The sequence below is a fragment of the Lynx canadensis genome, chromosome D3 (genome assembly GCF_007474595.2).
Source record: "Lynx canadensis isolate LIC74 chromosome D3, mLynCan4.pri.v2, whole genome shotgun sequence".
In the NCBI taxonomy this organism is placed as follows: domain Eukaryota; kingdom Metazoa; phylum Chordata; class Mammalia; order Carnivora; family Felidae; genus Lynx; species Lynx canadensis.
Window position 1 is genome coordinate 92,876,350 of NC_044314.2, and position 138,725 is coordinate 93,015,074.

General features: G+C 63.8%; 1 protein-coding gene across 1 annotated transcript; it reads left to right on the plus strand.

Annotated features, from left to right (window-relative positions):
- The first annotated feature begins 32,155 nt into the window (after positions 1–32,155).
- Positions 32,156–110,925, plus strand: FBRSL1 (fibrosin like 1). The gene is given in 21 exon segments (XM_030335851.1): positions 32,156–32,513; positions 48,859–49,059; positions 62,903–63,007; positions 64,947–64,982; positions 79,584–79,613; positions 97,322–97,367; positions 99,886–100,207; positions 100,303–100,523; positions 101,197–101,265; positions 101,436–101,650; positions 102,418–102,468; positions 102,660–102,755; positions 103,289–103,357; positions 103,526–103,555; positions 103,760–103,831; positions 104,761–104,890; positions 106,898–106,975; positions 107,179–107,262; positions 107,519–107,723; positions 108,600–109,281; positions 109,283–110,925. Coding segments are annotated over 21 exon segments (3,330 nt in total). The 5' UTR covers positions 32,156–32,234; the 3' UTR covers positions 109,592–110,925.
- The last annotated feature ends 27,800 nt before the right edge of the window (positions 110,926–138,725 follow it).

The window sequence follows — 138,725 nt, forward strand, 5'->3', positions numbered from 1 at the left end:
CCCCCTCCTTCCTTCCGGTTCCTCCCCGGGACGTCATGGGAACAGAAACACGCAGGGTAGGCCTGTGGATTAAGTTTCCTCCAATATGCTCAGAATTTCGAACCCCCGTCTGCATCCCGTAGGACACGGAGACTGAACCCAATAAATACGTGTGCGGGCGCCTTGGGTGGCTCAGTTGGTTGAGCGTCCTACTCTTGATTTAGGCCCAGGTCGTGTCTCAGGGTCGTGGGTTCGAGCCCTGCGTCAGGCTCTGTACTGACAGCAGAGATTTTCTCTTTCTCTCTCTCTCCTTCTCCCACTCTCTCTTTCTTTCTCTCAAGATAAAAAGTAAATGCATGTGGAACACCTGATGTCAGCCGAGCCCCAGAAGTTGGTTTCTGCTGGGCTGACTGGATTCAGCCTCTGTCTCCCTGTTCATTCAACAGACATTTACTGAGCGTCTGCTGACCCTGGTCGGGTGCAGCCGCGGGGGGACTGGGCACGCACGGAGAACCGCCTGCCATCCCGACACAGGGCAGGGAGGCAGAAGGCAGCGCGGGTGCCGACGAATGCCATGGGGACCGATACGCAGGGGAAGGAAGGCGGTGATGGCCCGGAGGGGGAGAGGGAGCCAGCTACTCGCACATCTCGGGGAAAAGCATCCCAGGCAGAGGGAACAGCCAGCGCCAAGGCCCTGAGACAGAAGCACTTGGAAGGTCGAAAAAGCAGAAGGCATGGCGTGGCTGGAGGAGAAGGGGCACCGGGGGGCAAGCAAGCCAGAGGCGGCGGCAGGAAGGACTTTGCTGGGGTGTGAACGGGCACTGGGCTGTGTGAGAAGTGAGTAGTTGTGTCTGGAAGCTGTCCATTGCTGTGTAGCAAGTGACCTCAGACCAGCAGCTCCCGTGCCTGTATCTGCTGGGACTACCGGCTCCTCTGGCTCAGGGTCCCTCACGGGCCGCAGCTGGCGTCGGCGGGGCCGAGGCCCGTCCGAAGACTCCACCGGGGGGGACCCCCATGCGAGCTTACGCACAGGCCTCGAAGCAGGATTCAGCCGGACACCATCCTCGGTCCCCTGTCTGAGGGCCTCTCCCGGGGGCCTCTGTCAAGGCGGCGGCTGCCGGCTCCATCAGACGGAGGAAGCAGAGCGGGAGGGACAGACAGACAGAAGCCAGAGTCTTCATACCCTAACGTGACTCCCATCGCGTTTGCCTTCTGGTCATCGGGGGCGAGTCCCAGCCCCACTCGGGGACCAGCACCAGCCAGGCCCAGGCAGCAGGAGCACGGGGGCCGGTGGGTGTCCTGGGAAGAGGCTGGATTTGCACACTTTTTTTTTTTTTAATATTTATTCATTTTTAGAGGGAGAGAGAGAGACAGAGTGTGAGCGGGGGAGCAGCAGAGAGAGGGAGACACAGAATCCGAGGCGGGCTCCAGGCTCTGAGCTGTCGGCACAGAGCCAAACGCGGGGCTGGGACTCACGGACTGTGAGATCACGACCTGCGCTGAAGTCAGACGCTCAACCGACTAAGCCACGCAGGCGCCCCTGCCCCCCTTTTTTCTTTTTAATGTTTGTTTATTTTTGACAGAGACGGAGAGAGAATCCCAAGCAGACTGTGCCGACAGTGCAGGGCCTGGTGCGGGGCTCAAACCCACGCACGAACTGAGAGATCACGACCTGAGCCCAAACCAAGAGTGTGGATGCTTAACCGACTGAACCACCCAGGCGCCCCTGGATTTGCACCCTTTTTGAAAATGCTGGAAAAAACAGGATCTTTGGGCCAAGGGACCAAGAGAGACGCCTTGGTTTTCGGCCTAGTGATGGGGCCGTGCCGACCTCAGATGGGGCTGACCAGCCCCACCCACATGGGGCCCCTCAGCAGAAGAGGGAGGTGAGGAGGGAGGGGGTAAAAACCCAAGACCCAGAGCCCCCAGCGCAGACACCCCAGGGCAGACGCCCACCCGACGCCTGTTAACTGCAAGCCGTCCCTGACCTGTCCCTGACCTCCAGGCCACAGTCCCTGCAACTAAACTAGCCAATCGCTGCATGATTGCAGCCGCTTTGCCTCGGAGGCGCCCGGGTCCCTGAACCCGCCAACCCTCCCATTTAATCCTCTTTAAGACTGGAGGCAGTGGCAGGGCCAGTAATCAGGTTAGGGACAATATCCCACTGCTCAGGGCAATGGTGGGGGTGGGGTGCCAGAGACTAGGTCCCTGCCCTCTGTTCACCCGGGCACGGCGGCTATCCTGCTCTGCCCGTGACCGTGACCGTGACCGAGAGGGGATCTGGGGCCGACAACTGGCTTCCTTCCGTACCTTCCTTGCAAAATAGTCCCGGACTGAGCGCCGAGTAGAGACACAAACACCTGACTCCGAAGACGAGATTGCAGGGAAACTGAGGCACCACAGCACCCTCTCTGTTCTCCGGAGGCCCGGAAAAGCAGAAGCAGCCCTCGGCCAGAGCAGCAGTCCCTGAGGGCCGTCACCCAGGAGGAAAGCCTTTTGTCCTTGGCGCCTGTGTGCCCGCCGGCCCCTCCCCACCTCCCTGTTCTGCAGGCCTGCTCTCCCTCACTGGTCACCTCCTTCCTGGACCGCCCGCCCAAAGCCTCCCGGTCACGTCTCAGGGCACTTGCCCCCCAGACTGACTTGTAATGAGCCTCCCCCCCCCCCCGAGTGAAAGTCCCGGGGGGAGACTGGCCTGTGTGCCAGTCACGTCCCGAGTCCCAGGATGGGAGTGAATGGGGGCGTGGGGGGCATGTGGGGTCATGACGGGAGGAGGTCGAGGAGGTCGAGCATGGCAGGAAACTCCCGCTGGGCAAGGTTGGAAACGCATCCTGAAGCCATCAGCACCTGTTCGTGGACGCATGCCCAGCCGCCCACCCTGCCCCGCCCGGCCTGGCCCCTGGTCTGTCCTGTTGGCAAGCGGCTGCTGACCTCTGCACCCTGCGTGAAGAGTCGGCCCATCCACCGCCCGTCAGGAAGGGAAAGGCGGCCTGGAGAGGCGGGGGGGCCCCCGAGCTGTGGCAGCAGGGACGTCAGCCCTTCCTCTGTGGGGCTTCTTCCCTGTTTGGGGGTCTGGGTGCCTACAGAGGCTCCCGAATTCTTCCCTACAGCTCCTGGGTGACAGTGCCCAGCGCAGGAGGAAACGGAAAGTGAAGGAGCCTGGGGGGTCCTGAGACCCCCAGAGCAGGGCTTGTCCAGTCCACACCCTGGGCCTGGAGAAGCCACAGGCGTGCTCTGGACCGGGGACCCGGAATCCCCCTGTGCTGGGGCGGCGACCACCAGGTGGCAGTGTGGGACCGTCCCGCCCACCCCCGCCTCTGGGCCCTGGCTCTGGGCTGGATGCCAAGGATTTGGAGGGTCCTCTGCGCTCCGTGTGGGCGCTTGGTTAGAGACCTCCCACACCAGACTTCGGGCAGCAGGGGCCTGAGGCAAGACAGGCTGACGTCCACGTATTCCTGGGCCTGGCACCCAGCACACCTGCTCACACCTGGGCGCACCTGGAACAACGGCCAGTCTCCACCTGCTTTTCTCTCTGTGCCACGGACGCTTGTGCCGGGAACCGCCTCTCCACGGGGAGAGGCCAGCGTCCTGCTGAGGCCGCTCTGACAGCCAGCTGCCCCCGAGAGAGGAGCTTGACCCCAGCACGCAGCAGCTCCCCGCCCCCCGCCGGCCCGGCCCAAGTTCATGATACAAGTCAGCGCGCTCGTGGTTCTGCGCCACCAGCCCGGTGGTTTGTGGTGCAGCCGGGGGTAACGGGAGAGTGTCTGCCCCCGAGGGGCCTTGGGCAAGTCGCTGCCCCTCTGCGCGCGTCTTCCACGTCTGCGCCCGTCCCACGGAGCGCCGCGCGGGTAAGTATGGATGTGTGTCCTGAGTCGGGTCGGGTGGTGTCTCCCCAACATGCGTGTCCCCTGGGGTCCCAGACCGTGACATTATCTGGGAGATTTTGCAGATGCGACTGGTTAAGATGAGGTCATCTGGATGAGGGTGGGCCCTGAATGGGACGAGCGAGCGAGCGAGCGAGCGGCGTCTTACCGGAGGAGGAAACAGAAGCACAGAGGAGCCACCGCACGAAGCCAGAGGCAGAGGTGGAGGGAGGCGTCTACACGCGGGGGACAGCAAGGCCACCGTAGCACCGGGAGCCGGGAGGGACGGGAGCAACTGTCCCGGAGCCTCCAGAGAGAGCGAGCCCTTGATTTGGGGCTCTGGCTCCAGAGCGGCGGCCGGGATGCGCACACCGGTAAGAGGGGCCTCGTGAGCCTGCTCTGCCACTCGTCCCGTGCCCACGAGGACCCTGCCACTCGACTCCGGCAAGACGAAAGTGTGGACTTTGAAGCAGCAACGACAGACAGTCCCACCTGCTGCTGTGAAAGCACCTTCGTCCTCGGGTGGGGTGGGGGTGGGGGGTAGATGGAGCTGTTCTCATGCCGGTGGGCACAGCGCCTGGGTCCCGCCACCAGTGGGGGAGCCACGCCCCGGACCAGCGCACGGGGCGCAGGCTGCCCGGTTTCCCCGATGCCCTACACGGAGCCCGTGTCCCAGCGGGGAGGCTCGGCCCCTCGGGCAGGCGGCCCCCGGGGCCTCCGCTTCCCGGGCGCACGGAGGGCCCTCGGCCGCCACCTGCGTTTCCAGAGCCAGCAGCTCAGAGGCCGCCCCCCACCCGCCGGGAGACGTTGCCAAGTGGGGCCCAGGGGGCTGGGCTGCAGCTGTTTGGGGGCTTTTCTTCCAGAGCAAGGCCTCAGAGCCTCAGAGGCTCACTTCCTCCCTGCTGTTGGGCGCCTCGCCAAAGGCCTTTAAGAGGAGGCCCCGCCTCGCGACCTGCCCCCACCTCCACTGAACAGAGTACGGTTGTTCAGTCTGGGCCCAGACAGAGCCCCGCGGCAGCCGGGGGCCGGGCCCCGCGTGTGTGCAGCCGTGCGCTCGGGCACATTACCCACACATGGGCACGCTCGTGTGCACAAGAGGAAGGCCTGCCTGGGGCGGGTCTTCCGAGGTCCAGGGTCGGGGCAGGTCCCGTCCTGCGGGCTCCTGGAGTCCGGGGCGGAGGCTTCTCCCGGGGTGGGGGAGGGGTGGCCGATCTGTGCTGCCCCCAGGGCCTGCCAGAACCCACAAGTCCCCCTGCACAGGTCCCCCCCCCCCCCGCCCCGGCTTTCCTGGCCTCCCCGCCTCCAGAGGCATCTGCCTCTACGGGGAAGCTCTGGCTGGAGGAGAGAAGGAGAGGAAATAGAGAACCCTCCAGAGAACCTTCCGGAGCACGTGCGGGTTACAGCATCTTCCAGAGGGCTCCCTTGTCCTGTCCGCAGCGTCCTGCCCCAGCCCCCGGATGGCGGTGACAGCAGCCCTGTTCACCAGCAAACACCCCCCACTATGTGCTGCCCTTCGGAGTAACTTGATAACCTGCGCTGTCACTGCAGGGATGGGTCTACCATCGTGAACAATAGTGATTTGCCACATTTTCCGTGTTACACTGCTGAGCTGTGGTCGTGCCTTGAGGAGGAGCTGGCAGAGCCGGGGGAACCCTGAGGGCTGAGTCATTAACGGAGTGATTAACAGTCCTCAGCCTGGTGGCACGACACGGTGGGGGGGGGGGGCAGGTGGCTTCCTGAGGTCTCAGGGTGGGGGCCCAGCTCCAAGCTGGCAAGGCGTCGGGCGGGGGACTCCCGGAAGCTGAGCTGAGGTCGTGGGGCACCTCTGTCTGCCCTCCTCCCAAGCGGTGACCCCAACTCCCCCAAAGGCAGATAGGATCTAGTGCTGTGGTTGGGGTATTCGGAGAGCACTTTCTGAGGGTGTCTTCCCCAGACGTATTCCAGGTTTTGCCCCCAAAGCTGCAGGCTGTGCAGAGATGCTGGGATGGGTCCTTCCTGGATGGGCTGGCGTGTGGCTGGTCAACATGGGACCCACCCTACTGCCCAAGCCCTTCTCCACCTTAGGCCACCTTGCTGTTCGGGAAACGCTTTACGGCCGCATCTCCCGGCCCCCCTGCCCACCGGCTCCTGTGCTGACCGCCCAGTCTTGGTGGGCGTCCCCTCCCGGGTCCCCAGCCCACAGGGGGCTGGAGGAAGGAGTGCTCCCTGCCTGTCGCTTCAGGAGAGGTGAGGCTCCCGGCTCTTGCCTGTCTCTGGGGGTCCCTCAGCCTTGCCCGCACGGCTGCAAATTTTCGTGTATGAGATTCCTTTATGTGAAGCCTGTTTCCTGCCGGTAGCCTGGGAGATACAGCGGCAGGAAGCGAGAGGGACCTCGCCACGGCCCCTGAAGACAGCCGTGAGCCCAGACGCACACGGGCCAGAGGCGAGAGGTCCTCCCGAGTCCTTTCCCTGAAAACCCCTCAGACGCCGGCTCTGCTCAGCACCGCCCACGCCGTGCCATTGGCAACAGCACCCAGTGCCCACACGGAAGCCGCACCATCACCACGGCAACGCCCACCGGGCACCGAACGCGGTGCCGTGGACTGGCCGTGTAATCTGTGGGGCCCGGTGCAAAACTCGAAACGTGGAAACGGTGCCGTTACAGGCACCAAATGAGAGGGTTTTTTTTCTCCCACAGCCTTCCTCCCTCCGTCCCTTTCTGCTCACAGAGGGTTTTCCACTCGGTATCTGATGCCGTTCTAACTAAATAAAATCGAAATTATAAGCACGAACTGTGCTGTTCCGTTACACCCCGTGACGCCAGTTTCAAATGCACGCGGCAGAGCCTCTGATTCACAGCCAGCGTCACCGAAACCGCGTGCTTCGCGTCGTGCGGCCGGTCCCCGAGGGTGCCTCGACCTGCCACAGGGAAAGCACACACCCGTCCAGGGAAAGTCACAGGAGGAACGGGTCCCCCAAAGCTTGGAGCCTATTGTCAAGCTGCTCTCCGGGGGCTGTTGCCAAACAGCGAGATTTGATAGGAAATGTGAGGTTGGGCCAGGCCGGCAGGTCAGGGCCCGGCTGCCTCTGAGGAGAGGGTGTTCCTCGGGGGCCCAGAGGTGGGGCAGCCAGGCCACGGGGGGCATTCGGGGCCAGGAGGCCAGGAGGCCAGGGTGGAGGAGGCTGGGCCGGAGGCTGTCCCGGGCCGGGTGGTTTGCACGCCACGGGAGCCCCTCAGGCAGGCTGTCTGCTGCCCCTGGGAATCGGCTAGTCCGGGAGGACGGTCCCTCCACCCTCAGGACAGTGAGGCCCCCGGTGCCCAGCTGACGAGAGGGAGAATCCCAGGCCTGGGGGTTTCTGTGGGACCCGCGTGGCCCCTCCCGGGCGCCCAGAGCCCAGCCCTTTCAACGTGGGCCAGCCCTGGGACCGGACAATCGCCAGGTGCCCCGAGAGTCTGATGGCTGGGGCAGGAATAGGGGGAGTCGGATTAGGCATCTCCCCCACAGACCCACACCACCACCCAGAACGGGTGGGTGACCCTTAAGGAATGAAATCTCCGCACCGGGACACGTGTGGTTCCCGAATCCGGCACCAAGTCACAACCTCCTGCTGACACCCTGCCCTGCAGGGGGAGCCCCCAGTCCTGACCCTGACCCTTGCCCTGACCCCTCTGCCCTCGCCCAGGCCCCCGTTGGGGCGGCCAGCCAGGGTCTGGCAGGGGAGATGGTGGTGGAGAGCCTGTGCCGGGGAGGCTGGGCACACGCTCCTCTGTCCCATCGACCTCGTCACAAAACAAACCCCAGGAGAAAATCGGTGCGGTTGTCACGACTTCGGCCAGGGAGCATTCAAGTACGGCGAGCTCCCCTTCGGGACAGGCTGGTGCCGGTGCAGGGCTCTCGGGCCGTGGCTTCGGAGAGAGGGTTTGGATGAAGGATGGAGCCAAGGAACGGCAGTGCAAAGACCCTGTGGTCGCAGGGGAGTGAGCGAGGGGAGGCTGTGCCCTGAGAGGCCGCGGCAGGAGACCACAGGTGCACCTCGACCTGGAAATGCGCGGCAGCTGGAGGGGGTGTGTGGGGGCCAGGGCCTCCCGGAGCTGCTGCCAGCCCATCCCCCCAAGGGGCCGGGGTTCACGGGCACAGGTCACAAGGCCGTTGGCTGCAGGGCTGGGAAAGCCCTCTTTCAGCAGCTTCTTCTCTTGTGAAACAGGAAGCGAGGTCTCAAGTCGGGGGGGCGCGGGGAGGGGGGCGTTCAGGCGAGAGGAGAGCCGGCCTCCAACACAGCCCGCAGCCCAGAGAGCTGCCTGGAGCTCTGTGGCCGTGAGCCTAAAGCGAGCCCAGTTGGCACATCGCTCCTGTTTCCCTGCAGTGACTCAGCCGAAAGAGGCCAAGAACAGAAAGAGACCTGGATTTAACCAGAGTCGCCGATTTTCAGCAAAGCAGACGCAGGGTGTCAGGACACAGGAGCGGCAGCAAGCCAGAGTAGGAGCCCCGAGGCCAGGCCGATGGGGTGCAGCCTGGGGACAGGAGGCGAGGGTCGTTCGTGGTAGCGGGACCCGTGATCCAGGCGGGTGCTTGAAACAGGCGTCGAGGGACCCAGAGGATGCCGGAGGGTCACCACCGTCGACCCTGAAATAGGGCCAATGGGGGCTGCCCCTGCACACGGGGGAGTGGGGACCTGGGAGCTGTGCCCCGTGGGACGTGCCCAGGCGAGCGCGAGCCCAGCTCGGGGAGGCTGCTCCAGGCTCCGTCTGGCCACGCTTCATGACACTAATCATTGTTGGGGACACAGGGGCTGCCCTGCTCCTGCCCATTCTACCAGGAAGGTCCCATCTCCTGGCCCGTAAGGGTCTGTGGGAGAGGCTGCTGCTGCCCGCGCTGACGGTGGAGAAACGGTGGGGGTAGGGCGTCCCCAGAGCCCAGACACTCCCCAGGCCCTCCTGGGGTCAGAACAGGGCAAGCGCAGACCCCATACCCGCGACCTCGGTGCCCCCACTGACCTGATCCTGGTGCGCACGTGGAGGAGACAGCATAATTCCTTCCCTGTGACCTGCAAAGTTGGGGGGGTCACCAGGACCACTCCATTTCTGACCCGTGTGAAATATGCATTCACTTCGCTGTCTGTCTCGGGTGCGAAATCGGCTGCCTCCGTGGGTGGGGATCCCCCAGGCTCTGTGCTGCTGTCCTGTCTGCAGAGGGCCATTTGTGGGCTTTGTGGGGGGCATGTGAGGAGCTGGAGAGGTGGAGGGCTCAGCAGGTGACGAGCCCGCACCCCATCACCGGGGGTCTGCAGAAGTCCTGGCTGGCATCCCGGCTCAGTCTTGTCGTCCGGGCACCCCTTGGCCACCGACCCATACCGGGCCGGGCACTGACGGGTGAGCCACGCACGGGACTTCAGGCTGTCCCAGGGGCTGGCCTGTGTCCGGTGGGTCAGGATCTGAGGCCGTAGACAGCTGCTCCTAGGGAGGGAGGCGGGTCGGGAGAAGACAGCAAGATATGGCCCCCCAGCCCATGAGGGCCCCGGTCAAACCTGCTGTGCTGTTGTCCCCAGCGGACCCTGGAGCCTGCTGGGTGGCTGTCAGGATGGCCCTGCACACTGGGAGGCACAGCAGGGGGTGGTGAGTCCTGTCAGCGAACCGTGCCCCCTGAATGCCCACCAACACCCTCAATGCCCCCCCCGTCCCCTGCCAGTCCCCCCCTGCATGCCCACCAACATGCTCAGTGCCCCCCCCCATCCCCTGCCCATCCCCAGACAGGGTGCCCTCTGCCTGTGGTACCAGGTCTCTCTGAACCCCAGAGGCTCCAGACTGACGTGGGATCCCAGCGGTGGCTCCCATACAGGGTCCTCCAGCGCTCACCGAGTCCCCAGCCATCACACTCCTGTCTCACAGCCACAGTGCACAGAAGGGCACAGACTGGGTCTCCCTGCAGGTGCCCATGCAGCCGGCCCACCCACCACCCAGAGCCACAGGCCCTAGAAACAGCCAATAAACGCTCCTCTTGTCCTAAACCCCCCAGGACAAGTACGGTCCGCCAGAGCCCCAGAGGGACTGATCTCCTCCTGGAGACGCCTGAACCCGCTGGCCCAGCTGCTCAGCCCCGCTGGACGTGGGGTGCCCCATCTGCCCTGGCGACGTTCCGGCACCCTGGCATCCACCACACGCTGCTGGCCCCAGAGGGCAGGGGTGGCCAGGAAGGCAGACCGGCCTGCGTGGGAGCAGCGGAGCCTGGCGTCAGAGGCCACGAGGCTCCCTCACGGCGTCCGCTGCTGAGCACGCATCGATCAAACACCGGGCAAGACGCCCAAAGTACACACGACCTGCGTCTACCCAGCTTGGAGCAGCACCAGTACCCCCCAGGAGGGACAACTAGCCACCAGGAAGGCTGGATTTTCAAAGCAGGCCACCCGAATGGGCTGATGTAAGAGGTTCTGAGCCCCCACCCCACTGCCTGGACACCTCCTGGCAGGGAGGGTACCGAAGGCCTGCAGTGCGGGGGTAATCAGACCACCCCGGGGGGGAGGCCCCCAGGAGCTGGGCCAGGCCTCATTGCCCCTGGGAGCCCAGCCCCCAAGGCCTGTGCCCCCCCCCCCCCCCCACCCAAGAGGCCAGTGGGGAGGAGAGTGAGACTGGGAGGGGCGGGGGGGGGCATCCTGACCTCGCCCTGGGGCCAGAGGGGAGGAGGGTGAACCTGGGGGGTGGGCAGCGGGGGCAGGGAGGCATCCTGACCTCGCCCTGGGGCCAGCCTGCAGGGCCATGGCCGCCCCTCCCCGGGAGGCTCCGGGGCCTGCCCCTGCCCCTCCTGGCCCCAGGACCACATCCGCTCCCTGGTCTCCAAGTGTCTGAATAGAGAGCATTTCCCAGTGTGTGGTCTCTGGGGGTTTCTACAGGATTTCATTGATTTTCTACGGCACGCAGCCTGAACATACTCTTAAATGGGAGGGACTGAGAAAGCCACGGGCCAGGGTAGTGGGAGGGGAATGAACGTGGCAGGGGGAGCCTAGAGGCCGCTGCACACCCGCCCCCCCCCTCCCCCACCGGGTGACCCTGTGACATCAGTGAAGGCAGGGAGCAGGGTGGGATCATCCACGGGGCGCTGGGCCACTGAGCACGCTGGCCCCCAGGGACAGGCGGAGGCCAGGCAGGGCCACCTGGGCAGCCCAAGGCACACGGAGGACAGATGGACGGCTTTGGAGGTCAGGCCCGGGGGTCCCCAGACAAGATGTCCACGGCCGCTGGTCCCTCCAGCCCCTCCCCGAGACCCTCGGGTCCCCGGAAAAGGTTTCCAGGGCTGCAGCCCCCCAGCTACTGAGGCCCTCGGGGAGCAGGTACGGAGCATGGAGGGAGGGACCGAGGCCCGGGCTCGGGGTCCCCAGCGCCGCCTCTGAGGGGTCACCCCCAGCCACTCCCTCCACGAGAGCTACACGGCACACTCTTGCACGGGACGGACACCTGCTTGTTGTCTCCATGGAAGGCGCCCTGACTCACTTAGGTTTTCACCTGTGGGCTCGGTAACCGTCTGGGGACTCCGGAGGGCCCTCTTCTCGCAGCCTCGTTGCGTCCCTCCTCCCCTTACAAAGACCCCGGTGCCTGGATTCAGGGCCCACCCTGATCCCATACGACCTCATGTTAACTGGCATCTGCGAAGACCCACTTCCGGCCCCTGGCCTCAGGCCGCTCCTCAGCCCCCAGTCCTAACACGGCCCCTCCCCCAGGAATCCTTCCCGGGTCACCTCCCCTGCTCACCCCTGAAGCCTCGCAGGCCCCTAACGAGGCACCAGCCACCACACGACACACGGCTTGGCTCCCCCGGGCCACGAGGCCCCGTCTTGCTGACGGTGGCCTCCGCCTGGGTCATAACCCCTGAGGGACGGCCTCATCTCTTGCGTGGGCCCAGATCCTGGCACGGCGGGGCCAACCGTGTGCCCCACCGACATCTCGGGGTCCTGTGTGGAGGGCTGGGGGCTCCAGGGAGGGCTGGCCCCAGCAGCCAGGTTCCCGACCGACCGGCCTCTCACCAGCCAGCAGCAAGAGGACGGGCACTGAACTGAGTCCCCGAATCCCCGCGGTGACTCAGGAAGTGCGTTCATCTGCAATGAGTGCGGCTGAGCTGAGCAGGCCCTGTTACTCCCCCAAAGGGGGGTTTGGTGAAGCCAGGGAGACCCGGGGCCGGTTCGCCACGGGCCCTGGACGGCCAGGCGTGGGGGCGCCCCACCCGGCCTGGCCCTGCCCCCAGCCTGCAGGCAGCGGCCCCGGGTGAGGGCGAGCGGGCGCCCAGCCCCGGTGGTCAGGGGCCCCCATCCTTGGCCTGCGTGGGAAGCGTTAAGGAGACATCCGGCCCACAGCGTGGGGGCCCGGGGCCCGGGGGCGGGCCTCCAGAGACGTTCCTGAGGACTGCGGCTTTTCTTCTGGGAGACGGTGTGCGGTGTGGAGGGGTCCCCAGATCTGCACGGGACCCACGACCCACGTCCGATCTCGGCTTCCTTCCCACTGCCGGGGAGGCCCCTCCTCACCCCTGCCTGCCCCTGAAGGCACTTACCCTTCTCTGAGGGACAGGGGTGAGAAGCCTGAGGTGGGAGCGGGTCTGGAAAGCCCAGCTTCACAGGGACGGTGGGAGAGGGCTGAGGCCACCCAGGGCTCCTCCCCGCAGATACAGGTGTCTGCAGGGCCAGGAGAGCGCTAGATGCAGATGGGTGGCCAGTGTCCCGGGAGGGTCCCTGGGGAAGCCGGAGACCCTGGCCCCTTCGTGACAGCGGAGGCCGGTGGTGGGAGACAAGGGTCTGGGCAGCGCTGCCTCGGGGAGCAGGTGGGGCAGGGGTCTCCAGGGGCCTGGGGCTGCTCAGACAGGAGAGCTGCTGACTGGTGTAGGGCCCTGCCTTCTCTCTGCTCCAAGGCCACAGGGAAGAGGCCAGGGATGCCCAGGGGCCCCCTGCAGAGACCAGGGGTGCCTAGGGGCCCCCAGCAGAGACCCAGGATGCCCAGTGCCCCCCGGCGGAGACGAGGGGTGTCCAGGGGCTCCCAGCAGAGACCCGGGATGCCCAGGGGCCCCCGGCGGAGACCAGGGGTGTCCAGGGGGCCCCGGCGGAGACCAGGGATGCCCAGGGTCCCCCGGCAGAGACCAGGGGTATCCAGGGCCCCCTGGCAGAGACCCGGGATGCCCAGGGGCCCCCGGTGGAGACGAGGGGTGTCCAGGGGCCCCCTGAGAAGAACAGGGATGCCCAGGGGCCCCATGCAGAGACCAGGGATCTCCAGGGGCCAGGCATGAAGGGGGCACCAGGAGGGTTGCTGAAGACTTGCTGCCCTGAGCATTACACCAGCACGCAGGCAGATGGCCTGGGCAGGAGAGCCCTGTATTTGGAATAAACATGGGTGTTTGAAGTCTTAGGGTTACAGCTTTATAAGGAAAGTCCTGGGTCTGTGTGTGAGTGCGTGAGCACGCGTGTGCAGGCGCACCCCCAGCAGACTGGGGTGGGCTATGAGGTCAGCCAGGAGCAGAGCTTCCTAAAGTTCAGAACAAGGGCCCACACGCAGGCCCTGCTGGGTGCGGGGCGAGGCGAGACCCGCCAGGCCCCGCTGTCCCCTGGGCTCAGGCCCCTCCCAGTGCAACTTTGCCGTCTCCCCGTCAGCTGGGGTCCACGTGCCCCAGCCCAGATCAGGGCCCGCCTTGTGTCCAGCCTTGACCATTAGGACGTGGGGAGGGATGCCACACGAGCTCCTGGCCCAGATCTCAGGGGCCTCAACAACCCTCCTGTCCTTGGGGAGCCCAGAGGCGGCTGCCGCAGAAGCCATCGGGTTAGCGGGCTGGAGAGCAAGAGACGGCGGGGGCGGGAGGGGCCCCTCGACGGCTGTGAGCTGGCAGCCGGGTCAGGCTTACAGCCGTCATGCTGGGAGGCTTCCTTCCAGGTCCGTGCAGAGACACCAGAGACAGGTGAGGTGGCTCTCGGAGGGTGAGGAGGCTGGCCCCAGGCCCATGCGCGTGCCCCGCCGGGCCACCCAGCGCACACTGAGCTCACGGCGTGTCACACGCTCACCTAAGCTCTCATCGGGGGGCAGACGGCCCCCAAAACAATGTGCCCAAGCCCTCACCCCCAGCACCTGAATGCAACCTTATTTGGAAGAAGTCTCTGCTGATGTGATCAAGTTAAGCCGAGGCCTGGCTGCCGCACTGATCCCAGAATTTATGAATATATTAGGTTACACGGCAGGGGGATTAAGGCTGCAGATGGAATTAAAGCCGATAATCAGCTGACCTTAAAATAGGATTATCCCGGATGAGCGGGTGGGACCACTGTCTTTGCAAGAGGCCTCTCGGGGAGGCAGAGGAGCCCAGAGGGGGAGAAAGACGCCTGATGTGAAAACCAAAGTGTCCCTGGCGGCACGGTCACCCCCGGAGAGACCCCTGCACCGATCTGACGTGCTGGCAGGTGTCCACGCCGTCCACAGGCCCAGGGCCGTGCGGGGCTCTGCTGCAGAGGCGGGGGCCACAGGAAGCCCTTCTCCCCTCCATCCGAGGGCCCTGGGGGGCGGGGGGCCCGGGAGAGTAGACCGTCGCAGAAGGGAGACACGGCGCCCCAAGGAAGTCGGACACGAGGCGCCCGGAAGACAACGTCCCTCGAACCCCCCGGTTCCGCGTGTCGGAGGCGCCTCTGCACGCCTTCGCCCGGTCCAGGACCCCCAGGACGCTGGCGGCAGGCGGCGCTTGCTCCCGCCTCCAGGAAGCGTCGTGTGGTGTCACGGGACCCCTGGGACGGTAGTGACCCCGGGCCTCCCGACCAGAGCGGCCAACGTTTGCGAGCACTGACCTCGTGCTCACACCGTGCTCGGTGCTCCGTGGTGCGTCGCTTTTCTGCCGCCGCTAGACCAGCCACCCCGAAACCCGGCGGCTCAGTCCGCCACACTCATTTCTTTCGCTCGTGAACCCGCACGTCTCTGCCCGGGACTCGGTCACCAGAGGAGCTTGGCCAGGCTGAGGGTGCACGTCCGCGGTGAGTGGCTGGGGGCCGAGGGCTTGGTTCCTCCCCCACCCCCGTGGCCTCTCCCCACGTGGGCTGCTGGGGCTTCCTCTCAGCAGGGTGGCTGGCCCTGAGCGTGGATGTCCTAGGAGAGGAGGCGTCGAGGGGCTGCTCCGGCCAGGGCACGAGCCCGCCAGGTTCCACTGCACGCGGACGGGAGGAGAGCACACGGGTGGGGGGGCTCTGTCGACGTGCCAGTGTCACCCTGCCTCAGCCCTCGCTCCCCTTCCGAGGCAGACTGTTCCTGGTGAGGAATCGGGGACACAGGGCGGTCACTAACTCATCCGAGGCCACGCGCAGCACGGCGCCACCTGTCCTCAAGGTGGGAAACGACGTTGTTGGCACGGCCCTTGGGTCTCTCTCTGGGGGACCCACCCCCCCACCGCCTTCATGACTGGCACAGGGCGGGGCCGCGCCTCCCTCCCGCCGGCCTCAGCGGCTGCAGCTCACCCCAGAACACGTCGAAAGTCTGCCAAACATACTGCTAAAATGCACGTGGTTTTTTCTTTTTTAAAAAAATGTTTTTCTTTATTTTTGGGACAGAGAGAGACAGAGCATGAGCAGGGGAGGGGCAGAGAGAGAGGGAGACACAGAATCCGAAGCAGGCTCCAGGCTCCGAGCCGTCAGCACAGAGCCCGACGCGGGGCTCGAACTCGCAAACCACGAGATCACGGCCTGAGCCGAAGTTGGAGGCTCAACCGACCGCGCCACCCAGGCGCCCCTAAAATGCACGTGTTTCAATGTCCAGTGAGGCTCTGTGTCACTCAGGTGTGGTGGGCAGAAGAGTCCCAGGGACACCAGGTCCTGCTCTGTGTGCTTATAACGTGAATACGTCAGATTGTCAGGCGAAGGGCCTTAGAGGAGATTGTTAAACTAAGGTTCCTCAGTGGGAGACTGTCCTGCATGACCGGGGGAAGGGCCCAGTCGCCCAGAGGGCCCTTACCGTCGGAGGTGGGAGGGTGAGGCCCGGAAGGGGTCGAGGCCGCAGCAGAGGCTGGGGTGATGCAGAGCCGAGGATGAGGGCAGCACCCAGAAAGCACAGGGGGCGCGGGGTGCGCTCCCCCCAGAGCCTCCGGAGGGACCAGCCCGGCCCACGCGTGGGCCTCGGACGGCTGACCCCAGACGCGCCGCTCCGAGCCACAAGTCCGTGCTGATTAGGTAGGCAGCAGGGACGGTGACTGCTCCCTCTCTCCGTGCCCCGGAGCATCGTTTCGGGTGAGAACGTCGCCTGAGGCCCGTCCGTGGGCTCCATGCCCTGTGCCCTCGTGGACACGGGAACCTCCCTCGGTTTTCTCTGCGTCCCCAGCCTTGTCTCCCCAGCCAAGAGCCCTGCTGGCACTGCTGGGGTGGGGGTGGGGGGGGGCACGTGGACAGCCCGGGGACATGCAGGGCCGTGTCTGTTCAGAGAGCTGGGGAGCCGCCTGGCACCCCCTGGCCAGAGGTAGCGGCCGGGACGAGAAGGAATCAGGGAGGCAAAGGCAGAGCCAACCCTCAATCCCGGCCCTTCTGGGGCCCAGCGCCCCACACAGCAAACCCGGGGAGCCCCGCCACAGAGAACCGCCGCCTCAGCGCCTCCTGCACCTGCCCCCAGCCGCCCCCCAGGACTGACTTTCGGGGGACACCGGGCCTCTCTTGTCTGTAGGTCAGGCTTTAAATTAAATTTTCATCTTCGTTTAATTACCTTCATCGTCCGCGTATGTGTGTGCTCGGAAATGAGCGGTGCCGAGGAGCAAGGCGAGCACGGGTCGCCCCGACATCCGCTGCCCTCAGCCTACCCCCCGCACGTCCTAAGGCCCACGTCTTGATTTGCAGCGGTGACCAGTGTGCGCCTAAAGCCCGGCATGCACCAGCACCTCCCGGCAGGCTCGGTGTTTAGTGAGTCGTTACTCGTGGGCTAAGGGCCCCGCCTCCCCCGGGCCCAGCCCTTGCTGACCGTTTGGTGGCCCCAAAAGAGGTGTCCATGGGGCGCATGGACTTCATCTGGAAAAAGGGTCTTTGTGATGCGATTATGTTATGAGCCCAGATTAGGGTGGGCCCCAAATCCAGGGACACAGAGGCGGAGGGCACCTGACGTCGAGGCAGAGGTGGGCCGCGGCCACGGGACAAGGACGCCAGCGGCCGGGGGGGGGGGGGGAGGGGGGGCAGCGGCCTGTGACACCAGGATCTCAGCTTCCGGCCCCGGAACAAGGAGGGGAAGGAAACTCCTGGGCTCTTCGCCCCCGGGGCTGTGGACACTTGTCTGGGCCGCCTGTCCCGGCTGCCCGGAGGGAGGGGGCGTGGGTGGCGGGCACGCCGATCTGCCCCGGACGTTCCTTCGGCTTCTGTGTTTGAAAGCTTTCATGACGAAGTGTTGGGAAAAAATAAAACTCTCCCGCCCCCCGCCGATCAGTGGAACCTGAACGGATGTTGAGAGTCTGCAGCGTGAGGGCAGCTAAGTTCTTGCCCGGCCGGCCGGGGCCCCACCAGCGGGTGGAATCCAGGCCACCAGACTGTCCCCTGCAGCCTGTGCTCCCCAGCCCCTCCCCTGTCTGCCCTCAGCCTCGCCCTCCTCTCTCGCTCCCAGCCCCCGGGTGCCCAGGTGAAGGAGCTCCTGCGGGCCTGCTCCCCAGCCCCGCCTGGCCCCATCGCATCTCCCACAGAGGCTGCAGTGTCCCTGGCCTTGCGAAGCCTCAGCAGGGGGCCCTGTGTCTCCCTCTGATGCGTCCGGCTGGACATTCTTGGAGACAGTCGCCCCACGCCGGGCAGGGCCCCTCACGTCTTGGCCTCTGCTGGTTACCAGCGCCCAGAACGGGGCCTGACCCACAGCACACGCACCGTCACCCTCGCTCACGAGCGGATGCGGGGATGAGCAGGTGACCTGGCCTCAGGCGGCTGTGGTGCCCAGGCCTCCCCGTGGCCGTGCAGACAAGCCCCGTCGCGGGCAGAGGAAGTGCCGCTGCCCTCTCCTCACGCCACAGCTGGTGTGGCTGGGAGCCACAGTCGACGCGACCCAGGGCGGCTGGCCTCCTGCCCCCGCCCTCCGAGCCCGCGGCCTCTGCCAAGTGCCTCTTTGGCTGCTGCCCCGTCTTCGTGCAGAATGGCCTGGAAGGGGGAGCACGGGCCGCTGAACCTCAGCAGCATGACTTGCAGCTGAGTGATCCGGGCTCCGACCGTCCGCTTTCACGGGAAGCCGGGCACGGTGACGCCTCCTCGGTGGTCTCGCGCCCCAGGGAGGTAACTGGATAAGGCGCCCACAGTGCGCGAGCCGCAGAGGCTGTCATTGTTACTCCAGTGACCACGTGGTGTTAGACATTTCCTCCTGAACAAAGTCCATGTGGGGGCGGAGGTGGCCTTAACCCTCCTATTCAAACCCGGGGACGCCCACACCGCAGACACACTCCAGAGCCTGTGATCCCTCGGGAGGGGGGGTGGGGGGGCCACAGGGCTGCACGGAAGGGGAAGCTGAGCTGGGCGCAGGTCAGAGACCCGGGGGATACGACAGAAGTTGGACGGGGCAAGAAGGACCCTCCCCGGGGCTCTCCGGAGGGAGCCCGGCCCCGAGGACACATTGATCTCGGATGTCTGGCCTCCAGAACTGAGACACCACATGTCTCTTGTTTGAAGCCACGCGGCTGGTGGCGCTTTGTTACTGTGGCCCCAGGACACAAACGTAGCGCCCCAAACCCGCCTCTCCCCCGGCGCCCCCGGCTTGAGAGCTGGCCAGTCCTTCCGGGTAGCTTAGGCCAATAGGAAACCCTTAAGGCCTTCCTGCGCGTCTGTCCTCTGGTCCACAGCCAGCTCGGCGGCAAAGGCCAGCGCCTCGCCTGGAGGGGGGTGCCGATGTGCACGGCAGGTCAAGGACGGGTCTCCGACCACGCCTCCCCTCTGGGCGGGCACCGGCTTCCCACCGGGCCTCTTGCCTTTGCTTGTTTATAGGACTTGGTTCCCTCCACGCCGGAGACTCGGCAGCCCCCGGCCGGCCGGCCGTCTGCGCATGGGAGGCCTGGGCAAGTCTGTGCCGCGATGCAGGCCGAGTTCTAGGACGGCCGGGGTAACCGCGGTCCCGGCGCAGAGCAGCAGACACGAGGCGCCCCAGCTCACGGCCTCACCTGCTCCAGGCGAGGTGCCTCCCAGCGGGCCCTTCCCTGCACGCTCGCCCCCTACCCCTCCCGCCTTATTTCTCTCCGTGGCACCTGACGTGACACCCAGCAGGCCGGCTGGTGCAGCTGCGTCCCGGGCCCAGAACGCGGGCCTTCGGCAGGGGCTCCAGCCATGTCCGGGCAACCAGGGAGCGTGCAGCACAGCCCTGGGGCATCAGGAGGCCCCACACCGTGTGCTCGCCGTATGAGTCCCCGGTCCCCACCCTGGCCCGGAGCACGGACCGATCAGTGAGTGGCCTGGTTGGATGTGAGGGTAGGAGAGAAAAGGGGGGGGGGGGCTTCCAGATTCTAGGAAAGCTGTCAGGTCTCGACAACAGAGAGCAAGGCTGGAGCTGGGCTGAACCCGCTCTGCCCGTGCCCAACCCCCCCCCCCCCCCAGAAAAGCTTTGGTCACGGGTGTGAGCCAGATGTCACATTTCGTCAGGTCTGTGCAGACATCGGGTCCCCCCCAGGCCGCAGGGACACCCCGCTTCTGCTTCGTCCGGATCCCGAGCACGTGGCGGGGGGCCTCCGAGGCGCTGAGGGCCCCGTCACACGTGGGTCTGACCTTGACTCAGATCACACGGGGCGCTGGACTGTCCACCCATACCTTCCACGTCTGCCACACCCTCCCCACATACTAGCCACTCACGCTCTCTACACGCCTCACCTCACACAGTCCGTTCCCTCGGGTCCCAACACCGTGCCCTGCACTTCAGAGCTCTGCCCCCTACGGTCCAGCCTGATCCCACCATGCGCCCATCCCCCAGCGGCCACCCTGCGTGGAGCCGCACAGCACTTGCCCTCCAAGCCCCTCCGCGAGCCGACCGATGTCCCTCTCTGGCCACCGCGCCCCCCCCCCCCCCAGGGCGCCTGGAAGGACACAGCCTGTGGAGCCCTTAAGCAGCCCAGGCCACCCACGTAAACTGTGAGGGTACACAACCCCCCGGGGCCCCCAGGGCCTGCTCCCTGGATTCACCCTCTGACAGCCTCCGAGGGGCACCTGGGACCGGGAATCGGCGCAGGCCCTTGGGCCCGACTGCCGTAGCCACTGGTGCCAGGAGTCGCCCCAGCACCGCCCACAGCCCCCGGGGGGGCCCGGGGCAGCGGGCCTGCCGTCTGTCGGCCCAAGGCCGTCGTGGATGGAGAGCGATTGGAGTTTTCAGGTGAGTAACATCGGTTCGTAAATTTTATCAAATTTTCGGGGCTGGCTGTTTGCACACCGCCGTTCCCAGGGCGGGGTCGGGGTGGGGGGGGGACGGGACAGAGCACACCATCGTTCCCCCCGGGGGTAGGGGTGGGAGACAGAGCTCAACGCTGCTGGGGGGAGGGGGGGGGCAGACAATCTGTCCAAGGCGGTTACAAGGGCGGTAACTGGACACCCCAGGGGCTAGACCCAGACCCACAGAGAACAGCCTCCAAGGACAGGTCCAGCCTCCCCGAGGGCTCAGGACAGGCGCAGGCCACTCGCCTGTACTTGTCCTGGAACTTCTGTCTGGACGTCCCAGCCTCCAGCCTCACCGTCCTGCTCGGCCCCAGAGCTGACGAGCTGAGTCGGGGGCCCCTGCCCTGGTGGCAGTGCAGGCAGGACAGAGACAGAAGGTGTTTGTTCCCTGGACCGGCTGCAGCCCCGTCCCCCCGTCCTTCCCTCCCTGCTCCCGTGTCTCTGCTCCAGCGTCCACGGCCCTGTCCCTCGTGTGCCGGCCCCCCCCAGGGTGGTGCCACCCTGGGGCCCCCGGCACCCCAAACACACCTGTGTCCCTTTCAAGCGTATCGACAACATCTCTTGGAAAAAATTTTTGGTGGTCAGCCTAGAGTTTGCCACGTGCCTTTACAGCGAATCCGGGCCCACTGCCGGTAACCTGTAGGGGTCCCACCGGCAGCGCCACACCTTCGACAACCGTCAGGAGTCCCTCCCTGCCCCCGGCCCGTTGCACTCACCCGGGGCGGTGCTCCCGGCTCCGTCCCGAGGAGACCGAGATCTGCTGGATCAATTAGGAAGAAGGGAGGACTCGGTTTGCTTTGCTTCTCCCCAACACGCCTCCTCTCTTAGACCCGAGTCCCTGCCTTCAGTCGTCTCCGGGCGCCCGCATCTTCCTGCCTGTCCTCAAGGCGCCCAGTGGAGGAGCCCGACGACGCCTCCATCGCCACACCTGGCCGTGTCCCTCACCCTAGGGCGTGGGCGTGATTCTTCGTGTTCTACAGATGGGGAGCCCAACACCCAGACCGCTAGTGCTTGAGGTCATCCACCCGCAAAACGTCAGGCCTGACCTCAGCCGTGCTCGGCCGCCCGGGAGAACCTAGGTGTCCGCGAGGAACGAGCTTCAGCCTGTCCCAGCCCTGCCCGGCCCTCCGTGGAGTCACCGTGGACGCGCCCCCGGCCTGGCGCCCGCTGTCCTCTCCGGGACGTGGGGTGTGGCCTCCTCCGAGAGGCTCACAAAGTGACTGCCGAACCGAGTGGTCGGCTGGTGCAGCCGTTGCCGTGGAAAAGCTCGGGGCGCGGGGGCTGTCTGGCAGCCTGACCCCCCCCTGCGGCCAGGCCGGGCTGCTGGCTCAGCCCCCAGGGCGTGCGTGCGGCAGGGAACCCGCTCCGGCCAGGAGCCTCCCCTGGGAGGGGCAGACGGGGCTCCGTCCCCGCGTTTGTTGGGGGCACGGTAGCCTCTTTGTGGGGGACAGGGGCTCTTTCTGCCTGCTGCCTCCCTCCCGCATTGGCTAAAGGCCCCTCAGCCCGCTTTGAGGAGCACCCCCACCCCCCCCGTAAGTACAGTCTCAGGGGCCCTACCCTCACCACGGCCAAAGCCAGGTCTGGTAAGTCAGTGGGGGCCTGTGTCTCCCCCATTCGTGACCTGGATGGCCCAGGTACGGGCAGGTAACCTCAGTCAAGCCAGCAATGCCCCCGGGTCAGTGCAAACAGTCAGGAAGGAACAGCTGAGCACAGAGCCAGGGAGATCCGGACATGTCGGCCCAGGCCGCCCTGGGAGACTCTGAATAAGTGCCCCCCTGGGGGCCTTGGTCTCCTTTGCCATGGGGACTGATGCCGCATCGCCCCTACTCTGAGAGTTCTCCACTTCCGGGCTGTCAGGACCTCGAAAGCCCTTCCTTGTGACGCCAGCCTCTCTCCACCTTAGGAAAGTGTCAGGACGCACAGATGACCAAGGAGGGCTGAACACCTACCTGTTTAGCAGAAGTCTGAGCCTCCGGCCCCGCCGGGGCGAGAACGGCGCCGTCTCCGTACGTAACCCGCCGGGAAGTTCTTCGTGGTGACCACCCTCACGCTCCGTCTTGGCCCCGCTGTCTGCCCCGGAATTCACTCCTCGCCTCGTCCTGACCCTGCCGTGGAGTTTCCCGGGCTGGCTTCTGCCTGGGCCCAGCCTGTGGGAGTCTCATGTGGGAGACGGTCTGGGAGCCTGGCTAGGGGCTCTCCCACACCTCAGCACTTCCTCCTCTGGTGCGGGCGGCCGGAGGGGGGGCTCAAGGGACGGGGAAGGGGCCGCTCCATATCCAGTTTGCCCTGTTGGAGGACAATTCTACCACCGCCCCCAACTGCCTTATGTGAGCCAAGTCCTCCGGTCTCCACATCACGTGACATCAAGAGAAGTGATACTCTAGAGTAGGTGAGCCTGAAGCCAACATACGGATCCCCCAGCAAGGGCTCGTCCTAGCTCTCATGTTTCCAACGTGCTCCTCTGACTCTCCCCGGGCGGTACAGCACGGTTACTTGACATCAGGGCTGGAGGCCCGTGTGGAGGAGGAATCAAGTTATTCGAACTCATTTGCTCCAGTTTCTTCATGTAGAAAACGAGGATTAAAAAAATTGATGTAATTGGGCTGTGGTGACAAACGTCTGGATGGAAACATGGTACCTTTGCACTTGATAAACACTAAAAACTGCTAACTCTTACTGTTATCATCATCATCTCCCTGTCAGTGTTTGATCCAGGATGGGCACGAAGCCCAAGTCAGTCCAATCAGAGGGAACCCTGGGATTTTAGTAGGACTGTCTTGCTGGAGTCACTGCCCTGAGAGAGCGTGATCCTGGAGCTTCGGGTGAGGGCCGCGTTGCCACCCCAGGTGTGAGCCTGGCTAAGAACAGGGCCGACACAGAGGACAGTAGGACGGATGGAGGCGGGCGGGGTCCTGCTGGCACCATTTGAACCCCTGGGTCAGGCTGGGTTTACGCTCTACGGCCACATGAATCAAGTCTCTCCCTGTTACCTAAGCTGGTTGAGTTGGGTTTATGTCCTTCCCAACAGGAAGGGCCCTATGCAATTGCCACGAGCCTCTACAGAGGGCAGGTAAGACTGGGAAAGCTGAGCCAGGCAAGGCCTGAAGAGTGAGGTAAAAGGCGGGGGGGGGGGGGGGGGGGCTGGCACCGGGTGGTCACGCGGTGGCCAGGCTCCTGAGCGGGGCCGGCATCGCGCCCACGCTGGTGGTGCTCTGCACAGCTCCGGGCATGCCGAGCACTTAGGCTCCAGCCTGTATCCCGAGTGACGATCCTCAGCCTGAATCTCTGAAGGTCATCTCGGAGCAGGCTAAGTCATGGTTTGGGGAACTCTCTGGAAATACCTGAAACGAGGCCTGGAGAGTAACTGAACAGGCAGGTAAGGGATCCAGCACCACAGACGCCTGTGCAGACGCACGGGAGACAGGCAGGCCGGGCACACGGGGGGGGGGGGGGGGGGAGGGAAGAGGGAGGGGTGGGGACTGCGGCAGAGGAAGGTCCCATCTGCCCGCGGGCGTTCAAGCACCGTGGCGAGCGACCCCCTCCTACCAAACAGGCGAGCCTGCGGCGGAAATCAGATCAGGTTCGGAAGCTTTGAAACAGAGACTCCGTGTCCCAGGCGGGGACGGTGTCTGGTGTCTCCCACAGAGGGCCCAGCGCGGAGGGGGTGCTCAGGGGGAACGCTGACCTGAACCACCCTGAAGCTCAGGCCTGAGGGCCCAGAAAACAGAGCCTCCGAGTGTGAGCTGGCGACTTACAAAGACGGGAGAAGCAGGTGGGGTGCGTCGGGGCGTCCACCCACCAGCACCGTTACCCGCTGCTGCAGAGGTAGCCGCCGGCCCCCCGGTTCCCGGCTTCCTCTTGTATCCGGGGGGCTCCTGTGGCTGCTCTGTCACGTGTCACCTCGGGGACCAGGCGTCGCACGCCGGGGGGCTCCCTCTGGCCTCCCTTTCACGGCTGGGGCGGTGGCAGACGCCCCATGTGCCCGGACCCCTGAATCACCGCGTGGTAGCGGAGCCCCGTCGCCTCCCCACCCCCCGCCCCCGCCAGGCGAGGGGTACGCTGTCACCCGGGCCACCGGAGCAGGTGGCCACGGCGAAGCCCGGCCCCTCGCAGCTGCATTAGGTGAGCCGTGAAGCAGGAAACAGCTAGCAAGGAGCCCTGACGCCGGCAGCCCGAGGTGCCCTCACACCCACGTCCCTGACCCACGCCGAGGCTGGGCGTCTGGGAAAAAAAGGGCTGGCAAATACAAATGCTGTCCTGCCGGACCTCAGAAGCCCCACCGAGCTCAGGAAGCATTTGCCGGATAAACGAAGAAACAAAAGCCAGCCTGGTGCCTGACAGCTGCAGGTGCCCGCTCCCCGGGGGGCCAGAGCAGCGGCCCTGCCTGAGGGCAGTCAGGGGCCTGGGGAGGAGCATCACGCCTCGAGGCACAGGAAGTAGAAAACCCGGGCCCCACCCCCCCAGCCCCCACCCGGGCCCTGTGGCTTGCAGGGCCGTCTGACGGGCGACAGGGCCGTCTCAGACAGCACCGTGCCGTGCTCGTGGTGGAAAACTGACATAAACCGGCCTGAACGAAAAGGGAAATGTATCGAGTCGTGTGTCTGTAAAGTCCACGGGACGTTCTGGCCTCAGGCACAGCGGGATCCAGAAGTTAAGAGCGCCTTCAGGACGTGGTTCCCTCCGTCTCCCTGCTCAGCTGTGCTCCGTGCGGGATCCCTTCCGGAGTAGGCACTCCTCCCCTCGTGGTGGCAACGTGGCAGCCAGAAGCCCCAGCTGACGCCCACCTGCCTCCGAACCCTGACGCAAAGAGCGATCGTCCCTTCCGAGGATGGCCGCCCACGCCTGGACCCATCGCTGGGGACAAGGAAATGGGATTTTTCCACCGGCAAAACTGAGTGATGAGCTTACACCTGGAGCCAGGGATGGAATTAACACCCCCCTAATTTCACCAAATGGGTATAGGAGAGAGTGACGCCAGAGGCAAATGAGGGCGCTGTTACCAAATCAGCATGATGGGGCAGTGCGCCCTGTCCCCAAACGGCCATACACACCCTGCCCCCCTGCTCCCCTAGCCCCATGTGTTCCCTCAGAGGCAGAAACCCCTTGACCACAGGAAAGATGGCCGTCTTCCTTTGGCCTTATGACGAATCACACTTGGTTTAAGGCAGACATAGTAGAGTCCTCCCCCACCCCGCCCCTTGCCAGATTTTCATTTTCCCAGCCCCCTTTACAACAATTAATGTCCACGAGACTACGTTCTGATCCATGAGAACTCCTGGGACTGGCACCCAGTTTGCTTTCCTCTCTGCGTAGGCCTTTGGAGTGCGGACATGATGACTGGTGCTGCAGCAGCCATGTTGTATCCGTAAAGCAGCAAGTAAGAAAAGCAAAGCCAGTGCCGGGAGCAATGTTCTGTTTCTTGCTTGTTGCATGGGTAACATGCAACGCTTTTCTGGTAGGAGACTATGAAGAATTGCTTATTAAGAATCGGTTAACACCACGACCTACCAACTAAAAGTCTCGTAAAGGTTAAACGAGTTAACATAAGGAAGTGTTTGGAATCACATCTGGTAATAATAAGTTCCCAGCAACTGAGAGCCGTCAGTATCATCAGCGTCATTATTGTCACACGGTCCCACGGCCCCACAGTCCCGCCCAGCTACCGTCCACGTCATGTTCTCCCTCACGGTCGCACTCCCTGGAAGACGGGTTTGTGCTTCCTCGCTCACTTCCACAAAGTCAAAGGTGGCTTTGTCACCTCTGCCCTGCGGAAGCTGAAAGATGAAAGGAATCGGTAACTTGGAGTGCAATGATCTGCTAAGTACTTGCCTCGGCAAAGCCAATCGCAGGGCCTGGGGGGCCAGGTCCGCCTCTCTTGAGATCGCCACTCCCTCCGTGGCACAACATAGATGTTCTGAAAGTCACCCATGGCTGGCTTGTCCCCATAGCCTAGGCTGGCAGAGCAGAAACGTTTCGGTCCCCGAGAGGTGGGCTCAGCACAGTCTATGCCCAAAGGCACCCGGCCACCTTGGAGGAGCTACGCAAGGTCTTTCCCCACATGGCCGCCCGGCCCCTCCATGCCTCACCCCCACCTGCACCTGTCGGCAAGCCCACAAAAGTGCTGAGTAACAAGCACCCCAGGATCCTGGCAGCTTTGGACAACCCATGTCTATGGTTCATATTTCTGAAGGTGGGCTGCGCCCATTCATGTCAACTGGACTCACTCCAGGGTGAGGCCTGGGCACCGTGACCACAGCATTAGTCCCTGGTGTCTGGGACCAGCGGGCCAGCCTGGTCACACCCTCCTCAAGGCTGTGGCAGAGGCACAGGACAACAGGCAGGAACACAAGGTCTCTCAAGTCTGGGCTCAGAGTGGGCACACAGCTGCTTCTATCCCTGCCACGGACCAAGGCAAGGCGTGGCCAGGCCCAGGTGGGGGCGCCAGGCAGGTACAGGCCTGCGGTCATCTCCCGTGGCCACAGACTGGGTGGCTTAGAACGAGAGACACCTGCTCTGTCACGGTTCTGGAGATGGAGGTCCTAGATCAAGGTGTCAGCCAGGCCGGGCTCCCTCTGAAGGGTCTGAAAAAACTGTGACCATTGACCTTGAACCTGGCAGGCCGACGCCACGGCAGCCCTCACCTCCCCGGCAAAGCCAGTCTCTTGAGCCGGTCCTACTTATGGCCCAGGTGTACTCTGAAGCACCACTGTGGACTCAGCCAGTTCGGGTTTGGGTTTTCTGTCGACTTCCACGGTCAGAGCCCGGTGAGTCCAGGGCGTCTGTCCCTCTCCTGCCTCTCACAGGCCCAGCCTGCTGTCAGCACCACTCAGACCACGCAGGCGGGGACCTCCCTGCCCTGCAAACACCCCCTGCAGACACTGCTTCCTCCCAGGAACCTCTCTCTCCTGGCCCAGGGCAAGGCCGGCTGGAAAGCACCGTCCAAGGACGGCCAGAGAGCCGCGATGACCGCTCAAAGCACACTTTGCTTACGGCCCCCGCTGTGCGCTGGCACCGGGTCGGGCCCAAGGCTGCTCTTCTGGAGCAGACGCGCTCACAGAGGAGAGCAGGAGAGGGCACTCGTGCTGGAGAGGCCTCGGGGGTACCGTCTGTGGGACTGGGTTCCTGGCCTGCTATGACAGAGGGACCAGGCGGTGGGGACAGGAGGCTGGGCGTGGGCCTGTCTCCAGGGTGGCCGGCAGCCGCTGTGAAAATACTCCAGACAAACCCAAGCCGCCTCCACCCACATGACAACTACCCCGCAGAGCCCTCACCTCATGGGGACCGAGAGGCGGCAGGAGGTGGACGGGAGCCCTCTGGCTGCAGGCCTGGAGCTGCCCTGGCCAGCTTGGGGGCAGGGCACCGTGGATCCCAGCTCCGTGTGCGACTGGGGCAAACCTGGGTGCCTTGCGGGCCCTCTGGGGTGAGTCGGCCCTGCTTTCGCTTCTGCCTGCCAGGACGTGCCGGTGGTGTCTCACGCGGGGCTCCCTGCTCAGCGGGAAGCCGGCCACCGGCCACTGGCCTCCGGGAGGGAATGCGGTGTCAGGACCGGTGACGGAGGGTGTGGATGGGGGGGGGGGAGGGGCAGGATATGGGGAGCCCCCAGGGCAGGAGCAGCCTCAGAAACCGACCACAGAGCAGATCCTGAGGAGCAGGAATTAGGGGAAGGGGAGCATTTGGGACGGGTGCACCCCAAAGTTCAGTCTCTTGAATACAGGGCTCAAGACAGATTGGGATTCCAGGAACAGGCTGTGACAAATGGGAAAATAGTCCCCAGATGTTTACTTCCTCTGTCACAGAGCCACACCCATTCCCTGCCACGTGACTCTGCATTACCAGCCCCCCCCCCCCACCCCGGCCCCCCCTCAGCGGCAGGCACGGGCTTCCGACCGACCGCGTGGGACGGTCTCGGCCACCTGACTTGCTTGGCGTCGTATATGAACAGACAAGACGCCAGGCTTAGAGAAGAGGCTTTCAGGGTATCTGTGTGGTTTGCTTGGCCCTGCGGGTTTGGCAAAGAGAATGACCCACGTAGCTCATCTCTTGCCACCTGGGTCCCAGAGAGAGAGAGACAGGGAGAGAGAGGAGAGAGACCCTTGGGGGTCTGAACCCGACCCACGGCCTGGAGCAGAGCCCCTCAGGTCAACCTACAGCCCCGGGAGTAAGAAAAACATGTTGATGTTTTCAAGTCCTAGGGCTTTCTGAGCAGTGTGTGTTCTGCAGTTTTCTCAGAGGAGCTGTCGTATCTGCCCACCCTTGGCTAGGGGACGGCTAGGAGACAGAGGGGAATGGCTAGGGGACGAGGGGCATCTCAATGAGCTAACCCCCCCCCCCCCAACCGAGACTGCAGCCACAGAAAGGGTCTCAAATACACTGCCGTGCCATGACCTGAAGGAGGTGGGACGCATACCGGGAAGGCTCTGCAGGGTGGACCAAACCTCTGGTTCACAGATGCGGCACCAGGGGCCAGCCTGTTAGCCAGAACACGTTTTCCAGCTGTCACCCTGCAAGCAAAAAGCATGTCTGAACCCCAAAGGAGCAGCTGGCTCTGGTGATTTATAGGGCCTGAATCGGATCTGTGAGAGCAAATTGAATTTTGAATACAATTTCATGTCAATTAACTTTGCTCCCAGCCTTACAGAGGAGCAGTGACTCTGAAGCAAAACCCAACCGCGAAGATTGATGGGGCTGACGCGGCCGGGCCGTCCTGGAAGGAGCTACTTGTCGGCAATGCCTCCCGGAGCTCTGCTGGGGAGGGCGCAGTGCCACGTGCAGTGACCAGGTGAGGGCTGGGCTTCGGGGCCGCAGTGCCGGGCCAGCGCTCCTAGGGCAGAGGGGGGGAGGGGTGGAGGGGTGGTGGCGGTGGAGACAGCGTTCCTGCCTGCGGGGAGGGGAGGGGAGGACCCCTCTGCCCTTATTGCACTGGGAAGGACGGTCCTCAGGGAAGCGACGAAGGGACAGCAGGGACCTGGGCTGGCAGTAGGGCAGAAGCCAAGCCCCAGGGGCCTGGGAGGGAGCCAGCGAGATGCCCAGAACTAGGGCAGAAAGAAGATGCAGGCTATCACGGTCATCAAGAGCCCGGCCCTGGTGCGGATGGCCTGGGGGAGGTGGGGGCAGGGGGTGAGTTCCAGGATCCCGTCCTCAGGGACGCTGGTGGCTTCACATGAACGAGGGGCGGCACTCATGTGCAAGCCCTACTATGTGCCAGGTGCTCCGGTGGTGCCGAAACCTGTGTTTCCCCAAGTGTGCTCCCCAGACCTGCCCACTGCAGATTCTCAAGCCCCACGTGGGACCGGATGACCCTGGAACTCCGGGGCCCGGAGTCTCCCAGGCCCACGTGGTTGACAGCTTCAGAGCTGGGGAGCTCTCTGAACCCGCAGACAACCCGCTGCAGGGAGCAGGGTCATCACCGCCCGCCCTGTTCAGAGCAGGGACCCCGGGCCAGAGGAGTGAGATTGTTCACCCAGTCTGCTTCTAGGCCTGCCCTGCCCAGCGCAGCCTCATTCTAGGAGGGTGGGGAAGGGGAGACGGGAGAGGTCCCATAGAAAGCGCCAGGCTGGGTGTAGGTGGGTCTCTGTACCCTCCAGAGCAGGTATGGAGCCCTTGGAACAGGCCATGGACCCAAAGGCCTGTATCCAAATGAAATCCTAAAGCGCTATCCTGGGACACCCTCCCACACCCACATTTTCTGGTCTTCTGTCTTCGGGGGGGGGGGGGGGACTAAGGAAGAAGAAACAGACATTCGGGTTCCATTTCTGTCTTCCTGATGAGGTTCTTACAAATCACTAGGGATGATGCTGATGGAATTCAGAGTTTTCATAACAAAACCCGGAATGCGAAGAAGGGAAGGGGAGCCCTGCCCCCACCCTAGGAAGGTTAGGAGGGGGGAGGGGAGGGGCCGGGGTGGATTGGAGGCTGCCAGTTCAGGGGCCTGAGAGTCCTGACCCTGCACCCAGAGTGTGTGCAGCTGCCTTCCCAACTGCCCCCAGGGACAGCCCGGCCAACAGGGCCCCCAGACCACACACCTCCCTGCCCCTCCCCCCCATGTCGGGATCAAACGGACTGAAAGCCCAAGCTCCTGTAGGGGAGGACAGTAGAACATCCCTCCAGCCTTGCCCAGGGCAGCGCTTCCTCATCAAGCAAAGGGGCGCCTTCCAGAGCTCATCCATTGTGTTTCCTTCACTCTCCACGCACACCAGCAAATGCTTCCCCGCCTCAGTGCCTTTGCAGAGGCTGTGCTCTCTGCAGGGAAACATGGTTCCCCAGTTCTGTGCACGGCCAGTCAGCTCCTTCCCATCTTGCAGGTCTCAGCTCAGATCCTCACTCGGAGGCATTCTGGGACCACCCAATACTCGCTTCCTATGACAGCTCCCTATTCAGTTTTCTTCATGTTATCATCAGATATTATCTTATTTGGCTCGGTGCTCATGTTCCCTCCCACTTCTGAAAGGGCCATCTGTCGCCTCCGTCACAGCATCACAGACGGTGCTGGTGCCTGGACTGGACGTAGTGCATTTGGTAAATATGTGCTGAATGAATTAATGAGCTTACGCTTGAAGAAAACGGACGGCCTCTCCCCACCTGCGTGTCCCTCCTTACCCCAGGCGGTCTCTTGTTGGGGAAAGAGGAAGCTCACCGTTCTATGTAGCTTTCAACTCTTCAGCCGTCCCTTCCCCTCAGTTCCTGCTCCGCCGTAGCACCCAACCCCTGCGGCCCAAACTGCTATCTCTATGCAAACCAGGCAGCCCTGTGGCATCAGTGAGGCAGTCTCTACGGGTACATTCTGGGTTCCTCTGGCCTTGGGAGAGCCGCCTTACTGTAAAGTCTGAGCAGCCTGACCTAGAACCGCAACAGGAAGTCAGGGCTCCACCTGGGCGGGGAGCACTGGAGGCTACCTGGAGCTGAGAGCCTGCAGGAGACCCCCAGGGAGAGGGGCAGGGGGCACACGGAGAGGCGGCTTAGACTGGGGGACGGAGTAGTGGAAGGCTGGGAAACGTGCACTGGGCCTTCACACACTCGCTCTCTGGGCCGCGGCGGTCCGTTCCCCTTCCACGCACATCCCTACACACGTGGGCAGGACTTCTAGGGTCTGCGAGAACTCCTCCAGTAATACCCCACCCCCGCCCCCACATCAGCGGTGGCATTGATGATGCCCTCCCCATCGGGAGCGGGGACTAAGAAGCCCCATGCTTCGCACCCCACCACAGCCCTCAGCCCGGGTGTGACGGTGAGCTTGCCCCATCGGCCCACGTGTCTGGTTTGGCTGGAGAGGCCCCACTTTTCCGGCACGAGACCCAGCCTGGAGAGGCGCGGAGACCCCCTGGACCCGGCACCTCCCACGTGAAGACGCGCCAGTCCAGGTGCAGGCGTAGGGGCGGGAAGAGGCGGGGCCTCCCAGCTCCCTCCCCGAGAGGCGGAGCCTGAAAGGGCGGGGCGGGGCATGGGGGGGCGGGGCCTCGGGCGAAGGGGGCGGGGCGGGGCGGCCGGGGCGGGGCGGCCGGCGCCTGGGGCGGAGCCTTGGCGCGGTAGGGCCCGCGGCGCGCCGAGGGGGGGCGGGACCGGGGCGCGGTCGGGGCGGGGCCTGGGCGGGGCCGGCTCTGGGCTCCGCCGGAGCGCCCACTTCCTCTGGCGCTGGCTGCCGGGCGGAAGTACGTCAGTTGTTATCTGCTCCAGGCTCCGCCGCCGCTGCCGCTGCCGCCGCCGCCGCCGCCGCCGCCTCAGCCTCACGAGCCACGGCGCCTCAGCTCGGGACCCGCCCCGCCCGCGCTCCGCCCGCCGCCGTCGCCGCCCGCCGCGCATGAGGCGCGCCCCCGGGGCCGCGGCCGAGGGCCGCTGAGCGCCGGCCGCCCGCGCCGATGCGCGCGGCCGCCCGCGCCGGGGCTCCCAGGCCGCGCCGGGCCCGGGGCTGAGGAACCCCGCGCGGCATGCCCGGCCCGGCCCGCCGCCCGCCGCCGCCCAGGGCCCGAGCCCGCGCGGCCCGCACCGAGCCCGGCGGCGCCGCGTAGCGCAGCGGCAGCGGCAGCGGGAGCGCGGGAGCCCGACGGCGCGGCCGCAAGGTCACCGCGCACCATGGAGGCCAAGGTCCGCCAGAGCCGGCGCTCGCGCGCGCAGCGGGACCGCGGCCGGCGCCGGGAGGCGGCCCGCGACGCCCGTGACCAGAGCGCGTCGTCGGGCGACGAGACCGAGCCCGGGCCTGGCAAGGAGAACGCGGGCCTGCCACGCGCGCCCCCGCCCCGCGCCGCCGCCGTGCGCCCCCCGCGCCGCCGCCGCCGCGAGTCCAGCTCGCAGGAGGAGGAGGTCATCGACGGCTTCGCCATCGCCAGCTTCAGCACGCTGGAGGCCTTGGAGGTAGGTGGGGCGGCGGGCGGGGCGCGCCTGGGGCGGCGGCACACCCACCCCGCGGGGCCGCCCGGGGCCCGCGCGCCTCGCAGGTGGCTCCGGGAGGGCCCGGCCGCCTGCGGTGGGTGCAGCGGGTGTTCGTGTCTGGAGCTGCGAGCGAGAAGAGTGTCTAAATTACACTGTCCAAACCGAAGGCCGTCTGGTTGCACACTCGCCTGTTTTCAGCTGTTTCTTTTTCCAAAATCTCACTTCATCCGGCTCAGGACGTGCCGGGGAGGGGAGCGCTGCTGGCGGTGGTGAAGGCAGTCGTGGAATGGATACTTTGAGGTTCTTCCTGTTCCTTTCGTCCTCCTGGAGGTTTTTGTTTAGACGGAGGGGGAGGGGTAATATCTAAGACCTCCCTCCCGGTTGTGTCTTCACCGGCTGGTAAATAGGGTGGCAAAAAATATTGCTTGTATGGCCGAGTTATCCTCCGAGTTATTTGTTCGGCAAATACTGCCCTTCTTGCATGGACCCAGGTGAGTGGAGAAGGACATGAATGCTGACTGTCAGAGATCTGGCGAGGGGGGCGAGTGGGGAGCCCCTGTCTCCTAGAGCGATGTAGGCGTGCTGGCCAGCCCCACACCCTGCAGGGGCCCCATGCAGCTCTTATTTGGGAAGGCCGGCATCTGCTGCGTTTGGGGTCCCAGAGATGGCTCAGTTCACAGCCCCCTTCCTTTTCCTGGGCCTTGGGGCCAGTGGCCTGGGATCCCCAGTCAGAGGCTGAGCTTTGGGAGAGGGGACGGGCCTACCTTGCAGGCCCCTGCAGCGCACCCTGTCCCTAAGGTCCTCCAGGTCTGTGGACAGTCTGAGTGTCAGGGGCTGGCCGCCAAGGAGAGGTGGCCCAGGGACAGGTTTGCTGCTTTCTGTCTGGGCAGGTGGATGCACAAAGGCGGGGCATTTACACCCACCACGCACCCCCCCCCCCCCCCCGCATCCCTAGGGGGCCTGACATCATTCCCGGATCAAGGGGTCCCCAGCTAAGACGCTTTTTGGGGGGGTGGCACATGCCACAGCTCCGAACTGAGAAGGGGTGGCCAAGTTGTGTCGTGTGGTTTCTGAGAGTGCTCACGCCAGCCACCTTCTGCACGTGTACCTGCCCCGCCAGGTGGGGAACAAGCAAAACCCTAACTGGTCCCCGAGGCTCCGCAACCATCCAGTTGGCCTCTCCCACCCCACGTCCTCTCGAACCAGCTTGTTAGCCCCTGTGAGGTTCTGCTGCCTCGGGGCCCCCGTTCCTTCTGTCCCCTCTGCCGAGGTCTTCAGGAGCCTTCATGTCTCAGCGTAGATGTCACCTGGAGAGACCCCCTCCTCCCCACCGACCTTCTGAAGGGGCATCCCTCCTCCCCCACCTCTGCCCTGTCGACCTCCCACTTTCCTTCCTTCAGTGGCCACTCTCTGTCTGAAGCCATCCGGTGATTTACTCGCTCTCCGTGTTGGCTCTCTCCCCACCAGAACTTGTAGGCTGGAAGAGAGCAGGCAGCACGTGTGTCTTGTGTGTCGCTCGTGAGTTCCCCTGCCCCGTGCATGTCGCGGAGTGACGGAGCGAGAGCAGGAAGGCTGCGCCAGAGGCCCCCCTGCACCCCGCTGACATAAGCCCGCCAGTTGCACGCGCTGCCCGCGGCGGCTTTGGCTGTTCCTACCCCTCTGGCATCAGGAACACTGGACGTGTGGCCGTGGGTTTGGGGGCTCAGACCCGTCCCGGTCAGGTCACAGAGGGCCTGAGCCTGCTTTCGGCTTGGCGTTCCTACAGCCACGTCAGCAGGCCCCTTTTTCTGCCCTGCTGAGCCAGGGAGGGATCCGCCTGCCTTGGAAAGTACGGGGCTTCTGCACAAGTCACAGCTTCTAGATGGGTTCTGTTGTTCGGGCTCTTTTCTTGCTAAAGCGTAGTGGTTTTCCCCAGAGTTCAGATAACTCATAAGCACATTGAGTGACTAGCACACGGCGAACACGTATCCGAGCGGACACCGTTCTGAGTCTGTCCCCGAACTCCGTGGTACAGTTGGGGACACTGAGGCCCAGTGCCGTGAACGTCAAGCTGCCAACCCCCGGGGCACGAACGACCAAATGTCGGGTAGACCTGCCCAGGACGTTTGGAGAGTGCCGATGTCCAGGAGTCCTCCTTTCTTTTGTCCTGAGGGTGTGGCCTGCCCTGCCCCCGCAAGCCCCAGCCAAGCCCCTGGCCCCACCCTTCCAGCACCCCCCCCCCCATACACACCTGTGTTTGCCCCTGAGGGAGGACGAGTCCTTGCCCCGTGTGGCTGAGGATCGTAAGCCACTTCTGTGAGATGCCGTGGCCACACGCGTGGGGCAGTAGTGTTGTTGGCTGAGGAGAGGGCTCCCGGGTCCCGTCTGGCTCACGGTGTTGTCCCCACAGGAGTCCGGGGCTGGATGGCCGGAGCTCGGTGTCCGAGTCCAGGGTGTGCACTCCTGAGCCCTCGTCCTTCGTCAACTTTCTGATTCTCTGCTTAACAGGGTGGGAGCAGGAAGCAGGTGGGGGTGGAACAGGGGTCTTGTGGTTTGGTAGCGGGACAGAAGCTGTCTTTGCTCTCACCAGCCAGGAACATTGGGGACAGATAGATGTTTCCTGCCATCCTGGTTCCTGTGACATCTCTGTCTCCAGAGGTGATGGGAAGGCCCTTGGAGGACAGACAGGCCAGGGCAGAATTGAAACGCTCTGCCTGGTCTTCCTCCCTAATGCAAAAGGTAACCCTTAGGCCACAGGTCACGTGGTACCAGCCCCTAGGTCCCCTGGGAGATTCACTTTGCAGACCTGCCGTGCGCCTGCCAGCACCTTCCTCGGGGTGCCTGTGCGCCGGCCCTTCCCTCCACACCCTGTCGGTGCCCAGCTCTCGAGAAAGCCGTGTACCGCTGGCACCCGGCGGAAACCACCCTTCTGGTTTGGCACCTGTGTGATTCTTTGTTAATGTGATTTCAGACAGCAAGACACTTGCCCCTGGTTCAAAGGTCGGTATCAGTGAAAGGGGTTGTCCTGAGAAAATTCTCAGCCCCGGCCTAGACGTCCGCAGTAACTATTCTCACCAGCTCCTGGCCTTTCCAGAGCATGTTGTGTAGATGTACTCACACAGATGTGTACTCTTACATCCCTCCCTTTTTGCTAGACAGAAAGGGTTATTCACCACTCCTGCGTGTGTGTCTAAGAGGTACGTACCCGAGAGTAAAGACGAAAAGGAAAACACCCAAAGTTCTAGCTGTGGTTAACAGGTGACTTCCTTTCTCTAATTCTGTTTCCCCCACCGATCACTACGCCTTGTCTAGGTAACCCGACCAGCCGTACACAGAGCTGTGCTGAGAAACCCTGCCCCGGCCTCCCTGTGGCCAGATCAGCAGGTGAATGGCTGTGCGGGCAGGTGGTCCTGGCCTGGTTGCCCGGCTCCCAGTGCTGTCCAGGGGTGTGCTGTGCATTTCTGCCAGAAATAACCAAGTTCTTCCAGCCTTAGGATGCTGGGGCCACTGGCTTCGAGGCGGGCAGGGGAGGCTGCCTCAGTCCTGATGGGCGGTGGCCCCGTGGGAGGGGTGTGCGGTGTGCCAAAACTCCCCTAGGCCACGTGCAGGGGGCTACGTGGTAGTGATCTCTCTGCAAGCTGGGTTCAGTGTCCCCCGGGGCGAGGGGCACACAGTCATGCTAGGTCTGGTTGCTAAGGGCCAGGAGTGCGGGGGGTCAGGATGTGGCCCCGCTGTCCGTGTGCAAAAGCCCACGCTGTTGGTCCCGCAGGTGGGGGCCTTGATCTAGGGGGCCATGTGCCGCGCCCGGCCCGTCCCTCCAATAAGGGGGACAAAGGAGAGTTGGTGCTGAGAGGAGTGTCCATGCCCACCAGCCAGAGCACCTCCTCCAGGCTGCCTCCTACTCTCCAGATGGGGAAACCGAGGCCCAGAGAGGGGGAGCATTTTGCCTGCAGTCACGGGACACAGGCACAGCCCCAAGCCTGGGACCTGCTTGGGCCAGCATTGGGTTGCTCCCCCGTCCTCCTGAGGGCCACTGCTGTGGGGGAGGGGCTGCTCCCGCCAAGGTGGGACACCCCCCCCCCCCCCCGGCTGGGTGCAAGTGGAGCCGTGGCGTGGCCTGCTCTGCCCGCGTGGACACCCGCTGCCTTGCCTGGACAGCAGCAGTGTGCTGGGCGTGGGGTGGGAGCGTGGACTGGGCTCTCCTGTCCTGTGGGTCAGCGCCCTGTTGTGGGAAGGTGTGTCACGGGAGCGGCGGTGACGCGGACGGCCGAGGGCGCTGTCCTCACACAGCCCTCCGTAGATGCGGAGACTGAAGCCCAGGGTGGCCGAGCTCTCATCTGGGATCTGCCCAGCATAGCACCAGACCACAGACACCTCCTGAGTCTCGACCGAAACTTGTGTTGCGTCTTCTAGACGTTCTTTGGGATGAATCTGAGCTCGAGCAGAGAGGGCAGTGACTTCTAAAGGGATGGCCTTTCCGGGCTGCAGGAGTGGCAGTAGGTGCCCACGCCGCCCTGGGTCCGCTGCCTGACCTCTGGGGAAGGGCCGCCCCGTCTGAGCTCCGTGGGCATCGACGGGCTGCAGAGCCTTTGACTACGCACGGGCTGGGAGGGGTCCACTCCTCGCCGCACTCCTGTCGTGGGCGGTGAGGCCATAGGGTGAACGCTCACGCACGGTGGCACAGCGCGGCGGAGGTGGCCGTGGTCCTCCTGACACGTGGTGGCCCTGTGTAGCTCGCTGTCCCTGCCACCCCTGGGCACAGGTGAGGGTCTTGGGCCTCAGTTTCCCTGTCCTGCCCATACTGTGGCCCCGCACGGGACCGATGGCGGCAGAGGCGGCTGACCTCGAGTGCCCGGAAGAAGCCGCGCTACACCGGGAGGTGGAGCCTCCCCTTCCAGCCAGTGGGCTTGGCCGGGAGGGGCAGCACGGGCCGTGGGGGCACCCCTGCGGCAGGCCACAGCCCACTTTCCCTCTGCCCTCGCTCTGAGCTTCTAGACAGAGTTTCAGGTCCACGGCACGTGCGTGTGTGTGGTGTGTCCACATCCGAGGTATATTCGTGTGTGTGCACGCGCACATGTGGATACACACGTCTGGGGTGTGTCCTTGCCTGGGCACGTGTGTAAATCCCTGTGCACGTCTGTGTGCTCCAGACCCCGTCTGGGGCAGCAGCTCTGTGGCGTGGACAGAGCAGAGGACAGGCCTACACGTAGGGAAACCCCGTCCTGGAGCTCCAGGACAGGGCCTCACCCCCTCCATCCATTGTCCTGGGCCTGCTGCAAGATGGTCACCCCCACCCCCGCCCCAGCGGGCAGCAGATGCTCATGAGCTCACAGAGCTGGCCCCTGTCCCCACCGCCCCCCTGGCCTCTTGGGCCCATCAGCTTCTCTGCTCTAAACCTCTAATTCAGTAACCTTGCCCCTACTGGGGCCCCTCCACACCCCACCCCAGCCAGCCCCTCACTCCTGACCCCCCTTCCCCCCACCCCCCGAGAATCCTCAGACACACACATTGGCACACTTCTGGCCTTTGTTGTCTGCTCTGTCCCCTGCCCAGAAGATTCTTTCCCCAGTTGTCAGGGGTGACTCACTGTCCAAACACATACCCCCTTCCCTGGCAGGGAGTCTTCAACTCCTGCGTCCAGGCTGCCCCAGCCCCTCCCGGCTTACCGTCTGTTCCCCCCCCCCCACCCCGCCCTGCAGACTCAGGTGTCCCCCACCCAGAACCTCCTGTGTGCTTGTTTCCTGAGAGACGCTCCTAGACCTGGGGCGGGGGGGGGGGGCTGTGGCGGTGCTCTGTTCATTTTGATACGTGGGAGGCCGTTGTCCTTGACCGTGGTACGGGCCTCTTCCTGCGGAGGGTCTGTGCATTTGCTGACTTGTCCTGCCTCGGGCCTGGGTGGTTCTGCTTTCTGATTGGCTGCTTCAGTGTTTGTACCTGGGCACTTTGTAGAATTTCCTTCTCGGTTCTGACAGTTTCCCGGCAGAGCGTCTAGGTTTCCCGTTGGCCACTGAGGCAGCCATCCCTGCTATCTCCCTTCCTGCCCTGTGGCGTCTGTCAGCACCTCCACGGCACTGCGTGGGAGCCCCGTCCTTTCCGGCTGGGCTCCTGCTTCCCCTGGACTCCGCGTGGCTGCTGTGTCCCGCCTGGGAGGGGTCTGCGCTCACACCAGAAGTGATCCGTGTGCTGTACTCACCCTTCTGTGTGATGATTGTCTTCCTTCTCTGGCCCCGTGACAGCAGGCTGTCCCTGAGTGCCTTGCCATGTGGTCTCGTGCCCGCTGCATCTTGCCTTGTGCTCCGGAACAGAGTGGCATGAGAATCATCAACTCCTCCCACACCTGGAAAGAACACTTGGGGTCCCAGCTTTCCAGCCTCGTTTGCTGGTGGCTGGGTCGAGACCCGTGTCAGCTCCCTTTGGGATGGGGAAGCAGGTGATGATGGGTAAGGGCTCTGTGGGACCAGCTTGCCGGAAACAGGGTCAGCAGGGCACTCCACCCCCAACCCCCGGAGCAGGCTGGCATGGGACAGGAGCTCCTGAGAAGGGCTGCCTGTGAGCTGGCAGGTGTGAGACCTCAGGCCCTGTCCCCCTGCATTCTGTTCGGGAGGGCAGTGGCTGCTTTCTGGAGGAAGGACACCAGAGTCCGGAAACTGCTCCCACCGTGGGCTTGGGCATTGGCATGTTCTTGGGGCAGCCCGAGAGGCAGCAGCTGCACAGTGACTGGGCAGGGCGTACACGGGAGCCACCATCATCCCGGCCTTGACCGCTGTGGTTCGCATGCCCTTCACGGAGCTCCCAGAGGCGGGGGCCGTGGTCGGCCCTTTAGGGAAACTGAGGGGGAAACTGAGGCACCAGGCTTGTGTTTATGGCCCCTGGTGGAAGAGTAGCTGCGTCGGGCACAGGCCTGACCAGGGTGCCCTGACGTAGTCACAACCAGATTGGGATGCCTAGAGAAGGTTGACGGGGCGGCCGGGCTGGGGTCCCAAGGACACCCGAGGCACTTTCTCCCTTGGGATCCGGAATCTGAAACCCACATGGAATTGAGTGCTCCGGGGACTCTGGGCAGGTGTGGCATCTGGTTCCACGTGGAGCCTGTTCTGGTGCCCTGGTTCACCCGAGCAGCTAAAGAAAGGAAACCGACCAGCGAGTTACCGGCCTTGTTCAGCCCCCCAGGACTGTGTACCAGGACCCTGCTCTGCTGCCCAGCCCAGCACGTGAGTGGTGTGTGCGCGGGGAGAAGGATCCCCCTGCAGAAAGGCCAGGGGGGCACATCCACGTCCCTCCCCACACCCTCCCGGCAGCCCAGCGTAGACTCCAGCCGAGTGAGGCGCTGCGGGGGCCCCGGCTCTGCTGTTTTCTCGGAGCAGCTGTTCGGGGCGGGCCGCTCCCTGGACTCCACGCGGCTGGCCGGAGCCGCAGACGCTCTGACCGAGCCGCAGGTGCCCGTGGGCCCTGGACGAAGGCGGGCGCTCTGGTGAGAGCGGGGTGTCAGCAGGTGGTCGGAGAGGCAGGGCAGCCATCGTGTGGGCACGTGGGTGGCCCTGCCGGAAGGCTGCCGCCTGTACCCCGTTGCCAGGGAGGAGCAGGAGGCCAGAGCCCCGCCTGAGGTGCAGCCATGCTGAAAGTCACGAGGGTCAGGAGGACGGTGACCAGGGCCGAGGTCAGGGCAGAGTGCCGTGTCTCCTCTGCACCAGATGAGGCGTTCGCTCATTTCACCTCCCTGCAGCTCCTCCAGCAGGAGCCGTGCTGTCGCCGCTGTATAGACAAGGACGCTGAGGCAAGGGGAGTCAGTCTGCAGCCGGCATGGGATCGCAACCAGGCATGGGGCACGGGTGTGTGCACCTCAGGGGGGCTGGGGTTGGAGGCCACGGGTGCCGTGCTGCCTTGGGTGGCCAGCACCTGCCCCCCCCCCCCCCCCCGCAAACACTCCCCAGCCTTGGGGAAGGCTGTTCATGTGGCCCTAGGGCTCCCACCCCTCAGACCTAGAGCCCCCACGGGGACCCTCGGGATCTGCCATGACCCATCAGCTCTCTGACCTTACCCATTGCAGCTGTCCCCTCTGACCCCTTGCCCCAAAGCCACGTACTGGTTGTCAGACCCTGACAGGCCTCTGGCTAGCCCTCAGCCAGTGCTGTTCCACACGCTGCATGCCTCCCCCTCAGCACCTGGTTCGGTCTGTAGCCCCAGTGGGGATTTGTCAGGAATTCATGTAGATCGTCTCCTGGATAAAGCCAGGGGCCCCTTGCTCCTGAGGTCATCTCTCTGCCTGTCCCAGATCCTCTAAGGGCAGGCCCCTGTCTGTCATCCATGGAATGAACCCACATTCTCCGTGAGGCTCGGCCCTGCCCACCCCCTCACCTGGGGCCCCACACACTTCTGCCTCAGGGCCTTTGCACATGCTATGCTCGGGCCCATCTCCCAGGAGCAAGTTCAGGGTGCTTCCTCTGACTCCTCCCCTGTCCCCCACCCACTGAGTGAGCCCAGTCCAGATGCCCGGTTTAAATTCAGTTCTCTTTCTCACCATGTGGCCCCTAGGTAGCCCCCTGCCTGCTCTGGGCCTTGTTTTCCTCATCTGGAAACTGGGGGTGATGAGCTAAAAGTTTTTCCCATATGGTCCTGAGCCCCTCCCTGTCCCCTCTCCAGAGCCCTTCTCTGAGCTGCCCCTGAGGTCTGTTCTCTTTGTCCCCCACCACAGGACAAAACAGAGGCAGGAGACACTTCAGCAACAGTGGCCCTGGCTTTGGCCTCCCTGGGCAGCCCCCACCATGTGTGACAGCTGAGCAGGTCCCAGAGACTGAGGGGGGCTCGCAGGGCAGAGAGCCTGGGGCCGGCTCCGGCAGTCGTGGGCTGGTGCACGGCGTGCTGTCTGTGTGTGGAGGGCTGGGGGGGAACTTGGCCAGAGACTGACCTCCGAACCCGGTTGCCGGGACAGCGGTTGTGAACGCAAAACTCAGTCGAATGTGGGTTAGATGGCGGCCTGGGGGGTCGGCACAGGGTCGCAGTGTGGGGTTGCAGCAGGGTGTGCGTGCGGGGCCGTGGGAGGGTGCGTCTGTGGTGTTCAGGTGCAGACCTGGGCGGGTGGCCCGGAGCGCGGTCTGCCTGTCCGTTATCCGGGTCCCTCTTTGCTTCGGGCTCTGTGCCCGCCACCCTCCTCCACCTCCATGCCTCGGTCAGAGTGCCCGTCGCCGTCAGCATCTGATCCACTTGTCCCTGGCCACGGGGTGGGTCTCCTCTGCCCCAACAGCCACGCAGCGTGTGATGGCTGATGGGCGCTGGACAGACACGGGAAGGATTGAGTGTTTTCACAGAGCCTGAGGTGGGGGGTCCCCACTAGAGTGCAGGGCAGGCTGCAGTGGTTCTGCGGGCAGCTGTCCTGCCCCTGCTGGCCCGACTCCCAGCTCCCGGCTCTCTGCCTCGCCGGGTGTCCCAGCGTGTAGGACACCCTGTGAGCGGCGCCTGGAAGCAGGGTGCCGAGGAGGAGTGCTGTGAGCCAGCAGGAGACTGACCCAGAGGGACCAAGGCTCACGAGGCAGGCTCTGGAAGGTTCTGGAGCAGCCGAGGTGTCTGTGAGGCCTGCAGGGGACGGTCCTCGAGGGCAGGGTTACACTCGAGTAGCCACGGCACCGGTGGGTTGAGGGGCCTCTCAGGCAGGGAGCGCTGTCCATCTGGTGTGGGTGTGCACCGAGGAGGGGACGGGTCAGGGAGGAGTGCCGTCCCAGCATCAGAGCCCGAGGTCCCCATGCCAGGGCGGAGGCCGCTGCCCGCAGGGACTTCCAGGCCATCTCCGTCGGCCTTTGAGTCTGGACGGTGGTCAGCAGCGGGTGTCAGCGGTGCCCCAGGCCTTGCTGCACCTGGACGCGGGGGGCCTGGGGCGGGACGGTGGGCCCGGCAGAGGGACCCTGTCACCCCCTCCTGTCTTCCAGTTCTTTGTGACTCTGCTGAAGGTGGTCTGTAATAGGAGGGTGCTGCCGTTCCGGTTCACGGGGCCTCCCGTTTCTTTGGGACCTCCCCGGTTTTAGCACTGTGAGTCCCACATCCAGGGAACCCTCTCGGTCCCAGACAGCAGGGATGGTTGGTCAACTCGGGGGGGGGGGGGAGGGGTGCGGGGCGGGGGGCGGGGGCAGTAGACAAGCTGCCTCCTTGGTAGCTGAGGTGGGGGAGGAAGGTGGTCCTTCTTGGGTAGAGACCCTGCACTGAACCATGCGCTCTCTTGACCATATGGAAGGAGACACCTGTACTGTGGTCTCTGCCCTGGGGCCAGAGAGGGGGACTCATGGCTCCGAAAGCAGGCAGGGCGTGGGTTTTACTTGCGGGCGGGTGGAGAAGTTTGATTCAGAACTTAACAGGTGAAGGAGAGTGAGCCACATAGACGCCAGGGTGGAGGGAACAGCTGTGCCAAGGCCCTGGGGCGCATGTGTGCCGAAGGGCTTCCAGGTTAGGGATGACGGCCTGCCAGGTGAGCAGTGGGTGGAATTCGGCCTGAGCTTTTGGAACAAGGAAGAGCTGCTGACAGAACTGTGAGCCAGCAAGGTCTGCTGGAGGCCCTGAGTCCCAGAGGTTCTGGGAGACCAGCAGCCTCGGCCAGGCAGGGTGGGGAGGTGGGGAGGTGGGCCGGGGAGGGTGAGTCCCAGGTGGGCCAGGCCTTCCACTCCACCGAGGGGGTGCCCGTGCTTGGCAATGAAGGGTGGGTTCTCTGTGACCCTGGGGGCTCAGACCCAGGTGCCAGGGGAGAGGCCCCAGCGCAGCTCCGGGAGCGGAGGGGGCGCCCACCTGGCTCCGGCACCATGCCTTTGCTGCTGGGTCTGGGAGCTGGAGGGGCCCGGCCCACGTCGGAACTGGCAGCCTCAGCCCTCGGTGAGAGAGAATCTGGGTCTGTGTTTGCCGGCTATAATGACTCGTGTCTGTGCGCGGTCGGTTTACCGAAGCGCAGTCAGAGATCTTACGGGTACTGCATAGTGAGAACGGTTAGGGGAGCTAAAAACAGTGCCGTAAAATTGCTACACGAAAATCTAATCACTGGTCTCACGTCACCGAGCACCCCTACCCCCTCGTGGCCCGGGGGGGACCGGGGGCCTCGCTGCTGCTGGGGGCGCTGGGAGCATCGCCGTGGGGCCGTCGCCTCAGGCCTCGAGGGTGGGGGACCGCCGTGTTTGGCCGCATCTGCCCTTCTGTCCGTGCGGCTCACAGACGGGTCCGTGGGCGGAAGGCAGCCCGTGAACACATGACCCGGCCCTGACCCTGACCGCTGGAGGTGGTCCCGGCTCGCCCCAAACCATCGCTGCGGCCTCGGCAGGGCGCGCGCCCCGCTCCTCCGGGTGCGTGGCGTGGGTCCCCGAGCAGCGCACCGCGTGTCCCGTGGCTCAGACGCCAGCCCACTGCTCGCCTTGGCCTCCCTCCCTGCGGATCTCTCCAGAGGGTCTCTCTGCTTGCGGACGTGCCCTGGCCCTTGGTGGGGCCGTCGTTGCTGTGACGGCTTGGCCCCGCCCAGGGCGGTCGGCACAGTCCGGGCACAGCTGCCCCAGTCGGGTGATGAGGGGGGCCCCGCGGTTGGGACCAGGGGCAGCACTACCACCAGAGCAGGCTCAGGGGGCGCAGAACTCTGGCAGCGTGCACCCGGGCTTGGGCGAGCCTCCAGAACTGGCCCAGCCTCGCGCGGGGCCGGGGTCAGCATGGCGAGGGAGGGCCAGCCCCGGCCTGGCGGTGGTGCCGGGAAAGGGCCAGCCAGACGTCGCAGCAGTGCCCCGAGGCAGGGTCTATTGAGCCCTGTGGCTGGGAGCCCCCAGGACGCACAGCTCAGAGATGCCTGGGGCCACTCTCAGGGCGGTGGCTGGGTGGGGAGCGGCCGGCCTCTGGATCCCGGTGCGGCACCGGGCCTCTTGCCTGCTGGAGCCAGGAGGGAGCCTGTGGTGTCGCCGGGGCCTGCCGCCTGCCGGCTCGCCCTCTGCGGGGCCCCGGCTAGGCGCCTTCCCGGCTCCCGTGCTCTTCCGGACACGGGAGCTCCTGCCCGAGGGCCTCACCTGCCCCCACTGGCCCGTGGCCTCCAGCCCAGGAAAGCGAGGGTGTCGGGCTGTGGGCGGGATGGAGCTGGACCAAGTCCAGGTGGGGGGGAGGCCCCGTCACTGATACTTCAAGGGTTCTGACAGTTTAGTTTCCCGGTTTGTCGTTCAGAAGACACAAGCAGCGTCATAGCGGGTTTACAGAAGGTGTGAGGCGTTGAATGGCTTGTGGCTGACCGATGCGCGTGAGAGATGTGGTGACTGGGTGTGTCTGGAGAGGTGGCCTGGAGTTGCCCCGAGGCCATTCCGGAACCCACAGAGGGGCGGAGGCAGGGCCTAGACGGAGGCCTTCGTGGAGCTCACGGCCCGCTCTGCGGTTGACGGTTCACCACACGTGCTCTGCAGCGCGTCTGCCCTTCCGTCCATCTATCCTGTTGTGTCTGTTTTTTTTTTTAATTTTTTTTTATCAACGTTTTTTATTTATTTTTGGGACAGAGAGAGACAGAGCATGAACGGGGGAGGGGCAGAGAGAGAGGGAGACACAGAATTGGAAACAGGCTCCAGGCTCTGAGCCATCAGCCCAGAGCCCGACGCGGGGCTCGAACTCACGGACCGCGAGATCGTGACCTGGCTGAAGTCGGACGCTTAGCCGACTGCGCCACCCAGGCGCCCCCTGTTGTGTCTGTTTTGATTACAAGTGCTCCTTAGAAAGACGGATCCCAGCCCAGCCCAGTGTCCCCGAGGGGCAGGCCGTTCCCACGGGTTCCGTGGTCCGTAGTGAGACGTTAACGCGTGCCGGGCTCTGCTCGTGCCGATGGCGTGCCCCGTGGCCGGCCTGTTCTCTGCCCAGGGCTCCAACGGGGGGGGGGGGGGGCTTCAGAGGCCGGCCCCTGGGCCAGAAACCGTGTCTGTGGGCTTACCTGGTGGGAAGGTCCTAGAAGCCGTTCCTGCTCCTTCCGTCAGAACAAGCAGCTGCGGGGGACTCCCCTCACCGTGACTCAGGAGCGCGCCGTGTGGCCGTGTGGAGTCACGCAGTGGCAGGATGCCCACCTCTCGCAGGAGGAGGCGGCCCCCGGGAATCTGGGGCGGGGGGGTGGGGGGGGGCTGGCTGCTCTCTGCGGCGGTACGGAGGTGTGGGTGGCACATGGCGGGCGCGTGGTGTGCGCACACCCGGGCATGGAGAGCTTGGGGTGGGGCCCCGGAGCCCATCCAGTGGGGCTACGGCACAGGGCGGGCCTGGCAGAGACCCCGCCCCCCCGTCCTGCTCGGGGACTCCCCCGGGCTGTGCGAGTGTGCACCTGTGTGAGCATTGCGCGTGTGCGTGCGTGGTGGCATGCCTCTGACTCCCGCCCTCCTCGTCGTGTCCACACACACTTGGGGTTGTGTCCGCACCTGCCCTGTCGTGGTCAGCATCCCCCAGGGGCCCGGACGTTCGGTGAGGGTGTCTCTGGACGAGGCTAGCATGTACATCCGTGAACCCTGCCCCGTGTGTGTGCGTCCCATCTGATCGACCGAGGGCCTGAACCGAACAGAAAGGCCCGGCTTTTCCTGCTGCCTCGAGCCGGGACAGGGGTTTTCTCCGGCCCCGGGAGGGAATCCACACCAGACCTCGGGGCATCCGGGCCCCCACAGTTGTGTAGCCGGCTCCCCCTAGCGAGGCTCCCCACGTACACGTGCCCTGCCGCTCTGTTTCTCCGGAAAGCCCTGGCCGATACGCCCCTGCAGCATTGCGGGCTCTGACCCAGCCTGCTGGGCCCACCCTCTGTCCCGCGATGGGAGGCTGGGGCCGGGCAGGGTGTCCGAGGCAGGGGCGGTGAGGTTCTGAGGCTCTGGCACCTGCAGTTGACTGGCAGCGTCCGGTGGGGGCCTCGCTGCTCTCTAGGGCCTGTGTGGGAGGGAACGGCCTGTTAGCAGCAACGGCGACCCGGGGCAGGAGGCTGAGAGCTACGAGTTGGAGCGAGACTATCTGGAAGGAGGCACGGCACTCGTGTGTTGTGGGGGCACCAGGAGCCCGTGACCGTTCAGAGCCTTGCACGTGGAGAGCGGGCTGCGGTCTTTACCGAGACCTTCCCGTCCCTGGAGGGACTGCCTCGGTTTTCTTCCCCAGGGACGCCTGTGGCTGTATGAGCCAGGGAGGCAGGCACGAGAGAGGGAGCGTGGAGCTCCTTGCCACCTCAGGGCCTTTGCACTGGCTGCTCCTCTCTGGGCGGCTCCCACGGGTCCTCCCTAAGCAGCTCTCAAGTGGGCCCTTCCCTTCAGCTCCCCTGCTTGGGTTGCCCTCCTGTCCCTTGGGGCCAACTCCCTTCTGAGCTGGTCACTGGTGCCTGGACTGGCATAGTCAGTGCTGAGCACCGGCTTTGTGTATGCAGATGTGGGGGGGGGGGCACGGAGTCCAGAGTCCGCCTGATACCCACGGGTAGGGAGGGAGCGCGGAGGTCTCGGCGTGAGCAGGGCCGCCATGTTGGGGTGTGGGGGAGTGGCCCCTGTGTGCTGAGATAAGCAGGGGCGCCAAGAGCTTCAGAGGGGCACGAGGACTTGTGACCAGGACTCCAGGACAGGCTATAGACACGCCAGCGACCCGCGGTGTCCCTGGGGTCTGAGATTCCAGAGGGCGGGCGTGGGAAAGGGTCTGTCCCGTCTGGGAAGTGAGGGTCCACCCGCTGCTGTGGCACAAGCCCGCGGAGCTCTGGGCAGAGCCCTATAGGCTGGGCGAAGGTGGGCATCAGACTTAGGGCAGAGCTTCAGCGAGGGACAGTCCCTGACCGAGAGGTGTCCCAGGACGGGTGCCAGCTTGGTCTCCCTCTCCCTTCCCGTTGCCCCTTGGCCCTAGGGAGCGCGGAGGGGCGCAGGAGGGTGCACGCTCGGCCTTTAGCGTCAGTTCAGAGGTGAGAGGCTTTGAGGGGCTGTCCTCCCTCCGTGTGACTGTGATTTCGGGCCCCTCAGGAGAGTCCTGGGGGCGTGGGGCGTCCCACCCTACGTGAGGGGGAGTCTGCCGCCCCCACATGTGCGTGGTTGCTCTCGGCCCAGGCTGTGGAGTCGCATGGGGCGGGACAGTCACGGGAGCTTCCGTGCCCGGACAGACGGTTCTAGTCCGGCCAGCCTGGTGGGGCCGCTGGCGCTGGGTCGGAGGACCTCGCCGGACGAGGAACAGCGTGTCCCTGTCTCCGTCGCCAGGCCAGGGCACCGCAACAGACTGGGAATTTGGTTCTTGCTGCCACCTACCCGGGTGGGCTGAGGCCTCTGAGGCCTGGCGGTGGCCGGGTGCCCACCCGAGAGCAGAGGCCTCAGGAAGCATTTCCTGTGGGGACGTGAGGGTGTCACCTGGGACGTGGGGGAGCCTCTCCGCCATGGGCATCACTTTCATCCGGGCCCTCTTCCCCTCCCCCTGGGGTGAATGCTTTCACAACCCTCCGGCTCCCTTTTTGCGGTTCCCTCCCTCTTCTTCGGCAGCCCAGTGGGGACGGTGCCTCCCACCCCACCCCACGGACCCAAGCAGGAGGGTGGTGGGTGACACTCTACCTGCCCACCACCAAGCAATGCCAGGCCCTCCTGGGCTCTGGGCTCACTGGCCGGACTGCAGGTGTGCTGGGTGCGGGACCACCTCTGCAGAGCAGGAGCAGTGCACGGTGGTGCGGGGACCCCGCGGGGCATGAGAGCCGGCTGCTGTTGTTGGCATCTGCACGGCACATGCTCAGTAAATACCCGCTGCGTGCCGGGCCCTGCCTTGGGCACCAGGTGCAGCTAAGAACGAGATGGGCACAAGTCCCCGTTCTAGGGAGGGGCCTGGGGTCCCCGGAGGTCTGTACACCCGGCCGGGTCTGGGACTGATTTCCTGAGACGGGCCTCCGTGATGTCAGGGTGCCAGGCTGCGTGCAGCTGGGTGGGCAGGTAGATCCCCGGGTTGCCCCAGGGGCCGGTCGTCACGTGCTGTGGGCACGGCCTGCAGTTCCGGAACCCAGGGCACCCTAGGCGGGGGCTGCGCCTCACCAGGGCCGGCGCAGCCATCAGTCCCGGCACCCACCCAGTTCTGGTCCAAGGATCAGGGCCCCCCCGTGACCAGGTGGTGCCCCTTGGGAAGCCTGCTCCCTTATGCAGCTTTGTTGCAGCTCCCCCTGCCCCCCACCTGTCCTGACAGGCCCACCCAAGTGCCCCCCCCCCCCCCCCGCCGCCCCCCGCCCCCCGCCCGCCCCGTCCGCCCCTCCTCCTGAGCTGTGATCCCAGCAGGGGAGCCTGGCGCCTTCAGGCAGGTGCGGTCACACACCCGGGGCCCCGCCCTCAGCACAGCATGGCCTGACACGGTGTCACTGGAGGGATGACACTGCCAATTAACCGGCCTTGTCCTTCTTCACTCGCAGAAGGACATGGCCCTGAAGCCACACGAGCGGAAGGAGAAGTGGGAGCGTCGCCTTGCCAAGAAGCCCCGTGAGTCAGAAAACTGCCCGTCTGCAGAGCCGAGCGAGAACGGGCGGCCCCTGGAGATGGGCAGCCCTGAGCAGGACCTGGAGCCTGCCTGCGACCGGGGGAAGAAGAAGGTCCCCCTGCAGCCCACCAAGCAGGTGAGCCCCGGGCCCCGCCCCCACTCAGAACCGTGGTCTCTGTGCCCTCGGGGCCACACCAGCACCTGGACACCACCGTCGGCATCCGGGCCCGCCTGGCAACGTGCTCCATCGTTGTTGGGCAGGGGGTGCGGGGCACACGTGGGCTGGGGCCCCAGGCAGCTGCTCACCGTGAGCCCGGGGCCCGAGCAGACGGAAGACCCGCCCCCGGTGGGTCCCAGCCGGAGAGGCCGGGCTGGGAGCGCAGGCACTGGGGGTGGGGGAGCGTGCACTCGGGGCAGGAGGGCGCACCCGCTGCTAGGCCGGCCCCGTTTCCCCATCGCGTCTGTCAGGCTCCGCCGACCACGGGGTGTCCGGCGTGTCTGTAATGCGCGGGGGGCCAGGTTCAGTGCTGGGTGCTCTCCGCCTGCCGGACGTCTGTGGAGCGCAGCGTACCTGTGGGGGGAGGGGGGGCCACGTGACTTCGCGGTCAGGGGTCCAGGTGCGGGGAGCAGCCCCCCCGCAGCCCCTCCCGCCCAGGGGCCTCCCCCCGTGGCGGGAGGGGCCGTCCTCGCTGTCCCCAGAGCCCAGCCGGGATGGGACGGGGAGCCTGGGACCAGGGGCTGTGTCCCGGCTGCCGGCTCGGTCCTGCAGCTGCTCTCCTCCTCGGGGACTCGCTGGTTTGCGCCTTCTTTTCAGAGAGGGGTTCTTCTCGCTGTTCCACGCTCCCCTTCAGCTCCCTTGGGGATTGGGCTGCTGGTGAGGGGCAGCATGTCTCCGGGCCCCGGGCTGGTCGGGGGGTGTGCAGGCACGCCTGCCCGGGTGGACACGTGCTCTTTCTTCCAGCAGGTGTGCTCCCCAGAAGGGGGGCCGCTCCCAGCCAGCCACTGGGACCAGAACGGCCCGGCCCAGCTCCAGCAGCAGCTCCAGCCCAGCCAGCCCCAGGGGTCACCCCCAGCCCCGTGTCAGCGCTGCCAGCCCCGTCGGGCTCTCCCGGACCCCGGGCAGCCCTGCCGGCCCCAGCCGCCACTCCCGGGTCAGCGCAGCTGGCCCCAGCGGTCACTTCTGGGCCCAAGACAGCCCTGCCGGCCCCGGCGGTCACTTCTGGGCCCAGGTCAGCCCTGCCGGCCCCAGCGGCTGCTTCCAGCCCCAGATGAGCACTGCCGGCCCCAGCGGTCACTCCTGGCTCAGCCCTGCCGGCCGCGCTGGGGGCTCCTAAGCCCCAGGCAACGCTGTCGGCCCCTGCGGTCCCTGCTGGCCCCGTGCCACCTCTGCCGGCCCCTGCGGTCCCTGCTGGCCCCGTGCCACCTCTGCCGGCCGCTGCGGTCCCTCCTGGCCCTCTGGCACCGCTGCCGGCCCCTGCGGTCATGGGTGGCTCCCTGTCTCCGCGGCCAGCCCAGCCGGGCGTCCTCAGGACAGCGGGGCCGGCCCCCACAGTCACTCCTCCTGCTGCGTCCACGCCGCCGGCCCGCCGCCTCACTTGCGGGCCAGTGCTGCTGCCCCCGGCGGGTGCTCCTAGCCCCGTGCCAGCCCCGGAGGTCCCTCCTGGGCCAGCCCAGCCACCCCCAGGGGTCACTGCTGGGCCTCAGTCAGCCCCAGCAGTTAGTTGAGGCCCCAGAGCACCCTGGCCCCCCGAAACCTTCGCTGCTGGGCCCCGGACAGCCGTGCCAACAAAAGCGGCCACTCATGGGCCCAGAACAGCCTCGTCCGCCCAAGCGGCCGCTCCTGGGCCCAGAACAGCCCTGCCGACGAAAGCGGCCCCTCCTGGGCCCAAAGCAGCCGTGCCAGCCCCTGCAGTCACTTCTGGGCCCCGGCCAGCCCTGCAAACCCCAGCCTTTACTCCCCATCCCTGAGCCCCCGTCACTCCTGGGCCGGCCTGCTCCGCCCCGCCGGCCCCTCCTGGGGCCCCTGAGCCAGCCGCGGCGCTCCCTGCTGGACCTGGTGCGGGCCCATCAGCCCCAGCTCTCACTCCTGGCAGCGGGCCGGCCCTGCAGGCCCCTGAGGTCACGACGGACTCGGTCCTCCACCCCTGCGGTGGCCCGCCAGGCCCCATCTGTGAGCCCTGGAGCCTGATGCCCGGTTTCTGTACCACCCTGGGTGTGGCTGTGCTGGGCACCTATGTTGCCAAGACTGGCCAGAGGCCTTCGCCAGACAGGCCGGGCCGTTCGTGGTTGCAAACTGAGGTTTCAGCAGAGGCAGCCCCCTGCAGAGCCGCCACTGGGCTGAGGCCCACCTGCACCAGGAGGAGGGGAGAGGACCCCCAGCATCTTCCCCCCCGCCCCCCCCCCCTGCCACACCCGCCCCCATCGTGCCCGCTACCCTGTGATGTACACGCCCCTAAGAGAGCGAACACGGCTGCCCCCCGAGGGCTCAGGCTTCTCGCAGGGGGTCTCGGTGCCTCTGTGCCTCCGAAGTGCCCACGTGTCCTTGTGTGTCGGAGTCTTTGTGCACACCCGCCCCAGGTGTGTGCTGCCCCTCAAGTGTTTGTGTGCAGCGTGTGCGTGCATGTACGTGGTGTGTGTGCATACGTGCCGTGGGGCTTGCCAGCTGCAGGCCTGGCGCTCCTTGGGCCCCAACCCAGCTGGCCAGCGCGCATCCCCCACCCCTAGGCCGGAAGCGGGCTCCGCTGGGGCCCGGCCACAGGTCCCGCTCGCCTCCCCTCTAGCCCAGGGTGGGGATGTGTGTCCACCTCCCGGGTTCTGTGAATGCAGGGAGGGGACGGACGCAAGGGCGCTCAGGCTGTCTGTGGCCACTTAGGAACTGGTGGTGACAAGGAGGGCCCCCCCCCCCCCGCCCCGCCTCCACTGAAGGAGGCCAAGCACTGAAGCAGAGGCAGAGTGTCCCATCCCCCCCCAGCTCTGGACCAGGAGGGCCCCGGGCTGTTCTCGGAGCGCCTCCTCCCGGCCTCAGCTGCCAGCCCCCCGGGGTCTTCCCTCTTGGGACAGACCTCACGCTACCCCACACCTGTGCTCAGGGGTCGCCCGTTCCTCACCCCAGACCCCTGGCTCGGGGCAGTCCCACACTGGTGCTCCCGGAGTCCTGGGCGTGAGGCGAGGGCTCGGCTCTGACTCTCCGGGATTTGAGGGTCCCTGGGAGAGGGGGCCGCAGCCCTCTCTGGAGAGCATCAGCCCCCCGAGGGTGGCCCGGCTGTGCTCCCGCCAGCCTCCTCTGTGCCCCTGTTTGCGAAGGCCTCGGAGGTGCCCCGCCCCACCCCTCTTGCCCTTTGGGGTCCTGGCTGGCTGGGTGTGGGGTCCGCCCTCAGGCATCTGGTCCTCACCCGGGTCTCCCTCCCAGAAACGCGGGGCTTATTTTTCTGATTAAAGAAAATAAAAAGTGCCGTGCCATTATTTTTATACCAGCATCAGTGAGTGTGTGTCATACGTGAACTGACTTTTTCCCGCAAGTGGTTTTCTGCACATCTGGACTTGCCTCCCTTTACTGCACACCTGCTGAGCACCAGGAGAGCAGCCTGGGGAGGGGCTGCCCGGGGAGGGGTGCAGGGCCTGGACACGGCTCGCCATGCTGCGTGATGTGTGTTCGGGGGGCGGGGGGGGCGGGCACCGCGCTCGCCTTAATTGCTGTCCAGGCCTCCGTGGCCGGCCCGGCCCTCACGCCATTTCGTGTTCCTCAGAGTCCCTGCTCTAGAAGGGGTCTCCCTCTGGGGGCTGCAGAAGAGGCCTTGGAGGCTTGTCGTGGACTGTACCGCCCCTCCCTCGCCCCGCCCCGGAGCCCTGCTGACCTGAGGGCCGCAGTGCTGGAATCTTCCCTGTTGGTTCTGCGCAGGCTCGTGGGTGGGGTCAGGCAGGTGTGAACCGTGCCGCCGCCACCTTCTAGGCCTTTCCGCTCTGGGAGTGTTGGCCCTGGCACTTGAGTGCCTATGTGGGGGAAACGGTGCTGGTCCACAGGAGAGGGTAGGCGACCACAGCCCCCCTGGGCTGGGCCCACTTCTTCCCCTCTGGAGCGACGCCGCCATGGGTGACCCACGGCGCCCTCGGACCCGTGCTCTTCTTTGCCTGAGGACGTGCTGAGGAAGCAGCTCTTGTCCCATGAGAACCCAGAGGGGCCCCTGCAAGGCCCTAGGGCACCCCACCCCACACCGTGGACGGCTTTGGGTTCAAAGTGACGGGTCCCCGAGGGGAGTGCATTCTGGGGAGACGACCACGTGCTGGGGGGGAGGGGGCTGCACCACGTGGGCTGTGTCCTGGGGCGGGGGGCTGTTGGCACCCTCGTCGCCCTGAGGAAATGAGGGTCCTGTGTGGCCACACCTCGGATGTGTCTGGCAGCTGGTAATCTGGGTCTTTCTGTGGGTTTGGAGATCGTGAACCGGCAGCTCATTCTAATGTTACGAATCACTCGTTGGCCAAAGGACACACCTGCATGGGCCCCTGCGTGGCCTGGGGTGGAGAGAGGCTTGGGCTCCAGCGGAATGTGGCCCCAGGGCCAGAAGTGTGGCCCGCCCTGTTGTGGGGAGCGTGGGGCAGCTCTGCCTGGCGTTTGGGGGGTGGGACGAGTCCTCGGGTGCCGTGGGTTCCAGGGGACCCCTCGGATGGGGACCGGAGCTGGGCGCCGTGCTTTGCGGGGGCCTTCCTCCAAGCCCCACAGCCCGCCTCTTGCAAGCCCGCACCTCCCCGTCAGCCTCAGCGGATGGGGCGCTGGGGAGGAGACCATACCCCATCCCTGCTGTGCCCCGGGGAGCAAGGGCAGCGGTGGCGGGGCTGGGGTGGTGGTTCGCAGGGAGGGGAGGGCCCTCCTGAGCACGGGGACCCCCTGGTGGGCCTCATCCAGCGCTTGGCCGGGTCGCCCCGGTCCAGGGCCCCCTGGAAGAGCTCGTCCGCCCCGCGCGCACATCTGTGCGTGTGTGTGTGTGTGTGTGTGTGTGTGTGTGTGTCCGTCCGTGTCCCCGTCTGAGTGTGGCGGTGCTCTCCGAGCTCAGGTGGATGCCCGAGCCCTCCCGACACGTCCTGCCCCGTCACGCAGACGCCCGGGGAGGAGGAGCCCTGGGCCGGCCCGCCGCTCGATGAGTGAGGATTGCACCCGCACCTCCGTTACCAGGTGCTGCTCCGGGCCCTGAAGAGGCGTCCGTCCGTCCGTCCTTCCGACGCAGACCCGCCCTGCCCCCTGGAGCTCAGATCTAGCCGGGCGGCCTGTGGCTCATTCACTCACTGGCTTAGAAGGGGCCGGCGTGCATCCAGGCTGCCCCTGCCCTGGCCTGAGGCTGTGGGGACCACCACCCATCCGGGCAGCGTGCCGAACCCAGGGAGCTTGAGGAAGGTGGCGTCCGTGTCCCGCCGCCCACTTGGCCCGGGGGGATTCGGCAAGAAGCCTGCCCCGGGCCTGGGTTGGGGCCCCCTCACTTGAGGGGGCCCCCGGCCTTGTTCAAAGGCAAGTCTGGTCCTGCGGGTGGAGCCTGCCGGCAGCGTTGCGTGATGGGGTGCTGGCCAGACCACGCAGCCGTGAGCACTCTGTGGCCATGTCAAAATTCGAGAAGGAGCAAAATGCATCTAAATAACGTATTTTCACGTGGTGTGTTCTCAGTGGTATCTTTTCGACGTGCAATCAACGAAACTATCAGTGGGCTGTTTCTCTCTCTCTGTAGCAAGTCTCGGGAAGGGGTGTGGGTCTTGCCGGTATAGACCTCCGCGGGTCAGACGGGTGCGTCCACACGCTCCGTAACCGTGTGGCTTCCGGCCTGGGGGGAGTGGAGGGCGGCCTGGCCTGGGAGGGTCCCCAGGGACCTGTCTCCCTGAGGCTCTCTCCTCACGCTCGTGACTCTTGCTGGATTGCTCACGCTCAGCCAGCCCATGGTTTGAATCCCCGGCACTGGGCCGCAAGGCTGAGCGCGGCAGCCCAGAGCCTCCCCGCGAGCTCTGAACCTCCCCCCGTCCCAGGGGTGAGCTGGCGTCTGCGCGAGAGCCGTCTTGTGCCGCTCACCCCCACCCAAGGCCGGTCCTTGCTTCTACCTTCCGAATGTCTGTCGATGAGATTTCATGAGAAAATAATTCAAAGCGAACGGCCGTCAGGATGCACCATCAGCCGGGGAGCGTGCACTAGGCGGTGTCGGAGCGACCCAGTGCTTGTGCTGGAGGACGAGATGGGCCCGAGACCGGTGGCCACGAGGAGCTGGAGAGGGTGGGCGCGAGGAGGGGAGTGGCGCAGGGAACAACAGAGAGAATGACCAGGCCGGAAGCGCCACCGAAGTGACCCCGATCTGGACTGATGAGGAATGAAGAACCCCAGACTCATCCGGGATCGGGCCTGAGACAGGAGACGCCGACACGCCAGGGACGCACGGGGACCGCTCATCCTAGGGAGTCGTCAGCAGGGGGGAGGTGCGCGCTTCCCGAAACGTACGGCTTCCCCAGCGGACCCACGGCGAAGCCGACGAGCTGAATGGTCTCGTGTCCGTAACACGGGTGTCACCGCGCCCCGCCCGCCACCACGGCCCCTGGGCACCTGACAGAAGCTGGCCTCCCCGCCGTCCAGGCCCAACACCCCTGACCCGCTGACGTAGCTGGCCACACCTGGGAGGTAGCGGGCGTTGCTGTCCCTGCGTCTCAGACGAATATGCTGAGGCCAGACCCCAGAAGCAGCAGCTGACGCGCCCAGGACGAACAGGACAGCAGGCAGCCGGGGTTGGAGCCCAGGCAACTCCGTCCCTGGAGTCTGTGTCCTTGACCTTGACCCTCCTCTGCAAGACCGCGGCGGTGGCAACTGCTGGGTTCCCGGGCTCCTGTCGCCCTGCCGTCTGCAGCCCATCTGAGCATGTCCTTCCCCTGCCGAGAGTGTTCTGGAAGGTCCCCTCTACTCCTGGTGACCTGAGTCACCCTCCTCCCCCGACTTGCCTAGTTTCTGACTGACTGCCGTCCACATTCAGCTGCTGCACTGTGCACCCCGCGAGCCCTCCCTGCCGCTCCAGGCCCCTCCAGGCCCCTCGTGCCCTGTGCACCCGTCCTCAGCTCACAGCCAGGCCCCGTGACCCCGAGCCTGGCAGAGGCAGGCGCTCGGGGAGGCGGGTTCTGGATGCCCCACATGGGCCGTCTGTGCTGTTCCCCATGTCCGTGTCACGTCAGTACTGCGTGCCAGGGGACTGGCGTCCTGGCAGGGGCCTCCTTGGCACTCTGGGCAGCTGACTCCGCCCCTCGGTGCCTGGGTCTCCTCGCCCGTGTGGTGGGGTAAGGACACTGCTTCCTCAGGGTGGTCGGGAGCGGAGCCTTAATTCAGTGAAGTCTCAGAACAGCGCCGGGTCCCGAGCCGATGGGAACGGCTGATTCCTACTCGGGGAAGTGGTTGTTCCCACCCGACTCATTCTCACAGCTGGCTTGCGGCTCGGGGGCGCTCGCGGTCCCCAGGCTGGGCTGTGCCGCCGTCGGCACGTCAGCGCACAGGTGCGGCCCCTCGGCGGGGGCTCAGCGCTCCCCCCACCCCCGTCACCCTTCTCAACCCCCAGCCCCGCCTGCCTCTGCCTCTGGGCCCGTTTCCTCCTCTGTAAGGTGAGGTGCCAGCAACCCTACGCGCCTCACGTGCACGCGAGACGGCAAGCAAGTCCGTACGCCTGCCGCGTGCTGGGTCTGTCTTTGCTGCTGGCCTGGTTTTCTTACAGAAGGCTTCTGTGGCCTCCTTGCCGGACCCCCTCGGGTCCCTCCCCAGGAGCAGAAGGCTCGGGCGGGGCTGCCGCAAGCCCCGGGCTCCTGTGAGCTCAGAGGAGGGGACGCGGGGGGCCCGGGGTGGCAGGCACCCGGCCCGCCCGGCCCCACCTGGCCCTGCGTCAGAGGGAAGGGCTCAGCATTCGGCGTGAGCTCCCTTGTCACTCCCTGTGTGGGGGGTGGATCGGGGGGTAGCGGCGAACGTGACAGAAGACGGTCCCTACCTTCACGAAGCTTACGTTCCAGTTGGGAAGACAGGTGTGGAACAGGCAGAGGGATTCCGACGTGCCGACGCGTCTGCCCGCAACGGGAGAAGGGGCCCCTGTAGAGCAGGGGTCAGGGAGCCTCTCCCAGCCCGCCCGGGGAGGGCCCAAGTGCCCGGCTGTCCTGCAGAGGGGCTCCGGGGGTTGTGAGCAGCTCAGGGCACGGGCTGATGCACTGCCCCCAGTGGGCAGTGGATGGGTGGGAGGTTTCTGCAGGTGCAGGAAGCTCTGGGTGGCTTGAATCAAGTCCTTAGTCTTTCAGGTGATGGGGACGACATCCGAGTGGCTCAGTGGCCCAGCCAAAACGAGCCCAGAGAACCCCACTCCAGCTTGGGGGCACCACTCCTGAACCCACTCTGATACGTTCTGGGGGCCAGACATGGCTGCCCATCTTGTCCCTCTGGCAAGGGAGACCACGCCCAGGCACAGACGGGGCTCACAGGCAGCTTGTGTCCCCCAGGGCCTCCTGGCCACACGTCACCCGGGAGTTGGCCTCAGCAGCATCCCTTATAATCTGTTGTGCATCTTACCCATCTGTCCATCTGTTGGCCCATCCATCACCCACCCATCTACCCACCCAAGTCTCAGTGGAAGAACCTGGCACAGCGGAAGGGGTGACCAGCCTCAGATAGCGGCAGCCTGCTCCCTGGCACTGGGCATGGGGACACTTGCACTGCCCGAGCCCCCTTCCCTGCGCCGGACCCCGGGCGTGGTCATCGGGGACAGAGGACAGCCTTTCCCACTGAACACTCAGCATGATGCAGGGAGACAGACAGGGCAGCCGAGGTCCTGCTTCACTTTCAGAGGGACACTTGGGGCCTTTACGGTCCCTCACCCAGCCTGGTTGATGCAGGAGCGGACAGAGTATTGGGAAGGATTTCTGGAAGAAGCAGGGCTCAAGCTTATCACCCAAGTAGGTGATAGCCAGCGGAGGCACCAGGTTGCATCTGATCCCACGTGCAACCCCAAGAACTCCCCCTGTGAGTCTCGGCCGGCCCCACGACCACCCTCCAGGGGACACCAGCCTGAACACACCCAAGCTTAGCCATGACTCGTTTGTCACGTTCTGAGAGGGCTGTTTTAGGTGCACAGCAGTGGAGCCGGCGGCTGTGTGTATGTGGGGGGGGGGGGGGTGGAGGCTGTGCAGGCAGCCGTGTGCGTGTGTGTGTCGGTGGGGGGAAGGGCTTGGTCGCACACCCCAGTGCTCGCCTGCTCCCACCCCGTGCACCGAGTGTGCTTGCACTGTCTGTATGAAGGGCGCCTCCCCGGGCTGGCCTTGCTCTGTGACCTTGCCCCAAGGCGGGGCTCCCTGGCAGTTTCTCGTTCACCGAAGAACTGGGCTGGGAGCACAGGCCTCTGCTGGGCATGGGTTTAGGCCCTGGAGCTTGGAGGGTGGGCACGTTGAATGGAACACAGGTTATATGGCAGGGGAGGTGCGGGTGCAGGTTCTGCGGGGTCAGGGGGCCCCACTGAGCCGCAGGGAACTGGGTACCTGTTGCTGGTGAGACGAGCAAGTGGTAGGGGGCCCAGGGGGACAACCAGGCCTGGAGACACTGGAGGGGGCTTCTGGGGCAGAGCTGTGGGTTTGCAGCTGGGACAGTGAGGTCCAGGGACTGAGGGGCACACCAGCCATGGGCAGTCTGCTGTTTCCCCGGTGGCACTGCTGGGTCCTATTCCTTGGGCCCTTTCTCAGCAGCACCCTCTGGACTGGCCACTCACCCCTCACCCCTAACACCCCTGTGGCCTGATCGCCAAGTGGAACCACATGTTGCCTGTCTGCGTCCGGCCCAGGAGGCGGACACTCGCTCCTGGGATGTGCAGTGGAGCCCGGGCTGGGGGGCCCTGTCGGGGAGAGGTCAGGGGAGGCACACAGCTGGGAGGGCACAAGATGGGGTGGCAGCCTGGGAGGTGTCTTGGAAGGGTGAGTTGCCACGGCCTTGTTGTTACTGCCAGAAAGCTCAGGATCCCAGGTGCCCCTGGTACGCCCCAGTCTGAGAGTAGTGTCCCTCACCCCACTAGTCTGATGGCAGTGACCTAAACATGCTAGTTTAAGGGAATTGTCCTCTCCCCACCCTTCTGAGAGCCGTGACCTGGCCCTGCCAGGCTGAGGGCAGTGCCTTATTTCTACGTATCCCTCAGCCTGAAGGCAGAGTCCCAGCCCCACCAGTCCGAGGGCACGCTCTGGTGGCACACCACCGTGTAGGAGCGGGCCGTTAGATTTGCAAGCCAGTTTCCAGACTGTTGGCAGCCGAGCCAGCCATGGGGTGTTTACACACAGAAGCTGCGGGTGCCCCGTGTCGGGGCTCTCCCCTCCCCCAGGAGGTGCCGTCCCGTAGTTTTCCTGTCAGCCTTCTGATGCCTTTACAGGTGTCCCCTCCCCGGCTACCCTGTCCTTTTTCAAAATGCTGTGTTTTTGGTACTTGTGGCTGTTTGCCAGCCATGTGCCAGCCTCTACTTTGTAGGCTTCAGGAGGTGGGGGTGTGCCTGATGTGTTCACTGCCCAGAACAGAGCCAGCTCCTAGGCCTCCAGTAAGCATCGGGTGGGTGGGTGGATGGATGAGTGGATCAATGGGTAGATGGATGGATGAGTAGGTGGGCGGGTGGATGGACGGATGGATGGACGGACGGACGGGTGGATGGACGGGTGGACAGGCAGACATACAGGTGGACGGACGGATGGATGGATGGCTGGACGGATGGATGGGTGGACGGATGGACGGACGGATGGATGGGTGGATGGACGGATGGATGGATGGGTGGATGGACGGACGGACGGACGGACGGATAGGTGGATGGATGGATGGATGGATGGATGGATGGATGAGTGAATGGAGAATGGGTGGGTAGATGGGTGGTGCATTGATGGCTAGATGGGGGATGGACTGATGGATGGACGGACGGAGAGACGGATGGGTGGATGGACGGACGGACGGATGGATGGGTGGATGGATGGACGGATGGATGGATGGGTGGACGGACAGAAGTAATGGACAGGTGGATGGATGGGTGGACGGATGAGTGGATGGACAGGTGGATGGATGGACGGACGGGTGGATGGATGGATGGACAGATGGACGGGTGGATGGGTGGGTGGATGGGTGGATGGGTGGGTGGATGGATGGATAAGTGAATGGAGAATGGATGGGCTGATGGGTGGATGGATGGATGAGTGGATGGACCACAAGGCCCAGTGGTGGGCACAGGCACAGGGGCTCTCACCTACTCTCCCAGGGCAATCAGGGCACCCTCTGGCCCTGGACGTGGACTTGAAGGCCCAGGGACTCTGATCTCATCTCTCCAGCTCCAGCTGGAAACAGAGGTGTGCCAACCCTGACCCCCTAGCATGATTGGCCAGTGGTGTTTCTGAGCAGCTAGGGAAGCAGACAGGGCTACAGGACAGCCAGACTGCAGCTTGGGCAATTTGGGGTCCTGACCTGGGGACACAAGTAGGTGACCAGCCATCCCACTGTGTCTGGGATTGGGGTGGTTCCCAGGATGCAGGACTCAGTTTTGCAGGATTTTCTGGGAAATGGGGCTTTCAGAACTAAAACTGGCCACCTGAGGAAGGGTGACAGACCCAGCCTGCTCCTCCTGCAGGGTACCACTGAGGAGTCTGGTTGAGGCACCCTTTCTAGGGCCCAGCTGAGAGAGGAGACAGTCTGTATGAGTGTATGAAGTAGAATTCAGGATCCTCCTTCCTGAAATTTCAGCTGCGTATGGGTTGTAACGTAGGCCCTCCTTCCCTTTTCCCCTAACCAGTTGTACTTGTGCAGTGAACAGCCTTCACAACTGTACGTGGCAGCCCTGTGTTGGTCCTTTCCTGTCCCTGTAGTGTCTTAGGGTTCAGCTCTTCTCTTCTGGGGCAGGGACCCTGACCCGAGCTAACCTGAACTGCTATCCCCCAGCAGTGAGTGTCGGGCTCATGGGGGTGATTACTAATGATCAGGGCCATGAGTCTCAGCTGGATCCACACCAGAGTCTCCCTCAGGGCCTGATGACACACGGTTTGCGTTTCAGATTCAGTAAGTCTGGGGTGGGACCTGGAAATGTGTATTTGCGTTCCTGACAAGTTCCCAGGTGTTGCTGATGCTGCAGGCCCAGGGACCCCACTTTGAGAAGCACTGGACTATGGCTCTTGGCTTCTTAGAGAGGCTCCCCCAAACAAGGCAGAAAGGAGGGTCCCCTGTCTGTCCTGGGGTCCAGGGCAGTTAGAGCCCTGCAGGTGACAACAGTGACACCTGGTGGCTTCTCAGGGCTGGCCCTGGGCCCAGGCTGACAGATTCCTCCACCCCCCACACCCTCCACCCCCACCCTCCCCCGCACGTGTGAGGGACTCCGTTGGCTTCCCCATTTCACAGGTGAGGAAACTGAGGCTTGCCGACAGTCAGAAGAAGCCATTCTGGCCCAGGGTCTGTACATTCACTGCCCACTGAGGGCTCGTGCCTGGGGTGGGGCTAGGACCCTGCCCTCGGCCTGGCTCGGGGAAGGAGGGTGGGAGGCTGCTGGCGAGGCTGGGCCTCCCCTGGGCCTGGGCCCCGGGCTGTGGCTTGTGGATACTAGTTCTATCTTGTCATTCACGCTCTGTTGGCCAACAGCATGGGGCCTGTGGCTTTGGGGGGCTGCTCCCCCATCGTGGGACCTGGGGTGGCCCTGGGGAGCCAGGGCTCTGAGGAGAAGCCTTGAGAGAGGCTGAGCCTGGCGTGGGGTCTGCAGGAGGAGGGGCCCAGGCCTGAGGGAGCTTCCCTGGGACTCAGGAATATTTCAGAGCATAGGCAGTGCACCTTGCAGTCCCGTCCTGACCTTTGGCCCAGTCGGGGTCTCCAGGCCGGAGGGTGCTTGAGACGAGAGGGCCGGCTGTAGAGGACCGGCTGCAGGCTCTGAATCCTGGCCAGGGCCCCCCGACCCTGGTCGTGAGGCGGGTTCTGAGGGCTCCTGGAGGGCGCCAGTACTGGGCTGGGAGGCCTGGAGGCAAAGAGGAGGGTAGGACATTCACATGCCCTGCGGCGTCCCCACACTGTCCCACAGGGTCTTGAACAGCACCAGGGGGAGGGGTCGGCTGGATGGTGAACCACCAGCTGCGTCTCCAAGGAGACACCAGGCACGCAGACGAGGTGCGGTCAGCGTGTGTCCCACACACTGACACAGAGGACAGGGCTGCCGGGATGTTCCAGAACCGGGAGGCTGGAGGGGTAGGGAGGTGGTGGGACGGCAGACCCCAGCTGGCGAGCCAGGGAGGCTGAGAGGGCAGTCAGGAGCCCAGGAAAGCTGGGCCAGGTGGTTCGGGGCTGTAGGAGGTCAGGGTCGGGGCTGTGATGTCTTCATTGCCACGGCTCTGTGAGCTTTGACGTTATTTCCAAGCAAAAAAAAATAGGAGCGAAAATTCCGGGTCTCCTTAACCTCTCGGGGCTTGGTTCGGTCCTCTGTAAAGTGGGCACAAACGTCTCATCAGGGCTTCTGGGGGAGAAGCAGAGAGCTGAGCACCACAGGCCGGGGGGGGGGGGGGGGGACGCCGGACAGCGTATGACAAAGCAGCCGTCCCGCCACGGGGTGCTGTCTGCCTGAGGCGCAGGGAGGTCTAGGCCCGGCCGGGGTCCCGCGGTGGGGCGTGGCCCGCACACACCCAGCTGGTGGTGCCCTGGGACCGCCGTGGTGGGCGTGGACGCAGAGAGGGTGGGTGAGCTGCCCTGGCCTGTCCTGGAGGCCCGGTGACCAGCTCCCTGGTGTAGTGAGATGGGGCAGGATGACCCGCGGTTTCCGGGAAAGGGGACGGGGCTGGCGCTTGCTCTTCTGGGTGTTTCTCTCCATTCTGAGTAGTAAATGGTTAGCTCTGTCCCCGCTGCCCTCGCCCTGGGTGGTGGCCAGGGACCCTGTGTGGGTGAGCAGGGCAGGACAGGGGTGAGGAGCCCACAGGCAGAGGGTGGGTCTGTGTTTGCTGAGCCTGCCTCTCCCTGTCCCCAGATGAAGGCCACAGCGTCCAGAGGGGGCGACCGCCACAGTGGGGATGACAGCTTCCACGAAGCCACCAGCTCCCGGAGGAGCAGTTCTCGGGACCAGCTCAGTGACGTGAGTGCCCCAGCCACTTGCTCAGCCGCTCGCTCCCGAGTCTCTCGGGTGCCCCCCCCCCCCGCCTTCAGCAGACGCTGCAGGCTGCGTGCTTAGGACCCCGAGAGGCTCACGAGAGGGCTTTGCCTTTGCAGTTAGCATTTTGCCTTCATTAAAACGTGATTTCTCACTAATTAGGACTTCCCCACTAGGAGGGGTTTAAATGAGGAACGCCGATTAGGCCCCAGCAGGAGCCGCAGGGGAGGCCCCTCTTCCGCGGGCCGCCCTCTCCCGCGGGTGCTGCTGGGCAGGTGGTGGGCAGGGAGGCGGGTCTGTGGGGGGACAGCAGTGGGAGATGCTTCTGGTGCTGAGGCAGCCTCGGGCCCCCTGGGAGCACGGTGCCCCGCGGAGGCACACTCAGTGCCTGATCTGGGGGACAGACAGTGTCCCAGAGGACAGGTCCCCGGGCCTCAGGCATAGTATGGGGGCGACCCTGGCCACACGCAGAGATTGCACTTGGGACTCGGCAGGCAGTAGGGGTCTGGGCATCCTCCTGGGTCTCCCTGGCTCCCTGGCCACAGCCACCTGGAGGAGGGGGTGGGTGGGCACAGCAGGAACTGGGATGGGGACAGGGGGATGGGGGTCCCGGGAGGAAGCCCCTCCCCCTCCCAGAGGCCTTTGTCTTCCTGGACCCTCAGCTGCAGATGCGGGGCGGCCAGGGCCTGGTTTCTGGGTGACTGAATGGAGTTCGCCTCTCTCATTATCATCTCAAAAGGGGCGGGGGTGGGGGGGCGCGGCCAGCAGGGGGAGGCCTGGAGGAGGGCCTAATTGCCCAGCTCTGAGAAGCTTGTCGCCACAAGATGGGAAAATAGGCTGGTAATTGTCTGGGGCCCAGGGCTGCCCTACTTCGGACTCTAATTGCTGGTGGGACCAGTGAAGACGGATTCTGAGCACAGTAGGGGCGGCCCTGAGGGCACGGGCTCCAGGGCAGTCAACAGCACCCCGCCCGCCCCCGCCCCCGTTAGCGGGGCTTGGGGGTGGCCCTCCCCCAGGACCTGGCAAGGGCCTGCCTGGGCTAGGAAGGGTCCCAGAGCCCCAGCCGAGGCTGCTTTGTGCAAAGCGGTGCAGGCTGGGCTGCACTAAGAGGGGACCTCGCTTCCCCCCCCCCCCCCCGTGTTCACCCACCCTCCCCGAGGAATCTGCAGCCAGATCCCCCCCCCCCCCCCCCGTCCCCCGCAGCGCGCTCTGGACCCTGGTGTGCGGGTTCCAGCCAGCCTGCCTGGCCTGCCGCGCACGCGCCCCTCGCGCACGCGCTACACCTACCCCCACGTCCGCCCGGCCCGCCCTCTCCTGTGCCCTGTCCCCCATCCTGCCAGCCTGTGTACTCGTGGAACGCGCCTCCCCACGCGGCTGCCCCACGCTCCCTCAAGTGCTGTTGGGGTCACCCTCGGGGATCTCCCTGCGTGGCCGCTGGCCTCCAGGCACAGCTGGTCCTGAACTCTCACTTCCCTGACCCCGAGGCTACCGGTCCAGCTCCCTTGCCAGGACCCTGGGAGGCTGGGGGTGGTAAGGACCAGGCCAGCCTGGACGCAGGGTCGTGGGGCTGCAGACCGGGCCCCAGGAGGGGCCTGCCTCCCCGCATTCCCGAGGCTACAAGCTGTGAAAGGGGGTGGGGGGCCTCTTGGACATGTGCCGGAGGGCGGAGCCCATCACTGAGGGCACGCGGGGAAACCGAGTCTCCTGAGGAGAGTTCGGTGCTCAGGCACAGCACCAGGCTCCTGGGGCTCCGTGATGCTCTGCTCTACCCTCCCCTGCGGCTTGGAGTCACAGCGTCTGCACCCAGGGATGGGGGCTCCGAAGGCTCAGGTCCTGGGTGGAGGGAGTGGTCCTGGGGGGTGGGTGGGTAGGCAGCGGTTCTGGGGCCCTGACCCTCTCACTGACTGTCCTTCCTTCCGCACAGAGCTCTGCACAGGCGGTCTCCGGCCGGGGCTACTCGGTAAGTCCGTCGCCTCTCCTCTGCCGTCTGTGCCCTGCATGCCACATCTCCCTGGAGCCCCCGACTGTCCCGAATGCTTCCCCCGGGGCTGGAGAGATGTCAGGATGGTCCTGGCCCTGCAGCGGGGCTGGGGGTAACTTGGTACCGGGCTGGGGTGGGGCCAGAGCCACCAAGATAGGGAGGGAACACCGCGCCCGCTCAGGGCCCTGCCCTGGAGAGACCTCCTCAGGGAGTAGGGGCGGGGGAGACCCTGCCTCTGGAGGCCTGCCAGGAAGCAGTTGGAGTGAAGGGCCCTGGGGCCTGAGTGACTGCTCCCCCCTCCCCCGGGGACTCGACTCCCCGCAGCACAGCCGTGCTGGCAGGCAGCCCTCTGGCCTTAGCTCTGCTCGGGGCCAAGGGCGGGAGGGGCTGGCCTTGCCGAATGGCTCCAGCTGTGTGGCGACCCCCACTCTGCCCCTGGTCCAGGGGAGCAGCCCCTGCCCGGTCCTCACGACTTCATTTCATTTCCCCTTAAGTGTCAGGAGGAACGTTAATGACACCATAAAACCCAGAGCTCCGTAAAAGCCATTTCTGCAGATTTACGGCCATTTGGGCTCACTGGAGGGCGGGGCCGGGGCTCCGCCCGCCTCATCGCTGCAGCCCCTGATTTACTGCGAGTTCCAGAGTTCCAGGGCCTGCTGGGCTGGTTACATAAATCACAGCGGCTTTTTATAGGGTGTCATCAACCCGCTGACTCGCTGTGTGGCAGGGCCACCCCGCACCCCTGGCCCTCCCTTGACCCCCGGCCATCCAACTCAGGGTCTGCCGCCCGGGCGGCTGTGCCTTCGGGTTCCGACCCGGATCAGGTGTGGTGCTTTCCAGCTTTGCCCATGAGGGCCGTACGCTTCTGGGTGGTGGTCGCATCCAGACTCCAGAGGGGCGTCTCTCTGGGGGAACCCTGCCCTCCTCAGGCAGTCGCGACTCCCTTGCCCCCAGTCACAGCCACGGGTGACAGCCTCCTCCTCCCACGGGCCTGGGCAGTCCCCACGTCCCAGCCACTCTCGGAGGTGACCACGCTGAGCACGCAGCCTCTGACCAGGAGCTGTGCAGGCACTGGGCTCCGGTGAGGGACAGGGCCGGTGGGCCTGTGGTACGGGGCAGCTGGCAGTAACGTGCTGTGGTCGGGATCAGAGAGAGTGAGGGGCCAGAACGCCCACCAGCAGGTGAGGTGAGGGATGTGGGCTGGTCCCACAGGGCCCCCTAGAGAGGCCAGGCCCAGGGATGCCCCATTTGGAGCCTCCTTCTGTGTCCAAGTCCCCCTGGGCTGCTGGGGTCTCCCTGCCCTGAGCTTCCTTGCCAAGCCACTGGACAGCCCTTCTGCTCCCAGATTGCGTGCGTCATTCACGGTCTTCCCCCCAAAGAGCTTTTTTGAATGTTTCCTGGAGAAGAACCCATAATTAAGGTGCCAGCTGCTTGCAACTTAACCCCGCACGGCTGTTGCACGGGAGTGACAGGTGGCGGCAGGGACAGGCTCCGCCTGCTGCTGGGGCCGTGGGGGTTCCTATGTGTGCACGCCAGGCCCTGGCACGTGCCTGTGGGCCCTGCAGGGTGTGTGGGTGGTTGGCCCCATCCTCCCCGAAGCAGAGGTGTCTCTGGCCCCGGGGAGCCGGAACTGACCCAGGTGACCCTCGTCCAGTAGGAGCAGGCAGAGTGGGGCGGGTGGGTGGCCGGGCCCAGGCCTGGAAAACACAGTGAGTTCAGCACCCAGATCTCTGCGTGCCTCGGGCCCTCAGGGCTGTCTGTGGTGCTGGCAATGCCCGCCAGGGGTGTGAGGGCTGGGCCAGCTGGACTGGGCAGAGGGGTTGCAGCCCTGCCTCTGGATCTGGGCATCACCATGGGAGCCTGGACGCTTAGGCGTGTGCGTGTGCGGGTGTGTGCGTCATGGGACCCTGGACACTTGAGTGTGTGCGTGTGTGGGCATGAGCATCATGGGACCCCTGGACACGTGTGTGTGTGTGGGTGTGTGCCATGGGACCCTAGACTCTTGAGCTTGTGTGTGTGCATCATGGGACCCTGGGCACTTGAGCGCATACGTGTGAGGGTGTGTGTGTCATGGGACGACCCCGGACCCTTGAGCGTGTGCGGGCGTGTGCGTGGCGTTTCAGTGGGTAGGTCGTGTGGCTTCTGCGTGCCCTTGCCTTGTGTGCAGCTCCACGTGGCTCTCGGTGAGAGGAGGGTGTGTACCACGTCCCCCCCTGTGTTGACATGTGTCTGGCAGGTGGTCTCTCCGTGTGGCTGTGGTGGGGCTGTGCACACCAGCACCTAGAGGTGTCTCGTGTTTCTCCGTGAGCCGTGTGTAAGTGCCAGGTGTGGCACAGATGCGTCCCATTTGTGTGTGGCTGACTGCAGGCGGGCCACACGTGCCTGTGTGTGACCCGTGGCCCCTGCCGCTCGGGTGTGTCTGCAGTTGGGGCCTCAGCAGGGCTCGTGCCCGTCTTTGCCCGTCCCTGACAGCGTCCCTGCACTAGGTGCTTATAGACTGGACTTAAAGGGGCTTAATTCTGTGAGGGTCTTACCCCAGCGAATCCCCAATTATTGCCCATCCTCAACAGCTCCTGTCCCGAAAGCTTGGTGCAGCCTCCCCGGCTCACCATCAGATGCTAGTGCCATGAAATTAGTTGGAAAGGAATTCTCTCAATTTGGCTGCTTGCAACTGAGAGCATGATGACCCATCTCCCTCCCCAGCAGGGACTTGGGGTTTCCTTTATTAGAGAGAAGCGAGGGTCCAGATGGCTACTGAGGCCGGGAGGCCGGCCCTGCCCTCTGCATCCCGAGTGAGTGTGGTGGTCGGTGCTCAGAATGTTCTGGAAGGGGTCTGTGCTCACAGAGGTATGGGGGGCCTGGCAGAGCCCCGACAGGTGAGGCCATCAGCCAGGCAGGTCTCAGGTCTCTCCGTGGTGGACATTGTTGCCATGGCGATGACCCCCCCCAACCTCCAGGTGAGGACGTTGAGGCGCGGGGGGTCAGAGAGCCCCCCCAGGTACCCACTGAGGGGTCCAGCCGAGACGCGGAGCGCAGCCGGCGGGCCAGTCCTGCTCTGGTCTGTCACCATCAAGAGGGAGCCGCCTTCCCGGCACCTTGTCCCGCCCCTCGCTCGCCGGCCCCGCCCCCCGCCCGCTGGGGCTCGCAAGCCTGTTCCGCCCTCGGTTCGGGCTCGGGCTGGGGCGATTCTCCCTTCTCCCGGCCCACAAGGTGCTTGCGCGTTGTCCCCCCTCGACGAGCGCTTATAGTCTGTTCTGCACCCGTCACTGGTGCTGGGAAGGAACCGAATGGCCAATGTCCCTGCCCCGCGGGCCTCACGGTGCCGCGGAGAAGACAGTGAATAGAGCAGATAAGTACCACTCCCAGGTGGAGGCCGTGAGCGCAGCGGTGCGAAGGCGGTAGGAAGGTGAACGTGGTGCGGCAGGGGAGGCGTCTGCACCACGCCCGTGGCACCGGGAGCCCCCGGGGCCACGGCCCTGCCGTGGGAGGGGCCCACCTCTGTGTGTGAAGGGGCGCGGGGCGGCAGCTGCTGCGGGAGGGGTCCCCACCTGCAGGAGGGTCCAGGCGAGGCTCTAATTGGACTCCGGGCAGGATGGGGAGGAAGGGGTGTCTGCCAGGCCAGGCAGCCGGGAGGGGAGGGGTGTGTGTGGGAGAGCCGGCTCATCTGGGTTGAGTAGCGCCCCACCTGCTAGACCTGCCAGGGCAGTAGCCCCTCACGCAGGGTGGAACGAGCCGCTTGGCCTGATCGCCTGGGGGGGGGGGATTTCTGGAAACTGGCTGTAAGACTTTGGCTGGGCTACGGACCGCCGGTCTCAGCACCTCCTGCCACGGGCCGGGCCGGGCCGGGCCGTGGGGGGAGGCTGCCTCGGACTGTGCTGTGCCCCAGGCTGTCCCCTTCACCTCAGTGCCTGGGCAGCCGGGCAGACCTGAGAGCACCTGGCAGGGCCCCAGCTGGTGCCGGGCCGGTGCCCGTCAGTTGCTGAGGAAGCCCGGAGGGGCTTGCCCGGGCCTCCGCTCCCCCGCTGTGGGCTTCCCTGTGCGGCCCCTGCGTGGGCCTCCTCACAGCACTAGGGCGCCTTAGCGAGAGCTGGGAGGAGGCAGTGTCGGCGGTGTGGCTTCCACACCCTCTCCCGTCGCCAGAGAGCCACTTGGACTCAAGGGGCAGGACCGAGGCCCCCTTCCTCGGCAGGAGGGTGCCCACGCTTTGTGAGCGGACACGGGCTGATGGGCACACGCACCCCTCACCCGTTCCGACCCGGCCTCTCCTTCCCCGGGGGGCGGGGGCGCAGCAGGTCTGTGCCGGCGAAGACAGGCGCGTGCGTGCACGAGGCAGCTAGCGCCTGCAGCCGACGTCTGCGAGTGCCTGCAGCGAGCCGGGCCCCGTGTGGCTGCGAATGAGGCTGACCCGAGCTCCGGCCAAAACGGCAGCAGGGCCACACGGAGGGCCACGTGTGTGTGATTCGGCACACGCGTGGGGTCCCCCCGTGGCCTTGGGCCACCACTTCCTCCCGGGACAGGGGTGGTAGCTCCTGGCTCTGTGCGTGGTGTCCCGCCCTCCGTCGTGCCTTCCGGGTGCCGAGTCCAGGTGGGCCCTGTGCTTGCTGGGGCCAAGCAGGTGGCCCCCCCCGGGGACCAGGGACAGAGCTCGAGGTAACTGACGGGTGCGTGCAGGCCGCTCGCCGGCTCTGCCTCCTCGAGCCAGGGCCATCTGTGGTTAAAGGTGGGGTGTAGCACGAGATGGGGTGGACCTGGGTCCCAGTGAGGTGTCAGATGGCTGGAGGGTGGGTGGACACGTGCAGCGGAACCCCGGACGGCTGTCCTCTTTGGGGGAGCTGGCGGAGAGGTGCCCGGGGTGTCCCACGCCGTCCTGAGACCTGCTTGCTCCCCAGGAGTGGCCGCCCCCGAACAGCGTGGGCTGTGTCTTCACGAGGCAGGTTTACGACATCCATTACCCTGCTCCTTGGGCCACTTCTGAGCGGCCGTAATTTGTACAAAAGCAATAAAAACCAGTCAGCCTGTCCCTGGAGTCAGGGAGCTGCATTCTCCTAACGACCTCTGAGCACAGGGCAGTCCTTGAGCCGCTGCTCGGGGGACGGCGGGGACGGTGGGGGTGTGCACTGAGCACAGTGTCCTTCCCTGTGACGCAGCCCCAGCCAGCGCCTGGTGTCTCTTTTCAGAGGATCCACTGTCTACCCACCCTCCATTCACTCAGCCCACCGCCTAGGGCCCTGGGGTGCAGCCGTGGCCCACGTGTGTCCAGCTGGCAGAACACGGAGGCCCCTCCCTGTGGGTGGGTGAAGAGCCCCTGTGTCCCGGGCGCCTGTCACCCAGCGCTTCAGCCCGGCTGGGTCAGGGGGTATCAGCCCCAGCTGGGCAGGGCCACTTTCTCAGGCTGGTTGTGAGATTCCGAACGTGGCCCTAGGGCACCTCCAAGATTGTGTTCCCAGGGAAGCTGACCCCGATGTGGAGGCTGATGAGGGTTTGACCCAGAACAGCCAGGCTGGCCCTTTATTGCTGTGCAGTCTGTGGGTGGGGCCCCGGGAGGGGCGTGGCCTTAGGGGCCTCTGCTCCCGAGCTGAGCTCCCTTCCTGTGCCCCAGGGCTGCAGGCCCCACTCCCGGAGCCAGGTAGCAGGATGTTCCTGGAAGAGGGCAGGGCAGTGAAGTGCTGTGCACTCCCAGGTAGGGCAAGGACAGGACAGAGGATGAAATGATGAACAGGCGACCTACCCAGTACTTTAGTTGCTGGCGAACGGTCTTAGGAAAGATACAGGCAGAGGGGGTGCCGGGGTAGAGGGGGAGGGGTGCCCGGGTAGGGGGGAGGGTCCTCAACCTCTGACTTTATCTTGTGTGAGCAGGTTCTGAAGGTAACTGTGTGTGTCTGACAGGTCCTACCTGCCTGGACAGTCACGTGGGCACATTTCTGTACCTCGTCTCTCTGTGGCCGTTTTCTGCAGGTAGCCTGGGCCTGGTCCCCTTGCTCTGCTGTCCCAGGTGAGGTCAGCCTAGCCAGGGCAGGGTGTGCCCCAGGCACACCAGGGTTGCATGCCCTCCCCTTCCCGGGTTTCTGGAGACTCACCCTGCTGGACAGAGAAACTTCCCACCCCCACTCCTTTGTCGTGCCAGATGCTGGAGGTGGGAAGGAACAGTCCCCCTGGAGCGTCCACCCCCACCACCGCCCCCCACTCACAGAGCAGCGCTGCGTGTGCGCTGAGCTGGCCAGTCACCGTCGGGTCAGGGCAGCACAGCCCAGGACGGCCATGAGCGCCTCCGCCCCCAGCCCTGGGACCTGGTGCCGTGGGCAGCACCTGCCGCCAGCACCTGCCGTCCTGCTGGGGCCGCGCCAGAGCTGCCTGCAAGGGTCGCGTGTGGCCCCTGCGCGCCGGGATGGGGGACAGGGCCGGCCCCTGCTCGCATTCCTCCCCGCGCTCCACAGCGCCACAGAGCCCTGTCCTAGAGGGAAGGGCCAGCTGGGTAAGGTCAGGCCAGGGTCTGCGCTGCAGGGGAGGAGCGTGGCGCTGCCCTGGGGCTGGGGGCCTCAGTGTTCTCTGGGAGAGGGCCGGGGCGGTAGCCCTGCAGGGCCACGGAGACAGAGTGGAAGTGTTTGCTGCTCCTGTGCCAGCTCCGAGTGCACACGGTTCTGGAGCTCTGCGCGTCCGCGACGGTGGCCCCGGGAGCTCACCCGCACCGAGGGTGCAAGCAGAGCGGATCTCTGGTGCCCGCCCTTCCGGGCAGACGGCAGGAGAAAGCTAGACCCGACAGGGGCTTTCACACAGTGTTGGCCACCGGCAGGAGCCCCTCACTCAGAGAGGGGCAAGCACGGGGTGCCAGGCGGGGGGCAAGGTAGGTCAAGGTCCGGACAGAGAGCTAGAAGGAGAGGGCCACGTGGAAGCTGAGGGGGCCTAGCCGGCTCATGGGGCCAAAAGGGGTGCCGGCTTCAGGCAAGGCTTGTCCCAGCAGCCCAGACACGTGCAGCCCGTTGGCACTTCTCTGGGCAGATGGCCGCATGAGGGGTGGGGCGCTGTCGGCAAGAGGGGACTGGGTTCTGGGAGGCATCAGGGCCCTCCAGCCGGGGGCCTGGAACCCTGGGCACAGTTGTCTGTGCCTCGGGGGTCACACAGTTGTGTCACGGCCCTCGTGCTTCTGTCAGAGCAGGGGCCGGATTTAGTGTCAGGAGAGCGTACGTTTGTGAGAAACTGGCTTGTCTCTGTGACGTTTTCCAAACGTCTTTAAAACTTCCTCCCCCGTTGTCATATTTGAAACTGGCAACAGGCGCATAAAAGAGGCTTCAGCCCCACTACAGGGGGAGCGCCTGAGGGCAGGTGCCCAGCCCTCCGGCCTCGGGGAGCAGCTGACGGAACGCCCCTAACTGGGCAGGTGGGGGTCTGGCACACGGGTGGGCCACGGATTGGGGCCTGCCCCGGTCAGTTTGCAGGGACTGCCAGGAGAAGCCATCCCGTGTGTCCCCTGCACCCCGTCCCCAAAAACTCCAGGCCTCGCAGAGTCTATCTTCCTACCTGCTCTCTGTAGGGAAGGCCCCACCACGGGCCACACATGTTCCAGCTGTCCCCTCGCTGCCTTGTGGACTCCAGGGCACCCACTCGGGCCACTTGGGGACATTTGGCCGGGGGAGTGTGAGCCTCGGACACTATGGTCACTCTGCAGTGTCCTCTTGGCTGGGACTACACATGGTGTGGACTCCAGGAAGGCTTGTGGGTGCCATTGCAGCCCCCGTGCCTGTGCCCTGCCTACGTCGCCCCCCCCCCCCAAGCACGCGGGACACCTCAGAGGGGCAGGGAGGCTGGCACACTCCCTGCCCGCCTGGCCTGGGGTGCGGGCAGCCCCTGCCCTCCCTTCAGCTGTAGGTCACTGTGGCTTCCCGCCTCTGCCAGGCCCTGCACTTTGGTTCCCCGTTCCTGTGTCCGGCCTCCAGGCGGGTGTCCGGGAGGGTCCGCCTTCTGCCCGGGACCCTGCTCGGAGCCACTGAGCGCGTAACTGCCCCGGGGCAGTTTGGTGCCGAGTCCTGGGACTCCCGTCCGCCCCGTGACCAGGCCCCAGCCCTGCCCCCAGAGGCCGGACACAGACTCTCTGCACAGGCCCACAAGGACGCCTCCGGGCGGCGGCCACACGCACGGGAGCCGTGGCTGGAGGGAGGGCGACAGGCCGGGCCTCTGGGAGATTCAATTATGTGGGACACGCGGGGCTGCGAGGGCACAGGAGGTTAGGAATTAATGTTAGCGCTGTTCTGGTTGAGACTTTTTGTGTTGATAAATAATTCATGAGGCAGTTAGTGCTTTGAGTCTGACAACACGAGAATATATTAATACAGTCGACGCCGCGAAAGGTCAGCCGTGTGCGGCGGGGCTGCGGCCCATCTTTTATTCTCCTCTGACACGGGCTCGTTAATGATGCCAGCCCCGCGAGGGCTGGCGGGGGAGCCGCTAACGAGGGACAGGAAGAGGGGGTTTGTGCCGGCCGTGGGCACGGAGGAAGACACGGACCTGAGGGACTGGCGAGGCCCCTGAGGCGGGAGCAGAGGGTCCCCGCCATCCCCTTGAGGCTCGGGAGAGGCGAGCAGGGACCTGATCGTGAGGTGGGGCTGTTTGCTGTCCCAGGTGTTTGTTGAGCGCTTAGTGCGGGCGGGGGGGGGGGGGGCGGCTCCAGGCCCTGTGGTCAGGGGATTGGAGGAAGCCCAGGAACCCCCGCTCTCATGGGGGCCATGGGACAGCGGGACGGGGAGAGAACATGGAGGGGCTGTCGGGCCGGGGTCCAGAGGTGTCACTGAGCACACTGGGGGAGGGCGTTCCACGGGGATGTGTGTGTGTGTGTGTGTGTGTGTGTGTGTGTGTGTGTGTCAGCGTGAGTGTGCAGGCATGCGCGTACGTGCGTTATTACCCTCACAGCGTGGCCTGCAGGTAGGGGAGGCAGGGTTAGCAAGGGGCCCTCGACACCTGTGGGGAGAAGGAGCTGCCGGTGGGAACAGAGGGGCCCAGTGCGGGGCGCAGCGGGGTGCACGGGCAGGCAGGTTTGGCCCTGTTGGGGCTCGGACTCCCGAGAGGGACAGGGCCACCCCGGCTACGACGGGAGATGGCGACCCAGAGCAGGCAGCAACCGGGGCGCCGGGCCTCGGTCCGTACAGGCAGCAGTGTCCCCCATGCTGCCACCACCCTGGGGCACCGCCCGAGCATCCTCTGCCCTGGTAGGCGATCTCAGACAAGCTATCCCACGAAACAACACCCAGCTCTCCTCGAGATCTTAGGGAACTGCAACGAGGGAATATTAAAAGTAATTTGCGTTTTTCACAGTGGTGTTGTGGGTTGGCCCCCACTGGGAGACCCAGAATCCCTCAGGAGTGCCATCCCCTCGAGACCCTGCATCAGGAGCGGGAGGAGGACAGGACAGTTCAGACATCAGCGGTCAGAGCCCAGGTCATGCCTCCGTTCAGTCATCCGTCCATCCGGGCATCCGTCCATCCAGGCATTTGTTCCAGGCCTGCGCTGTCTGGGTTCTGTCCAGGGGCAGCAGGTGGGTCATGGGCCAAGCAGTGGAAGGATCAGAATGTTGCCCCAGGTCCTCTTGAGATTCAGAGGCTTGGGGTCTGGCTTCCCCTCTGACCGCGTGCTGGATCTGCCTGGCGCCCTGTGGCCCGGACTTTCCTCGCTGATGTGGGCTCGTGCAGTCGGCTGCTCAGAAGCTGCCGCGTTTCCCGCCTCAGCTCAGACTTGGGGCTCAGGGATGGTCCCAGGCTGCCACCAGGCCCCACACTTGTCACCTTGGTGACTGCTCCCAGCCAGGTCTCCAAGGAGGCCTGGGAGCAGGAGACAGAACGCCAGCCCACTTGTCTCTCAGGGCCCCAAAGAGCCCACTGCCCGCCGCTGCCCGTGAGGAGGCCTCCAGATGGGAGGCCGCCCGGAGCTCCCCATTGCACCCGAGACGCAGACTCCCTGGGTGGGAACAGCCTGGGGCTCCCTCCCACTGCTCCTGTCTGTGAGGGGCCGCGGGGCTGCCTAGGGGTGCGGCCCAGGGGAGGCAGCCCCGCCCTCGATGACCCCCCTGCTCAGGGAACGTGGCCCCGCCTCCCCCCTCCCGCGCGCGCCTGCGCAGCTCCAGCCGCGCGTCTCCGCTAAGTGGGTCTCGCTCACCATCAGCCCGTGGAGGCCGTCCGCGCTCGGGCTATTAGGCCGCAGTAACTTAATTGCTCGTTAATTGGGTAATTAGTGCTTTGTTTTGCTTTAAAGCCTAAATACTCATAAAAGTGAATTAGCTGAGTAAACAAGAATGGGATTTTCAGGGTCCCCATCCAGCTATCGTGCATAATTAATCAGGCTCACTGTGACTTTCTGGGCCAGAGTGGCCCGGAGCCCTTTGCAGGGTGATACTGTGTGATACCCAGCCCTGTCCCAGCTGCCATGAGGGCGTCCCCGGCTTGGGGTCCTGACCAGAGGGGTCAGATGGAGACCATGGGTTCCAGAGCCCCCTCACCCACTCACCTACTCTGCCTCAGTTTCCCCATCTGTACGCAGGTGGGGCCGTGGTGGCGCTTGAGTTGTACAGAAGTGACCTCAGTGAGCAAATGTGCCGTCAACCTCACCCCCCATACCGTCCCAGGCCTCCCGCTGCTGGGATGATGCAGGGATGCCTCTGTCCTGCCTGCCCTGCCGGCCCAGCGGACCCCCAGGTCCTAGTGCTTGGCTCCTGCCTCTGGGCCACACGACGGCAAGCAAGTCCCTTTAGCTTCTGAGCCTCCACTTTCTTGTCCGTGTAATAGGCTAATACCACGGCAAGCACTGGTTGGACAGCTCCCACCTTGTGTCGTGTGACCCACACTTGCGGTGCCATTCAGCACTTGAGACGGTCACCCAGCTGGTCCTGTGGCCGCCCCGGAGGAGACTGCGGCCCCCACCCCACTCCTGGCACCCTTGCCTGCCCATGGGGTCCCGAGGCATGGCCCTGCATTGGTGGTGCTCACTCACATGACTGGGGCGCCCCAGCCCCAGTGCCCAACCTGTCCACGGCCCCTTGTTTAGCTTGCCCTGCTTACTGGGCGTGCGTTCTGAACCCCCGTGGAGTGCGTGCAGCACGATGGAAGGGAGTACCCTCATGTCCTCCACGGAGGAGGGACACCCACGCAGGCGGAAAGGCAGCCGCTCCCTCCCCCAGGTTCTTCAGAAGCAGTGCCAGCAGGCACAGTGAGACCCGTGAGGGGCTACGGGAGGGTGAGAGCCCTAAGCACAGATGAGCTGTCGGCACGGCCACACGCGTGGGGACAGGTGGCTCTGTCAGGTCCCCTGGGTGCACACGTGGCGTGCGGTGGGACACCCATTGGACAGGATGCCCAGGCGCTCACGTGACAGAGGCCCAGAGCACACCCTGACACGCGTCGCAACATGCACACGCACGCGTGAGCCATGATGGCGCGCCCAAGGAGAACGACCACAGCAAGGATTCCTCGGGTGTCCCCAGGGCACATGGAAAGTGCATGGGCACACCTCAGGGCGCATGGGTCCGGTCCAGGTGGGGTCAGCACTAACTGTCCAGCAGCTCAGTCTTGAGTTTCTGCCTCCACGCTCAAGTGAGCTGCATAGAATGTTCCGTTGCCTTCCACCCCCACGTAGACCATGGACCCTGCTGATTTTTCTGGTTTGCAGCTGCTTGGGCCTTTGCGAGCGACAGTGCCCTTCCGGAGTGAGTCCCAGACCGGTGAGAAGTAAGGTTCTCCTTTGCCCCCGGGCAGCTCTGCAAGCTGGACCTCCAGAGGCGGTACCCCAGACTGTGGACCACACCACACGCCTCCTGCTTCGCAAGATAGAGTGGGGCACTGAGTGGGAAGCTGGAGCGGGGAGGACTTTCAGCATCCTCATTCAGGACAGGGCCCAGGACAGCCTCTGGGCCCCACGTGAGCAGGAGGGACCCTGCCCCGGCTCCCCGCCTCTCTCCTCTCCACTCCCCGTGGGCACCTCTGGGCCAGGCCCAGGTGCTGGAGCAGCTGATGGGAGCCGGGGGCTCAGCGTCAAGTTTCCCCGCCCATGAATTTTTCGTGCCTTTGTTTGAGAAATGGAAGGCCAGCGGCCTTCCCCTAAGCTCCGCCGTGAAGCGGTAATTACGTTCGCACTGAGACGAGAAACAGGCACATTTCTGTTCCTGTCGAATGACCGTGTTGATTTGCGTCTCCCAATTCTGGAGGGTGACAAGCAGCCCCACCTGAGCAAGCGACTGCCCGGGTTTCTGGAAGAAAGGCCTGGTGATGGAGGCCAAGTTCTCCAGACCTCCTGAGCAGGTGCTCGTAGGGGAGCAGGGCACTGTCAGGTGAGAGGTGTCTGTGCCCAGACCCTCTGGGGGGCTAGACGCCTCCAAGGGCTGTTCAGGTGATGTGAGGGAAGAGGCTGAGGCGGATGATAGCGATGGCAAAGATGCTGGTGGTGACGATGCGACGATGGTGGTGATGGTGATAAAGATACCATCGTGCCGTATGTCACGCTGGCTTCGCACCCGGCACTGTTCTAGTGCTCTGCACGGATTCACTCACGGAACCTGCGCAACAGCCCTGTAGGTGCGCCGTTGTCTGTGTTTTGCAGAAGCACAGACTGAGGCACAGAGAGATCAAGGGACTTGCCCAGGCCTGCACAGCATAGGTGGTGGTACAGCGTCCCAGCGGGCGTCTGCTCCGGAGCCCGTGTTGTGGCCTCCCAGCTATAGCCAGCACGTCTCCTCGGGGCCTGGAGTCTGTCCTGTGCTCCGTGGACTCCCCGCCTCGACCCCCACCCACGCTGGGGTCACCCGGCCCAACCCTGTGAAGGTCACCTCGCTCAAGCGGCCCCTGTAAGACGGATGTGGCTCTTTTTCCCTCCTTGCCCTGATTAATTGCCTCATTCAGTTCCGACTCTATTGCAGTTAAACATTAATTCAGTAGGACTTAATAACGCGAATTCATTTACGACGTGGCCTGTGCTGGCTGACAGGGGTGTGCTGTTTGGTTAATTATAGGATCCGTGCACTCGCCGCAACGCACCCTCACCCCGCCTTGATTGTCGGGCCATTAAGCTCTCATCGCGACACCAAAAGCCGTGGGGAGAGGTGTGAGGCGGCCCGGCCTGGGGGGTTCTGGGCGCCCCAACGCGGTCTGGCCGCACACGAGGCCCAGCCCTCCCGGCAGGGTGAAGGGCCCGCGGTGTCCAGCCCAAGGGCTTGGTGCCACTAACGGAGAAGGAAGAGGCCCGGCGGGGGGCCTCCCACAGCTCTGCCAGCAGCGTGGCTGTTCTGCGCCAGCTGTGCACGGGCCCCCTTCCAGGGCCCCCTCCCACAGGCCACGACCCTCTGGCCCCCACCCCTTCTCTACCAGCACAGAGACCCTGGCCTTCCCGGTCTCTAGGCCAGGGCTCCCACAGCAGAGTTCAGTCCCAGCTCACTGGGACTGCACAGTGACACTCCACGTGTTCTGGAATGTTCCAGCCCCTCCTCGCCTTCCCATATGCCTCCTGAGTTTCAGCCCCTCTCCCCTCTCCCCACCCCCGGACCCGGCCACGCAGGATTGCCCTGGCCTCTAGTAGCCATGTGGCCAGCACACTGTGGGCCCACCGGTGCCTTCTGTGAAAGGACCTCCCCCCGATGCCGGGGGCCGGGGGGCCTCTGTCCAGGCCCTGCGGGGTGGGGGGGGGTCTGTGGGGCTGAGGGTGGGAAGCTCGTGGCCTCAGAAGATCCCCCCCAACGTGCCCAGCCCCCAGGGTCACTTTAGGCTGCGGCGAGTGGCACACGTGCGCAACTCTGTGAGCTTTGTCGTGGAGCGCACCCCTGCCCTCACCCCGGCCCCCTCTCTGCACTAACCAAGTGGAGGGCACCGCGCGAGCAGTGCGTACCCCTGACTCCCTCCCACCCTCCTGCGTGGCCCCCGGAGATTTCTCTTCAGCGGGATAATTCATCTGACGGGACGTGTCGTAATTGCAGTTGCTGGAAAGGGATTATTTTTCTTTATGTTCTTGCAGGGGGGCATTGCTGTGGTTTCTAGAGGAGCAGTCTTTCTTTTTAAAGCTCTGCGTACTGAAAACGGAAAACAAAGATTTGTTCGCGTGATTGCCAGCCTTCCTTTAAAGCAGCCAAGCTGACACGTGGAGTGGTTTATGCCCAGTCTGCGGCGGCTCTCCCGCAGGCCGTGCTGTGGCCACAGCCTGTCCTGACCCCCTTGGCTGTCCCAGGGGTCCGGGCTCGCTAGCCCCTCGCCCTCCCTGCCGCCCCTTCAAGCCGGGCCAGGCTCCCGTGTCCTTGCCCAGAGGACACCCCCGATCCCTTCCCCGGGCCCCCACCCCCGTCCGTGGGCCTCGTGAGGCATGTGGGGTGTGGCCTGTGCCCGCCACCCAGGAGACCAAGCTCTTCCCGCCTGGAGACCAGCATGTGGGCGGAGGCCTGAGGGGGTCGCAGGGTAGCAGCTCTGTCCCAGGACGGGGTGTGGCCGGGGGCTTCACGGCTCACTCTGGGCCCCGGGGTCTGCCTGGCCGGCCCCACAGAGCCCTTGACCGAGGCCCCCCCCCCCCCCGCCCTGCCTAGGGGTGCTGCGGGGCTCTGACTCTCCTCTGTCTCTCTCCCCGCAGTGTGACAGCGAGAGTGAAGGGGACGACAAGGTAAGCCCCCCCCCCCCTCCTCCTGAGACCTCCACCCACAGGGGTGCAGAGGACACAGGTCCAGGCCCCGGCTCCACCAGGGCTCCCTGGGATGGAGACCGCCAGCGGCAGAGCAGGGTGGGAGGGCAGCTTTCCAGGCTGGGGGCTGTAAACGTCACCAGAAAATAGAGACTTCCGTTAATAGCAGTGTGCTAGCACCTCATAATTACCCTCCTTTTCAGGAACAATGAAATTCCCATTAACTCAGGATTTATGCAGCTGGAGAAACCACAGCGCAGGCCTCCTTAGGGCCCTCGGTCCTGGTCATCTACCGGCCCTGGGGTGTTTTGTGGGGAGCAGGGAAAGAGGCCGCCCAGAGCCCTGGGCTCAGCAGCTGGGCGCCTTATGGGCAGAGATGCTCCCCGGCCCCCACCGGCCCAGGCTCCTGCACTCGCTGTGGGCCTCTCCCCCAGCCCCGGGAGAGGGGGAGGGCACCGAGCCTCCCTGACGGATACCCGGGGACACCGAGGCAGAGGGAGGGTAAGGGTCACACGCCTGGACCCCAGGCAGGCCGGGTGCATAGTCCTCCCGGACACGTGAACGGCCCACCTGGGAAGAGTCGTAGCTGGTGATGAGGCTGCAGGTGATGGCCGTGCACCAGGCTGCAGCAAGGGGCTGAGCGGGTAAGGGGGACGGACGTCCAGGCCACGGGACGGTGCGATCAAGCGCTCTTTTCGGCAGGTGGGCCGAAGGGCCCCCTGAACACCGGCTCTGAGGCAAGTTGTATGACACGGGGTAAAGTCCCACGGGACGTCTGTGTGCTGTGTGACCTTGGTTCCCGCTTACCTGGTGTGTCCCCGCCTGTCCCGGGGGGACAGCCAGACGGCCCCTCTTGGGAGACAAATACGTGAGCAAGTGTGCAAAGGACTGGAAAGCCGCCTGGCAGGACAGGCCTGCAGGGGACCCCTGGGGGTCCAGGTGACCAGCCTTGGAGCCTGGGAGGGGGACAGCAAGGGCCAGGAGTCACCACGGCGGTGGGGGCGGGGGTGGAGAGAGGAATGGTGCGGACGGGTGAGGGCCGAGTCCCAGGGCATGCCATCCGAGGCAAGTCAGCCTGGAGGTCCCACGTGGGCTTGTCCCTGCGGTCTGGATGGTTGGGGGAAGGTGGCCGGAGGCTGGGCAGCTGGGAAAGAGCGCCATCGCCGTCGGGGTCCCCTGAGGCACTTCCGTGGCTGTCATGGGCCCTGGGACGGGCGTGCGTCCACGGGAACAGTCGTTCCGAGATCTCCTGAGTTAGATTATGCGCCTGGGCCACCACGTCGCCCTCGGCCTGTCCTTGATCTAAAAACACCTTGCAGGCAGCTCTCTCTGAGGCCAGGGCCTGCTCGAGGGGGTTCCAGAGGCCGCCGGCCGCCGCCATTAGGGCCCCTGGCCTGTTTCCACAGAAGAAACCGAACCGCTACCCCCACGTTGGTTCCTTCCATCTGTCCAAGCCCTGACGCTGCTGCGGTTGGTACCCCGCCTCCTAGAACCACTGCCTCCTTCCCTCCGGCAGCACAGGGCCGACCCTGGCCCCCTAGGGGCCTCCAGAGCTCGGCCTGGCCCCTTGGCCGTGCCCGGTCCTGCCTGTTCTCTGCTTGTGAGTCCAGCCCTGCTACAAGAGGTGGAGACCGCGCCCCAGGAACGAGAGGTCACTGCTGACGTGGCCGTCGGTGCCCTGGAGCGGGTGGCAGGCCACGGCCGAGGGTAGCAGGCGGCCGGAGCTTTGGCCTCCTCCGCACTCACATCCAGCAGGGAGCCCACAGGCCGGTCCCGGCCGGGGAGCAGGGGAGAGCAGGTGCGGGGCGGGCAGTGGGGTGCACTGCGGACGGGAGCAGGGCAGGGCTCAGAGCTGACGGTTCTTGTCTTCCTGCGGATCCCCTCGTAAACTGCTGCCCTTAGAGGGTGTTAGGACGGCCAGAGTCTGGGTTCCAGGGCCCCCTGCCTGGAGGGGCTGGCTGGCGTCTGTGTTGGGGCCCATGTCTCTGCCGTGTGAGGTGTGGTCACTTGGCCCAGACCCGCCTCGGGCTGTGACCGGGGCCCGTAGCTGCGGGTCCTGGGAAGGAAGGGGGATGGCGGCCATGGGCAGGGCCAGCCTCCCCCACCGCTGCGTGCTGGGCCCCAGCCATGGCCGTGGTCTGCACGGGTGATGTGACCACACATCCCGCCCCGGCGTGTGACGGCCTCTGGCTCCATCGCAGGTCAGGTGGCGGGCCATGCCTCCCCTTGTCCCCAGCTTCAGGGAGGCTGGGGCCAGAGGAGGAAGCAGGGCCCCCCCCCCCCCCCCGCCTCCCCCGTCTCCCGCCCCAGCATCCCCGCCCGTGTCAGGGTCATAGAGACACCTGTCTTGGGCCACGGCAAGCTCTGAGTCCGTTAACTCAGAGTGAGTGAGCCACCGTGTTTCAGCAAGCCCTCGGCTGGAGGGCCCGGGAAAGGGCTCAGGTTGGTCCCTGGTCACCCGGGTTCGCCGCTCCCATGAGTGTCTGAATCGTCTGTGACAGTAGGCCGCGTCCCCGCGCAGCTTGGGCTGAGACTCCACGCAGCTGACCCTGGTTCTGCACGGGCTGGGCGGGTGAGGGCCCGGACGGGGCCCTAAAGCTGCAGGATTGCTTCCCAGAGAGGCTGCCTGGAGCGAGGGCTCCCCGAGGAATGGTTCGCCATCCACCGCCGATGCGTGTCTGCATCTCTGCCTCTCTGCCCCTGGGGTGGGCCGTGGCCGGTCGGCACCGGCTGGGCCACTGTACCTGTGCTGCAGAGGTCCGGCCCCGCCTGCCCCCGCCCTCACTGCCTCGCATCTGGACAGAGCACAGGCCCTTTGGTCCCCTCCCAAGTCTGCCCTCATCCGACGCAGAGACCCATACCGCCCGCACACCGGAGCCTCCCAGCCCTCAGTCCTGGCGCTCAAGGTGCACATGTCAGCTCAGCCACATGGCCCACGTTGGTTAGGGCCCGCGTGGCTGCCGTAGTGGAAACGGGAGTTAACAGCGATTTGGTAGAGGACTTGGTCTCTCTCACCTGAAAGTGCACGCTGGGCCCTCAGGCTGCCGTGGGCTGTCCATGCTCAGCAGGCTGCTGTCTGTCGGCCTGGCCAGACTTCACATACGGCTTTCCCCCTCACAGTGACCCCTTGCCCGTGAAGGCCGCGGTGCCACGTCTCCCGCAGCTCGCCTCCCACCGCACTGATCGCCTCCTGCGTGGTGAGGCGGGGAGTGTTGGTGCAGAATGTCCGGTGGGGCTGGAGCAGAGGGAGAGAGGGAGGGAGAGCGCGTGAGTTCACAGGGGCCCGTTGTGTAGATCATAGTGGGAAGCTGAGGGGGAACCACTGTCCCAAGAGGTCCCTGTCCCTCCGGGCTGCACGGGGATACCGTGCCCGGTGGGTGTTGCCTGCGGCGCAGACCCCTTAGTTTCCCCCACGGCAAGGACACCCCTTTACTCAAAACCGCTTGGTTCTGGAGTTTAGGGGGGTGAGTAGTGAGTTCGGATAGCAAGAGAGACCCGACTTCCTTCTGCCTTCCTTTGCTGACCCAGGCTGGGTTTCTGGGTGATGGGTAACTTCCTCCCAGCCCGTCAAGAGGCAGGTGCAGCTCAGAGGGTGTGGTGCACGCTCCTCCCCCACCCACCCCCTGGTCCAGCTCACCTGCACACTCAGCTCCTCCCCCCCCCGCCACCCCCCCCCCCCATCCAGCTCACCTGCCTCTGCAGCCCCGACCTGTCTCCAGGCGCACGGCAGGGTGAGGTCATTCGCCCCTTCCAGGAGGAGCTGGTCAGGGGAGGAAGGTCAGGTGTCCCCACAGTATATCTGGAAGGGCAGAGCCCTGATCTTAGAGGACTGTAAGAGCACGGGAGTGAGAGACAGAGCCATCCACCTGGGGCCTGGCCGCGGGGTGCCTCCCAGACACTCGCTCAGCCCCGGGGCACTCGTGTACCACACAGCGTCGGAACGGGCTCCACTTGTCACTCTGCTTGCTGTGTGGCGGGCAGAAGACGCCGACGCGGCTCTGGGGCTGGGGGGGGGCAGCTGCACGTGCAGCCTGGGCAGGAGGGCGACAGTGTGCGGCTCGGGCCCTGGATCTGTCCGCGCCGGCAGGATGCGCGCCCTGGGCCCAGGAAAGCATGGCCGGTGGGCAGCACCCAGGGAGGTCACCCCCCGGCCGGGGCAGCGAGCGGGCCAGGCTTCCTCTCTGCCAGCCTGTTTGCTCCTCCTAGACCTGCCGGGGTCTGAGGTCAGATGCACCCGCACCTTCCGTCGGCCCCGCCACCCCTCCCTCACTGGTCCCCTGGGCTGCTGCCAACCCATCCCCCGCTTCACCCCTGGCCTTGGGCTCTGTGTCCGCCCAACAGCATCCCTGGAGGAAGGCCTCCCCGTCGCCTCCCCCTGCGGGTGGCCACCCCCACCCCTCCTGACAGGCCAGGCTCTGCCCCTGAGCACCCCATCCCGGCCCTACTGCGGGCGCCGGCTGCTGGCAGGGAAGAAGGCCGTGGGTGGTGTCTAACCGCGTTTTTATCGGAAAAGTATGGGGTGAAAAACTGCGTGGGGCTCACCAGGCAGCCTCCTGGGCCTGGACTGGCTGCCGTCTGCCCAAGTGGCCCCCCCAGGTGGCCGCGGCCGCGCGCTCCCTCGTAGGCAGGCTGTCTGTCTGGCCTGCCAGATCCCCTGTGAGGACACACCCCCAGCGCCAGGCCCTGCCTGCCTCTGAGCAGCTGGCCAGCCGGTGGGGGCAGGGGCCGTCTGCGGCCGCCGGCACCTGTACGGCCGGCCCGCACCCTCCGGGCTTCACTTCCTCTCCGCTAAGTGGGTGCCAGTGGCGTGGGGCGGGTGAAGGCGAGCGTTCCAGGCATAGGTGCGAGCATCTGGCCCGTACTCGGCACGTTGGGGGCTGCCCCAAATGAGCCAAGCGGGCATCTGTGCTCCTGGGCCAGCCTCGCTCCTCCTGTGCTGTCTGCAGGGAGCACACGCTCTGGACCAGGCTCCTCTGAGGCCGACTGGGGTCCTCTCTGAACCTCTGCTTCACAGAGTCCACCTCCCGGGCCCCCGTGAACTGCAGGGAGAGGGCACCGTGGACCAAATAGCGGGGCCCCTGCCCCCCGGCCCGTAACCCGAAGGATCCTGGGAGGAGGAGGGCCCGTGCTCAGAGCAGCACCCGCTCGTGTCCTGGGATCACCCCCCTCTGGCGGGGGCGGGGGCGCTTGTACTTGCCCCCCAGGCCAGCTGCCTCCCGAACTAGCACCTGCAGCCCCTCCTACAGGAAGCCTCCTGGCCCTCGGAGCTCCCTGCTTCCCCACGTGGCTCTCCTAGACCCGCTCCCGGGAACACCTGCCCAGGAGTCCGTAGGAGGCCCTCCTGTTCCCCTCAGCTGCCGTCCTGCCTCCCAGCCAGCTGCCGTGGGGACGACGGTGCAGGGAGCCTGTGCTCCCCTGCACCCCATGCGGGTGCTGGGAATGCCGTGGCGGTGGGGGCGGGGGCAGTGAAGCCAACCCCTACTCTGAGCTGTGCCCACAGTGTCTTTCCTGGGTCTGTCCAAGGCAGGGTCTCGGGCCGTTTGCTTACTGAGGGTCCAGGCAGGCACTGGGTGTGGCATGTAGGTCCCAGCAAGGACCATCAGCTCACCTGGCCCCAGATAACCCTCTGTTACCCGTTCTGAGCAGGGCATCTGAGGGACAGAAAGCCTCAGTGATATGCCCCGGGTCCCCCAGAGTGAGGATCCGCCAGGACCGGAGGCCCCCCCGGGGTGGTCAGGCCATGGTGTCCCGGCAGAGGTGGTGTGGCCTGGGCTCTGGCTGCAGGGGTGGGGGTCACCTTAGCACCTGCTGTGACAACTTGTCACAAACTCGGTGGCTTCAAACAGCTCAAGCTTTATAGTTGTGGAGGTAGTGAGTGTGAAATGGGTTTCACAAGGCCAGAACGGAAGCGTCAGCCTAGGCAGCTCCTTCTGGAGGCTCCAGGGAGCACACGACTCCTTTCCATTCCAGCCGTGTGGCCTCCCCGCCGGCTCCTCACATCAGGTCTCCACCTCTGCTGTCACGTCTTCTCGGATCTGACGCTCCTCCTCCTCCTCCTCCTCCTCCTCCTCCTCCTCCTCCTCCTCCTCTTCCTCCTCCTCCTCCTCCCTCTTGTAAGGACCCTTGTGACCAGGTTGGGTTCGCCAGGGTCCTCCGGGCTTGCATCCTCCTTAACCCAGGGTGTAAAGCCCCGTGGCCTTGTAGGGTGACCGACATGTTCACAGGCTCCGAGGATTAGGACACGGGTGTCATAGAGACCGCCGTTCTCCTCCTACTACTGGGGTACGATGCCCAGGTCTCAGGCCACAGCACAGGGTGGACAGTGCTTTTACGACCAGGGGCCCAGAAGAAGCAGGGCAGGGTGAGGGAGGTGAGGGAGACCAGGATGCCTTGGGTTGCAAGTGATGAACACTCACCTCACAGGAGCCTGAGTGACACAGGGTCTGGGGGAACAGGCTGGGGAAGAGGACGGGTTTCCCCTGCAGCCAGATGATGCCTCAGGGCCCTGCTGGTCTGGGACAGCCGCCCTGGGCCGCCCCACCGGGGCCAGCCTGGCCCCAGCGCTAGGGAGCGCGCCCCCACAGCCCCGCCGGGCCCCTCCGTGGGTGCACACACGGTCCCGGCTGGAGCCGGCAGGACACAGCAGATGTGGAGCCGCTCTCCAGGGACAGAAAGTGGGGGCGAGCACTGACCCCGGGACCCACGGTGTTCAGCAGAGAGCAGAGGTACTGAGGTCACGCAGCTTGCGTGCAGAGCCGGCCTGGAACCTGTCCCCTTCCAACTCAGTGGAGCGACAGGCCCAGATGGTGGGGGCTGTGTGTCCCTCTGTCCCTTCCAGAACTAGCTAAGCAGGACGTGGAGGTGTGGGGCCTGGGGCACCCCCCACGTCCCCCCATCCCGGGGGTCATACCGGGCCTGCCTGGGGTGGGGGGCCGAGAGAGGGGCCATCTGTCTGTTTGGCCGCTGCCCCTGTGGGTCTGCTCCCCTCTGTGCCCAGAGGGATCATAGTCCCTCCACACCCCACCTGCCCCACTGACCTCACAGGCCTGGTGAAGGCTTGAGGGTGGGTGGTGCTCACCTCCGGTTCAGGTGGGGGCACGGTGGGAACCCCAGGGTGTTTCCGAACCAGGTGTGGGCTGGGCGCAAGTCAGCCGGCCGGGCTCTGGAAGAGGTAGTGAGAGCTTGCAGACCGAGGGGTGGATGAGGCAGGGGTTAGCGGGGGATCGAGCCCTGCGCCTGCTGGGGCCTCGGGTGGTCGGAGCTCCCACGCCCACCCTGGCCCCACCACAGTCCTCTGCCCCTTGGGGGTCCCCCAGCCCCACCCCCCCCCCCGGGGACCTGTAGCCCCCTAACCCCAGAGGGGAAGGCCTGAAGAGCCAGGCCTCCCTGCCATCTGGTGACAAGGGCAGTGGCCAGTGCAGGAGCGGAGGGGGTGGGGGGACAGTGAACAGCCCCTCTCCCACGGGTCTGGGGCCAGAAGTCCAGAATCCAGGTGTGGGCAGGGCATGTGCACCCTCGGGGCTCCAGGGGAGGGTCCCTCCTGCCTCCTCCGGCCTCGGGGGTCTCCGCTCCACCCTCCCGTCTCTGCCTCCGTCGTCACATGGCTTCTCCTTGTCTCTCCTCTTGGAGGGACAGAGTCCTTGGATTTAGGGCCACCCTGATCCAGAGTTCATCTCGATACCCTTATGTTAATCACCCCTGCAGAGACCCTGATGCCACCGTGGTCACATTCTGAGGCTCTGGGTGGGCGTATCGTGTGGGGCCACTGTCCAGCCAGTGCGGCGGGCTGCCCCGTCCCTCGCGTCCACCTCCTGAACGGCACAAGCCACAGGGCTGCCACGGCCACGGTGTTCGGACGGCGGACGGCCCGGGCCCCCTGCGCCCAGGCCGGGCGCCTTCACAGCCTTGTGGCTCCGGGCAGCATCCCGGAGGCCGTTCTCCCGGTGCTGGCAGGCCCTCCATGGCCTTCCGAGGGCGTTGTCTCGGTTCTTTGAAACGCCGTGTCGCTGGCACCGTCTGGACCCCCCCGTGGCTGTTGGCACTGGACTGGTGGCTCCCGGTCAGTAAGGAGGCAGAGCTCGCTGTCTGAGCGGGGTCTGATTTCAGCCTCTGTCAGCCCGTCGGTGAGATTTGTGGGCTTTTCTCTCCCAACGCCGGACGCCACCCCCGCCCCCAGCGGGGTCTTCCAGTCCTCCCCCAGGGGTTCTCCCGTGCCAGGCCACACTCCCAACATGGCCAGGACGACCAGGGAGGGAGGAGAGGGCACTCAGGCCCGGCCAGCCTGTCCCCCTCCCTGAGACCCCCCCCCCCCCCAGCCAGGGCCCTGTCATTGGTCTCCCTGTCACGGGCCCCACGCCTTTTTATCTGCAGCCTCAGCAGCCACTTACCCCCAGGAGGTGGCCTGGGGGGCGGGGGGAGGGGTGGTGGTGGCTGTCACCTGCACGGGGCTGATGTGGCTCCCAGTGCCCCCTCCAGGAACTGCCTGGAGCTGCCTGTGACGACAGCTGCTTGTTGAACCCGGGGTGAGCCCTGAGGGGGTTACGTCTGATTAGGTCTGGCCGCTGCCTCCCTGCCTCTCCGTCACCTGCCGCTCTGTTTCCTTCTAGGTTTCCCCCCTTGTCAGACCTTTCATGTCGCAGCTGCCTTCCTTCCTAAACCCAGACCTGCCCTGGGTTCTCAGGCCACTTGTACCTCCAGACTGGAGGGGGGGGGGGCGGCGGCTCTCAAGAATAACTCAGTGCCCGAGGCGGCCTGGGGGGCGATGTTTGAAACGAAGACCACATTTTATAGGAAGACAGGCTTCTCCTGGGGCCTGGGGCCTGGGGCCTGGGGCTGTGCTGGGCAGGCCGGACAGAGGAGCGGGGACCTTGTTGAGACCTCAGCAGCGGCCGGATGGCCAGACCCCGGGGCTCCCCCTCGGACAGCACATCTCCCGGCTCTCCTGCCAGTGCCTGAACTGGCCCCACAGTGCCACGTGGTCCCCACCTGCTCTCTGCACCCCCACTGACTCCACCAGCGGTAAGGTGTCCGGCCACCTGGGTCCCTCCGCTGTAGGAGGCACAAGGGCAGAACACACCTCTGGGGGCCCCGAGGGTTCGTGCTCAGACTGCGAGGAGTACCCGACTTGGCATATGTCTGCCTCCAGGAGGGTGGGGCCTGTCCAGGGTCCCGAGGAAATGATGCAGCCGGGGCTCCACGCAGGCCTGTGTGCGCTGTCGTCCCCTCCCCCTCCTGCTTCCACGCAGGCCTCTCTGGGCCTCGGCAGCAAGCCCCTGGTGGACAAGAGTGATGGCAGGGCAGGGCCCCACGCAGGCCCCTGGCCAACCTCGCCCCGCGGAGGTCCACGCTCCTGTCACCACTGCCACCTGTCACCTCTGATGGAACAGTCCCGTCACCACCCACTCCCTTTGGCCGCCATACCACCTGGCTTGTCACAGCAGCTCCCAGCTGGGCTCCTTGCTCCCCCTCCACCCGTCCCCCTCTCCCCCGCTAAAACCTGGAACCACTTCCTCTTGCTCCCTCAAGGCCCTGCCAGGTCGTTCCTGCCTCAGGACCTTAGTACTGGCTGTTAGCTGCCCGAGAAGAGCTCTTCCCCAGGGTTCCCCTCAGCTTGGTCCCCGCATCTCTGCTCAGAGGCCCCTGATTGCAGGGGCTTCCCTGACAGCCACTCGGAGGAGGACACCCATCTATCTCCCCGCCCCGTTTGCCCTTCCTGCCCACCGTGTGTGCATCATCTTGCCTGTTTCCCTGAGCGTTGCCGGCTGCTCCCGCTAGGCTGTAAGCAGGACCCAGGCCTGCCGATGGGCATTTACATGCAGACTTGCGGGGGGCACCAGCTCTCTGTGGCCCAAGGGCCCGTCTTTCTGCATTCCATCCCCTCATCGGGGTCTCGGTCGCAAACCTAAGGGTTTCCTGTGGCTGCAGGGACAACCTACCTGCACTTGGGGGCTGAACACCCCACAGACTGGTTATCTCACAGTTCTGGAAACCAGAACTCCCAACACACGTCACGGGGTTAAGTCAAGGTGTGGCTGGGCTTGTCCCTCCGGCTCCAGGGGAGGATCCCTTCCCTGCCTCTTGTGGCCGAGGATGGCACCCACACTCCCGGCTCCTGGCCCTGCCTCAGTCTTCACAGCCACTGGGGTGGCATCTTCCCATCTCCCTCCACTTGTGAGGACCCTGTGATTACACCGCCACCCCCAAATCATCTGCCCACCTCAAGGTCAGCTGGTTAGCAACCTTAATTGCACCCTGTCACGTGGGTACCTGTTCACAGATTCACGGGGTTAGGGCATGGCATCTCTCAGGGCTCTTTAGCTGCTGAACACGGAGAGGCAAATTGGGACACTCCACTGCCAGAGGCCTTGGAGCCAGGGCTGAGCGGGGGCCCATAACCCTCTGGGGCACGGTGTGGCCGTCGAGAGGCACACAAGCCCGCAGACCCCCACCTGGGAGGCAGAGCCCCGCCCCTGACTCTCCCACCGGGTCTGGCCCCTGCTGCCTTCCCAGAGGAAAAGAATGTCTTGGCTACACCCATGGAAAGCAGACTGCTGGGGTCCAGACCCCAGCTCTGCCCCCGAACAGCAGCATGACTTCGGGTGGGTCACCTCACGTCTCTATCCCGGTTTTCTCATCGGTAAAATGGGGATGACGGGGTGTCCTTAACGGGTATAGGCATGAGGGCCTGGCGATTTCGTAGTTGCGAGGCACTTAGCGCGCTGTCTGACCCGCAGCAGTGTTTGCTGGCTTTATGGCAGGAACCAGCAGGACTTCGGGGGAATGGCGTTAATTTGCGGGGAGAAGGGAATACATGTATTTGGTAAATAATCCAAACAGAACAAAAGGACTTACGGCCCCCACCTGAGTGTCACCGTTAGCCATTTATTCTGTACCCTTGGAGCTTTCCCGCGCCCTATTTAAATGTGCACGCTGTGGATATTTAGCCGCTTCCTGAAAAGAAAGCTCGGGCCCCAGCGCATAGGATCCTGGAGCTGGTGACCGAGGGTGTCTCCCAGTGGCTACGCAGCACTCCCCCTCACGGGACTCAGACGCTGATTCTCACAGCCTGGGCCGGGTGTTTGCGAGTTCTGAGCCGCATCTTGGCGTCCTTGGACGTCCCACCAGAGCTGATCTCCTGGTGCCCCCGAGCGTGTGGGTTTGCGTGGATTCCCTCACAGCGCTCTTCGCGCTGGGAAGCTGTACCCCGCCGGTGCGCCCGGGTCAGGGCCCGCGCCTACTGGGCGTCGCCAGGAGCGGTGGTTCTGCCTTGATCACAGGTGGGCTTCCTCCCACCGAGGGGCCAGGCGGCTCCGGCGGCGCGTGCTGCGCAGCAGACGTTTGCACGTAAAGCAACTGCTTGGATCCTTCCCCGCGGTGCATCCCCGTTTCGCAGGACGGTGAAACCGAGCCCCAGCGACGGCGGGGCTCACGTGGACGGCCGTGCGAGTTGTGTCCTCTTTCCTCGCGGCTCAGTGACTCAGTTTCCCCCTTTGTAAACTGGGCTTAGAAGCCGTGCAAAACTTGCCGCGGGTAGGAGGGGTCGGGCCCATAAAGTGCGCAGCAGAGCGGGCGCGGCGCGCGCCGACCCAGAAGCGGAGAGGGAGCGGCGAGGCCCCGACGGGTCTACGGCCCGGCGCGGGCAGATCCGCGCCTCGGGGCTGGATTAGTCGGGCCTGCCCGAGCCCCGCCCCCGTCCCGCCCCGCCCGCCCGCCCGCGCTCTCGCCGCCGCCTGCGCGCCCGCCAGCAGTGCGCCCGCCGCCGCCGCCAACGCCGCCTTCTCCGGCCCGCGCCGCGCCCGACGGCGCCGGGGGCCCAGCGCGCCCCGAGAGCCGCCCGGAGCGCGCCGAGGCGGCGCGGCGGACATGCGCGTCCCCGGCGCGGGCTCCGGCTAGGCAGGGCGCGCCGGGAGAGGGGCCACCTCGACGGGCAGAGGCGGCGGGGGCCCGCGCTCCGCCGCCCGCGTCCATGCCGCCCGGCTCCGGCTCCGGCCTGAGGACTAGCGGCAGCTGCCAGCACAGCGCTTCTGACCCGGGGCGCCCGCGCGGTGAGTGCGCGCTGGTGGCTCCGGGGAGGGATTCTGGACTTTGGGGGCCAGGGACAGGAGAGCGACCGCCCCCTCTAGAGGCGCGGGGGCCCAAGAGAGGCCCTCGGCGCTCTGCCCACCCCGTCTCTCCCGCGAGCCAGGCGCGCGGAGACCCCGTGTCTGTCCGGCGGCGCCCCCGCGGCCCACGTGGCGGCAGGCGGGCAGGGGGTGCATCCCCGCAGAGGGTCCTGGGCCTTGGCTGGCGGGGGGCTGGTGGGGCCCGCGGCGGAGGCGGGGCCGGGCGTCGTGGGGGACGCGCGCTTTTGTCTGCGCTCCGGCGGGGTCCCGGCCACCCCGGTTCCCGGCGCCCTCCGCGCTCACCTGCCCGGAGTTGGAGTTCTTTGTCTGGGGCGGGGCGCGGCCGGCGGAGGCTGTGCCGCGTGTCTGAGCCGAGGCTGCCCCGCGGGGTCGGGTCCTCGCAGACAAAGCGCGCCGTGACCTCCGCCTGCGGCCGGGATTGTGCACCCAGGGGGAGTTAGTGCCGGGTTTTGACACTCACCCTAACGGGCGTGCCCCCTTCGCCGAGACCCTGAACCTGCAACCCGGAGACCTCCCACCTGTATTGTGGCCCTGAGTGACCCCTTCCTTCCACCCCCACACTGGCTCAGTGCCAGGTTTGGAGAAGATGTGGCTGCCTGGGTCACGTCCCAGTAGATAATCCTTGGGAAGTTATTTGCACGGCTCTGGGGGCTGCCCACCCGCCTCGGGTCAGCCGGCCAGCTCCAGACCCCTCCTCCTGGAAGGGAAGGAACGGAGGGAGTGTGTGCTGGGTGGGATCCGGCAGGAGCGCGCGCCTGTTTGCCTGCCCTGGGAAGGGGGCTGGAACCTGGGCCACGCACGGCCCTGCAGAGGTTGTGAGCGCCCAGCGTGCCTGCCATGTCTGTTTAGAGCCTTCCCAGATGGGCATGGCTGTGCCTGGCCAGATGTCCAGGCCCCTTCCCAGGATCCCTGCAGGGACTCAGTTCCCTCAACTTCCCCCAGCAAACTTTGACTTGGGTCCGTTGTGGCAGTTGGGGGTGTGGGGACCGGATGGACCTAGGACAGCGGCCTCCCTTCCTGCCTCTGCCAGGCTGGCATCCAGGGTTGGGAGTGGTGGGGAAGGCCCTCCCCCCTCCCCCTCGCCTCTGCTCCCCTTGAATTTCCCAGAGCCTGTGCGCCACCTCCTGGCCCTGGGAGTGGGTACTCGAGCCCCAGGCCTTGAACTGAACCTGTGCGGCCTTAAGTGAACTTGCTCTCCTCCACCCCCCCACCCCCACCCCAGGCTGGGACCCCTGGTCAGCCGGCCTGTGCTGGCTCTGGGCACCGCGGAGGGGGCGCCGCTGGAGCCTGAAGAGAGCAGGCCGTGCAGCCAGTTGGGTCCCAGATCAGGGAGGGGGCCCGGGGTGAGGTCTCGGGGCAGACGCTCGAGTGTTGAAGTCTGGGAGTGACTTGTGCTGGCTGACTCGATGATAGAAGGTGCTCTTAGCTTGGTGAGGAATCAGCTTGTGAGCATGTTCCCAAGCCCTGGTAAGGGCCACAGCGGGACGGCTGTGTGGCCCTACAGGACCTCCTCCTTGGGTCGTGGTGAGGTCCGGTTCAGGACGAATGGGGGTCTTTGGGCCGGCCCTGCATCAGGCACCTGGCCTCACGCCTGCATGCGCAGAGGTGGGGCCACACCTGCCATAAGGCGGCCTGGCGTGAGCCGCCCTCGCCCTGGTCCCGGGGCGTCGTCACTTTGCAGCCGTCCCAGGATCCAGGTGGGCTGGGGGCCGGCGCCGCCGGTCTCCTGGGCTGCACTGCCCCCTCCCCACCAGGGCTGACGGCCTGCAGCATCTTGCCCCTGCAGCCCCCCCAGCTGTGGTGGACTCCCCACCCCCATGGGGACGCCTCACCAGGTAGAATGTGCTAGAAAAAGCACACTGGCAAGGAAACAAACTTGGAAGGAGGTCACGGCTATGGTGCCCCCGTGCGTGAGTGCGGCGCGTCCCACCGGGCTGGCAGTGGGTCAGGAGGTCGCACGCGGCCTCCGTGGTCTGGCGGGCCGGGCAGGAAGGACCCTTCCCAGCACTGCTGGCCGCACCCACCTTCCTCGTCTGGGACTCTGCTGCCTTGGGGGCCCACCTGCCAGGGGGCCTTCTCCCTGGCCACCGCGAGCTCCGTGACAGTGCATGGTGTGAGGCGTCCTGGTGCAGGCGCCCAGCTCCTGGCACGCCAGCCTGTGTTGTGGGGGCTGCACTCACCGCTCTCTTTTCTTCCTGGTACCGGGACACGATTAGAAAGGGCTAACCTCCTTCCGGTGTGCTCGTGAAGTGTCGCGCCGACACGTTTCATCTCGCATCTGTCGTTCCGTGTTTCACGTTTACATCCCTGATCAGTCTGGGCGGGGGGGGGGCGCGAGACGGGGGTCTCGGCTTCCCCTTTTCCCAAGCAGCAAGCTCCCGTCACACACCATCCGTTTGAACGACGTGCCCTTTCCCCACAGACGAGCAGCGTCCGGCCTGGGTCCCACATGGGCCTGGGTCTGTTTTGGATTCTTGTCTCTGTTCTGTCCACCAGTGGGCCTATTCTCGGGTCAGTGCCACATCTTGTGACTGTCTGGCACCATAATTCACCTGCCATGAGGTGCTCTTATTTTTTTGAAAAGCTTATTTCTCTTTGGGCGCCCGGATGGCTCAGTCGGTTGAGCGTCCGACTCTTGATTTTGGCTCAGGTCGTGATCTCGCAGTTCGTGAGGTCAGGCCCCGTGTGGGCCTCCAGCAGCACAGAGCCAGCTTGGGATCCTTTCTCTCCCTCTGTCTGCCCCTTCCCCACTTGCACTCTGTCTCTCTCAAAAGAAAAAGAAAAATAAAGAGGGGCGCCTGGGTGGCTCAGTCGGCTGAGCGTCCAACTTTGGCTTGCGGTCCGTGAGTTCAAGCCCCGCATCGGGATCTGTACTGACAGCTCAGAGTCTGGAACCTGCTTCGGATTCTGTGTCTCCCCCTTTCTCTGCCCCTCCCCTGCTCATGCTCTGTCTCTCTCTCAAAAATAAACGTTATAAAAAATGTTTTAAAGTTTATTTCTCTTTAAGAGAGAGAGCACGAGTTGGGGAGGGGGCAGAGAGAGAGGGAGACACAAACCGAAGCAGGCTCCAGGCTCTGAGCTGTCGGCACAGGGCCTGTTGCGGGTCTCAAACCCACACACCGTGAGATCGTGATCTGAGCTGAAGTTGGGTGCGTAACTGATTGAGCCCCGCACGCGCCCCAAAGCACTCCTATTTTAAATGTACAGTTTAATGCACTTTGACAGATACACGTGTTTATGTTTCCACCACCACAGCGAGATAGAGAACGTTTTCATCGGTCCAGAAAGCTCCCTTAGTGGGTTTTTAAATTTTGTGTTTATTACACATAACAAAATTTGGCATCTTCACCATTTTTAAGTGCACAGTTCAGAGGCATTAAAAGCACATTCACGCTGCCGCACGGCCTCCGCCACCGTCCACCTCAGGACTCTCGTCACCTTTAAAGCGGACACTGTCTCTCCTAAACGTTAACTCCCCGGCAACCCCGTTACTCCGTGCGGCTCTGACCCCTCGGATAAGCGGGATCTGGCGTCCTCTGAGCAGATCCCACGGTGTTCGTGCTGGACTGGCCTGTCTCAGCATCGTGTCGTCAGGGTCCATCCATGTTGCTGCACGTGTCAGAACTGCCTGCCTTTTTAGGGCTGGTGCACAAATGGCCCACATTCTGTGTGTCCATACATCTGCTGATGGACACCGGGCCGTTTGTCGGCTGCTGTGAATACTCGTGTGCAAGTATTTGTGAAAGACTCTGCTCTCGGTTTGGGGGAGTACGTATCCAGAAGTGGGATCGCGGTATCCTGTGCTAATTCCGTGCTCCACGTCCCGAGGAGCCTCTGTCCCGTCCTCTGCGGTGGCTGCACCTTTTCCTTTCCCCCCCAGCAGTGTGTGTGCGGGGATCCTGGTTTCTCTACATGCTCCCCGGCACCAGGTGTTCCCTGGTTGTCATAGCGGCTGGCCTCGTGCCCTCCGGTGTCACCGCCCGGCCACACCCACCCACAGCAGCCGGTGGGAGTGCGGCCCGGGGCCTCTGCGCACGCTGGAGAGGCAGTGGTCCTGCAGCCAGGGGGCACGCGGGTTGGGGCGATGGCTGAAGACCTCAAGGTTTCCTTTTGGGCTGATGAAAATGTCCTAAGCCTCACCGAGGGGACGGTGCTGTGAATACACTAAAACCGCTGACTTGTCACCTTTGACAGGTAAATTGTATGGCACGTGAGTTTTAGCTCAGTGAAGCTGTTTCTTAATTTTTAACTCTGAAATCGAGACCCGAGATGAGATCAAGAGGCGGACATTTAACCAACTGAGCCACCCAGACGCGCCACCAGTGAAGCTTTTTTTTAAAAAAGGCGACTAGTGGGGTGCCTGGCTAGCTTGGTTGAAAGAGCATGCGACTCTTGGTGATCTCGGGGTTGTGAATTCGAGTCCCACGTTGGGTGTAGAGAGTACTTCAAAATAAAATCGATAGGGGCGCCTGGGCGGCTCAGTCAGTTAAGCATCTGACTCTTGATTTCGGCTCGGGTCTCGACTTCACGGTTCGGGAGTTTGAGCCCCACGTCAGGCTCTGTGCTGAATCCTGTTTGGGATTCTTTCTCTCTCCCCTCCCCCACTCGCTCTCTCTCAAAATAAATAAATCCATGATTTAAAAAAATAAAATCTGTAAAGAAAGTCAAGTAGCAAAAAAAGGTCTAGTCAGGGCAGTCTTTTTTAAAAAAAAATTTTTTTTTAACGTTTATTTATTTTTGAGACAGAGAGAGACGGAGCATGAGCGGGGGAGGGTCAGAGAGAGGGAGACACAGAATCCGAAACGGGCTCCAGGCTCCGAGCCGTCAGCACAGAGCCCGACGCGGGGCTCGGACTCACGGACCGCGAGATCGTGACCTGGCCGAAGTCGGCCGCTTAACCGACTGAGCCACCCAGGCGCCCCTAGTCAGGGCAGTCTTAATGGAGCTCCTTCCCGTGAGCCGTGGCAAAGTTCTCCACACAGGACCGCGTCCTCACCCCAATATCCTGCAACCCTGCCTGCATGTGGGTGTCTCCCCAGGAGGAGAAGCTCATAGGCGGGGTCCATCAGAAACCACTTGGAGTGGAATGCTCCTCCCTGGACAGCCGATACCTCGTCACAGCCATGGTCCCCAGACCTGCGACTTGGGCCACACTGTGACCGCATCTTGTCCCGCGGCCCGTTCGGTCCCAGGCTCTGCTCCCTCCTCCAGGCCCAGGCCCGGCGGAGTCATCGGGTTCCCGGGTCTAACACTGCCGAGAGACACCCAGGTCCCAGGTCCCAGGTCCCAGCCCCCCGCTGGCAGGGCCACCCTGAGCCCCCACGTCTCTGCTGAGCAGGGCGTCCTTGGCTCACAGGCTGAGTGACCTGTGTGCCCACTTGCTCAAAGCTGGGCCTGGGCATCCTCGCCCTCCTACCTGGAAGCTGTGGGCACAGGAGGACGCGTTCTTCCCAGCCCTCGCAGGCACAAAACCTGCCCAGACCTGTTTCCTGGGGGCAGGGGTAGGAGCCTAGTTCACCCCAGGCCCTCAGTCCCCTCTAGTTTCTGATCCTCCTCTCTGTCTTCCAGGCATCTGTGGGCTCCGAGAAGCTCTTTGCCCCAGCAGCCGATAAAGGTAAGCACGTTCCTCAGCTTCACCTCCCGGCCTCTAGGAAGGGACAGGACACACTCCTGAAGTCCTCATTGGAGGGGGCAGTGGGCCCCTCAGGGCAAGAGAGTGGGCTCCAGGTTAGGCGCTATTGTGGGTCGGATTCTGGGGATGCAGAGCCTGAGGCAGGAGTTAGGTGCTATGATTTACAGCCCCCCAGCGAAAGCCACAGGGAAAGCAGAAGTCAGGATCGGGGCCAGCACTGGAAGAGTGGTTCCCAAAGTGGGGTTCCTGCCCTTTCCCCGGGACTGTTAGTAGTGCACGTTCCCAGACCCTCCCCCAGGCTCATGGGGTCAGGTGTTCTGGGGACAACTGGCAGGTCATGGTTTGGGGCCTGCTGAGGCACCCCTGCCACAGTGTAGGCTGGCCACCAGCGCCACCACTGTGTACGTGACTCACACTGACATGAAGTGACTAGATTCCCTGCACAGCAGCCCTTCCTCTGGCCGGTAGCCCCCATGCGGGTGGCACAGGTGCACAGCATTTCATGGTGCCCCAAAGCTGTCCTGGGCAGCACTGCTCCGGACAGTGAACGCCCCAGCATCCAGCCATTCAAGGCCAGGAGAGGCCTGTGTAATCCAGCCTGCCAGTACCAGCTGTGGCCCAGGGGGGATCACTGGACCCAGCACGGAGAGGGGGCCCTTTTGCTTGGAAGACTGCCTCCAGATGTGACTGCACAGGACGGGCTTTGCGGCACATGCAGACGGGCGTCCTCAGCAACAGGTCCCATGCAGCACGGCACAGCCTCCACGTGCTTTCAAGTGGAGAAGGCTCGTCCTCGAGTCAGAGCATTTCAGCCAAGCATCCAGGGTCGGGGATGCCAGACAGGTCCAGGGAGAGAAAGGCACTCTGCTGGCATTTCACACGGGGGGGTAACACAGAACTGTCTCCTTTTCAACAAACGATCACAAACTGGGCGGCTCAAGATGGACAGACACTTACCCTCTCAACAGGTTTGGAGACCAGAAGTCTGAGGTGAAGGTGTTGGCAAGGCCACACTCTGAAAACTCTGAGGTTCCTTCCTGCCTCTTCGACTTCTGGGGGTCCTCTGGTCTTGAGGCCGTATCCCTCCCACCTCCCTGGCTGCCGCCTCCTTTTCTCTTACAAGGGCACTCATCCCTGGATTTAGAGCCCACCCCATTCCAGACTGATGTCATCTCAGAATTCTTAGCTTGGTGACATCTGCAAAGACCCTTTTTCCAAATTCAGTCACATCAACAGGTAGTAGGGATTACAGCTTGGACACAGCTTTTTGGCACAGTTCAGCCCACTGCCAGGTCCCTCACTGCTGCAGGCAGAGCTCAGGAAACCAGTCGAGGCCTTGAGGGGCCTCGGCAGGTGCACACCAGGGGTGATCAAGAGTTGCTCATGCTTTCCCAGTGAGGGGAGAGGCTCCAGGAGGGCCAGAGGGTTGGGGCCACCAGTCTGCATGGCCCACACCTGCCTCTTCGGTGGCTGCTCTCACTGTGCAAGGGGCCGGCCCCCGCAGGCTGTTGTGCGTGGGCAGAGGCCGTGCCGTGACCCATGGGGCTGAAGCCAGCAGTGCTCCCTCCCCGTTTTCATGGCAGTGCTAGCGGCGGTGGCCTCCCCCTGGTTCTGCCCCTGAGCAAACATGAGGTGGTGGCTCCGGAGGGAGATGCAGGAGGAGCCATTTCCTGCTGCCGCCTGTTTCTGCCGGGGAAGAGACTTCCCAGCAGTTCCAGCAGAGTCCTCGGGTCTTGCTGCTGGCCTGGGTCCCACAGCCTTGTGGCTGCAGGGGGGATGGGCCCCTGGAGGTCGTGAGGTCCGCCAGCAGCCCAAACAGGGTGACCACACTCAGCGACCTGATTTCCACTCCTGGGAAACTGGGCTGCCATCCCCTCGAGGCAGAGCCTCCTCTGGCCTGGACACATGCCCTCTGCCTAACCTGCTTAGGGTATTTCTTAACCTACTGGGCCCCCGGGGCATGTAACCTGAGACACTGCCTGTAAAGGAGGGTTTGGAGTGAGTAGGCGGCAGTTCAAGGTCATGAGCACACCTGAGCACAAACGCTGGGTTCCCAGGGAGCGGACTCAGGTGGACCTGCCCGGGTAGGTGATGAGGGACAGCGGATGTTTGGGGAGGGGGGGGGGGGTGCAGCAGCTTCCTCCCCCCAGGTCATGGGCCTAGAGAGGGCTCAGGCTATGGGTCACCCGGGTGGTTCCAGAAAAAAGGCCACTAGCATGCGTGTCGCTCGGTCGCAGGGGCAACAAGTGAAGGTGCAGCCGAGGCAGGAAGCACAGGTTCGGGGCCGGAGCTCTGCTGGGGCCGATCCTGTGCTGCCCTTCGTCTCCCTTCCGTGAAGTGGGGTCGTGAGGCCCGCGCAGGGATTGCTGCGGGCCCTCTGCGCGGGCAGCCCTCCTCCTCCCCAGCTCCCCAGCCGCAGCCGCAGCCCCAGCCCCGCGCGCCGGGGCGAGGGCAGGACCTCGCCGCGTGGGCCCAGCTCACTCCGCCCTCTCTCCCGCAGGCCCCGCGCTGGGCGAGGAGGCCGAGGCCAAGGCCGGGGCGCCGCCCAAGGTCTCAGGCCTGGAGCGCAGCCGTGAGCTGAGCGCGGAGCCGCCGCCCTTCCTGCCTGCCGTGCGCAGCCCCGCACCCCGCGCCGGCCCCGCGCCGGACGCCCCGGCCAGCCCGCCGGTCAAGAAGGAAGCCCCCGCCCTGCCCCGCCTCACCCCGCAGCCGCCGCCAGCGCCCCCGCAGCCCCGCGCCCCGCTCCCGACGCACGTGCCTCTGCCCCTGGGCGCCTTCGCGGGCCCCGGCCAGGCCGCGCACAACGGCCTGCACAGCCTCAGGTGGGCGGGGGCGGGGGCGGGGGCGGGGGCGGGCCGGGGGCGGGGTCGCGCGGCCCCCGCGCGCGGCCACTGAGCCCTCGTCCCCGTCCCCGCAGCAGGAGCAGCAGCGCCAGCAGCAGCGCCAGCCTCGGGCTCGCGAAGCACGCGTCCCTGTCGCCTCTCGGGCCGGGCCCCCACCTGTCTACCTCACACTTGGCGCTCCGCTCGCAGGCCCAGCACCAGCACCACGCGGCGGCCATGTTCGCCGCCCCCCCGACACTGCCCCCGCCCCCGGCGCTGCCGGCCAACAGCCTGGTCATCCCAGGACACCCTGCCGGTAGGTGCTGGCCGGGGCCGGGGTCGCTGTCCCCCTCCACTCTGATCCTGGCCTCGGGGCAGGTGGGGGGAGGCCCCGCCCCGCACCTGCTGAAGGACCCCATGGACAGATGGCAGGGCTCTGGGCCCCGCGGGCTGCCTTTCCCAAGGGGGCCCCACCGCCCAGTACAGACGCGGCGTCCTGCCTGCACCTGGGTCGTGCACGCGGCCACACCGGAGCCCCCGGCTCCGCCCCGAGCCCTGGCCAGGCCCGGTCAAGGGGAGGGGCGCCTGGAGCTGCTCCACTGCCAATAGAGACTTCCAGGACCTGCTCGTCCCTCGTGTGGCAGGGTCTGGGGGGGGGGGGGGCGTGTAGAGCGCGTCCTGGAGTAGGAGGGTCTCCAGGTGAACCGCGGCCTTCTGGCCTCTCTCTCCCCGTTTGGTTCCGGCAGGGCGCCCCTTCAAGGCGGAACCTTGGGTCATTGAAGACTTCTTTTCCCATGGGTCTTGTTTCCAAGTTCTTTTTATGATTCTGAGCGGCCCAACTCAGGTCTGGGGCAGCTCCGTGCCCTGGAATGGGACCAGGATGCTGGGCTGGGGGGTGGGGGTGGGGGTGGGGGCGGCGGGGCAGGGCTCCCCTGTGGCCGGCTCTGGGGGCCCCCCCGGCGGCTCACGGTGTTCTTTCTTGCCTTTAGATGCCAGCCTGTTGATCTCATTCAGCCAGCCAATCATGTATTGCCAGCCTCATTCGGGGATTCTGATTGGTACTTGGTCACAGGCACCTCTCTTACCTCCACCCTGGGGCCCGCACCTAGCGAGCGGCCACCACGGCTTGGCCTGCCGAAACCGGGAGTGCCAGGTGACTATCCGCCTCGCCCCGCCGGGAGCCCGCGGCCGACGTGCCTCTCCGTCTCTCTCTCTTTTTCTCTTGTAGATCACGAGCTGCTCAGGCAAGAGCTGAACGCGCGTTTTCTGGTCCAGAGCGCTGAGCGGCCCGGCGCCCCCCTGGGCCCGGGGGCTCTGCTGCGGGCGGAGTTCCACCAGCACCAACACACACACCAGCACACACACCAGCACCAACACACATTTGCCCCCTTCCCCGCGGGGCTGCCCCCGACGCCGCTCCTGCAGCCCGCCGCACCCCCGCCGGTGCGTAGGCCCCCCCCCCCCCCCGCGCGGGCGGGCGGGCGGGGGCGGCCCGGGCGGCGGGACACACAGCAGGCACACGCAGACGCTCTCCGCACGCACGCAGGCCGACGCCGGCCCTTGCCGTCCATCTGTCCCTCTGGCCCCCCTCTGGGTGACGTCATGTCATGAGGTTCCCTGTCCTGGGCTTGGGCGGGTGCCCCACATCCACACAGGTGACGTGGCCTTGGGGCCAGTTGTGCCCACGCAGGGTCTGCAAGTCTCAGTTTGCAGCAGGTCCAGAGACTGAGGGCTGAGGGGCCGGGGAACCAGGATGCCCTCCCGTGGGGCCTGGGGCTTCCTCTCTTGAGCCAGCTGCTGTGTGGGGCAGAGTCTACCCCCACCAGGCTCTGCTGGGGGCCTGGGGGCGTCTCACTGCTTGACCACTGGCCCTGCCCCCCCCCCCCCGACCCCCGTCATGGCTGCGGCACCTCCTGGGCTTCAGGAATAGATTCAGACTGGCCAGACTGGCCAGTTTGCAACTCCCACAGTGGGACCATTAGAACAGGGGCCCCTTACTTAGATCCACCCGGTTTGAGAACCTGAGCCCAAGAGGCCGGTTCAAGGCCGTTGGAAATGCCCTCAGGGAGACAGCTGGCCGCAGACTACCAGCTGCAGGAGGCAGGACAGCCATCCGGGCCACTGCCTGGCCAACGGGGGCGCGGGTGCTGGGCCCCGTGGAGGGTGTGGGCAGGCTCGGGAGGCCTCACGTCCACCTCTTTCCCTTCCAGTTTGACAAATACGCGCCCAAGCTGGACAGCCCCTACTTCCGACATTCCAACGTGAGTGTCCTTCGTGGTCACTGCACTGGTCCGTGGGCTGGAGGGGGCGGGCGAAGGGTGGAGCCACGCCTACCCAGAGGCCTTGTCAGGGCACCTTCTGCCGGGTGCAGGGGGCCGGGCCCCACAGCCCCCACCCGGGATGTCCGTGCTCCTAGCGGGGCCCCCGGAACGCTCCCGTCTTTCTCTTGCAGTTTTTCCCATCCTTCTCTTCTGCCATCCCCGGACTGCCCACCCTGCTCCCACACCCAGGCCCCTTTGGGTCCCTACAGGGTGCTTTTCAGCCCAAGGTACCAGCTGCTCCTGGGGTGGGACAGGGTTCAGGGCACAGTGGGAGGCCCCGCCACGCAGTCACATGCTGCGATCCTAGTGTGGGGGTGAGCCAGCGTTCCGGGTGGGATGCGTCTGTGCAGCCCTGCGGCGGGACCCCCGGTCTAGACGGCAGCAGGGTGGGGCACCAGGGGACGGCGGGAACCATGCTTCACGCATGCTTACTCCTCAGCTGGGCATGCTCAAGGTCAGGGTGAGGAGGACCGTGAGGTGAGGTCGTGTGGGGTGGCCGCTACGGGGCTGTCTGTGCCACAGGAGGCCCCGGGCAGGACTGGGCTCGCTTCTCTGACCCTCCCTGAAGCCGGGCTGTTTCAGCCCCCCAACCCAGGCATGGCTGTGTCGGGATCCCCTTCCCACCTTTGCAGAAGCCCTTGGGCTGAGGATGTAGGAACCCAGGCCTCCCCTTGTGGGGTGGGGGGGGGGGGGCAGTGTGGAAGGTGGACTTGGGCACCTGGGGTCTGCAGCTGTCTCACACCCCGTTCTCTCCCTTCAGACTTCAAACCCAATCGAGGTAACGGGTCGAGCCAGTGCTGTTCACACCCTCCTCCAGAAAGCCCCCGGGGTAGGTGCGACAGTGCCCGACCCTCCCTGCGGTCACCCCAGCCGGCCCGGTGCCCCTCGCTGGGGGAGGGGGTGGCTGCTGTGGGGCATGTCCGTCCCCCACCGCCAGCCCTGGGACCCGGCCACCCCCAGAGCCTGGACCTAACTCTTTGTTCTCTCTCGACGGTAGGTGTCTGACCCGTACCGGACGGCAGTCAGGGTGAGTGTGTGGCACACGTCTGCGTGGACGTGCACGCCTCCTTGGGAGGAAGGGGTCTCGGGGAGGCTCGCAGCTGGGGAGGATCCTGGGTTCCGCCTGCATGGCCACAGGGGTGCCTGTGCCGGCAGGACTCTGGGGGTGGGGGGGGGGCAGGGTGAAGAGGTCCCCGCTGTGCAGCTGAGTGTGTGACCCGCCCCGTCACAGAAACCCGGCAAGTGGTGTGCCATGCACGTGCAGATCGCCTGGCAGATCTATCGCCATCAGCAGAAGATGAAGGTGAGCGCCAGCTGCCCCTGCTGCCGACGGGCAGAGCGCCAGGGCGTCCCTGATGCGCCCTTGTCTGGCTGGGGACCACGCAGGAGGACCCCAGGCTGCGGTTAGGGAGGGGTGGGTGGTGCCAGCTGGGGGACCCGCCCCCACCCAGACCGGGGCAGGGGGGCAGCCAAGGGCCTCGCCCCATCCCCACCCCACCTCCACACATCTCTGGTCACACACGCCACCTCCATGCACGGCTTTCAAAAACCATCACGTCCCGGGGGCTACGAGAAGTCGGCAGGAGCTTGCCACCAGACGCGGGTGCTGCCCTCCGCAGGTGTCCTGGCGTCACCCTGGGGGCGGGGAAGGGGCGGGGCGGCCTCCACACGCAGCAGCACTGTGGGGGTGCCCCCGCCTGGGCTGGGGTTCCCTCCCTCGTCACACGGAGTGTGCCCCCCGCTGCCCCGATGGGGAGCCGGAGGCTGGCAGGGCCGCAGGGGCTGCGGGACCACAGCGGAACCAGGAAGCGCTCACCCGGCCCCGTGCCTGGTGTGGCCTTCAGCGCTGAGGCGCGGGCTTTCTCGGTTTGTTTAACTTAGATAAATTTAAATGTTACTAGCGATGCCAAATTCAGTCACGGGGCAGCTTTTAAGCATATTTAAGACAACGTAGGTACGTTTCAGCTCAGCTTTGCAAAATCTTAACCCAGGTAAAGTATTTCCAACGAAAAGGCAACATCCAAATCGAGATCTGCTTTAGCGTAAAACACACAGCTTCCAAAGAGCAGTTCACGAAACACCTCCTGCGCCCAGCACGCGTTGTCACGGCCGCACTCCGTGCTGAGTCACGAGGCCTCACTGGGACCAGTGCCCAGGCAGCGTCACACGCTTGGTGGTGGTCAGGGGCTGACCAGGCCACAGGCCCAGCACACGCTCTGTCCCTTTCAGCAGGTGCAGCTGGAGCCCCACAAGCTGGAGGTGGGCGCCAAGCTGGACTTGTCCAGCAGACCCCCCGCCCCGGGCGTGTTTGCCGGATTGCAGTACCCTCAGGAGCTGGCCCGGCCCCTCTTCTCTGGCTCGGGTAAGGTGCCCCGTCCAGAGCACGAGGAAAGGGGGTGTCCGGCGGGCAGGGGCGCTTTTGCCTGTTCCCTCTGGCCGGTCTCGGAGCAGGACCCCTCTAGACGCTGCAAGTCTGCCCCACCCTGCCGTCCGGCGGTCTCTGCCGCTTGCCCAGGCTCTCCCTCGTCCCTGCTGAGGCCAGGAGGGCCAGGGGTCCTCCCGGCACCCAGACTGCCCCTCCCCCAGCCCCGCCTCCCTCTCAGGAAGGGCTACCGCCTTCCTCAGAACGACAGGACGCTGCCCCGAGAATTCCCGCGTCCGCCCTGCACTGGCCTGCTGTGCTGGGGCCCCAGGAGCACCCCTAGGTTCGAGGGTCACGAGGAGCCCTTCCACCTCAGTAGAGGTCACCCCCACAGCTAGCACGTGTCACAGGGGAGGGACGCAGCACGTGGGCGAAGGGGAGAGGCATGTGGGGCGAGATCAGCGGAAGCCAGGCGCAGGGCTCGCTGTCCTGTGGGGTCCCGGAACAACACGTGCTTCACAGGGGAGCCCACGGACCCAGAGCCCAGGGTGTTTGTGGGCACCTTGGCCCGCACACACCCAAACCACACTCCCAGGAGGGCAGTGCTCCGTGTGAACCAGGGTCTGCACGAGTGAGCGAGGTTCAGGAGGGACTCCTGTCCGAGAAAGAAGAGAAACCTCCCTCCTGAGACCCGAGCTCCCGGCCTCACGAGCAGGCCTTTCCCAGGTCGGCTGCCTCGGCCCAGGCTGTGTGCGCTCCCACGCGGTTCTCGTGCCTCCTCAGGGACGGGCAGCCGGTCCAGAGAGCCCGCCCTGACCACCCTCCTCCACCCCCTCCCCCCTCCCCGTCTTCACGCAGGCCCACCTCCACCCGCAGCCAGGTCGCACGGACACGCGTGGACAGTGAGGGTGGGCCCGTCAGCAGGCTGGGTGGACGGGCGCGGCAGGGTCCCCCGGGCTGGCCGCACAAGCATGGTGGCTCGTCTCGGCCCCTGGCTCCGACGCACTGGTGTTCTGCAGACCCCGTCTGGGCTTCAGTCCCTGGAGCCCCCGGGACTCGAGCTGGGTGTGCTCAGGAGCCTGGGCTCCCCATTCGGCCCCGCCGCAGCCCTGCTGTGCGGTCCACACGCCCAGGACACGCCCCCCCACAAGGGGCGCCCCGGAGGCTATGGCTGGGGGATTCCCTCTCTGCCTCTGCCCGCCCCCGCCCCCCGCCAAACAGCATGAGCTGGAAGCCTGCCCGTTGACTTGGTGGCCTTTTCTCGCTGCCCGTGCTCTTTCCAGGCGACGGTTCACCCCCACGCTGGTGTTCGTCTTCGTTAGCCCTGGGCCAGCCACTTCTCGTTTCCTGATTTCCTGTTTGGTTTCTTTGGCCCGGGGGTCATTCAGGACTGGGTTTAGCTTTCTGGTGGGGGAGCTCCGTGCCTGTGGCAGCCCAGCAAAAACATGAACACTCCCCTGTGGGGGTCTCCCAAGACGGGGGACGCCGGAGAGACCCGTGGCCTCATCACTGGCCTTCGCCGGAAACCCACCCTCGAGAAAGAGGCCGTGTGTCCCACCCTAGCGGCAAGGCCGGGCCCCTTGACCCAGAGCCCCTTCTCGGGGCCCGCGCCCCACTTGCTGCCCTTGGGGTGGGGTCAGGGGGTCTCAGGAGAGCCAGGGCAGGGCCACGGATGAGTGGCAGAGCAGACACCTGTGGGCTGTGGCGGGGGACCCCACGGGAGGAGCTGCTGTCTTCAGCCGTGACACCGGCCGCTGTGCACCAGGACACTTGCGTGGCTACGATAACACATTAGCTTCTAGTTGGAGGTTCCCGTCTGCATTTTCAGGGGCAGCCTTGAAGGCTCTCTGTGCCCCTTTCCCCAGGGGCTCCACCGCCACCTGCCCCCTTCGGCGTGCTTCCGGTGGGAGGTGTGGACATCCCCAGAGGAAGCTGGGGTGGCCCCGCCTTGGGAACGAGCCACAAACAGGCCCCGGTACATCAGGTTTCCACCACCCCGCCCCACAGGTGCAGCCCACCCCACCACCAACCCATTCGGACCCTCGGCCCATCCCGGCAGCTTCCTGACCTCTGGTCACCTGACAGGTAGGTGCTCTCGGGTCCCTGAAGTCAGCCTGTGTCTTTGCAGACCTCAGGGCTGGGGCAGGGGATGTCGGTGGGTGGGGAGGTGACCCTCAGATTGCATAGGTAGCAGTTGCTGGAGTCACAGCACAGGCCCTGGTGCACATGAGTCACATGGGAGCTCTGGCATGAGCCACGCAGAAGCCTGAGCCCCGCTGTCCCCACAGACCCGTTCGGCAGGTCAGGCACCTTCGGGGGCCTGGGGAGCCTGGGCAGCAACGCCTTCGGAGGCCTGGGGAGCCACGCACTGAGTGAGTGACCCCCGTGCTTGCTTCCCATTCACTTGCGTGCACGCCGGAGCTCCTCGTGGGTTTGGGCCACACCCTGACCCCTGGCTGACTGGTCCCCTCTGGCTGTCCCCCTGGGGTACACCTTCAGCACGTGGGAATGGAGTGCTTCCCCCCCCCCCCAGCAGCCCTGAGGTTCCACGGGGTGCCCTGGGCAGGGATGGGGCTCCTTGGGCAGAGGTGCAGTGCTATCCCGGCCTCATACCCCGCCCCCCTCCAGCTCAGGGCAGCGGCATCTTCGCCCCCAAGGAGAGCTCCGCACTGCACGGCCTGCCCAGCCCCCACGAGGCCTGGAACCGGCTGCACCGGGCGCCTCCCTCCTTCCCCACACCGCCCCCATGGCCTAAGCCTGTGGACCCCGATCGGGTCTCAGCCCTGACCAACCACGACCGGGAGCCAGACAAGGGCAGGGAGGAGCGGGAGCGGTGAGTGGCACCCAGCCGGCTCCTGTGGCCTCCTGCCGGCTTTGCAGGGCTCTGCCCTGATGACCCCCCTCGCTGCACCCTCAGGGCTGGGCAGGGCCAGGGGAGAGCCCCAGATGGGGCAGGATGTGGGCAGGGGCCGTCCAGAGGGGGGAGGGTCCACCCCTGGAAGGAGCAGCCGGGACACTTGGCTTGTTGACCACGGTAGGCCCTCTGCAGGGAGCTCGGGTTAGCAGGGCCACGGAAGCACTTGCATCATCCACGTGGGGGGCCAGGTCTGGGAGGAGCACCCATGGGGGAACCCTCTGGCCGGGAGGATGCCCCTGGGCAGCAGGACTAGGCTGGGGTCCTAGTCCAGAGTCAGCAGCAGAGTCTGGAATCTGAGGGGTTTTGAGCTGTGGCCGGCTGGCCGAGGGGACAAGAGCAGAGAAGCGTCCCCAGCCAAGGCCACAGTTCATACACCAGTCCTGAGAGCCATGACCTCTTCCCTGTCCCCGGACTCGGCCTCGTGAAGGAGAAGTAGGGTCAGCCATGGCCAAGACGGGACTCCAGGGTCCTACCCTTCCAGTGACTTCGGTTGGGCCCGACTTCCTCACTGAGGGTCTCCCTGCGGGCCTAGCGGCCTGGGTATGCGGGAAGAGCTCTGCAAAGCCGGCTTCCCAGCAGTTTATCGAGGGGAGGGAGGCGTGGGGTGTTGGGGGTCCTTCGTGAGGGTGTGGGTTTGTTACCACGTGTTGACAGGGTGCTGAAGGGACCTCCCACCCCCACACACTCACCCCGAGGGATCTTGAGGTCCTAGAGGGTGGGAACTGGGAGCAAACAGCTTGAAAGCGCCTCCTGGGCCGAGCCTGAGTGAGGTGTCTGTCTCCTCACTCCCAGGGACCTCCTGGAGAAGACGCGCCTGCTGAGCCGGGCCTCGCCCGCAGCTCCCGTGGGCTACCCGGTCAGCAGCTTCCTGCTCCGCGGCCAGGGCGAGCCGTGCCGGCCCGGGGTCCCTGCCGAGCGCGAGGCCGAGCCCCGCGTCAAGGAGAGCCGCTCACCGGCCAGGGAGGACGGCGCCAAGCCGGCCGCGCGCCCGCCGTCTCCCTACAGCAAGGCGGCCCTGGGCGACAGCCTGCGCCTGGCCGGCCTCCTGGGCCGCGAGCCGGGGAAGCCGCCCGAGGCGCCGGCCGAGCGGCCCCAGGGCGACGTGAAAGTCAAGGAGGAACGCAGGGAAGACGGCGACGCGCCCGAGCCCCCCGGGGCCGGCCCGCCAAAAGAGATCCTGACTGCAGATGACCGACACAAGCAGAGACGAAAACGCGAAACTGCAGATAGGACCAGGCCAGAGGGAGAGAGCGCCTGGGATGCGAGTGGGAGAACATGCGCGACGCAGACGCGGCCTGGAGATGACAACCGGACGCGGCCCGCCGCCGCCGCCGCCGACGCCCGCCCCGGACCGACAGCCTGTTCGAGCCCCCGAGGCCCCTACCGCGACCGCGAGCCGCACGACTACAGCCACGAGCGCTCGCGGGAGGCGCGCCGCGAGGAGCTGGAGCGGCGCGCGGGCCGCGCACCTGGGCGCCGCCCCGCACCTGCCCGACGGCGCCGCGCTGCTGCCCGCGCTAGGCGCCCTGCACTACCCGCGCCTCGGGCCCGCCGCCGCCGCCGCCGCGCTGCACAACGGGCTCCTGGCGCGGACCCCGCCCGCCGCCGCCGCCGCCGCCGCCGCCGCCGCGCTCGGCGCGCCGCCCCCGCTGGTGGCCGCGGGCGGGCCCCCCACGCCCCCGGGGCCGCCGCCGCGGAGCAGGACTACGCCGCTGGGGGGCCACGGGCCCGAGGCGCGCGACTACTCCCCGTCCCGCAACCCCCAGGAGGTGGAGGCGCGGTAGTCCCCGCGGGACCCCGCGCCGCCTGTGCAGAGACCCTCCCACAAATGCACTGCTGTAAACTTTTCTACGTGGACGTTTCTAGAACCTAAGCACAGCGCCGTCAGTCCCGGGGTGACATTCGCTTTCCGCTCGAAGCCCGCGGAGTCGGGGAGTTTCATCCACAGCCTTGCTGGGGGTGATCTTTCGTTTTCCGAGCTTGAGGTTAGGCCACTGGAAGAGAATTCGAGTTTGTACATCTTTTCCCACAGGTGAGAAGCGTTTTTAATAGATTTGTATTTTTTTCAATTTTGTGCTCTTTAGACACTTAAAACAAGAAACTTTTGCTTTTTTACCTTCAGTTCGGATTTGCAATGTAAAGGCCTCAGACCCCTCTCTAGAGCCCCAGGATCTTGTCTTATTTATGGAGAAAACACGGTCATTTTGTCCAGCGCACTGTGAGGCCCCCCACTCAGGGCCGGCCCTGGCCCTCCCTTGGTACTGGGAACCGAACTTACAGATATATATTAAAATAATAATAATGTACAAAACTTTTTTTGCCTTATTATGCAGAAGCGTAAGAGGATTTTTTTCGGATTTTAAAAAAAAATGAAATATGTAAATAGTCTGTTAATATAAATATATGGCGTTATTAAATTCTTAACCTGGGTAGACTTTATAAAAAGTTTCTAGAAACCTCTCTGGTTATTTGTTTAACACGGTCACAAAAAAAAAAACCCTCGCTGTCGGTTGGAAACGCGCGCAAGTTTAACTGCAGCACCGACCCTTCAACTATGCAAGCGCTCTGAGGTGGGGCTGGGCCGCCGTCCGGGGAACGAGGCTCGGAGCCGCCACGCCGGCCTCCCCTGTCCCCAGCCCCGGGGCCCTGCCCTCCCTGGGACTGGCCGGCTCTGGCCACAGGACACTTCTGTGGATCCTGGTTTCGTTTGCGCAGCGTTTTCGGAATCTGTACCTGACAAGCAGACTTTTAGGAGTGAAGAGTAAAAGGTTCGTCATAAAACGAAACGGTAACTGGTGTTTTCTCTCCTGCGCAAAGGCCGTCAGCAAACGTTTCTCAGCGTGGCCCTGCCCCGACCGAGGCCTTGGCATGATTTCCTTTTGCTTTCGGGTTTGCTTTCATAACCTCTCGAACGCCGCCTCGCCCTGCCCTCAGCGCCCTTTTCTGTTCCCCGGCGGCCACACGTGTGTCCGCCGCACTTTTGAGCCTTGTCGGTTCGACGTCCGCAGCCATTTGCTCCGTTCTGTACTTTCAGCCCGTTTCCACTGTGGACTGTGGTTGCTTTAAACATTCAGTTCTCGTGTCAATCGATGAAGATAAATACAGTCTTGATTTCGATCACGAGGTGGTTGGGTGTTTTGTGTGGCATTGGAGAAGGTAGGGGGTCTTTGCCGGGTGCGTCGGGCGGAGCCCCGGGATTGCCGGTCACCCCTGCCTAGGGGCGGAGCGCCTCGTGGGCTTCTAGACCTTCCCATCTCCGGCTTCACCTGGACTGGCTCCCCCAGGGCCACTCCTGCTGTGGGATGCCCTCCCGGCCTTTGCCTGGGACCTGTCCCTTGTCCCGTCCCGCCCCGTCTGCCTGCTCAGTCTTCTCTCTGCGCACTGGGTGGCGGCTCACCTCCGTGGAGGGCCGGCCTTGTCCCCGCTGCCCCGGCACCATTCAGAGCCGAGTGACCCTTCTGTGGAGAAATGAGGGCTCAGGGAGGGAGGGGGCAGAGGCAGAACTGGCCACCTCCACCCCCTGGGGGAGAACGGCAGGGGGCCATTTCCCCCGCTCTGTCCATGGTCCAGAAGTGGGGGCCCCGACGGAGCCCCCTGAGTGGATTTGCCTGTTAGGTGAGCAGCCAGGACCGGAAGTGCCCTGAGCCTAAGAGGCGCCCCCCCCCCCCCCCCCCCGCCATGGAGAGTCAGGGGTGCCTCGCACGGAGCCCGCTGTGCCCAGCGGCCCGGGCTAAACCACACCGCCGCCAAGGCCGAGCAGCGCAGTGAGAAGATGCACAGGGCGGCCGGCCCGCCGGCCCCCAGGGCTCTGGGGACGTACTCATGGGTGGGTCTGAGCAGAGATGCATTTCAGGCTCTTCCCTTGACAAGGACCACGTGCGGGTCCAGGGACGGCACGTAAATGCAGCATTTGCGTGAGAAGCCAAAACAGTCTGCACTGAACCGTAGGGTGAGGGGAGTAGGCCGGTGCTCACCCCGTCCCAGGTAAGGTCCCCTGGTGGAATGGCACCCGCGGGAGAGAGTTGGTATCTGCACCGGGGCAGGATGTAACAGCCCTGAGGGATGTCATCGTCAAGGGGTCACTTTCTCTAACGGTGTGTTATCCTTGAGGCGGGTGACTCATGATGGAGCAAAATCCATAGTGAGGTTCTGCTCCCTGGGGAGCACTGTGGTGGATACACTCCGGGAGCACTCTGGTGAAGCATCCCCCTGGGAGCACTGTGGTGGGTACTTCCTGGGAGCACCGTGGTGGATACCTCCTGGGAGCACTCTGATGAAGCACCCCCCGGGAGCACTATGGTGGGTACTTCCTGGGAGCACTCTGATGAAGCATCCCCCTGGAGCACTGGTGGGTACTTCCTGGGAGCACTCTGATGAAGCACCCCCCGGGAGCACTGTGGTGGGTACTTCCTGGGAGCACTCTGATTAAGCATCCCCTTGGGAGCACCCCTGGGAAGCATCCCCCTGGGAGGTGGATACCTCCTGGGAGCACTCTGATGAAGCACCCCCCGGGAGCACTGTGGTGGGTACTTCCTGGGAACACTCTGGTGAAGCATCCCATTGGGAGCACTCTGGTGGGCACCTCTTGGGGAGCACTCTGGTGAAGCATTCCCCTGGAGCACTGGTGGGTACTTCCTGGGAGCACTCTGATGAAGCATCCCCCGGGAGCTCTGTGGTGGGTACTTCCTGGGAACACTCTGGTGAAGCATCCCATTGGGAGCACTCTGGTGGGCACCTCTTGGGGAGCACTCTGGTGAAGCATTCCCCTGGAGCACTGGTGGGTACTTCCTGGGAACACTCTGGTGAAGCATCCCCCTGGAGCACTGGTGGGTATTTCCTGGGAACACTGATGAAGCACCCCCCAGGAGCACTGTGGTGGGTACCTCCTGGGAGCACCGTGGTGGATACCTCCTGGGAGCACTCTGATGAAGCACCCCCCGGGAGCACTATGGTGGGTACTTCCTGGGAGCACTCTGATTAAGCATCCCCCTGGAGCACTGGTGGGTATTTCCTGGGAACCCTGATGAAGCACCCCCCAGGAGCACTGTGGTGGGTACCTCCTGGGAGCACTCTGATTAAGCATCCCCTTGGGAGCACCCCTGGGAAGCATCCCCCTGGGAGGTGGATACCTCCTGGGAGCACTCTGATGAAACACCCCCCTGGGAGCTCTGTGGTGGGTACTTCCTGGGAACACTCTGGTGAAGCATCCCATTGGGAGCACTCTGGTGGGCACCTCTTGGGGAGCACTCTGGTGAAGCATTCCCCTGGAGCACTGGTGGGTACTTCCTGGGAGCACTCTGATGAAGCACCCCCCGGGAGCTCTGTGGTGGGTACCTCCTGGGAACACTCTGGTGAAGCATCCCATTGGGAGCACTCTGGTGGGCACCTCTTGGGGAGCACTCTGGTGAAGCATTCCCCTGGAGCACTGGTGGGTACTTCCTGGGAGCACTCTGATGAAGCATCCCATTGGGAGCACTCTGGTGAAGCATTCCCCTGGAGCACTGGTGGGTACTTCCTGGGAGCACTCTGATGAAGCACCCCCCGGGAGCACTGTGGTGGGTACCTCCTGGGAACACTCTGGTGAAGCATCCCATTGGGAGCACTCTGGTGGGCACCTCTTGGGGAGCACTCTGGTGAAGCATTCCCCTGGAGCACTGGTGGGTACTTCCTGGGAGCACTCTGATGAAGCACCCCCCGGGAGCTCTGTGGTGGGTACCTCCTAGGAACACTCTGGTGAAGCATCCCATTGGGAGCACTCTGATGAAGCACCCCCTGGGAGCACTCTGGTGGGCACCTCTTGGGGAGCACTCTGGTGGGTACCTCCTGGGGGAACACTCCCCACCAAAGGCCGTAATCCTTTGAGTGACCCACAAGGGACTGTCCTCTGTAACGCAGCGGAGCATCACTCCCTAGGAAGTGTGTTTAAAATAAAAATAAATGTTTTCAGATAAACGTTCTCTCTAAGAGTTAAAAGAGTTTATAAAATTTGTAAAATCTCCGAGAAGGTAAAACAAAAAGACAGTGAGTTGAAAAATTGAGGAAAAATAAGACAGAGGCTTTCCCGGGATGCCCATCCCCGACTCTTAGAATGTTCAGGAAAAAAGGCCTAACGACTTGGGGCATTGAAAAGAAGTGGTAGGAAGAACACCCCAGCCAAATGCCAGTCAAGAACAAAGGCATCTTCAGACATGCTGTTTATTCCCGTGCCTTTTCTTTGGAAGCTACTAGAGAAAAACTCAGGTGGGAGAAAGGCCGTAAACCGACAGAAAGGCCGCAGGTCAGGAGGGCAGCGGGGGGGAGACCCAGGATGACATCTGCATGGCAGGTGCAGGAGTGCTCTGGCCCGGACGGTCTTGGGGGAACCTGCGTGCCGCGAGCACTTCGTCCTCCTTGCTGGCCCTTCTCCGCGTGAACTCTAGGGTTAGCTTCTCGGGGTTTTGTTCGTTTTTTTCCCTGTGAACTTTATTTTGGAAGAGCACCGGATTCGTAGATTAATTTGGGGGGAGAACAGACATCTTTAAATGTCGATTCCTCCCAAGCCACCACGCAACTCACTGGGTTTCCTTTTCTGTTGTTTGGTAAAGGTTTTAAATCCCCAAGTTTTGCACCTTCTTGCCACGTGTAGTCCTGTGTTCTTTAGGCTTCTAATAAAGTTGTGGGTTTGCACTGGCTTTCACGATTGCACCGAACTGCTCCTGGCCACATACATTTGTGGTACGCCTTGCTGTGGCGGATCAGCACTAGCTCCCCGGTCCTTTGGGTGCACGATACTCCTGGCCCTTCGCAGCCAGGGGCGGGACTCACCCCGGTCAGTGCATCTGCCGTGGAAGTAGGCGCCGAGCCACCGGCGTGGGTCCCCTGCCTCCGCAGCCGGGGCCGTACGGGTGGCCGCTGTGGGCGAGGGGAGCACAGCCCAGCATTGGCTGAGCCACGCTGGGCGTGCAGCGTGGCCGGGAAGTGACCTTGGCCGTCAGGAGCCCCTGTGGCTGGGGTTTCCATTGGGGCGGCACAGCTGGCCTCTCCTGACCTTTCCCGTTTACTAACCCTCCTACCGGTTCCTTACTTCCCGGGAAGAGGTCACCTTCGGACAGGGACAGCCCCGCGCCTGCTTCTCGCTGTGCTCGCCGTGCTGCCGTGTGAGCCGGGGCCTCCGGGACAGCACTGGCAGCGGGCAGTGACCTTCCTGTCCCTCGCCGGGGACCAGCTCCACGGTCCAGGGTGGTATTCGCTGTTCAGATGTGGCTGGAGCTTGATACCCAATTACTAGCTTTTCTTTTCTTTCGGCTTCCTTTTAAAGGCTTAAATCAGTCACGGGCGCGTAGCCTCACGGCATTTTTGACGTCCGGGGCTGGAGCACGTTCCTCCTTCAGTCTGGGAGCACTTGAGACCCCACACGTGGGCCTTCTAACACGGTCCATCTTGGATTCACTGGTCCACGTTTTTATGAAATGACCCACACCGGTCACAGTGACCTCGGGTCCACTCGGGCACCACATCACTGCCTTGATTCAGGCACTCTTACTTTAGAAATGGTTTTAAGGGGGGCGCCTGGGTGGCGCAGTCGGTTAAGCGTCCGACTTCAGCCAGGTCACGATCTCGCGGTCCGTGAGTTCGAGCCCCGCGTCGGGCTCTGGGCTGATGGCTCGGAGCCTGGAGCCTGTTTCCGATTCTGTGTCTCCCTCTCTCTCTGCCACTCCCCCCGTTCATGCTCTGTCTCTCTCTGTCCCCAAAACAAATAAACGTTGAAAAAGAAAAATTTAAAAAAAAAATTAAAAAAAAATGGTTTTAAGGGGCGCCTGGGTGGCTCAGTCGTCGAGCGTCCGACTTTGGCTCAGGTCATGATCTCATGGTTCGTGGGTTTCAAACCTGCGTCGGGCTCTGTGCTGACAGCTCGGAGCCTGGAACCTGCTTCGGATTCTGTGTCTCCCCCTCTCTCTGCCCCTCCCCCGTTCATGCTCTGTCTCTCTGTCTCAAAAATAAATAAACGTTAAAAAAAAAAAAGAAATGGTTTTAAAAGTTGTGCACGTGACCACTTTAAGCAAACAAGTTACTCCACGTCTCTGAATCCAGAGGGGGAAACTGGGACTCAGTTCTCCCGTGTCGACATGGCTACTTAACACAATGCCTGTTTGGCGACCTTTCTGAGGACTGCGCACTTTTGCCCCCGACACTGGCGGCCAGCCTGTCTGTGCCGTTCTCCCCTGGCCTGGCCTTGACACGCGGGGACGCCCCCCTGCTTGCCGTGTGCTCTGGCGAAAGCCCAGGAGGCCGAGAGCCGAGAGCAGGGCAGGGCGAGTGCGGCCGGGCACTGGCCCTGGTTTCGACAGGAACCAGTCTCCTGGGGGTCAGGCCCTGGTCCTAGGCTCCTCTGTCGTCGCCCCGTGTTCACCGCCCAGCGTCCCCTCTGCTCCGTCAGGAGCCCGGGCTGCAGAGCAAGGGGGGTCACTGGCGAGGGCCGGTGGGGGTCCCGCAGGACCAGGAGGTTCTGCTGAGCTCTGGTTCCCTTCTCTTTCCCGATGTGACACCCCGTGTCCGGAGCGTCCGGGCCCCCCGCCACGTCATATCAAGCTGGTCCAGAGCGGACGCCTCGGGATAGCCGCGCTGGGGGACGCGAACCGGGGGGCTGATGCCTCTCGTTAATCCTCAGTGGTTTATTCTGGGGGGAGAGACCGTGTGGAGTAAGTTCCCGGAAGCGCCCGCGCCCCCAACGCCGCCCCGCCCATCCTGCGCTCGCAGAGGAGGGGACACCCTGTGCCCCCCTAGCGCCGGCTTCCCAGAAGCGGGACGTCTTCCCCAAGCCGGGGTCTCGGTCTCAGCGGAGCGGTCCCTTCCTGCCCGCCCCCCGCCTCCATCTCTTCCATCCTGGCCTCACATCCTGCGGGAATGTCTGTTGTGGGATCCGCTTGGCTCAAGCCGGAGCTGTTGAGCACGGAAACGTGAACGTGCCAGCGCGACCTCTGTCAGCAGCACTGTGCGGAGGGCGGCCGGCTTTCCCCTTCCCCTTCTCCTCACGGGGGCTGGGGGCCGCGCCCCGCCTTCCCCGCAAAGCCCCTCGCTCACGCCCACACGTCCCACCCGGCGCCGCCTCCCGCTCGCGGCCGGGCCTGGGTGTCGGTGGATCCTGGCGGGTCCCCTCCTCCGAGGGGCTCTCGGTCTAAACCGAATAGGGCAGCCGGGTCCGGAGGCCAGAGTGGGGTGGCCTCGGTACTCGTGGAGCTGGCTGACGTGGCCTCGGTCCCCGTGGTGGCGGCTCGTGGCCTCGGTCCCCCTGGTGGCGGCTCGCGGCCTCGGTCCGTGTTGTCGAGGTCGACGTGGCTTCGCCAGATGTGGCACGTGCTCGCGTGGCTTGGCTGGTGCGGTCTTGGCCGTGCAGGCGTTTGGGTTAAGGCCTGTTTCCACGGGCGTGCGGGGTTTCCTAAGGCCACGCCAGATGATGGGGTGTGGACGGTCTGGGCAGCCGGGAGCTGGGAGAGGACGGTGTGGGGCCGGGGTCGGGAGCCAGACCCAAGCAGGTGAGGGGGGACCAGCCTCTGCCTTCTTCCGGGGCCTTGGTAGCACGGCCAGGCCCGTCACCCCCGAGGGCAGAGCAAGGGGACTTGAGTGTCCCGCTGGCTCAGCGCCTGGGCGGCCGGCCCCAGGAGATACAGGGAGCCTTGAGCTCGGTAACAGACGTCCACCCCTTCAGGCAGCCTGTGCATGTGGGGGGTGACGGTCGTCGGTGGAGAGCTGCCCCCCCCGAAAGATGCCAGCCGCGTGTGGTCACTGCACGCTTGAGGCTCTGGGGGTGTGGGGCCGGGCCCTAGCTCCACAGGCCCGGACCGCCCAGGCTCCCCAGGCCGCCCGACAGAGCCCCGCAGGGACCGGCAGACCCAGACACCCGCGAGGGGGCGGCTGCAGGGGCGCCGGACCCAGGAGGGGGCAGGTGGGTGCCGCTGGCTTCTGCCCAGCTCCAGCCTCCAACTCCACAAACGTGTGTGTCCGCCCTGAAGGCACGCCTGGAGGAATCTGGACCGCCGTGGCACGGCCCCATGGGAGGTCGGGGGTCCCCTCCGAGAAGAGACTCCCGGAGGCCTCGACCGCTGAAGAAGCGCCCAGACCCCGCAGAGGGACCCAGTCCCCACAGGGACCGACAGGCCTTGGTGTCCGAGGAAGCCCAGAAGGCCGTTCGGAGTGTGGGCCCTGCGTCCTGGAGGTTAAGCCAGACCCCGCTGGGCCCGGGGCCAGCTCCCAGGGTGCTGACTGTGCGGGGGCGGGCCCGGGGAGGGGGGTCGGGGAGCCAGGCCCCAGAACAGGGCGTGTCCAGCCAGGCTGGGGGGCAGTGGGAACGGCTGGGGGGCTCGTGGCAGCATCCGCCTGTGTCCGAGCCTGGGCCTGCACCAAGGGAGGGCAGACTCAGTGAGGACGGCCGCGCGAGTGGGCACGCGGGTGGGGAGCCGGGCCTGGGGCAGGGCTGATGAGGCCCGGCGGGGGGTGGGGGGGGGGGATGGGGAGGAAGAGGGGGCTGGCGGGGGGAGCCTGGAATCCTCGGTTCCCAGCGCTCAGCCCGCGGGAGGACTCGGATTGCCCCGCAGACCAGGCCCGGCTGCTGCGGGCAGGCGGCGAACGGACACCCGGGAGCCCATCGGGCCTCCCGAGGAAAGGCCGAGGGCCCGCGGGCAGCTGAGGGCTGCTGCCTCAGAAGGGGGTGCGCAGCGGGCTCCCTCCAACCTGAATTCTGCCCGAGACGACAGGCCGGGAGGGAGCTGGCGGACAGAGGCCTGCAGGGGCCGCGACACCGGGGGGCCGGCTGTGTGCGCGTGGACCGCCGGCCACGGGGGAGGCGTGGACCCGAACCGGGGGACTCGCAGGGAGAGCCCGGGCCCCGACTGACCCCGACCCAGGCCGGATAGCGCTCCAGTGATCTGGGAGGCCCCGGGGCCCACCGGGCATCCAGCGTAACGGGGACTGGCCGTCCCCAGCTTCCAGCTCTGCCTCTGACAGGATTTGGGGGTGTGACCCCTCTACAACCTGGGGGCCGACCTGAGCCCGACGGGCCGGGAGGCGGGCGGGGGACACGGGAGGAGAGAGAGGGGCCCCCTGGGCACGCTCAGCCGAAGGCCCACTGGGGACCCGCTACACTTGTTCCGGCTGCCGGGAGGCGCGGGGGTCCCGGGCCCCAAAGCGGGGGCAGGAGGTGGAGCCCGGGCCCCGTCAGGCAGGCAGCCGCCACCGTGGGGGCTCAGTGCCCCCTCAGAAACATGTTGTGGGGGGAGGGCTCCGGCCCTGGAAGGCCGTCCGGGTGGTTCTGGTGCGGACGGAGCTCCACAAGCAGAGGGCCCCGGCTCCACACACGCGGGAGGGGGGCCTGGTGCGCAGGTGCGAGCCCCGCGGGTGGCGCAGCCCGGGGCCCGGAACAGGGCGGCTGTAGGAAGGGGCCAGGTCACAGGAGGAGGCTGCTTGGGGCCTGGGTCGGCCTCGTTCAGAGACTTAGTTCACACCCGGGCACATGTGCCCCCCCGAAGGCCGGTCTAGAGGCAAGTGTACTACCTTTCGAGGTCTGGGCGGGGCCGGCGGGCTGGTGAATCCTAGTGAATCCTCCCCCAAAGACCCGGGGAGGGGAGCCCATCGCACAGACAGGCCGGGGAGGACTGACTGCTGCTGCATTCAAGCTGCTGGCTCAGAGAGATTCTCGGGTTGGGATCTCTCCTCCTGGAAGGCCGTCCGGGTGGCTCTGGTGCGGACGGAGCTCCACAGGCAGAGGGCCCCGGCTCCACACACGCGGGAGGGGGGCCTGGTGCGCAGGTGCGAGCCCCGCGGGTGCCTAGAACGGAGCGAACGTGCGGAGAGGTCTGGGGAGGGGAGGGGCGCCCGGCTGTCCCAGGCCTCTGCCTGATTCCGCGCCCTCCGCTCCACAGTTGTGCCTGTTTCACCCCAAAGGTAAGGGGGGGGGGGGGGAGGGAGCGCGCTGCCTCGGTCGGAGGGGCAGGGGTGGCTGGTTTCCAGCCAGAGACGCCCGGGAGCCTCGATTCCTGGTAACCCCGGGACCCCCCCAGGCAGGCAGCCAGGTGCAGGGGGCACGGACTGCAGCGTTTCGTCGCCTGAGAAAGTGTTTGGGTGGAGGGGGTGCCCGTTTTCATCGTGGAGGCTGCTGGGTGATTCCGGCTCTTCCGGATTTCCACCGGGGGCCAGGGCTCCCCTGGCTGCCGGGGTGTGTATCCCGCTTGTACGAGCTGCCCCTGCCCGGGTCAGGGGAGCCCAGGACAGCGGGCGCGGCGAGGGTGGGGTGTGGCCGCGTCTCCAGGCTCGGCCGTAGGGGGTCCATGTGCCCTACATACTTGCGCCCCAGGTGGGTGCAACCTGCCTAGCTGGGTGTGCTACCCTTTCAGCCGGAGCTGGAGGAACTGGGACTGTCTGGCCCGGGTGGCCCTGAGCCCCCGGACGGTGCTGTCCTTTGATAAGACACACCTGGGAGCCTTGAGGAGGGTAAGCCCGGAGCCTCAGGCGGCCGTTCCAAGCTGGGACTGCGCTTGGCCGCTTGAGAGGGGCACCCAAGAGAGAGGTGTGGGTGGTGGCCCCTCCAGCCTGCAGGCCGTGCATGTGGCCCCAGACCCCCCCCCCGCGCTCCACAGGCAGATACCCCCAGCTGCCCTCCGCGGGCCGACGGGGCGCCTACTGAGCAGGCTCCAGCCGCACAGGCGAGGGTCTGGAGAGGCCGGCTCGCAGGCGTGGCCCGGTGGGGGACGTGGCACCTGCCTGTTTGCAAGCGCCAGTCCGCACGAAGGCGTGGCTCCCTTCTGCCGGAGGGCAGAGCGGAGGGATCTGGAAGCCTCGCAAGCACCGAGGCCAGCGCGCGCACCGTGGTACCCCTCCACGACAGGCACCTGGGAGCCTTGTTCGCTGCAGAGACCCGGGACTTCCGAACAGCGAGCTCACCTGGGGACTGCCTCTCACCCACTTCCGGGCCGCCAGCAAAGCGATTTCAGAGGTGGGCGGGCTCCCTCCGTGTCTGACGCAATTGACGCAACGCAGAGGTGGGGGGAGGTGGGCCCTGGCTCCCAAGGCGGCGGGCGGACGGACGGACGGACGGGGTGAGTACCGTGCATGTGTGAGCCTCACGGGTGGGGGTGCGGGTAGGGGTGGGGGGAGCAGGGCCGCGTGGGGCGAGGTCGGGACACGGTAGCGGGCTTGTGTGGACCCGAATCTACCTAAGGCCAAGCCCTGACCTGCACCAGTGTCACGTGCCCCCTGAAGTCTGGTGGGTTTGCGGACAAACAGTGCTGAGACTGATTGTCTTCGCCACCAGTGCCTTTTTGTTGTTGCTGTTGTTTGATACATTTAAAATATTTTTAAATTCCAGGGGCGCCTGGGTGTCTCAGTCGGTTAAGCCTCCCACTTCCGCTCAGGTCTTGATCTCACGGTCGGTGAGTTCGAGCCCCGCGTCGGGCTCTGGGCTGACGGCTCGGAGCCTGGAGCCTGCTTCGGATTCTGTGTCTCCCTCTCTCTCTGGCCCTCTCCCTTCATGCTCTGTCTCCCTCTCTCCTGCAAAAATAAACATCAAAAATTTTTTTTAATCCAGCGTAGTTAACGTAGTGTTGTATCAGTTTCCGGTGGGCAATGTGGTGATTCACCTGTTCCGTCCATCACCCGCTGCTCATCGTAAGTACTGTCAATTCCATTCACCCAGTTCACTCATCCCCCACCCACCTCCCGCCCGCAACCACGGGTGTTCTCCACGGTTGAGTCTGTTTCTTGGTTTCTCTTTTTTTTCCTTTATGTTGTTTCTTAAACTCCACATGGGAGTGAAATCATATGGTATTTGTCTCTGACTTATCTTGCTTAGCATAATACACTCTGGCTCCATCCATGTCCTTGCAAGTGGCCAGACTTCGTTTTTGATTGCCGAGTAATATTCCGTTGCCTGTATCCGTCTTCCTCTCCGTTCGTCAGCTGATGGACACTTGGGCTGTTGCCGTATTCCGGCTGTTGTAGGTAATGCGCCTATAAAAGGCGCACGTATCCCCTTGAATTAGTGTTTTTGTATTTTGGGGGTAAATACCCAGTAGTGCGGTTACTGGATTATAGGGGACTTCTATTTTTAACTTTTGCAGGAAGCTCCACTCTGTTTTCCAGAGCGGCTGCACCTGTCTGCATTCCCAGCAACAGTGCACGAGGGTCCCCTTTCTCGCATCCTCGCCAGCACCTGTGTTTCTCGTGTTGTTACGTTAGCCGTTCTGACAGGTGCGAGGCGGTATCTCGTCATGGTTTTCATCTGTGTGTCCCCGATGAGTGATATCGAGCATCTCACGTCTGTTGGCCATCTGTGTGTCTTCTTTGGAGAAATGTCTATTCATGTCTTCTGCCCATTTTTTAAAATGTCATTCATTTTTGGGGTGTTGGGCTTGAGAAGTTCTTTATAGATTTTGGATGCTAACCCTTTATCCAATATGTCATTTGCAAATATCTTCTCCAATTCCTACGCTGCCTTTTAGATTTGTTGATTGTTTCTTTGCTGTGCAGAAAGTTTTTATTTTGATGTAGTTCCAGTATATTTTTGCTTTTTTTGTTTCCCTTGCCTCTGGAGACGTGTTGAGTAAGAAGTTGCTGCAGCCCATGTGACAGAAGTTCCTGCCTCTGTTCTCCTGTAGGACTTGTATGGTTTCAGGTCTTACGTTTAAGTCTTTCATCCATTTTGAGTTTATTTTTGTGTCTGGTGTAAGAAAGTGGTCCAGGCTCATTTTTCTGCCTGTCGCTGCCCGGTTTTCCCAGCACCACTTGCTAAAGAGACTGTCTTTATTCCATTGGATGTTCTTTCCCACTTTGTCAAAGATGAGCTGGCCATACGTTTGTGGGTCCATTTCTGGGTCCTCTATTCTGTTCCATTGATCGGAGTGTCTCTTCTTGTGCCAGTACCATACTGTCTTGATGATGACAGCGTTGTAATACAGCTTGAAGTCTGGGATTGTGATGCCTCCTGCTGTGGTTTTCTTTCTCAAGATCGCTTTGGCTATTCGGGGTCTTTCCTGGTTCCGTACAAATTTTGGGATTGTCTGTTCTAGCTCTGTGAAGAATGCTGGTGGTATTTTGATAGGGATTGCATTAAATGTGTAGATGGCCTTGGGTAGTAGTGACATTTTAACAATATTTTTTTCCTGCAACTCACGAGCATGGAATGTCTTTCCTTGTGTTTCCATCATATTGAATTTCTTTCATCGGTGTTTCACGGTTTTCAGAGTACAGATCCTTCACTACTTTGGTTAAATTTATTCCAAGATGATTTATTGTTTTTGGTGCAATTGCAAATGATATCGTTTCCTTAATTTCATTTTCTGCTTTGTTATTAACGTATAGGAAACGAACGTGTGTCTGCATATTGATTTTTATCCTGTGACTTTATTTTTTTTAATTTTTCAATGTTTATTTGGGTGGGGGAGGGTGTGCAGAGAAAGAGGGAGACACAGAATCTGAAGCAGGCTCCAGGCTCTGAGCTGTCAGCACAGAGCCTGATGCGGGGCTCGAACTCACGAACTGCAGGATCATGACCTGAGCTGCGGTCGGACACTTAACTGAGCCACCCAGGCGCCCCCCCATCCTGCGACTGAATTCATTTATATCAGTTCTGGAGATTTTCGGTGGAGTCTAGGGGTCTGCTTTCTGTCAAAGTCTGGACATAGTGTCCGTGGATCGATGGCTAACGACCCAATCGGGGACTGTTGTTTTCTAAGCTCCTTGGGGGCTTCCCGGATGTCATCTGAACCCGGCCCCTGTTCTGAGGGCAGGGAGAGACCAAGGGTGGGGCCAGCCCACTCTGGGTGGGGAGGTGGCAGGTTTAAGGAGCGTGGCTTGTCTGGGGCGGCAGTAAATGGAGTAGATCTCCACACCCGCCTGCCTCCTCTGAGAGGTTCACACAGAGGCCGTGACTGAGTTCAGTCACAGATCCCGTCCGGGTGGTCTCAACGCCACATGACTGTCTCCAGGCCACATGCCTGGAGCGGCGTCTGGGAGTGGGGAAGGCAGGGGAGGCCCCCGTTCCGAGGGCGGGGAGGGTGAGGGCCCCCCACCGCCCGGGGCCAGGTCTCAGCCAGTGGTGGTCACAGCCTCTCGCCCACCTTCTCCGACACCCCACCCGCGTGCCCGGTGCTCGCGGACCTCTGTCCTGCGGTGAGCCCGAGCGGCCGGGAGGGGGCGGCACCGGCACGGACGCGCCTCCTGTGGCAGCTGTGTGGCTGCGGGGGACGCGGAAGCCACAGCAGTGATGCGGCCACGTGTGGGAGAAAGCACAGACTGGGACGGTGATTCCCAAAATGAGCCACACGTTTTCCCAAGAGGCCCGTGATCCCGGCCGCTGGTTTATGAGATCCCCAAGGCTGGGCTCGGATCGCCCAGGGCACTCACGGGGTCCTCGTGAGCCTCGTCAGGTCCGAACACGCAGCGCTCTGTTTGGAGCGGGGCACGGGCGCCTCCTTGGGGGAAGCACAGATGTCTGCGGCCATCGCGGTTCGCAGGACGGCTGTTCTCATTGGAGACACTCGGGTGTTCGGGGAGGACAGACTTCCCGGCCGTCCCTCGGGGCTCACTGGGTGACTGCAGTCCGGGCCACAGGAAGCCGATGGAGCGAAGGGCAGCCCATCAAAGGCAGGGTGCGCCCATCCGGCCTCCGGAGAGGGAGCCTGTGCACCGTAGTTCCCCGGGGCAGTTCTCCCGGGGGAGACCCAGGGGAAGGCCACGGCCAAACGTGTGCCATGGAACGACGGAGGCCCATTAGAGGCACCCAGTAAACACCCAGTGGGGGGACCAGTCTCTGCCCTTCATCTGACAGGACGGCCGTGGCCCCAGTGGTATCCATTCCGTGTTCCTGATATGGTTGGGTTGATTTGGTTGAGGGTGATTTTTCTGTTTCCGACATAGGGGTGACAGGACACCAAAATGTCCTTAATCCGGAGTCGGCCACATCAACCCACTCCAATTCTGAGCATAGCCACCCGTGACTGTGATGGCGGTTCTAGAGCCTTCCAGGGAGCAGTTTGATGGGCTGCATTTATAGATCGTTGGACGGAAAAGCAATACCCGTGCCCAGTGCTACGGACGTGCTACGGGTGGTGCCGGATGAGAGTGCTGGTCCTAGCTGGCCCTCGAGGCCTTCCGACTTCTCCCCCGGAGGGCTGATACCCACCACTTTGGCCCAGGGAGGTGGGGCGTGGGTGGGACGTGGCAGACTGGGACCCCCGCCCTCCCCCTTCTCCCCACGCCGTGTATCATGCCAGGTGTAGTGCGTTTCAGTAGGTCTGACTGTGGTGGGACAGCGGGGCCCCAGCAGAGACGGGGTCGTTTCCCGCCACCCGGGGTGTGAAGTGACTCCTCTGTCTGGGAACTTCTCGGCGCGAATTCCAGCCCGTCCCTCCCCTCCCAGGTGTGACGGGGCAGCCGAGCTCGCCGATCCTCGGTGGAGGCCAGGCGTCGACTATGTCCTGCGGCTTCCGTGGTTATGACGCTGGGGCCCCAGTGGGGTTCTGCCTCGCTATGGACGACCGGCCATACAGGCTGACCCTGCGGAAGCATTAGAGCCTGGACGGTGTGTTAGTTCCCGGCCAAGGTGCCGTTCCCTGTAACTCAACCTGCTGCTTTCCTGTTCCGTTGCTCCTTTCTACCAGCCCCGCACTGTGGTTCTGGGCAAGATGGACCCCGCTCACCGCCGTGGCCCCCCCAGGTCTGCACATTGTGATCTTCGAAGTGTGACCCCCCCCACCCCCGCCGATCACTGTTCAGTGAGGCGAGGCGCCCGCACGTGCCACTCAGCCTCTCTCCGACCCTAGCGGTGGCAGCCTGCTTTGCACGGTGGCACGGAAGGCTTGGGTTAGGCCGGGCGCGGTGTCCACGCAAACCGGGCATATTTAGGACCCTCACCTGGAGGGGCCGGTGTGATCAGTCCCGCCCCGGGTGGGGACTCCACGGATGGTCCTGGAACCATGTGGCAGCTGCCTTGGGCCCCGCTGAGAACACACAGGACGTGGTGGCGTGGCACTGACGCAACCACTGGCGCCCAGCGCGGTCGGCATGTGTGGCAACGCCCCCCCCCCCCCAGGCGCCGAGCGGCCGGATCTCCTGGGGGGTCGCTCGCCGGGGCGTCTGCGGCCCGACTGCCAGGCCTCGCGAGCCGGGGCAGCAACCAGGGACGGCCACGCCAGGCTCTCGCGGACGGGCCGGTCCTCCCCCGTTCCCGACCCCACGAGGGCTCCCCCCTCGGGAACAGCCCACGGCTGGTGCGGTGACCACGGCCCAGCTCCGAGTCCGGCGCTGGCTGCCCGGCTGCCGCGGGTGTTCCTGCTTCTAACCAGACGGAGTCCCCGTTGGCTGCGTGGGGACCGCGGTCCGGGTGGTACACTGCACCGACGAGACCCACTGTGCGCCAGGAGTCAGCTGGCAGGTCCCCACTCCCGGTCCGCGGACCCAGGGATGCCCCAGGCAGAGGGGCCGGGATATCTGGAGGGTTTCCTCGTGCCCACCGTTCTAGAGGCCGCGGGCCGGGGGAGAGAGTGCCCCTCCCCAGCGCTGGGCGTGACCCTTCATCCCACGGGGGTTTCAGCCCCAGCAGAGGTGAGTCGAGGGGACGTACGCTCACCCCAGCCCTGACATGCGGCGCAGCTGGCCACAACTGGGGGATGCGCCCGAGTCGTCACCTTGACCGCGTGACCCAGGGCCGGAGGTGTCCTGGGAACGGCACTGCAGATCCGGCCGAGCGGCTACCACGGTGTCACCGTTGGGCGTGGCCTCGTGGATGGGGCGCTCGCTCCCTGCCCACCGTCACCCCCGCCAGCGGTCAGGCTCTAGCGGCCACGCCGGGCTGTTGAAACCACTGCGGGGATGTGCGCGGCGGCCCCGCGGTCGGTTTCAGGGCGGCTTCCCCGGTCCCCTCGTGGCCCCGAGCAGCTTCTGCCGTTTGAGGGTGACCGGCCTTCAGGGAACGCAGGCCTCCCAGTTCCCGGTTCCCACGTCCCCCCTGCACGGCTTCGAGGACGCCACCCGGAGGTGGAATCCAGACAGAAACACGGTGTGTCCTCAGGGTCGGGGGAGCCCACGACGTCCGTGTCAGGGACCTCCCCCCCCGACCATAACTGCTTGTGCCCTGTGACCCTCGGAGCTCTCTGGGGGGCGGCCCTGTGTTCCGGTCCATCCGGCTGCAGGACCCACCGACAGCCCCCGTGAGTGTCTCCAGAGGACCGACGAGCAGCGAGCCCACTGTGAGGCCTCTTCCGGCCCCCGTGGCCCTCACCTGGCGGCAACCTGGGCCGGCGTCCCGCACCCGGAAAGGGAGGCCCCCAGCCTGTGGAGGACGGTGTCCCGAGGGCGTTTCTGGAGGAAGTGAGGCACCCGGAGTGGCAGGGCTGATGGGACTAATCTGAACTGCTCGCCTCCAGCGAGCGCTGGGGCTGCCTGCCGACCTCCGCTGTCCCCGTGCTCACGCGGTGGACGCCACGTACCTGACGTGTGGGCCAACTGTCCCCCATGGGCTCCTCCCCAGGCCTGTCCCTCCCGTCCCATCCGTGGCTTCCTGGGTGTCAAGTGTCCAGCAGCCCGAGAGCTTCTAGGGTTCATGTGAGGCCCATCCCTGTGCCAAGAACGGGCAGGGACTGAAGACAGGTGCAGGCCAGCCCAGACGGGGGGGGGGGGGGGGGTCATCAGCAAGGGACGATCTGGGGCAGCAGGGAGATGAGCGCGTGTCTGGCTGCCACATCTGGAAGGTTGGACAGACGCCTCAGGTGGGTTCAGCACGTCAGTGTCTGTTGGCCGTGGCCCGGGCACAGCATCTGGGAGCAGGGAGGCGAGCAGACCCCGCAGTGGGGGAAGGGAGCGGGCGGGAGGGGCCCGCGATCACCGGGTCCAGCTCACGGTGAAGCAGTCGTCACACTGCGTGGACAGCCTCCTCCATGGTGACTTTGCATTAAAAAGTGTGATGGGGAATCGAGAAAACCATCAATGTAAGTCTGAGATTCAACTGTGGTTATTTGTACAAATTTCTGCTGTGTCCAGACCGCCCTTGTCCAAAGCTACGGGAGCAGCACAGAGGCGAGGACACGGCTGTCCCGGTGTATTTGCTGGGTTATCCTGCCAAGATCCAGTGAGGAGCTCAGACCAGAATCCATCACCCAAGTCCGTGAGCAGGACGTACGTGGTGTCCCTCAGCAGCCCCCCGACCCTCATGCCGAGAGACCTGGGGTTTCCACTCCGGATCAGCCTCCCTGCACCTCCTGGCGAGCAGGCGGGGCGACAGGGGAGGGCGGAGGGGGTGGGCTCACCACGCTGGGGACGGGGACGGTGGGGCCGCTGGTGCGTCCTCGGGGGCCACAAGGGGTCCGGGATGGTGACCGACCACGGAGCGGGCAGAGGCTGTCGCAGACAGCGGGGCTGTATCCGGGCCGGGAGGCCGCCTTCCAGCCACGGACGGCGGGTGGCGCAAGGCCTCTCGCTGGGGCCGAGGGAAGGGTGTCGGCGGGGCGGTGAGGGTGCCGTCCACAGTGAGCAGGGACGGACGTGCGGGCCGCGGCCGCTTCGGGGTCTCGGTGGAGGCTGGAGATGCGAAACGGTCCCGCCCGTGGTCGTGAGGACCGCGTCCTGCGAACGTTCCATCCTTCTCGTTCTCGCCCCTCGAGGGACGCCGGACTCCTCAGGGCCGTCGGTGCGGGTCCCGCCCCGGGCACAACCGCCCCGCATCAGCCGAGCCTGAATATTCGGCATCCGGAGCTGCCGCGGCGAAAGCTGGTGGTGGTCCTCCTACCTGACGTGTTTATAGACCCGTCACACGATTGGCTTTAATTTCACGGGCTGTGCCTTTTGCTCAGTCCCCTGCCTTTGCTTCTCCCCTGTCTTTATCCGAGAGCGGAGAGTGGCGGCGTTCGGTCGGGCCGCACCTGTTCCCGTGCTCGCCGCGTTCAGCTGCCGTCGTGTCTGCGTGAGCTGCGGGGGAGGTGCCCGTGCCCTGTTCCGGGTTGTCGTTGGGGTGCGCGGGGACACGTGTGACGAAGCCGGAGACGGCGTCAGCCCGCGCCGTGTTCCGTGCGGGGAGCTCCGCCATCAGCTCCCGCCCGCGGGTCCGAGAGCGCACCCACGGCCTCGTCGTCCCCCCGGACGGGTTCTCCCGGGGCAGCGGCCGGTGTCACGGAGGCCGATCTGTCTGGAAAGCGCGCGCTGTGCTCGGGGCCCGGGGCGTCCCCGTGACCAGCGGCCCGAGCGCGGAAGCGCTCGCTGCGGGGAGGTTGCGGCCGGTCTGCCGTGGGCACCGTGGGGCTTCCCCGGCTGGTGCAGGGGGCCGGCCTCCCGCGTGCGCGCCCAGCTCGGAAACGGTCGGCTTCCCGGTCGGGACCCGTGGCGGGGTCGCTCCCCTCCGTTTGCCGGGGTCCGCTTTGCCGGCTCCGGAACGGACGCTGCGGTCGACCCGCCGTCGCTTTAGTCTGTGTTAGTGGCTCTGCCGGCCGTAGGGCCCCAGAGAGCGCGCAGGGGAGCCTTTCAGCCGCTGGTCCCTGTCCTCAGAACGCGGGGACTCGTTCGCCCAAAACCCACTGGTGTCCGTGCCGCAAACCCTTGGGGGTGACGTCGCTCGGGTGTGCGCTCAGAGTCCTCCTCAGCCGGCGGCAGGGTCTTCCGGGTCCTGACTGTGCTCCTCCAGTCAAGGCTGCGTCTTGAGTCTGTGTCCACGTACGTTCCCTACTCTCCTGGTTATTTCGTAAATGAGTTGCTCTGTTCTCCCCACACCCGGTCCTTGCTGTCTCCCATCAGTCCTGTGTCGCCTTTGTAGTCGGGGCTGGTCTGTAACCTATGCTGTGTGCGAGGTGGGCGATGTGGTATTTTTCTGCCTTCAGAGGAAATGCCTAGAAATTTTGCTGTAGTGTGAGACACGTGGCTCTTGGTTGGGTCGATTGTCCACCCCCTGAAGGTAGGAATTCGATTAACTCCATACGGACGTTAATCTCTTCTCCACGTTGTCACAGAAGTAAGGATGTCAGCGGTACAGGAAGCAATGGTGTGCGTTTCTACCAAAGGCCTGGATGTCTGTGGGCTTCTAGTCTGCATCCCAAGTCACAAGTAAGTGTTCTAACTTTGTTATTCGACTAGAGCTTCCCTGTTTTCCACGGAGACGCTTGAGAGGATGACCTGTTAGTTGTGGGCCAGGTTGCTGCTACCCAGGCAAACGGAGATGTTGGTAAGTCGAGCACGTGCAGAACATGATTCTAAGGCTTGATGAAGTTCAAGCCACACCATCTCTGCTCCTGGAGGGTTGGACATTGTCCCCCTTTGGTCCGTGACTCTAACTGCCGTTGGATTTCTGTGTTCAGATCAGTTTGCTGGAATTCTAATTTTTGTCATTTGTTGTGTTTTTTAATTTTTATGTTTGCTTATTTTTGAGAGAGAACATCAGCAGGAGAGGGGCAGAGAGAGGGAGACACAGAATCCAAAGCAGGCTCCAGGCTCTGAGCTGTCAGCACAGAGCCCGACACGGGGCTCAAACCCGCAAACGGTGAGATCGTGACCTGAGCTGAAGTCGGACGCTTAACCGACTGAGCCACCGAGGCACCCCCCCCATTCCTTTTTTTTAACGTTTATTTTTGAGGGAGACAGAGAGAGAGCAGGGGAGGGGCAGAGAGAGAGGGAGACACAGAATCCGAAGCAGGCTCCAGGCTCGGAGCCATTAGCACAGAGCCCGACGCGGGGCTCGAACCCACAAACTGAGATCGTGACCTGAGCCGAAGTCGGACGCTTAACTGACAAAGCCACCCAGGAGCCCCTGTTCATATTTTAATTTAAAAATATTTCACTGCTGGAGCACCTGGGTGACTCAGTCCATTGAATGTCTGAATTTTGATTTCGGTTCAGGTCACCATCCTACGGTCATGGGATTGAGCTCCACATTGGGCTCTGCATGAAGTATGGAGCCTGCTTGGGAGTCTCTAATACTCCATCATTAAAACGTGCTCTGGGGTGCCTCGGTGGCTCAGCCTTGGCTGGCTTCAGCTCAGGTCATGATCTCGCGGTTCGTGGGTTCGAGCCCCACATGGGGCTCTGTGCTGATAGCTCGGAGCCTGGAACCTGCTTCAGATTCTGCGTCTCCCTCTCTCTCTGCCCCTCCCCGCTCCCACTCTCTCAAAAAAAAAAAAAAAAAGCTAAGCATCATCCAAGTTTTCATTGGCTGTAACGTGTTTCTGGCAGAGGGTCGTCCCTCGATGCCCATGTCTGCCGGCCTGTCAGAGTGGTGCCCATGGCAGGCCAGGGTGGCCGTGGCAATTTTTTCAAACGAGAATGAAGTTGGCCACGTCGATGGACTCTTCTTGCTTTCACAAATGATTTCTCTGCAGCAGGTGGTGCTGTTTGCTGGCCTCTCACCCACAGGAGAAGCTTCTTTCCAAACGCATGCTCTCCAACCTGCCACGAGGTCTCTGATACTCTGTCCTTGTCACGTCCACAATCGTCCCAGCACCCTCACTAGGAGGAGACTCCTTCTCAAGGAACCAGGCTCTTCGCACCTCCCCAGGAAGCGCCTCCTCGTCCATTCCCGTTTGGTCCTGGGACGGCAGCAATTCAGTCCTACCTTCAGGCTCCACTCCTCACTCTGGTTCTCCTGTTTCCACCCCACCTGTGGGGACGGCCTCCCCCGGTCTCGACCCCTCACAGTCATCCATCGGGGTTGGAATCAACTCCTTCCAATTCCTGGTAATGTTGATGTTCTGACTTCTTCCCACGATTCACGACCGTTCTGTGGCATCTAGGAGGGTGACTCCTTTCCGGTTCACTCTGCCCCAGTCCCTCAGAGGAATCACCATCTATGGCAGCTGTAGCTTCACGAAATGTATTTCCTAAAAAGACGTGAAAGTTGAAGACTTATTGCTCCACGGGCTGCAGAACAGGCGGACGTTGTGTTGGCTGCCGTGGAAACACTCATCTCGTTCGTCGTCAGAGCTCATGGGTGACCCGGTGAGGGGTCAATGAGCAGTAACAGTTTGAATCCTTTTTTTCTGAGCGGTAGTCCCAACAGTGGGCTTAAAACACTCAGTCACGTTGTAAAGACACGGGCTGTCATCCAGGCTTTGTCATTCCACTGACAGAGCACAGGCAGAGGGCAGGGGGCATAACTCTCCAGGGCCCCAAGTTTTTCAGGATGGCCACTGAGCACTGGCTGCCCCGTGAAGTCACTAGCTGCATCAGCCCCTAACAAGAGAGTCAGCCCATCCCTAGAGGCTTTGAGGCCAGGCACTGACTTCTCTCTGGCCACGAAAGTCCTAAATGGCCTCTTCTTCCAACAGAAGGCTGTTCATTTACACTGAAAATCTGCTGTTCAGTGGGGCCACCTCCAGTCGCCTCAGCTACATCTTCTGACACCTGCTGCCATCACCTGCACTTGATGTTATGGAGATGCCTTCTTTCCTCAGACCTCATGGCCCAACCTCGGCTGGCTTCAGACTTGTCAGCTTCCTCGCCTCCCTCAGCCTTTGCAGAACTGAAGAGAGCCAAGGCCTCGCTCTGGGTGAGGCTTGGGCTTAAGGGAAGGTTTGTGGCTGGTCTGATCTTTCCGTCCCGACCGCTCAAACTTTCTCCACATCGGACGTAAATCTGCTTCGCCTTCGATTCATCCGCTCACCGGAGTAGCCCTTTTCAGTTCCTTCTAGAACATTACTCTCTATTCACAGCTGGTCTGCTTGGCACAAGAGACAAGCTTTTGCCCTCTCTCGGTGTTCAACATGCCTTCCTCACAGAGCTAACCATTTCTACCTTTTGATTTGCAGTGAGAGACGTGTGACTCTCTCACTTGAACCCTAGAGACCATCGTAGGGTTGTTAGTTGCCCTGGTTTTAATACTGTTTTGTCTCCAGGACAAGGGACACGGCACAGTGGGTCCACGAAGCAGGCACAGCATGCACAGTGCGTATTGATGAAGTTCGCCATCGTACGTCCTGGTTTCCCAGTTACAACGGTAACATCAAGGGTCCCCACGACAACGAGAGAAACAATGGAAACATTTGGAATACTGCAAGCAGGACACACAGACGTGAAGTGAGCAGATGCTGTAGGAAAATGGCGCCTGTAGCCTTGGCACCACAAACCTCCACTGTGTAGAAAACGCAGTATCTGCAAAGCACAACACAGTGAGGTATGCCTGCCATTTTGTGTTTTATATTGAGGTCTATGTTCCAGTTTGAATTAATTCTGTAACGGGTGTAAGGTCTCTGTCTCCATGGGTCGTTTCCTGCACGTGGATGTCCTGTTGTCCCGGCATGATTTACGGGAGACCCTCTCTGTTCTGTTGTCTTTACTCCTTTGTCAGCATCAGTGGACTGTGTTGATGTGGGCCACCTTCCAGACTCTCTATTCTGTCCTGTTGATCTGCTCTTTCAGCAGGACCACCCTGCCCCATCACCGTGGCTCCCCAGTGAGTCGTGACACTGGGTAGCATCATAGGGTCAGCTCTCCAACCTCATTCTTCTTCAGAATTGAGCTGGCTAGCCTGGGTCTCTTGCTTCTTCATACACACTTTAGAATCCATTTGTTGATATCTGCACAATAACTGGCTGGGAATGCGGAATTTTTTTCGTCTGGTTGGATTAGCTAGGGCTTTCTCTCTAGTTGTCATCACCTGCCCCCTTTCCCTCTCCCAAAATGTCGTTGTCTCTCATTATGATGTTGAAAAGCAGTGGTGAGGGGACATTTTTGCCTTGTTCCTGATTGTAGGGAGAAAATGTTGAGCTTCTCACCATTAAGTATAATGTTAGCTGCATGTTTCTGGTAGGTGTTCTTTATTAAGTTGAGGGAGCTCCCCTCATTCCTAGATTGCTGAGGAATCTACAAGTTAGTTAACATAGAGTGTAATACAACTTAATACAAGTTAGTTAACATAGAGTGTAATAGTGATTTCAGGAATAGAATTTAGTGATTCATCACTTACATAGAACACCCAGTGCTCATCCCATGTGTCTTCTTTGATGCCCTTCGCCCATCTAGCCCACCCCCCCACCCAACACGCCTACAGCAACCCTCAGTTCTCTGTACTTAAGAGTCTCTTATGGTTGGTCTCCCTCTCTGTTTTGTATTATTTTTGCTTCCCTTCCCTTATATTCATCTGTTTTGTATCTTAAATTCCACACACGAGTGAAGTCATGTGATACATGTCTTTCTCGGACTAATTTCGCTTAGCATAATACCCTCTAGTTCCATCCACGTAGTTGCAAGTGGCAAGATTTCATCCTTTTTTATCACTGAGTAATATTCCATTGGGTATATATATCACATCTTTATCCATTCATCCACCGATGGACATTTGGGCTCTTTCTATACCTTGGCTATTGTCGACAGCTATACACGTTTAGCTATAAACATTGGGGTGCATGTCCCTATGCATCACCACACCTGTATCCTCTGGATAAATACCTAGTAGTGCAATTGTTGGGTCGTGGGGTAGTTCTATTTGTAACTTTTTGAGGAAACTCCACACTGTTTTCCAGAGCGGCTGCACCAGTTTGCATTCCCACCAGCAGTGCATCTTCGCCAACATCTGTTGTTGCCTGAGTTGTTAACGTTAGCCATTCTGACAGGTGTAAGGTGGTATTTCATGGTGGTTTTGATTTGTATTTCCCTGATGATGAGTGAAGTAAAGCATTTTTTCATGTGTCGGTTGGCCATCTGGATGTCTTCTTTGGAGAAGTGTCTATTCATGTATTTTGCCCATTTCTTCACTAGATTATTTGGTTTTTGGGTGTTGAGTTTGAGAAGTTCTTTATAGAGATTTTGGATACTAACCCTTTATCTAATGTGTCACTTGCAAATATCTTCTCCCATTCTGTCGGTTGCCCTTTAGTTTTGCTGATTGTTTCCTTCGCTGTGCAGAAGCTTTTTATCTTGATGAGGTCCCAGTAGTTCATTTGTGCTTTTATTTCCCTTGCCTCTGGAGACGTGTTGAGTAAGAAGTTGCTGCAGCCGAGGCGAAAGAGGTTTTTGCCTGCTTTCTTCTCTAGGATTTTGATGGCTTCCTGTTTTACATTGAGGTCTTTCAACCATTTTGAGTTTATTTTTGTGTCTGGTGTAAGAAAGTGGTCCAGGTTCATTCTTGTGCATGTCGCTGTCCAGTTTTCCCAGCACCACTTGCTGAAGAGACCATCTTTATTCCATTGGACGTTCTTTCCTGCTTTGTCAGAGATTAGTTGGCCATACGTTTGTGGGTCCATTTCTGGGTTTTCTACTCTGTTCCATTGATCTGAGCATCTCTTCTTGTGCCTGTACCATACTGTCTTGATGATGACAGCGTTGTAATACAGCTTGAAGTCTGGGATTGTGATGCCTCCTGCTGTGGTTTTCTTTTTCAAGATCGCTTTGGCTATTCGGGGTCTTTTCTGGTTTCATACAAATTTTGGGATTGTCTGTTCTAGCTCTGTGAAGAATGCTGGTGTTCTTTTGATAGGGATTGCTATATTGCTTAGTTTTTATCATGAATTGGTGTTGAATTTTGTTGCATGTTTTATCTGTCTCTGCTACCCTGGAAAAGGGCCGGGGTCTGGCTGCTGGGGTTCCCCTCATGAAGAGACACCTGCAGCCTTAATGTGAAGCCCAAGACCTCATCGAACAGCGTCTCGAAAGGGTGGCTGACCTTTCCTAGTTGAAAGCGAACAACTCAGAAAGATCTGAGGGGCCGTGTTCCCTCTGCCCTGGAGCCATGCAGGTAGGTGAGGACTAGTCTCAGCGGTGCATGTCGGCCTTGTCCCGGTCGCCTGAGACTGGCTGACTGGGTACGTTTTTCACTCACTTGCATCGATACTCCGGGTGGCCAGGGACCCTGCTGCAGAAGCCACCTGGCCTCGGGAGCAGACAGCTCACGGCACATGCCTACTCCTGGCCCTCAGCTACACAAATGTGCTTACTCCCTGTGAAGGCCAAGCTGAAGACCCGGTTCTGCCAGGCTGGCCTCCAAAAACACACCTGGGGACCTTGTTCGCTGGAGAAGCCGGGACCCCATCAGGCAGCAGGTCCAAATGGGGAAGGCGCGTTGCCAGTTTAAAGCTGACATTTCAGAAAGATTTCCCAGGTGTTTCCCTCCACCTTGGAGGCTGTGCGGTTGATGGGAATGGGCCTGAGCTCCACGGGCCAGGGGTGTACAGGCCCCCAGGGTTGAAGCTGGAGTGTGCCCGGCCCCAGTGCAGGCCTCTCTGATTCACTTATCCCGGGCCTGAGAGAGGGCCCCTGCCAGGAGGGACTGGGAACGGAAGGGGAAATTGTGGGTCCGAGGAATCTGGAAAATTCCAAGCCCTAGCCTACACAAATGCCTGTGAGGAGACAGGACACCCTAAAATGCGCCACGCTGGCAGGCTGATGACTTTGAAGTAAGCAGCCAGCACACGAGCCCTTCCCCTGTCAGCGTCCGGGTCAAGTAGAGACAAGAGTGGGAGAACCCCTTCCCACAGCTGGAGAAAATACTTGCAGAACTCGTTCCTGGTAAGTGGTGCTAACCCTTCTGAGATTGTGTCTGTAGAAATCTATGTGAAATTTAGCATTGTGGAAGCCGTACAAAACTCCTAAAGATCTGATCGGTCCTGGTGTGTTATCACCTGTAATTCTGTCATTTGAAGTGCCCTGAGCCACAGAAGTCCCCAAATCTCCTTGTCCGCTGCATGACAGGAACTAAGCAGGTATTTAAACGTGGCCCTTTTAAGTCCTTCCTCATTTACAGCGGTTGTGCTTTGACTCCGATGCTTCTGCAAGGGTGCTTCCTTCTCAGGCAGACGGGGTGAGCACAGACCCAGGTGCTAGAATGGGCTGTTAATTTCAGATGGTACCACTGACCCAGGGTCAGATTTACAGAACTCTGCAGGGGGACCCGACAGCCCCACGAAACCATAACAAAGATCGATGATTCATTACATGGAAGTGAATACTGATTACATGGAAGTGAATACTGGGAGGGCATTTGTAACCGTCAGGACTTCGTTCACGATCATCTGTCGTGTTCCCGACAGAAGAACGTCTACTTACAGCAGTTCCGTAAGTGAGACCTTTGTAAACAGGATGGAGGCTTGTGCCCAACATGATGCCCCGAGATCAGCAACCTCTGTTACATTCCTGTTTTCACATCCATCCTGGCGTACGCTCAGCGGGAATCTGATCTCGGAAGGGGGCACGGTTGGGAACACTGCCGAGATTACCAAAGTTTGACCGGAACATATTTGAGAAAGACCTTGTTGACTCCAAACTGGCCAGCTTTTAGGAACTGAGGTTGACTTTATGGAGCCACTAAAGCCCCTTGGAAATGTCCCCTTGATGGCTTGCTTGCAGGGCCCCTGCAGCCTTCCCAGGGGATCAAAGGTCACTTCCTCACAGGAGCAAGAACTTCCGGAGACTTGGGGGCCTCGAGAAGAGAGGAAGTAGCCTCCAGCTACAGGCATTACAAAGACGGTGGGGTAGCAGGACCCTGATTCACCTCCTCCCTGGTCGGTAGTTCCTCCTGCAGCACTGAGGGAATGACTGGACAGACCACGCAGGGAAGGGCGGGAGAGTAACACCGTGACCTGCGGGGGGTGGAGGGACCAGGAACCGATTCATCCGGCCAGGACACACAGAGCCACGGTGTGAAAGGGCAACTAGAACACAAAGGAAATCATGCCAGAGCACCTACCAAAAGGTGGGGGTTTGGAGGTGCTGGCCAGACCGTGACTTCCCTGCCCCCTTCGCCTGGCCAGTGCAGATGAAGCCAGCCTGCTGCTTCAGCGAGGCTCGGGCCCCAGTCAGCCCGCCAAGGCGACCCCGGCGCAGCGCCCGGTGCAGCTCCAGCCCTCTCTGCAAGGTGACACAGGCGCAAAGCACCCTGGGACGTGCCAGGCCTGCTCCTGTGTCAGCTCCACGTGACTGGCCAGGGAACCCCCGGTGTGGAGTACCCCAGAACCACCTGGTCCACATGCCCTTGGCTCGTGCCATCCAGCCCATCCTGGGGCCTCTGTGGAGCACCCTGGGTCCCCTGCGTCTGCTCCAGTGATCCCACCAGGGGTCCCCTGCACTGAATGCCCTGGGACCTCCTGGCCTGTACCAACCTTCCCTCTGCCTGTTCCCGCAGGGCACCCCCTGCACGGAGTACCCTGGGGTCCCCGTGCCCACGCCTGCTTCAGCTCTAGCTGTCCGATCAGGATGGCCCCGGGACCCCCACCTGCACCCACCATAGTGCCAGCCAGCCAGCCAGCGCCCCAGGCATATGCAGTTTGCACAGGGCGTGTTCCTGAATAAGGCCTTTCCTCCAAGATTGGAGACAGCTGTTCCACCTAACTCACAAACACACGCAGAAAGTCAAAATGAGGAGACAGGAACATGCTCCAAATGAAAGAAAAAGACAAAGCTTCAGAAAAACAACCACGTGAAACAGATCAGCAATCTACCTGAGAAAGACTTCAAAGCAGAGGTCATAGCGGTGCTCGCTGGACTCGAGAGAAGAGTGGATGGGCTCAGTGAGAACTTCCCCAGAGAGACAGCAAATATAAGAATCAGAGAATATGGTAACTGAAATGAACACACAGGAGGGAAGCAGCAGATTACAGGATGCAGAGGGACGGATCCACAACCTGAAAGACAGGGTCATGGTCCACGTTGAGCCGCAGGGAAGGAAGACATGAATAAATAAAAAGGAGGCCGAGTTCAGAAAGCTCCGGGACAACACAAAGCCTGTGAGTGCTCACATTAGAGGGGTCCCAGAAGGAGGAGAGAGAGAAAAGGAAAGTCACTTAAATAATAACCGAAAACCTCCCTAACCGGAGGAACAGGAAGGAAGGAAACACATTCAGGACCAAGAAGCACAGACAGCCCCACAGAAGATGAGGCCCGGGAGGTCCTCCCACAATAGATGATAATCCAGTGGTCAACGATTAAAGAGAGAGAGAATCTTAAAAACAACGGTAGAAAAGCAACCAGTTGCCCACAAGGGAAACCCCC